Raw genomic sequence first — 137,866 nt, 5'->3', positions numbered from 1 at the left:
ATATCTATTAGTCTTAATTTATTCATTCAATTTGTTATTTTGTTTTTATTTTTATGCAATTCTTAATAATCTTAACAAGGATTTGTATATGAAAAAATTATGGGAGATTTGCTACGATAACCTACAATTTATTACAAACAACTAAAATAACCTATCAAGATTTTAAAATTTTTGTATAGCATATTTTTACCATATTACCCTTGCATATATTACTCATTTTTCTTCTTAACTACATAATTATTGTAAAAATCACACATACAATACTAAATATTCAGAAAATTATTTAAAAACAAAATTTTAAAAAGGAAATAATTGAAAAACGAAAATTAATAAAGGAAATCATTTAATAAGGAAATCAAATAAAAAAGGAAATATTTTTTAAAAGAAAAATCTTCAAAAAATTTTGGTAATTTTTTTGTAGACTTCAAAAATATAATTTAACAGACTTATAGGTCTGCATAGTTCTATAAACTTTGTTTAAGTCTTCGCATTTTTGGTATATTTTAAAAATATATTTGTCAGACTTATAATTACTCTGCGAAGAATCATAGACTTTAGTAAAATCTTCAGATTTTTGGTAGACTTCAAAAATATATTAAGCCGACTTATAAATAGTCTGCAGAGATTCATATACTTCGATAAAGTCTTCGCATTTTTGGTAGACTTTAAAAATATATTAAGCAGACTTATAGCTAGTCTACGGAGTAATCTAGACTTTAGTTAAGTCTTCGCATTTTCAGTAGACTTCAAAAATATATTAAGTAAACTTATAGCTAATCTGCGTAGTAAATCTAGACTTTTGTTAAGTCTTCGTATTTTCGGTAGACTTCAAAAATATATTAAGTAGACTTATAGCTAATCTGCGAAGTAAATCTAGACTTTTGTTAAGTCTTCGTATTTTCGGTAGACTTCAAAAATATATTAAGTAGACTTATAGCAAATCTGCGGAGTAAATCTAGACTTTTGTTAAGTCTTCGTATTTTCGGTAGACTTCAATAATATATTAAGCAGACTTATAGCTAATCTGCAAAGTTCTATAGACTTTTGGTAAAATCTTCGTATTTTTGGTAGACTTTAAAATTATATTAAGCAGACTTATAGATAGTCTGCAGAGTAATCTAGACTTTAATTAAGTCTTGGTATTTTCAGTAGACTTCAAAAATATATTAAGTAAACTTATAGCTAATCTGCAGAGTAAATCTAGACTTTTGTTAAGTCTTCGTATTTTCGGTAGACTTCAAAAATATATTAAGTAGACTTATAGCTAATCTGCAAAGTAAATCTAGACTTTTGTTAAGTCTTCGTATTTTCGGTAGACTTCAAAAATATATTAAGTAGACTTATAGCTAATCTGCGGAGTAAATCTAGACTTTTGTTAAGTCTTCGTATTTTCGATAGACTTCAATAGTATATTAAGCAGACTTATAGCTAATCGGCGAAGTTCTATAGATTTTTGGTTAAATCTTCGTATTTTAGGTAGACTTCAAAATTATATTAAGCAGACTTATAGATAGTCTGCGGAGTTCTATAGACTTTAGTTAAGTCTTCAAAATATATTAAGCAGACTTATAGTTAGTCTGCGGAGTTATCTAGACTTTTGTTAAGTCTTTGTATATTTGGTAGACTTCAAACATATATTAAGCAGATTTATAGTTAGTCCACAGAGATTCATAGACTTCGGTAAAGTCTTCGCATTTTTGATAGACGTTAACAATATATTAAACAGACACATAACTAATCTGCATAGTTTTATAGACTTTAGTTAAGTCTGGGGTATTGTAGCAGAACTCTAATATTAATTTTAGCAGACTTGTTTGGTATTGGTTTCATAAAAATTTCTTAATAGCCATTGTATCCACCTCTCTTTTACCTTTCACTGGTATTTTTAAAAATTATTAATGAAACGCAATTAAAATATATTAATAGTAGTTTCAATCTAAATAAGAACAGAGAATTCTAGAAACACAATCGAAGGATAGGGGTTCAAAATTAACAATAATTCAACCCAGAAATTCAATAAACTCGAACAATTAAAACTAATCAAAAAGAAAAAGCCGTAAGAGATCTTATATTGTGGAGAATGAAAAAGTCGATTCAAGGTTAATTCTATTATATTAGGTTTTAAACAATTAATATATTTTCATAAATATTTAGATATTGGAATTTAATTTTAATAATTTTATGAACCATATATATTTGTCATTTGAAAAGAAAAAGGCAAAGGACATTTTTGGTATTATGAAAATTATTACACAAAAAATAAGTTAGTCTGACAATAAAAATAAAAAGAGGTTAGCTTGGCTAATCATTAAAAAAAAGTGGGTTACCATGGGTAATTCTCTCAAAAAGTTTTTTTTCAAGATGATCATTTTTATTTTTTATTTTATTTTGCAGATGAACTTTTGATCTAAAGTTTATCTTACTTAAATCTTGCTTAATAAAATGTAGACTATTATTTCGTCTTATTAGTATCATACTAATTACATATTGGTAATATTTTCTCATTTTCTCCATATATTGTATGTACTTTCTGTTGATCTCATTCTACTCATTCAATTCGTTTGTTTCATTTTTTTGTATACAATTCTAAAATATCTTAACAAGAATTTGTATACGAAAAACCTTAATTAAAATATTATTCTATGTGTACATATATTTTAAATCAAAACTTAAGCAATATCAACTTGTCCAGTAATAAACTTTTGATAAGTGATGTTGAACAGTTGAAGATAGTGAAATCTTAAATGAAAATTGTCAGAAAAGTAAATAATCAAGAAATAAATTGAAAAACCAATGTTTTGAAACCCGAACCAGTTACTAAACCGAGAAGGCCATCAGGTCACCGGTTCACTGGGTCAACCCAGTTCGACCGCAGGTCAATAATATTTATAGATATTTAATTATATATATATATATATATTATACATCTTATAAATATTAATATATGTAACAAATTTATAATTCTAAATTTTACTTTACTCGTTTAATTTAATTACATAGAATATAGAACTAATTATCATATTTAAAATTGTTAATTCTTAGTTTGTTTGTTTATATTTGACAGCATATTATTTGTGTATATATATTATACTTATACATATGTCTAGGACTTAGTGTACTTCGTGGAATGATCTGACCAAAGAATAATAGTATAAAATTCTTTGTTATCTCTCCTATTAATTGTCTAACCCCAACAAAAAAATAGAAAAACAAAAACACTCTCTCACGCGTCTCTTCCCTTTCCTCTTCTTCCTGACTTCAACTCAAACCCAGCCAGCGTATTGTTCAAATTTTGCAGAAAAAGTGAAAAACTAACAGATCGGTTCAAATTAAATTGCCAAAAGTGTTTGATAAGGGAAACCCAAAACCCGGCGGTTCGGTTAATTAAGCCGGGTCGCCGGTTTTTACCGAGTTTATCCGGGTTTTCCCGGTTTGTTAACATCCCGGTTTTAGAGCAAAACCCAGACCGGCAGACTGAGCGGGTTGCGGGTTAACCGGTTCGACCGGCCGGTCCGGTCCGGTTCTGAAAACACTGTGAAAAACCCCTTGGAATTTTTTAAATGAAATATTCTTAGGCCCTGATTGGTAACGGCTGTTACTTTTGGCTGTAAAGACTTTGACTTTAAAATTTTAGCTATAGAGAATTTGGCTGTAGATGCTTTGACTGTAGAAACTTTAACTGTTAAAATCTGATTGTTTAGCAACAACTTTTAAAGATGTAGCTGTTATTTTTATTATTATTATAAATATTAATAATAAATATATATTATGTCAAAAATTAATTTATATAACATTTTAATGACAAAATAAATTTTATTAATGATAAATTAAAATTTTAAAAAATATAAATCAATCAAATATGAAATTTTGTTTGAAAACTAATTAAAAACAAACAACTATAAGAATAAGAAATAAATAATTGAAGTTGTAGACATCAATTTATTAACTTATTAAATTTTAAATAATGCAAAAAAAAAAACTAGTCAATGCATTGTTTGAATGTTATTCTCTTATTAATGATGAATTTCATAAACTCTTTTATAGTATTATTAGTGCTGATGATGAAAAAATAAAATTTATTATTGAAATGGGTCTTAAAAAAAAGAAAAAAATGAGAATAATTAATTTATAAAAACAAAATATATAAAAACTAGTCAAAAATCTAGTCACAAAAATCTAAAATAATTCATTAATTTATAAAAACTAGTCAAAAATCTATTAACCACTAATCAATGTATTGTTTGAATGTTATTCTCTTATTAATGATGAATTTCATAAACTCTTTTATAGTATTATTAGTGATGATGATGAAAAATAAAATTTATTATTGAAATGGGTCTTAAAAAAAAGAGAAAAAAATGAGAAATTTATAAAAAATAAAGTATATAAAATATTTATATATACTTTTGAAGAGCTTTTAAATATAAAAGGGTGAAAAAAAGAATGCTTTAAAAATTGTTTTGTTTTAAAGCATGAATTTGACGCTTTAAAAAAGAAAGGAAAACAAGGAAGAGAAAAAAAAAAGTGACTTTTAAAACTTTAAAAAAATTAAAAGCCAAAAAAGCCTGATTGGTAAAAAAATGACTGTCATGACTTTAAAAAATTTTAAAGTCTTAAAAGTAGCCTACCAATCAGGGCCTTAATTTGTGTTTTGTTTATGTATAATGTAACATATATCTATACTATTAAAAGGAAAGCATTATTTACAAGGCAAAATGAATCCTGAAATATATGACATAAAATGACCCTGAATAAATTAAAAAGCATACAATACAAGAGGAATATTAAAGTAAATTTGATAATAAAAATGCACGGATCCTATATGCCTTGGATTAATTCTGTTCGGATCATGTATTAACTGTTCAGGGCTGTTTTTCATACTCCCGTATCCAAACAGAATCGAAACAAGCATCTGCAATAAAATTCAAAAAAGGTAAGTAGTTTTGCGTAAACAATTTAAGGAAACAATAATTTTGATATTTATGTATATGTTTAATTTGGGCAATTAATTTCGAAATTGTATATATGTAAACTTATTTAATTTGATTTTATATTTTGAGATATATCCGGAAACAAGAAATTATGATGTTACCTAATATACAAAATCATCTAAATGTTTATAGAAATAATTTAAATCGGTATCTATAAATCGAGCAATTAAATACAAAATTGTATATATGTATAAAAATATAATTTGGTTATATATTGTGAGATATCTGTAAACAATATTTATGATTTTATATTATGATTTCAAACATATGTATCACATATATACAGTATGTTTAAATCTTGGATACTGAATTAAGATATACATACGTTTGAAACTACTTATAACTTATCATTTTATCAATGCATAAATGTGCGGATCCGAAAACATGTTACAACTAAAGTAAAACAACAGTATTTTAAATATGTTTTTTTTTCTTCAGCTTATCTAGCATAAGCATGTACAAAACAAGAGATAAAAGAATGTTAACTGACACAACATGTATGTGTGATTCTATTAACTGAATGTTTCAAAGAAATTATTTTTCTTCATCAAATACTTTATTTTGTTTTGAGTCAAACTATTACGTGTTTGTGTGCTAAATATGTAGGAACATGATTTTGAGGAAATGAGAAAAGAATAATGAGACGGAAACGGGATGGAAGGAGGAATAAGATGAGATTAAAAATTTTCAAAAATCAAAATCCAGGATCATGTTAGAATTAAAATAAATTAATGCTTCCAATATATTATGTAACATATTTTTCAATTTATCTAACACAAAAATGTCAAAAAAATATTCAAAAGAAAAAGAAAAAACATTAAACTATGTTCTATAATAGATAAAAAAAAAATCAACCATAGTTATGAGACATATACAGGACATGATGGATTTTATGTCCTAAATTAGACATACCATCTTTCTGTTACTATTTTTTAATATAATTGTTTTTACTGATAACAAAAACAAATTTGATCATTTTTTGTCTAAACCGAATTAAAAATAAATCAAATACTAAACTGATACAAAAAAGTTTGGATTATGAATGTTAATAACATTTATTAAAAATATGTTTACAAACATAATCCGCATGTACGTAATAAATTATAAATGTGTTAGTAAATTTAGTTTTTAAAATCAACCCCGCACGTATGTGCGGGTCCGAATCTAGTTGAACATAAAAACTGTACAGCTAATTTATGTTTATGTATGTGATAATTAATTATAGGGATTCTTGCTCAAAATGCCATTTTAGTTATGGCATTATCGAATATGTTTTTTTTTTTGACAACAAATGAAATAGATTAGCTCAGGAGAGCCAATTGGGAATCAAATTGTTTACAAAAGTAATAGCATGCGGTTGAGCACGAACTTGTCGTGCCAAACGATCCGCAAGTACATTATCCTTCCTAGAAATCAAGGTCAAAGAGAAGCTCGAGAACTCTGCCATGTCCACCTTGATGTCATCAAGATACGTTGAGAAGGCTGGCAAGTCGGAAGAAGAATACACCATCTTCACCAAATCTGAACAGTCTGAATAGAAAGCCACTTCCAAAAAATCATGGCCTATCATACATCGCATAGCCCAAACAAAAGTTTCGACTTCAGCATGGAGAGGGGATAAACTACGTCGGAAATTAGAAGTGCCCATAAGCTGAGAGGACCGCTGAGACAGTCGACAGACCCATCCCGCACCATCAAACCTATATGTATCCTTCCACGACCCATCAACAAAACAACGGAAACCCGTGAAGACTGAAGGGAGCGTAGCCCTCCCCATCCCCGGCCCAGGAACAGGGCGTGGACACACAGAGAAAATCTCGTCCTCCTCACCCTGAGCCGCTGACCAGGCCTGTGCTTCGCTTGCCGCTAACCGTGCCACTTCATCCGGCCATTCATCTTCATTCTCAAAAACCTTTTTGCATTCCGAGCTTTCCAAATGTACCATACAATCCAAGGGAAAGCGGAGACCTGAGATCCTTATCGAATATGTCTTTTTTTGCTAAAATCTTATGGATTTACCATTTTTGAATATTTAAAAATTTCATATTTATGATTTTTTTGGTGCTAAAATATATACTTTATAATAAATACTACATTTTAAGAACAAATGGAACCGATTGAACCCAAAATAACGTATTAATCATATATTTTTGTAGCCTAAAGTAGCAAATCTATAAAATCTTAGACAAGATGACAAAATTAATAAATGTCATAAAGAAAAATACAAATGTATCCAATCCTAATAATACAAGTAGTAGCTCACAATATTATTACTTTCAGTTCCTTCCTTTTACTCTAATTCTCTTCTCTGTCCAATTATTTTTTTAAAATATTTTCTTTCTTCTCAAATCATCCCAATCACTCACTCACTAATTAGTCAGTCTTAGAGGGGGTATTGAATTTGACATTCTAAAGGATTTTAGAGTATTCTTAAAATCCTTTGTTATTCAATTGAGGATTTTTAAAAATCTTCTGAAATCCTATGTTATTCAACTTAAGATTTATGTAAAATCCTTTAAAATAATACAAAATCTCTTGTTATTCAATTAGTAATTTTTAAAACCTACTTCAAATCTCTTGTTATTCAATATATCCCAACTTTTTAAAAACTTCCTACTTTGTATGATTTTAAGAGACTTTCTTTTATTTTTTAGTTGAAAAGTATGACAATCAAAATCATACCTATAGAGGTGGAATTTTGAAAGATTTCAGAGAAAAAAAAAGACTGAAGATCCAAAAACCCCCGCCAATCATCAGCCACATTCTCCACCGGTCTCAGCCTGAGCCGTCGAGTTTTCTGGGTTTGCTGCAGCATCACCAGAGGCAGAGTAAATACTGCTTGGCTCTGAGAAACTGGAATCTTCTGACTTCAGAAACTGCAGAAACCACTTCAGTGTTGCAAGACGAACTTCATATGATTGATCAGATAAACAACGAAGGAGCCTTTCGTTAAGGTGAGGACAATCTGAAGCTTCAGGAACTTTCTGCAATCGTGTAGATTTGGTCTTTGAATAATCTGGAAAACTTCCGCTGCTTCATTAGATAGTTGAAATATGCAACCAAAATAAGATACAACTGCTTGTTCTCTACGCTCAACGATTGAAGGGTCATAATAGGAGAAACCATAAGAAGCATATGTATCCAGGCAATATGTAGACAGATCCAGATGTAATTTGTAGATGTCCTTTAGATTTTTGCTTTCAGAGCTTGTCCTTTCAATAATTTGCATATGATCAAGCACTCTCAAAAACGATGTACAGAGGATCAAGCCCATCCATGTGCATTTTGAAAGGACATTGATCAGTTTTCCAATAATATGATCCTTCTTAGAGTCATCAGTGAGGCCTTTACGATTTGTATCTAGGAGATTACCAAGTTGCAACAAAATTCCATGAAGATAATTAATGGAACCACCTTCGGCCACATTAGAAGGCAATTTGGAGCAGAACACTTTGGAGTTTCTCATTGGAAACAAGACCTACTAGAGCACGTGATGCCAAAACACGAACACGAAGATTGCTTTGAGTAGAGCATTTCATTATAAAGGGCATGAAAACAAACGGGTCCAGGTTATTTCTAGTTTCACTTGCAATGGGTGAAGGTTTAAACCTAGATAAAATAATAAGAATGGGCTATAAACTCGGATGGACAAAATTTGGTATTGTGTTGTAAAATATTTTAAAATCATTCAAAGTTTAATAGTCAAATCTCATCTAATATATTAAAGGAGAAGTCGAGAGAGCTCACAACCAATCTCACAAAAATTGACCTCCTTTGCCCTTAATGAAAAATACCCTTATAAATATTTCAAACAAGCTTTTACTCTCTATTTAGGTTGCTGAAACGCACCATATTCATCCTCAGACTTAAGATTACTAATTTGCGATTAATAAGATTCAAAACTGGACAATTATACCCTTTTCTAAGTTTTAATTTTTTTAAATAAATTAAAAAACGAAAATTAAAAAAAAAAAACGAAATTTGTTTACAGAATCGAAAATCTAATATATTTACGCAATATCTCTCTTTAAAAAAATAGAAGATAAATATTACAATATATTACGAATATTTGTTTAAAGAAAATTTTTATTTTTTAAAATATTAAAATGGTAAAGATAATTATGACGATTTTCCTTCTAAGCTATATATATAGACGCTCAGCCAAAACAGTAGAAATCGGATTCAATAAGCTGAACATATAGTTTTGAGAGTATAATTTTTCTTTTGTATTATTTTGGTTCTAATGAATCAACTTTACTATTGTATGATTTTGATTTTTTTTTTTTCATGTTGATGTACTATCCATATGCTTTGGTGCTTTGCATAATTAAATTTTATGCTGCTATAATTTTTAATTATTATGTTGAATCATATCAAAAATTTTACTCATTTTGTTCTGTTTGATTGTGTTTTAGGTGTACTTGCCATGGACCATGGATGTTTTTTTTGTATATCAAAAACAAGATTGGACGAACAAGTTGATGAAGCAAGCAAAAATAATCAATTCGGTAAATTATTATTAATAATTGTGTGTTTTTTTAAGTGGTGATTGTTATTCAATTTTATTCTCTTGGCTAAACATGATCATATTTTTATTCGATGATTTTTTATTCTACAAGCAAATGAGCAAATACAACTTTTCACAATTTTATATGATTCATCAGATTCTAATTTTTATGCTTTTTTTGTAGTGGTTGTTTGGAAAGCAAGATCAAGCAATCATAGACTTTGTATGTGGTTTCTCCATCTGTTTAAACATATATATTGTATTATTTTCTATATTTTTTTTTGTAGTTTAGTAATTTGAAAAACTTTTATATGTAACCTAATACATATTTTTTTTTTGTTTCAGTTGAATTTATGGATGATCATTGATCATAATTGTGGATCTACAAAACTGAACATAATAAAATTCATATATTAATTTTTGCTAATCTGAATCTTTAATTTTTTAAAATAATATTGTTGCTAATGTTTTTTTTGTAATGATTATAGTTGCAGAAAATTATGATGGATTCTGTTTATAACAAATATATGGTAATTTTCTAAGAACTTGGATTTCGTTCTGTTTACAAATACATTTAAACTAGAATTCTATTTATATGTAACCTATTATATAATTTTTTTTTTGTTTCAGTTGAATTCATGGATGATCATTGATCATAATTGTGGATCTACAAAATTGAATATAATGAAATTCAGGTATTAATTTTTGATAACCCGAATCCTTAATTTTTTAAAATAATATTATTGCTAATATTTTTTGTAATGATTATAGTTGGACAAAAACTATGGTGGATTCTATTCATAAAAAAATATGGTAATTTCTTAAAAAAATTGATTTCTTTCCATTTACAAATAGATTAAATATTTCTTCATAAATATTTGTGATTAATATTTATTATTCCTCTTAAAAATAGAAAGAAGAAGGAAGAAATATTAATTGGATTCAGGACTTTATATCTTCAGGTTTTTCAAGAAAGAAAGAGATTAAGGAAGATTAGGAAAAGCTTTTTTAACAATTTACAATTATTATTTATTTGAAATTGCTTTAGATGGATAAATAATCTATATTACAAATTGTAAATTTCGCATTTAGTTTAATAAAAAAAATCTAAAATCTAAATTTTATATCTTATTTAAAATTTAAAAGTAATAGAAAATAAATACTAGAATATATTGCAAATATTTCTCTGAGAATATTCCTGTTTTTAAAATTATTAAATTTCTAAAGATCTTTTGTTTCACTTATAAAATTATTTTTCATTTAAACACGAAAAATACAGTGTTTCCTGTTAAAGTTTTAGTTAATGTTTGTGTCCTTCGATTGGTTATGTTATATGTGTGTCGGAGCACCATTTTGGTTAATGGTTTTTTTATTCGACTATACATACAAGGGCATACAATTACAAGTTAACCAATTGAAGCAAACTACTCTGCAAGTTTTGTATGAACAAAAAAAAGTTAGAAGAATTAGTAATTTTAGAAATATCACCATTTATGTAAATATTTGCTAACGTCTGTATATTTTTATTATTTTACATTTGTAATTTGGAAAATAAAAATTGAAAGTTGACAAATTTTAACAAAATATTATTTAAGATAGAACCTATATAAAGTAACATTTATTACGTATATGTATATAAATATATATTTATAGAAATATCACCATTTATGTAAATATTTGCTAACGCCTGTATATTTTTATTATTTTACATTCGTAATTTAGAAAATAAAACTTGAAAGTTGACAAATTTTAACAAAATATTATTTAATATAGAACCTATTTAAAGTAACATTTATTACGTATATGTATATAAATATATATTTATATATATATATATATAAAGTACATTCATTACAATATCACCAAGCAATCAAAATTTCAATGCGTAACTGATTTAACGAGGAACAAACAAGTTCCAAATTAAATGGGATTTTTAATACGTAAGGTTGAAGTTGATAAAAGAAACACAAATCAAGCTAAGTTGCAGTTTTGACCCAAAATAAAAATAAAATCAAGCTAAGTTGCGGTCATATTATAAATATGTTGGAATGTGGTGGATACGGATTACAAATTTCGTTCCGATATATATCGGAAAAAAGGCATAGTCACATGTGCACAGCAAATTAATGTATTATACTAAAGTAAAAGAAAATAAATACTGTACAAAATGTTGCAAATATTTCTTTGAGAATATTTCTGTTTTTAAAATTATTAAATTTCTACAGACCTTTTATTTTTTACTCTAATTTTTTTTAAACAAAAATTAAAAAATAGAAATCAAATATTCAATAATAAAATCTTTTGTAAATATTTGTTTCAAGAATTTATATTTTCTAAAATGTTAAACTTCTATAGATAACTATAACGGTTTGATTTGGATTGAAGGAACTGAAAATCTCGTGAGGATATACCACAAACATCCATTTAATTTGAAGATATGACACATTTTTGTGATCTCGACAAAATCTCATAGGGTTGCTGTAAATCTCTGGAAAAACCATGTTATTCCGGCTGAATATTCTATCACCAAAAGGAATAACAAAGATTCTAAATAAGACAAAAGTTCATGACAATTAATATGTATATGAGTAATTTTAACAAATTATTTTCTTTCACTTTTAAAAATAAAATGTTTAAAAAAACGAATTATTATTTTTTAAACTAAAATTAGAAAATCTTAGAAATAAAATAATCTTATCCCATTTTAAATTATTAAAAAATGGAAAATAAATGGAGGGTTTTCAAAAATACCCCTTTTTCTATGTCACTTTTAAAAATTACCATTTGATGGTGTCCATTTTCAAAAATACCCCATTTTAGTATATAAAATGACAAAATTATAAACCCTAAACTCCAAATACTAAACCCTATCCCTTAAAAACTATACCCTAAATGTGTAAATTGGGAACCCAAACCAAAAAAAAACAAATTCTATAAATTAATTTAACATAGGGAAATTGTGTAAAAGATGACAAAAGTGAAAATATTCAAAAAGTGACTTTTTGAAAATGGTATGCCAAAAAGGGCATTTCTAACAAATTCTCAAAATGAATACTATTTTTGAAGATTAAATTATAGCTTCTCTTTTAGTTAATTCTTTTCTATTTACATTTTTGTTGGAATCCTTTTTAGCCCTATAATTAATTTACTTTTTATTTTGTTAAGTTGAACTATTATTTAAAAATATATTTGCCTACACAAATTTATAAAAGAATTGAATTAGTGTTATATTTGACCACAAAAAGTTTAGCCAATAATTGTTTTTAAAATGTTTTTGCCCGCACAAGTCAAATTGTTATTTTGTTAATTGAATGTAATTTATTTTTTCGCAAACAAAACTATAAAGAAGTGTTTAACTTTACTGTTGTAGGTCTAATGTTGACACATGTTCAGATAAAAAATATATGTTTAACTGAAATAGAACTGATGTTGCGATCGAATAGGACGTCTCTTACGGCCGTTGAGAAAATTCCTAAACCAGATAATAGTATGATGAACACATGTGTAAATAGGCTTATCGCAGATAAGAGAATATATAAGCCTCATAAACAACAAGAATTGTACAATGAGTTGTTACCTATGCTAACTGAGGAGCAAAGACGTGTTTATGAAGAAATCATTCACTCTGTGAATCACGACAAAGGTGGTATGTTTGTTGTTCATGGATTTGGTGGTAGTAGGAAAACTTTCTTGTGGACAATTCTTGGTGCTGATATAAGGTCTAAAGGTAATATTGTTCTGAATGTTGCTTCAAGTGGTATAGCTGCTTTACTTTTGGAAGGTGGTAGAACGGCTCATTCAATATTTGGTATTCCAATCAATCTTAATGAATATTCTGTGTGTACGATCGATGCCGAATCTGATCTTGCTGACTTAATTAGAGAAGCAAAGCTCATAATATGGGACAAGGCTCCAATGATGAACAAGCTTTGTTACGAAACTTTGGATAGGAGTTTGCGAGATATCATGAGGTGTGTGACATATTCTACATGTTATTACAGAAAGAGGAAGAGTAGCGACAGTTTTAGCATCTATCAACTCATCTGTTCTTTGGAATAGTTGTAAGGTTCTTAAACTTACCGAAAATTTGAGACTTGGCAAGGCACATAATAGTATGGATGCGGGTGCTCTCGCCACTTTTTCAAAGTGGCTTTTTGATATTGGGGATGACAAAATCAACGAAACAAATAGTAGAGATGTGGAGATAGAAATTCCGGATGATTTATTAATGAATACAAGTGGAAATTCTATTCAAGCAATAGTTACAAAAATCTAAGGTGAAATTTTTTGCAAGCAGAACTGATCCAAAGTTCTTTAGGGAAAGAGCTATTCTAAGTCCAAGAAATGGTGATGTTGATAAGATAAATCAATTTATGCTTAGCAAGCTACCAGGTATACAAAATAAATAGGATATGGAATATGGATATTGAAGTAATAATTTTTAAAAATACTAATATTAAATACATATTGATGTAGTATTTTTCTATCAATTAAATTATCAATCTACAATTTGCATTAATCAACTCACTAAGAATATACAAAGATGCTTAATCTATTCTTAAACAGGAAAATGTTCTTTTGTAACAATCATAACTAACAAACTGATTCAAAGAAAGAAAACAAGACAATTCAAACAATGCAAACTCAAAGAAACATAACACAACTAGCAACAAACTTTAAATCAAGATTAAACAAGTGAACCTTAGGCAAGGTAATTGACTTGGGAGATAGCTAACCAATCCTAGATGTCTAAGCAACAATCAAGAACAATCCTATGGCTAAGAACACTTATGCAAATCAATTCATTTCCATGATAGAGATTCCTATGCTAATCAAGTGATAATCAACTATTTCCAAAGGCAATCACAAGGCAAGCATGCATTAAGAACAAGTCTAAATACAACTAAGCACCATAATCATTAATTTCCATTGGCTAGGAATACAAAGCTCTTGATTAATTTGGTTCGGGAATTTCATCAAACACCTTATGGGCATGAAAATCCTAATGTCTAGATTCAAGCATGATCAAGGCTATCTAGCATTATTAACACTAATCAAGATAGGAAACACATAAATAAAGCCTTAGACATCAAAGATCAATCATCTATCTCCTTAATCTACCTAGCCCAAAGTTTTAAGGATCTACTCACTCATCATCATGATCACACAAAGGAAAGAGTTTGATCTTTGTGAAATCATAATAAGAGATTTAAAGGAGAAATTGCTATTAAAAACTTAGAAGTACTCAATCATTCAACAAACCAAGAGTAGATAAGCTTAAGAACCCTAAGTGGCTGCTAAACAGAATATAAGATAAAGGATAAAAGGGAGCCGGGTCAATCCAGTTCAAACCGGTTTAAACCCGGATCAAAACTAAAACAAGTGCGGAGCCTGGCGGCTCCGCGCGGGCAGGGTTTGGCCGATGGAAGGTGGCCGATGGCTTCACGCAGGCAAGGTTTGGCCGATGGGGGTGGCCAATGGGAGGTGGCCGATGGCTTCACGCGGGCATGGTTTGGCCATGGGAGGTGGCCGCTGGCTTCACGTGGAAAAGGTTTGGCCGCGGGAGGTGGCTGCTGATTGTGGCGATCAAGTGCGTCTCCTGTTCCATCAGCTTTTGTTTGGCTATTGGTCTTGACCGCTTTCTTCACGCGGGCAAGGTTTGGCTGATGGGAGGTGGCCGATGGCTTCACGCAGGCATGGTTTGGCCGCGGGAGGTGGCCGCTGGCTTCACGCGGAAAAGGTTTGGCAGCGGGAGGTGGCCGCTGATGGTGGCGATCAAGTGCGTCTCCTTCGGCTTTTGTATTGCTGCTGGTCTTGACCGCTTGCTTCATGCGGGCAAGGTTTGGCTGATAGGAGGTGGCCGATGGCTTCACGCAGGCATGGTTTGGCCGCGGGAGGTGGCAGCTGGCTTCACGCGGGCAAGGTTTGGCCGATGGGGGTGGCCGATGGGAGGTAGCCGATGGCTTCACGCGGGCATGGTTTGGCCGCGAGAGGTGGCCGCTGGCTTCACGTGGAAAAGGTTTGGCCGCGAGAGGTGGCCGCTGATGGTGGCGATCAAGTGCGTCTCCTGTTCCATCAGCTTTTGTTTGGCTGCTGGTCTTGACCGCTTGCTTCACGCGGGCAAGGTTTGGCTGATGGGAGGTGGCCGATGGCTTCACGCTGGCATGGTTTGGCCGCGGGAGGTGGCCACTGGCTTCACGCGGAAAAGGTTTGGCCGCAGGAGGGCCGCTGATGGTGGCGATCAAGTGCGTCTCCTTCGGCTTTTGTTTGGCTGCTGGTCTTGACCGCTTGCTTCATACAGGCAAGGTTTGGCTGATGGGAGGTGGCCGATGGCTTCACGCAGGCATGGTTTTGCCGCGGGAGGTGGCCGCTGGCTTCACGTGGAAAAGGTTTGGCCGCGGGAGGTGGCCGCTGATGGTGGCGATCAAGTGCGTCTCCTGTTCCATCAGCTTTTGTTTGGCTGCTGGTCTTGACCGCTTGCTTCACGCGGGCAAGGTTTGGCTGATGGGAGGTGGCCGATGGCTTCACGCAGGCATGGTTTGGCCGCGGAAGGTGGCCGCTGGCTTCACGCGGAAAAGGTTTGGCCGCGGGAGGGCCGCTGATGGTGGCGATCAAGTGCGTCTCCTTCGGCTTTTGTTTGGCTGCTGGTCTTGACTGCTTGCTTCATACAGGCAAGGTTTGGCTGATGGGAGGTGGCCGATGGCTTCACGCAGGCATGGTTTTGCCGCGGGAGGTGGCCGCTGGCTTCACGCGGAAAAGGTTTGGCTGCGGGAGGTGGCTGCTGATGGTGGAGATCAAGTGCGTCTCCTTCGGCTTTTGTTTGGCTGATGGTCTTGACCGCTTGCTTCATGCGGGCAAAGTTTGGCTGATGGGAGGTGGTTGATGGCTTCACGCAGGCATGGTTTGGCCGCGGGAGGTGGCCGCTGGCTTCACGCGGGCAAGGTTTGGCCGATGGGGGGTGGCTGATGGGAGGTGGCCGATGGCTTCACGCGGGCATGGTTTGGCCGCGGGAGGTGGCCGCTGGCTTCACGTGGAAAAGGTTTGGCCGCGGGAGGTGGCCGCTGATGGTGGCGATCAAGTGCGTCTCATGTTCCATCAGCTTTTGTTTGGCTGCTGGTCTTGACCGCTTGCTTCACGCGGGCAAGGTTTGGCTGATGGGAGGTGGCCGATGGCTTCACGCAAGCATGGTTTGGCCGCGGGAGGTGGCCGCTGGCTTCACGCGGAAAAGGTTTGGCCGCGGGAGGGCCGCTGATGGTGGCGATCAAGTGCGTCTCCTTCGGCTTTTGTTTGGCTGCTGGTCTTGACCGCTTGCTTCATGCGGGCAAGGTTTGGCTGATGGGAGGTGGCCGATGGCTTCACGCAGGCATGGTTTGGCCGCGGGAGGTGGCCGCTGGCTTCACGCGGAAAAGGTTTGGCCGCGGGAGGTGGCCGCTGATGGTGGCGATCAAGTGCGTCTCCTGTTCCATCGGCTTGTGTTTGGCTGCTGGTCTTGACCGCTTGCTTCACTCGGCCACCGTTTGGCCGATGGTCTTGGCCGCTGATGGTGGTGATCAAGTGCCTCTTCTCCAGTTCACTCTTCTTTGCTTCTTTGCATCAAAACAAGTCCAAATGCTCCAAATGTGATGATATTACTCTAAGAACCTGAGAGGTAGCACACTATATGCATATGCTCCTAAAACAACCTAGAATGACAAGATTATGCAACAAAACTAACCAAAAACAAAGCTTAAAACCCAACAAAAAACAAGATATCACATATCTAAAATTCCTTCTTTATTTTTTTATTTACTGGTGAGGAGAGACGATATCTTAACTTTGATAGTATTGAAACGTCAGATAAAAGTGCTCATGATAATATGATCTACACTTAGGATTTCCTAAACAATATACAAGTTTCTGGATTGTCAAGCCATGCTTTAACGTTGAAAATAGGAGCACATGTCATGTTGCTAAGGAATATAGACCCTAAGGGAGGTTTGAGTAACGGTACGAGGTTAATTATTACTCAGATGACCAATCATATAATCGAAGCAAGAGTCGTGACAGGAAAAAAGGTTGGTGATAAAGTACTTATCTCTAGGATGTATGTTAGTCCACCTGATGCAAAGTTTCCCTTTCGTATGAGGTGACGAAAGTTTTCTGTTACTGTGGAGTTTGCAATTACTATAAACAAAAGTCAAGGTCAGACGTAGAACATGTTGGATTGTTTCTACCGAAACCGGTTTTCACACATGGACAGATTTATGTTGCCTTCTCTCGAGTCACAACCAGAAAATGCTTAAAGGTATTAATTACAGATAAATATGGGAAATGCCAGAATAAAACACTTAATGTTGTTTTCGAAGAGGTATTTGAGACTGTATAATTATGGTTTGTAGTTGGATAATTGTTTTGGATATTTAGACTTGAATTATATTTCTTCTCTTAAATAAAGTAATTTTTAATATCTTTAATACTACCTCTATTTAATAGTCAGATATAGACTTTCACATTGGAAAAAACCATTTCCTAATTTTGACTTATTTTATATTATAAAATAAAAGATAAATACATTGTAGATGGTCTAAGAACATTTTATTAAAAAAATTCACATGATTATATTTTATTTGGTTTCACCAATGTTGTTTATAAACATATAATTATTAGCTGTGTCATAAAATGTATATATAATTTTACATCAGATTTATTAACTACAAACTTTATCTTTAATCTGTAATTATATATATAATAATAAATATTAAAAAATATTTAATAGTCAAACAAAAGGTGAGACACTAAAACGATTAAGAGGCAACATTTAATCGTGACTGTTTGTATTTTTACAAATCTGGAATCCCCTTTTCGTTTTCGATAACAGAGAAGAAACAGGAAAAACCCTAATTGGAGAAAATCATGAGATTCGATTAGCGCCAAGGTCAAGGTCTAATTGATCTTCTTCCCGAAAGAACTAATTGGCGTATACACGCCAAGGTCTTACATTCTTGGAGTATCAGCGAGTTCTTTACAAAAAGAGTACTGCTTCTTGTGGATGTAGAGGTTAGTAACGTTAATTGAACATCATTCTTACTTAAAGTTCATTTTTTAACAATTCTTATATATACGACTTCCTACACAATTGTTATTAAACTGTGAAGAGTAACACAATCAAAACTACTTTTTTACCAAATACACTCGCTAAACACCAGAAATATATCGACGATGTTGAATGGTATGATATTAGAAATTTTAAAGTAATCAATCCAACCATGAATGAGAGGAATACTCATCATCCTTATCAAGTTAAATTCACGGACGATACCACTATGACGCTGGTCCAACAATTGAGTCCAAAGAATTACTTTTGATTCGAGTATTTGGATGATATATATCATGGAAAAATAAATCATCCCATCTCTTTCGGTAAGTGTTTCGTTAATTAATTTAATATTGATATGGTACAATATGTGAGTATAGTTAATTGTAACTTTGTGTTCGGGAATCTAGAATATTTATAGGATTTGTTGTAACTTTGCGTATTGGTCCCTCCCTTAGAAAAGTATGAATTAAACTTTTACCAAATATAGATTTGCAACACTTTGGAAAGCTAAATTCTGTTTTTTTCCCAAATTAGTTGTCTGTGAGTGTATAGTAGATGTGGAAGATAAAAGAAGACCTGAGAGTGCCAATAATAGTAATGATGTTCTCACGTTGTTGAATGGCAGGTAAAAGACATTTACTCTACCTTTAGGACAGTTACGTTTTAAAGTTGTCTCTATTAAGATTTTTTATTAATTTGATAAACATGTAGGAATGAAACTGTGAAATGTCGTGTCAAAAACAACTACACTTCTGAATTCATGTCTAAATGGCAATCAAACGGGTGCCATCTCATATACAAATCCAAACCTTTTTTTTGTATAATGCGGTTTGTGAAACTCGGAGAATATGAAGGCGTGTAACATAAAATAGTTCTGATATAATCATCATAAGATAACCAATATATTAATTTTAAACTGCAAATGCTTATAAAACCACAGTTCGAAGGACTGGAGAATCACCAGGCTATGTAAGATTTGATTATGTAAAAATAACTTTATACACTTTATATATGATTATGTATGATGTTAAAATAATTTTGTTTCATACACTTTATATATTTACAAGTCTGAGTTTGCTGGACGTTATTACATAAACCATGTGATGGAGCATCAAAGTGAGAGCCCAGGGACTCAGTCATAAAGAATGGACTCAGAAATAAAGATACAGTGGCTTAATTAACTTTTTGTATATGCAAACTTTAGTATAATTTTGAATGTTTATAGTACCAAATACAATGGTCTAAATAGAAGTACATTTATGGGTTGCTTAAAATATTATTTTAATAGTCTAAACGAAATTACATATTATATTATCCCAAATTATTATATCCAGGTAATTAAAATTGACCGTAACAATTGTATTTGGCTCATTTAAAATTTTGTTACGGTCAATTTGGGCTTAAACTTTGAAAATAGCCTTTAAAATTTCAATTAAACTTTAAAAATAGACTTTAAAATTTCAATTTATATTTTGCATATGTAGAGTAATACTATAAACATTTTATTAACTATTCATTTTATTATTTTAAAAAGTGAAAATAATAATATTTAATATGAAACTTTTAAAAAAATATATATTTGAACATACGAACTACTATAAAAATTAAAAAAAATTAAACAGGTTTTTAAAATAGAATAAAAATTTGATTCAACATTATGAAGAATTAAATTAGTTTTTCTTTTCTATTCAGTTCTTGCCCGCACAAGCGTGCGGGTAACTCTCCTAGTAGAATTATATTTCATTTTTTTTTCATAAAATAGAAAAACACTGTTAAAGGAAAAACACTTGGAAGTAAGCAAAAATCCACTTACAGAAAAAAAAAGACGACGCATTAAAGTAGAAAACGTTAACGTCCAAAAACAAAAGATAAGATAAATTTTTTAAAAAATACCACGAAACATCCAAAAGCCCAGTGGGCTATAAAGGCCCATGCTCGTTTTAGACAATACCAAAAAACCTGATCTAAGAGCAAAGCTCCTTTAGAAAAATCGACAAAGGAATATCGTTTTTTTTTTTTTTCTTCTTACTCTCGTAATTAAAAAGAAATCTAAGAACTTGTGATCGATAGCTTCTTCATCCATGGATTTCCTTGACAATCTCTTCTTCTTCCTCGTACGTCCGCTTCTGGCCATCTCATTCGTCGTCTGCTTCATCGCTCTTTGTACTCTCTCTCTCTCTCCTAAAACTTTCAAGTAGTTGACCTTTAGGGCTTTGAGAAGATGAAGTATTTGAATTTTGACTTTTTTGTCTTTTCTATTTTGCAGGGTGGTTTCTGGCATGGAAGCTTGTACTGAGCCATGTTCCTTTGGTTCAAGAGATCTTTGGCTTGAGGAAGAAAACTATTAAACCCAAACCTGAATCACGCGGTCGAATCTCCAAATTCTACAAAAGTATCAGTTCTCAGAATCCTGTTCCCATATGGTATTATAAAATTAGACTTCACTCTTCAATTTTTATTGAATCCTTAAGATATGTGAATTCCTCTTATTTTAAACTAATTTTTTTCTTAGAGATTGTGAATTTCCGGAACTTCCAAAACAAAATGACCAAGTAAGGGATTCAATGCCTACAATACAACAATCCGAGGGAAGATTCAAGTTAAAAAAAAAAGCTTCTTAGACGTTTTAAGAGATGATTGATGTTGACTCTTTTTGATGGGATGTGTGCAATGTAATGTGCATTTTGTATAGTGGAGTATTTCAAGCACAAAAATCTTACTTGGATACAAGTCTTCATATGATTCTAAATTGTTGCGAGAGAGAAGATACTTTGAACAAATGATGTTTTCACCAACATACTACAACAAAGAAATCAAAGCTATGAATCCAAACCATGGCCAACCAAGTTGTATAACATAATCTCAGCAGCCAAAGAACTTTCCCATTCTGACATAAGCTGCGTTTTTCTTATCCCCTTGATAGGTGAATAAAAAATGGACTGACACTGAAAATTATACCCAACATCAAGACTCAAGCAGAAGGTGTTATCTCCTCAGGAGCAGCTGAAGGAGTCTTCTTGTTGGCGGGGTCCTAAAGAAACTTTAACCTTTGCTGGTCTCAGAACACGATCTCCTAGAAGAAATCCCCGGTTCAGCTCCTCGGTTATTACCCCTGCTTTAACCGTCTCAGATTCTTCTCGTGATATAGCCTCGTGCAACTACAACAATAAAGAGTTATTGATAAGTCACTCAAAATCCCAAAACAACAAACATTATACGCTCATCTGAAAACAACACCCTTTTAAGTATCCAGCCGCTTTATCACTCACTGGCAACCAAAGATCACATAACTATGAGTTGTGTAAACAACCCAATTAATTTCTTCATTATCATCACTCGCTAGTACAAAAGAATCATGTAGCCAAGATGTGAATACAAAGCCTTGTACTTCATTTGGCAGGCTCAATCACTAACTCTGTTACCAATTTCCAGTAGGTTCTAATAGAACCGTTCTATGGCTACCTCCTACAGTAGATAAGAGCCTTCCTAGTGATGCAACAAAGAGCTGCTTCTTCGTTTTAATTGCGAAGTTACTGAACTGATTCATCTGTGCTAGTGAGTAATATAGCCTTGTGCAACAACAGCAACAAAGAGTAGTATTTTAACCACTCAAGACCACCCAAATACAACAAAAAATATTCCTCTTATCATCACTTACTAGCACCGAAGAATCATGTAACGAAATAGCTAACGTAAACCCTTGTACTAAAACACAATGACTGACTCCTGTTACCAATTCCAAGTAGGTTTCTATGATGATAAGAGCACACTATTAGTGATGCAACATTATTCTATTCAAAAAAAGCTTTCAACTTACCAAAGGATCAAAGGGCTTCCCAACAGTTGCAATAGCAGCAACACGAAGATGTCTCAAAACCTCAACGAACTGCCTATAGATCCCCTGATAACTCGTATCGATCTTCTTCTCCTTATCGGTATCAACTTGAACCTGAAGCTTAGCTTTCTCGAAACTATCAATAATTGGTAAAAGACTCTTCATAATCTGAACTTTGGCATTAGACTCTGTACTAAGCCTATCCTTATCAAGCTTCTTCCTTGTATTCTCAAAATCAGCAGTTAATCGGATTTTCATCTCTTTCTCTGAAGCTATCTTCATTGACAATGACAAAACCTTGTGATCCATTTTGTTCTTCTCCTTCTCGATTTTACAAAGCATGGTTTCGATTTCTGAGACTGAGGTTTCGTCTCCATTAAAGAGAGCTTCTTTATAAACCCCAATTAGGGTTTTCACATCTGTTGGGTACTTTGAATTCGCTTCTTCACTGTTACTACTAGTCTACGAATCATAAAGATAACAGATTCCCAAATGAGAAGAAAGCTAATGAATTTCAAAAATCAAAGAAGAACTAAAATGGAGAAGAAGAAGAACTTACAGAAGAAGAAGCTTGGTGTTGGTGAGCAGAGACAGATGCTACGTAGCTGCTTCGATTGTTTGGATACAAGATTGGGAATCTTCGATTGGGTTTCGAATTCATTGGAGATGGTGAAGGTTTGCCATGGAAATGAAGGTTTCGTAGGGGAAGTGTTCTCCTTAAAGAAGAAGAAGAAGCAGATAAGGTGAAGCAAGGAGAAATTGAAGGATCAATTACGAAAGAAATCGCCATTATCGGATTGTTGAGATGTGAGCTCTGCACCGGTCAAGACAAAGGTTCACTTCATACAATTCTTTTTTTTTCTTTCTTCCTTACCAAAATTAATAGATACAAATACATACCTATATTAACATTTTTTAAATACATTTTATTTTATGTCCTTTAAATTTTACTTATTTTATTTTTTATAACATTAACTTCTACAACAATTCTATAAATAACATTGTAGAGAAACTCAAATACTAAACTTTCTTAAATTAACCAACATTTGTTACATTTATTGCCATAAAATCTTAACAACATCTATACATTCCAATTTTTCCAAAAACAACTCTACCTATTAAAGTTTTAACCCATTAAATCTTAAAACTATTTTATTGGATGCTGGAATCTCTCAAATTAAAATGATATACAACAGATTTTTCATAATAAAAGTTTACAATATCCATAATTATATTAACATTAATAAATTTCCTAAACCAAAAATCCAATTATAAAATGTCACAATAAATATGTTGAAAACCCCCATATAATTTGGTTTATTTTTTATTTTCTGAGGAATTAGTAAAAAAATTAAAATTCTATTAATTATCATAAACTATATATATTGACATGGAAAAATTATAAACTATAAAAATATGCTAATTTGGTAAAACAATTAACATAATTAAACTTGATAAAAAAAACTTATTTTGATTATCTTTTATTACGCAAAAACTTATTTTGATTTTGGTGAGACGGGTTGGCATTAATCCCATATAGGGAGTTAAGTGGAATTGTTTTTTTTAAACACTTTTAGATGTGTACCAGGTGAAAAATGTATTACTAAACTATACATACACCACACGGGTTAAAACCTTGAAAACACTACAAAAATCCTATACTTTGAATACTTATAACAAATACCTGTAAAATTTTATATTTTTAAAAATTAATAAAACAATAATAAAATAACAAATAAATACAATATAATTTTAAAATTAAAAATATTGTCCCGCGGTGTACCGCAGGTTAAATCCTAGTATATATTACAAATAAGTGTCATTTGTAAACTCTACTCTTCCCAACATTTAAGATTTGGTTGAAAAAAAAAATTACTCCTCACCGATTTTTTTTTTGTTTTTTCAACAAAAAAACCAGCTCATACGAGCCAATTAGGTGAAAAATAATTTACATACAAAACATGCTGTGGAAATATACGCACCTGACATGCTAAAGAATCCGCAGTGACATTAGCATTTCTGGAAATAAGAGATCATGAAGCTTGAACAAGACAATCCGCCTTTAAGTTTAATGCACGTGGAATCTGAGTAATGGAGAAGAGTGTGAACGACTCCTTGAGCACACTGAAATCCTCCAATTAGTTGGAAAAAGCTGGCCAATCTTCAGGGGTATCGACCATCGCAATGAGCTCAACATAATCCGTCTTGAAGCGCTGAAAAACTAGTCCTCCATAAAGAATAATTTTCATGGCCCACATCAAAGCGTCTAACTCATAGTGAAGAGGAGATAAACTCTGTCGAAGACACTTAACTTCTAACAATATGGTATGCTCCGTGTCATTACAATACCACAATCCCAGTCCTAAGTGAACAATTGTTGCTTTCCAAGAACCATCAATCTGACAACGAGGCAAAAGATCATGACCAGCCAAGGATGGGGATGGGTCCGACGATACCTCCGCGATGGAAGAGGCCTCCTCCCAAGCTGATTTATCACTTAATAACCTGGTTAAAAATATCATTTGGATCGACAAAATTGGCTACTAAGAACCCTGAATAACAAAATTCAAAACGAAATTTCTCTCTCTTTCTCTCAAAATCATGAACAATGTTTCTGGATCTTCGAGCTGTTTGACAAATGTCCGCAAAAGAGGAAGAGTTGTTTGTGTACCTAAGAGATGTTGGTGTCGAGAAACAATTGTGGCCAAAAATTTGAAATCCGAGCATAATCCCTATAGAAGATACTTTTGTTGTGGGTATGCAGTTGTTTACAAGGTAATAAGAAGTTGAAGTTAGTTTTTGGCTTATGAATGTTGATAAGGTAGTTTTCTATAACCAAATCAATTGTCTATGCTCTAGCTTATGAATGACAATCACATTTTCAAGTGGGTCGATGAGGCTTTATTGGATGAGGTAGAGACAATGAAAGAGTTCTTTTTCAGAGACAATGAAGGTTGAGAAGAAGATGCAAATGGAGGTTGAGAAGAAGATGGAAATGGAGCTTGAGAAAGTACTATTTGAGAGGATTGAAGATGTTAAAGCTGAATTCAAATCCCGGATAAATAGGATGATAATTGTTTTAGTATTAGGTTGTATGATGATAATTGCTCTAGTGAAGCTAATATGATGAGATTCCATTGTTGTTTTCTATGCTTGGTTAATGTGAATGGATCAGTTTTATGAGACAAAATATTTTAAAAGAAGAGAATATGTTCTTAAAAAGGTTCAAAAGAGACCATTCATGTTCGAAAGAGACCATAGATACATCCGAAACCGAGTTAATAAGATTCAAAAGAGAGACCATACATAGACCATACTAAGACAAAACAACATTCATGTTCTCAAACTGGTTTTATACGACAAAAAAAAAAATGCAGGGCAATCCTACTTGTGCTTCTTCTCCATCCCACATTACTTCTCTTGGGTCAGACAACCTTGAGAAGATTTGACTTGAGTCCTATCCTACAATGTTAATCAAATATTAGAATCAACCCTTGAAACAAAGAACCAGCCATCACATTAGAAAGAATAAATAACCTGTGTTGTATTCTTCTGATGGTACCTACAGTTATGATCAGCTGCACTACAAATCCCACAATGCATGATTCTTTTCTTTTGTTTTGGTTGCTTCTTGGTAGGTGACTCATTAACACATTTTCTTCCTCTTCTTGTCTACCTTTTTATTTTTCGGCTTTGGTGGTGGATACACACTTTCACCTCCAGTGGAAGGTCAACAGCGTGGACCTCTTTGTGGAACAATCTCGTCCGTGTAATTCTCCTTCCACTTAAAAGTTCGAAACCATTCACACACGTAGTCTTCAGCTTCCAATGTCTTCTTGAGTATCAGTCCATAAGCATGTTCGCAGGGGATCCACATATCTGAAACTTCATGCAGGTACAAGTTCTGGTATTCAAATAGACTATGTGTTTGTCATATCCCAGGTAAACTTCATACGCTCCATTTTTGCTGGGATATACAAAGCAATCAGAAGCTGCCTTATGCTTTTCAGCCAAGAAACGTTTCACATATGGAGTGCATATCCCTAACGCATACACGAAAACATATTAAACCTTCAGAAAATACATATAAATGAAACATAAAAGAAGTGCAGTGTTACTAACCTTCGTGTGAATAAAAAAAAAAAACAGACCGTTTAGCAATCTGAACCATGGCAAGCCTTATTACAGCCTCCAACATAGCCACAAATGGTTTCTCTCTTGCGTTGTTGATTGTATTATTGAAGGACTCCACAGAGTTCTTTTCAACATCCTCATAGTAGCTGACAGTCTTGTGGAACGCCCTACACCAAGTCTTTGGTTTAGTCTTCATGACATCTTCATATACTTTACTATCATATGCAAGGATCCTCTCAAATCTCCCTTCATAATGTTTACTATTGTAGCTCCAAGCTAGATCCCAGAGGAGTTTCTTCAATTGCTTCTTATTCGGATGATTCTTCTTTAGGTTACCATAAATGTGCCTAACACATTTTTGATGCTCTATCTTTGGTAACTCTAACTCAACAGCCTTAGAGGGGGGTATTGAACCTAACATTTTAAAAGATTTTAATGTATTCTTAAAATCCTCTGTTATTCAATTGAGAATTTTTAAAAGTCTTATGAAATCCTATGTTATTCAACTAAGATTTTTATAAAATCCTTTAAAATAATTCAGAATCTCTTGTTATTCAATCAATACTTTATAAAACCAACTTAAAATCTCTTGTTATTCAAAATATCACAACTTTTTCTAAGAATGCTAATTTGAATGATTTTAAGAGACTTTTCTTTGCTTTTTAGTTAAAAAATACTCCTCTCAAAATCATACCCTTTGAGGTAGAATTTTAAAGGATTTCATCAAAAAAACAAAACAAATAAACACAATTGTAAAACCACCACCATCTTGGTAAACTTTCTCCGCAGGTCAACTCCGGCAACTCTCCGCGGACCATCTCTGTTTGCTCCTCATTTGCTTCTCTCTCTCTCTCTCTCTCTCTCTCTCTCTCTCTCTCTCTCTCTCTCTCTCTCTCTACTATGTTTTGGTTATTGTCTATAAAGAACCATTGAAATATAGGATCACATGGATTTTTTCTTACTTACAACACACACACACAAAATCAGTGCTCCACTTCGTTGTTGACTTGTTCTTTCTTCTCCTCATGTGTCCTTCACCTTCTTCTTCCTTTTGCTTATCTTCTTCGCTTAGCTTCTTCCTCTGTTCTTCATCTCACTTAACCTTCTTTTTATTTCTTGCTTTATTAATAGACCACCATTAAATGTGTTAAAATGCAATGTTCATGCTTCATGGATTAATGAAGTGGGTATGTGTGGTGGTTCTTGGATTTTACGAAATCACAATGGCGATGCAGTTTTTCACGCAAGGGAAGTCTTCTAATCGAATAGCTGCAGAGTTAAGGTGTTTTCTTTGGGCTTTACAAAGTTTGCAAGATTTACACTTGGAGAATATTGAGTTATGGTCTTATTGTGCTGCGGCAATTGAGGCAGTAACGTATCCTCTAAATTGGCCTCGTTATCAGTCTTAACTTGCGAGGATTCATGGTTTACTTCCGGGTTTTCATAAAGTGGTTTTCAAGCTTACGTCACCAAAATCAAATTCAATTGCAAGAGATATTGCTAAAAGTGTTACACGGGATGGACGATTTAGATCCTATCTTGCCATCAGAGGTCCAGGGGGGTTGCATACACGTATAGAAGAGGAAAAACATGGCTGATGTGCTCTCTGGAAATGTTATAGCTATATCGTTGAGTTGTGTTGTTGCTCTCGAGTATAGAGTTTTCTTTTTTTGGTGTTATAAAATATATTAAAATCATTCAAAGTTTACTATAAAATCTCATAGAATCTAATAGAATCTCATAGAATAACATTTTATTTTCCTTTTTTTTTTAATAGAATAACTCTAAAACACACACAAATCTCCTAAAATTTTTCAGAATTCTAAAATTTTAAAATTCTACCAAATCCTAAGAATATCAAGTTTAATACCCCCCTCTTAATCAACATCTGAAACAAGGATAGCATGATTAAAAACGGATCCAATCTTTATCAAAACATAAAACATATCCAAAACACATACCTTTTGCCGATCAGACACCATATTGTAACCATCTCCATCACCTAACTCCAAGTCGACCTTCAGCCTATTCACAAACCATGACCAATTATATGTGTTCTCAACTTGAACAATACACCAAGATATTGGGTAGATAGTGATGTCACTATATTTTACCATATTTATGGCCTTGTTTAGTTCATGTTTTGTATCATATAGAAGTCATTCCTTAGGTTTTATAGCCATTTATGTCCAAATATGCACTTAAGATGTTTAAAAGCATGCATTGCATACATTTGTGCATTTGGAGTATTATTAGGTGTTATGGAGCTCTAAAAGAGTAAGGAAGGACTTGCTGTTATTTCTGGAGCTAAACAAGAGGATTGGAAGTATCAGGAAGGGAAAAGAAGGCACTCGACCATACCACTCGAGCAGGCACACGGTCGAATACATGGTCGGGTTCATAACGAGCTCCTCAAAGATCGATCCGAATGTAGATTTTCCGTTGCGATTCAGCTTCAGCGTCCTTCATAAGAGTTGTAGGACATTGAGTTAAATTTCCACTGCCGGTGATTTCAAGGCAATCGGAGCTGTCATTCAAGAGTTGTACCTGTTTTACTTAACCGATATCATTCTAGATCGAAGACTAGAGTTACTTGATGGACCTACCACTCGACCATGCACTCGACCGAGCACATGGTCGAGCACTTGCAGCCGACCTTCTATTTTGTCTTCTAGCTAAGTAGGGCTACCCCTTCCTCCTATAAAAGGACAATGCACCCTGTGGCCGCCAGAGAGACCCTGTCGACACCTCATAACCTAGTTTTTGCCATTTTTAGCTATTTTTACATTATTGCATCATCTCTTATATTTTCTCTAGATTTTCATAGATTTGTAACCTTCATAACTTTGAATCTATTGAGTATTTTCTTTCACTTCTTTGTATTAAATTGTTCATCTCATCATTATCTATCCATCCATGTCTATATCATCATTTTCTGGGTTTGTGTTCTTCATGATGCTTTTTAGATTTGATTAGTGGCTTAGGATCTTAGAGATGGGATAGGTTGGTAAAGAGTTATGTTTATCTAGATTGTTTAAGCTTGATTGTTTATAGATCCCTTCTAGATTAGATGTGCTCTATGATGTTCTTATACTGAGAGGGTAAGGATAGATCTTAAGCTTCTTAGCATCACACCAATGTCTAAGTTGTTAGATAAGGCTAATACTAGAGATTATTATGAAGCATGCTAAGAGATTAGAAGTTTAATATTATTTTTGACATTGATGATCTGAGTTTATTGCCTGTTTAGTATGGTTTCACCAATGAGAGTTGGGTTAGGATGTTACTAAACTTGATTGCTATTGTCATGAGAATGGATTAGCAAGTATTAGAAGATCATTGTCTAGGGATAGCTTTTATGAAGTTTGTTAAACAATCTGGGTAAGCTTAGCTTGTTACCAACCAATTAACCCCATCTCTAGGACCTATTTGCTCATTGTTTATTACTGCTTTCTCTGTTTAATCGTTTTTCATCGTTTATTTTGCATCTCTGCTCGTTATTTTGCTTTTATTCTTATGTTATGCATCACTCGGCCAAGTGCTCGACCCCCCACTCGACCATGCACTCGACCGAGTGCTAGGTCGAGCTCCTGTTTACTTACTTGTTTATGCATTGTTCTGTTTCATTTCAGTTTGCTCTTAGTTGCATTTGTTAGTAGTTTTCTATTGCTTAGCATAGTTTATTGCACTTGTTCTACTGTTTAATTATGCATTAGTACTGTCTTAAGTTGCTTTAATCTTCTGCATTTACATTTCTTTCATTAGGTTGTTAGAAACAAATCAACTTGATATTTGGCTTAACTTGAATGCATTGATCACATCTTGACTGCTTACATATCACACTCTTTATGGATTGACATCCTTTAAGCTACAACATCATAAGGGTATTGAAACACCTTGCATTCCATCACATCATTTATGCTTATGTCTTTGTTTGCATGTTCTCATACATTCATTGCATAATTAGAGAACCTAGATAAAATCCTTGTTTCAATCGGCGCCGTTGCCATTAGGGTGTTTATATGTTCCAGTCGAGATTTCAATGTTTCAAGATTAAGTTATGTTACATTTTATTCTGTTACTCACCTCTTTGTTTTTCTGGTGTTCTGTTTTGATTCTCAGGTGCCACTCGCAAAGGCACTTGGCCGAGTACCTCAAAGCAAACCGTCGAGTGCGTGTTCGAGCACCTGGTCGAGCACCTGCTCAGAGTCTCAAAAACACAGAAGAAGAGGTGACAATGGAACTCCCACATGAACAGACTGAACCTCAAAGGAGAAGGAAGATTGGTGATAGTGATACTCCCACTACTCATACCCAGAGATATGGGATAGTGCCTCCTCCTATCCACAACACAACCTTCACAATCAAGACTAGTCTGATCTCAATGGTTAAAAGCAGCAGATTTCATGGCATGCCTACTGAGGACCCACTTGCACACCTTGATGAGTTTGATAGGTTCTGTAGCCTTACCAATGTAAATGGAGTTAGTGAGGATGCCTTGAAGCTAAGATTGTTTCCTTTTTCTCTAGGAGATAAAGCCCATCAGTGGGAGAAGACTCTACCTCCTGGAAAAATCACCTCTTGGATTGATTGTAAGAAGGTATTCCTTGCAAAGTTCTTCACTAGCTCAAGAACGTCACATTGGAGGAATGAAATTTCAAGATTTCTCCAAAAGAACAATGAGACCTTTTGTGAGGCATGGGAGAGGTTCAAAGGCTATCAAACACAATGCCAACATCATGGATTCAGCAGTGAATATTTGTTGTGTACTTTGTATAGAGGTGTTCTTCCCAAGATCAGGATGCTCCTAGACACAGCCTCCAATGGAAGCTTCATGAATAGAGATGTGGATGAGGGTTGGGACTTAGTAGAGAACCTTGCTCAGTCCAATGGAAATTACAATGAGGAATATGATAAAAGCTTAAGGAGAGGTGTTGATTATGAGGAAGGGCATAGACATGAATTGCAAGCTTTGAATGAGAAGCTTGAGAAGCTAGATAAGATCCTTTCAATCCAGCAGAAGCAAGTACATGTTGTTTGTGAAGCTGAGCAGTTTATGGTCCCAGTCTATCCTCCACAACAACCCCAACAAGATCATGTTCTAGATCAAGAGATGAAGAGTATGATTCAGCAAGCCCTACAAGTCCAAGCTAATGGAGATATGGAAGCAAGTAAGAAGATCACAGAGATGAAAATCAAGATGGACTCCATATATGGTGCCCTTAATATCAAGATTGAAGCTTTAACTTGCAGAATGCTTCACCTAGAGAGCAAGAGTGAATCTTCTTCTTCTAGTCAACTCAATGAGACATCAATTGAAAATATAAAGGAGTTGGCCACTGCCCAAGCTATCTCTCTCAAAGAACTACCTTCAACGCTCACTGAGGACAGTGACAACCAAGTTGGGGAGGATTTTCTTCAACCAGAGGTGCAGAATGAGAAGAGAACTGCGTTTGAGACACCACTCGGCCATACACTCGACCGTACACTCGACCATGCACACGGTCGAGTGCCTGGTTGAGTCATTGCTCAAGAATCTAGCAAGCCGTTTCAGTTCATTCCTCCTCCCTTTCAGCCACCTTTTCCATTTCCAGGACGGTTTAAAGCGCAAATGCTGAAAAGGTACAAGGCTTCTATTGATAAGAAAGCAATGATGGTCTTGAGTCATGAACCTTTGTTAGAAGATGTTGAAATGAAGGATAAGCCACAAGTTAAAGAGCTTGAGCAGAAGAAGAAAATTATTGATGGGCATATCTTCATGATTGAAGAGAAAGGTCATGAAACTGAGTCCGAAATCTTTGAGGGTGTGAATGGGGTAGAAACAGAGATTTTAGGTCACTCGGCATTCAACTCGACCTACCACTCGACCTGCCACTCGAACGAGCACCTTAAGTCACTCGACCGAGTGGTACCAAGTCACCCAGAATGTCCAGACTTCATCCCCAAGCTTCACCAACAACAAGAGCCAAGAAATCCCTCCTCTGATGGTTTGTCTGAGCTTCAAACTATCAACATTCTACATGATTCAGTGAGGGAATTCACAACTAAGGATGAGGAGATAAGTGGAGAAATCAAGCAGCTCCATGGTAAAGTCAAAATTTCCTCTCCAAAGAAAGCAAGGGAAGGTCTAAGTATTATTAGCAGACACAGCTCTTTTAGCATTGACCCAGGAATAAGAGGAGCAATGCAATCTTTAAGAACTGAGGGAACTTCATCACCTCTATATGAACCTTCCAAAGCATAAAAAGTATGCAAAGTCAAACTTTGAGACTATAAACAAGCTCACTTGGGAGGAAGTCCCAAAGGTATCCATGTACATATTGGTTTAAGTTTCTTGTTATTTTGATCTTGTTTTCTTTTGTGTTATGGTTGATCAGGTAGCATGAAGGTACTTTAGGCACTTGGTGATATTCCAACAAATGAATCCCACCCTCAGCCCATCCCAAGTAATACTCCAACTCTATCTTTGTATATACCAATGCATTTCTTGTTTTGTGCTGTTTCTTGATTCTTAAATCCTCTTTCAAATTTCTCTTACACAAGGGATAGTGTAATTTAAGTTTAGGGAGGGTTTGAGATGACATTTGATGTTGTGTTCTGTTTTCTTATTTCAATTTTTTAGCATAATCATGTTAATAGTTGCATTGCATCTAAGGCATAGAAAAACCATAAAAACAAAAAAAAGAGTGTTCATGTAGTTTGCATTGCATATTAGGATCTTGTTTAGCATGTTTCATTTAGGACTGTTTAATATTTGCATTAGGGATCTATGATGAATTTTGCCTTGTTAGCTTGTTTAGATTCACTAAACTAGGATCAATGCCCAAGTTAATAGTACTTTGATGCTAGTTGAGTAGCTAGAAGCATAAGCCAAGCCTTGAATTTCTAAATTGCATTATGGTCTAAATTGAAGCATGTTGTGATTTGATGCCATTTCCTACTTATAAGAACCTAATATTGATTTTTAATTATCAGTTTGTGCATTGCTTTAAACTCATGGATACCATATACATATTTGGATCATCTTTCCCTTTTTACCACTCTTGTTGATCCAAGTAGCTGATTTCACCATTAAAATCGGTTTCCTCTACCCTTAACCAACCCTTCTTTCAAGCCATGTTTATTCTTGAGTGTGTAAGGCCTTTTTGGGATTGAGCTTGGTAGAAAGTGTTAGGTTTGAGCTGGCAAGAATATTGTCTTATGTAGTTCTAGTTTGCAATTTTCAAACTAGATAGGACTAGGTGGTTTAATTGTTGGGTTTGGGACTTGGTTGTTTTGAAAAAATAAAAGAAAAGAGAAAAAGAGAAAGAAAAGGTTATAGTCTTTAGGAGGGGAATGTGTTTAAGGAAATGTAAACTCTAGTGAAAGAATGGGAAGTATGAGATTGTTAAAGATGGTTCTAATCAAAGAAAATAAAGAAAGAAAAGAAGAGTCTAGAAAATTCTTTTATTTCTAAAGAAATGAGAAGAAAATGGAACCATAGCAATAAGAAAGAAATCCCCATTCCACTAGTTGATTCAAATAAGAAACCTCTCCTAAGGCTTAAAAACAAAAGAGAAAAGGGTATTTGAGAAGAGATGAAGATAAAGGGTAGAACTAGGACAATTTGAGATTAGAAGGTTAGGATCAAACACTTTGGGTACCTTTGGGTAGACAAGGTTTTGTTCTTGTATGTGCCTAAGTGTTCTTACCTTTAGCATTCTTCTAAAGCTCAATCCATTTTTTATGAGAGAACCTTGTTATTGATAAACCTCACTCTAAAGAGAGACCATCATTATCTCTAAACCTTTTACTACCAAGCAAAATGAGTTTAAGAATTGCATAAATTGATTCATGTTCTTGAATAACAAATGTTAAAGGAAATGGTTGATTTGAATGCATGTTGATGTCTAAGGCTTGAATCAGTTAAAGTTGTGATAGGCTTGTCTAAAACCTTTAAGTACAGCTCATTAACCTTGCATCATAGTACTAGTAACTTGGACATTGGTTCTAGCTAGTTTATTAAAAAGCTTTAGGCTTTGAGATCCCATTTTCAAACCTCACTTTCCTCTCTTGTCTTGTTTGTTTGCTTGAGGGCAAGCAAAGACTAAGTTTGGGGGTGTTGATGTCACATGTTTTACATCATATAGAAGTCATTCCTTAGGTTTTATAGCCATTTATGTCCAAATATGCACTTATGATGTTTAGAAGCATGCATTGTATACATTTGTGCATTTGGAGTATTATTAGGTGTTATGGAGCTCTAAAAGGGTAAGGAAGGACTTTCTGTTATTTCTGGAGCTAAACAAGAGGATTGGAAGTATCAGGAAGGGAAAAGAAGGCACTCGACCATACCACTCGAACATGCACACGGTCGAGTACATGGTCGGGTTCATGACGAGCTCCTCAAAGATTGATCCGAATGTAGATTTTCCGTTGCGATTCAGCTTCAGCGTCCTTCATTAGAGTTGTAGGACATTGAGTTAAATTTCAAATGCCGGTGATGTCAAGGCAATCGGAGCTGTCGTTCAAAGGTTGTACCTGTTTTACTGAACCGATATCATTCCAGATCGAAGACTAGAGTTACTTGACGGACCAACCACTCGACCATGCACTCGACTGAGCACATGGTCGAGCACTTGCAGCCGACCTTCTATTTTGTCTTCTAGCTAAGTAGGGCTACCCCTTCCTCCTATAAAAGGACAAGCCACCATGTGGCCGCCAGAGAGACCCTGTAGACACCTCATAACCTAGTTTTTGCCATTTTTAGCTATTTTTACATTATTGCATAATCTCTTATCTTTTCTCTAGATTTTCATATATTTGTAACCTTCATAACTTTGAATCTATTGAGTATTTTCTTTCACTTCTTTGTATTAAATTGTTCATCTCATCATTATCTATCCATCCATGTCTATATCATCATTTTCTGGGTTTGTGTTCTTCATGATGATTTTTAGATTTGATTAGTGGCTTAGGATCTTAGAGATGGGATAGGTTGGTAAAGAGTTATGATTATCTAGATTGTTTAAACTTGATTGTTTATAGATCCCTTCCAGATTAGATGTGCTCTATGCTGTTCTTATACTGAGAGGGTAAGGATAGATCTTAAGCTTCTTAGCATCACACCAATGTCTAAGTTGTTAGATAAAGCTAATACTAGAGATTATCATGAAGCATGCTAAGAGATTAGATGTTTAATATGATTTTTGACATTGATGATCTGAGTTTATTGCCTGTTTAGTATGGTTTCACCAATGAGAGTTGGGTTAGGATGTTACTAAACTTGATTGCTATTGTCATGAGAATGGATTAGCAAGTATTAGAAGATCATTGTTTATTACTGCTTTCTCTGTTAAATTGTTTTTCATCGTTTATTTCGCATCTCTGCTCTTTATTTTGCTTTTGTTCTTCTGTTATGCATCACTCGGCCAAGTGCTTCGGTATCCGGAGCTGGTCAACGGGTTGACTTCCTGGCCTGACCCGAAACACTCTTTAAATGCAAAACCACCAGCTAACAATGCAAACGAACTCTTAACTTAACCAACCTGCAAAAGAGAGAGGAATGAACAATTAATAATTACTCAGTCAGGGAAAGCCTCAGGCTCCCGAAGTCTCCACACCCAAACACGCTTAGACAATCATCAAGTCTAAACCTAAGCCAAGCAGCAATCACTTTGTCCTAAAACCTGTGACACACAATCATATGCACACATCACACAAATGGAACTACGTCCCATAACCACCCTAAAGACGGGTCGGATACAACGTGTCAACACACGCTATCCTCATTGCATTATCAGACCCCTCATGCTTTCGCACTTCTTCATGCACCATGCTTACGGAACCTTCATGCCTCTTGCACTTCGTCCTAGCATCAATCACTCGTTCTAATGCTTACGGACCCCAAGCGCCTCTTGCACTTGTTCCTAGCACTGCACACACGTCGGCTCGTCAGCCATCCTGATCTACCCGCATTCCGCGCCCGTAGACCACCACACAACTACAAGGAATTCACCTTGTAGGACTCTCTGCAGCTCACCGCATCTATGTGCCCTTGGCACATATCTCCTCACATACAAGCACTTATTTTACCACAACAACATGCATTCACGCAACCACATCAATATCAATTAACACACATTCATTTTCTAATCTCATATTTATACTAGTTCTTATATAATATAATAAATATATATTTATATATGTATAAATAAGATATACACTCATCCAAATATACGTTACTTATATACTATGTAACATATATGTATACTCAGCTTAACCTTAAACTAAGTAACTATCCAAACACATCTGAATATGTAGAAGACACTAACTAGTTCTCACCTTAGCCACATGAATCGAATCCTCAGTTTAGAACTAACACCAACAATAGAAATCCGCTTCAACAACATTCTTAGCCTGCAACGGATTATAATAGCCGATCAAATACCATATCCATAACAATAATCCATTAGTTCATCCCAAAGCAAAGTCTCCTTACTAATGCTTATGGTATTTCCTTTATTTAAATTAATTAGATCAAAATCTAATAATTTAAGTCACCATAGATGATAAAGAATTGAGTTTGATTTAATAACCAATTACATAAATCAAACCAACTAATTGTGCAAACCACCATCCATTACACGTAACATCAACGCCACAAAAGTCCACCAATATCCTTAACAATTAAGATCCGGTTCTATACTTTAATTACGATCCTTGGTTTAATCGGTTAAACTTCTTGGTTCAATAATGAACAAAACCCAACAACAACAGCATGAGACAAGGTGCAGCCGATTACCTTTTCTCGACAATTACTCTCGACAGATCTGATCGGCAGCTCTACTTCGACACAACCATTAAAGCTTACATCGTTTAGGTCCTCATGGCTCAACCATGAAACAACAACAACAACAACAAATCAAGGATTAGATCTACAACAACTTAAGAAACTTCCAGCCCAAGTTACAAAACAAATCTAAGGTTTCCTTACCTATACGGCCTCGACGATGACTACGGCCGCTCCGGTGACAGCTGCTGACATCTTCGTTAACCACAGTGGCTAACTAACCAATGGTAGTGACCAACAGTGGTGACTGACGGTGGTGAATGTCTTAGTAACGCTTCTTCTCCACGAGACTCACGACAACCAAACAATGATGGACTTGACGATAACTCCATCACGGGGCAACAACTACAACACCGACTCAATACTGATATCTGATGAGATTTGCTTTGCTCGAGCTTCCTTTCTTTGATCTAAAATGGAGACGGCGTATGTTCGTAGCCACATACACGAGCACTTACACCAAATCATAAACCCTTGACTTTTGTGTATAATTCACATGAATCATTAATGGACTGTAACTTAGAAACAAAATTTTGGCCCAACTACCAATTATGGATTTTGGGATGTTACAATTCTCCCCCACTTAGAATAAATTTGTCTTCGAATTTGCGAATCAGTTTCTCCTCCACTTAGTTTCTGTCCCAATTTGGAGTGTCCTTCTGTTTGATCTTTAATGTTTTACATTATCCAATCCAACTTGGAGTGTCCACCTCCTATATGCTCGGTTCGATTTTTTTTTAAATCATCTTTAACACACATAAAGATTCTCTGTAGAAATCCATAATGTGAATTATTATGTGGTTTCCTCCCACACTGCTTTTTTCCACTTCCTCTGCAGCAATTCCCTTGTGTGCTCTCCAAACACTTAAATAACCTCGACATGCAAAACCACATCTTTAAATTTGTGGCACCATCTAGAAAAACGTCACTCAACAATATTAACTTCGATTTTTCATCAAATCTTTTAAAACTAGTATCTCAAACCTTCGTCCACTCGAACATCACGTCATTCCATGAGAGTCAAGTAATTGGTTTAACCATACTGGCAAACACTTTAACAACTCCCAGTTGCTATATACGACTCCAAGAAAAATTACTGTCCTCGGTAACATTTTCCATTAACGTTAACTACTCCAAGTCAACTTATCACTTCATCTTCTAAGCCTACAACCCCTCAGGACTGCCTCCCGGGTCGGAACCAGTTTGACATAACCTTGGGCTCTCATACCAAAATTGTAATATCCGAATTTGGTATCCGGAGCTGGTCAACGGGTTGACTTCCTGGCCCGACCCGAAACACTCTTTAAATGTAAAAGCACCAGCTAACAATGCTAACGAAATCTTAACTTAACCAACCTGCAAAAGAGAGAGGAATGAGCAATTGATAATTAATCAGTCAGGAAAAGCCTCAGGCTCCCGAAGTCTCCACACCCAAACACGCTTAGACAATCACCAAGTCTAAACCTAAGCCAAGCAGCAATCACTTTGTCCTAAAACCTGTGACACACAAACATATGCACACATCACACAAATGGAACTACGTCCCATAACCACCCTAAAGACGGGTCGGATACAACGTGTCAACACACGCTATCCTCAGTGCATTATCAGATCCCTCATGCTTTCGCACTTCTTCATGCACCATGCTTACGGAACCTCCATGCCTCTTGCACTTCGTCCTAGCATCAATCACTCGTGCTAATGCTTACGGACCCCAAGCACCTCTTGCACTTTTTCCTAGCACTGCACACACGTCAGCTCGTCAGCCATCCTGATCTACCCGCATTCCGCGTCCGTAGACCACCACAAAACTACAAGAAATTCACCTTGTAGGATTCTCTGCGGCTCACCGCATCTACGTGCCCTTGGCACCTATCTCCTCACATACAAGCACTTATTTTACCACAACAACATGCATTCACGCAACCACATCAATATCAATTAACACACATTCATTTTCTAATCTCATATTTATACTAGTTCTTATATATTATAATAAATATATATATTTATATACGTATAAATAAGATATACACTCATCCAAATATACGTTACTTATATACTATGTAACATATAGGTATATTCAGTTTAATCTTAAACTAAGTAGCTATCCAAACACATCTGAATATGTAGAAGACACTAACTAGTCCTCACCTTAGCCACGTGAATCGAATCCTCTTTTTAGAACTAACACCAACAATAGAAATCCGCTTCAACAACATTCTTAGCCTCCAACGGATTATAATAGCCGATCAAATACCATATCCATAACAATAATCCATTAGTTCATCCCAAAGCAAAGTCTCCTTACTAATGCTTATGGTATTTCCTTTATTTAAATTAATTAGATCAAAATCTAGTAATTTAATTCACCATAGATGATAAAGAATTGAGTTTGATTTAATAACCAATTACATAAATCAAACCAACTAATTGTGCAAACCACCATCCATTACACGTAACATCAACGCCACAAAAGTCCGCCAATATCCTTAATAATTAAGATCCGGTTCTATACTTTAATTATGTTCCTTGGTTTAGTCGGTTAAACTTCTTGGTTCAATAATGAACAAAACCCAACAACAACAGCATGAGACAAGGTGCAGCCGATTACCTTTTCTCGACAATTACTCTCGACAGATCTGATCGGCAGCTCTACTTCGACACAACCATTAAAGCTTACATCGTTTAGGTCCTCATGGCTCAACCATGAAACAACAACAACAACAACAACAACAACAACAACAACAACAACAACAACAACAGCAAATCAAAGATTAGATCTACAACAATTCAGAAACTTCCAGCCCAAGTTACAAAACAAATCTAGGGTTTCCTTACCCATACGGCCTCGACGATGACTACGGCTGCTCCGGTGACAGCGACTGACATCTTCGTTAAGCACAGTGGCTAACTAATCAATGGTAGTGACCAACGGTGGTCACTGACGGTGGTGAATGTCTTAGTAACGCTTCTTCTCCACGAGACTCACGACAACCAAACAGTGATGGACTTGACGATAACTCCATCACGGGGCAACAACTACAACACCGACTCAATACTGATATCTGATGAGATTTGCTTTGCTCGAGCTTACTTTCTTTGATCTAAATTTGGAGACGGCGTATGTTCGTAGCCACATACACGAGCACTTACACCAAATCATAAACCCTTGTCTTTTGTGTATAATTCACATGGATCATTAATGGCTGTACTGATTAATGGAACGTAACTTAGAAACAAAACTTTGGCCCAACTACCAATTATGGATTTTGGGATGTTACAGCTCGACCCCCCACTCGGCCATGCACTCGACCGAGTGCTAGGTCGAGCTCCTGTTTACTTGTTTATGCATTGTTCTGTTTCATTTCAGTTTGCTCTTAGTTGTATTTGTTAGTAGTTTTCTAATGCTTAGCATAGTTTATTGCACTTGTTCTACTGTTTAATTATGCATTAGTACTGTCTTAAGTTGCTTTAATCTTACATTTCTTTCATTAGGTTGTTAGAAACATATCAACTTGATATTTGGCTTAACTTGAATGCATTGATCACATCTTGACTGCTTACATATCACACTCTTTATGGATTGACATCCTTTATGCTACAACATCATAAGGGTATTGAAACACCTTGCATTCCATCACATTATCTCTGCTCATGTCTTTGTTTGCATGTTCTCATACATTCATTGCATAATTAGAGAACCTAGAAAAAGTTCTTTTTTCAGATAGCATTGTTTGCATCTCTTCCTATAGCAACCAACAATTGTCCCTTAATCTTTGCTTTTAAGAAACAACCATCAACTCCTATTAGTGGTCTGCATGATTTTTTCCATGTTCTTCTAAGAACATCAAGCAGACATAAAATCAATTAAACACATCCTGACCAGCATCGTTCTTCACCGTATCAATCTCTACAACATAACATTGATTTGCTTCCAATATCTCAGCCCCATAGTCTCGAAGCCGTTCAAATTGAGTGTCATATTCAAGCTCTATCCATCCCAATGTATTTTTCCTAGCAGCTTGACATTGACCCCTAGTAGCTGATATCTTCCACTTCTCCATTATAGTCTGCTCCATCTTTAAAGGCATGTAATATTTTGGTTCTTCTCTTATCTTATCAAGAAACAACCTAGCTATCACTGGGACCTTAAACATATCACACTCTCCATTAGGTACACAAATATGCTTGTTCGTGTACAGCGTAATCCTCCACATCAACTCATTTTGAAGAGATGCAACATACACTTTCCAAATACATTTCCCCTTAGCACCAATACACTTAAAACTGATTCTATCTCTATCATACATGTATTGCTTCAGATTACAACCTGTTACCGGTGCGTAGTCGGTCATACATTCCTTAAATGTGATTCAATTGTAGAAGCTTTGCCCTTTGCACATTGAACCATCACCACGAACGATGGGTGTCCCCCTTCTCGCAATACCACCATGAACACGTTCTTCAGCCTCATCGTCACTTTCTGGGTACACGTTATGATGAATCGATTCCTCGGCATTCGTAAAATCTGTCGCCATCTTGTCGATATAAAATTCATCTCGATCCTCAGCTTGTGCGTCGAAATATACTCCAAGAGGCAGATTAGGAACGAGAATTAACACCATTGCAAGCGCCAAGAGAGAAAAAATGAGAAGAAGAAAGAAGAAACGATTACATTTCTAGGGTTCGTCGAGAGAGAAAGGGAAAAAAAGATTTGGGGATTTTTTGATTTTTAGGTTTAGTTAGGTTTAGTTATGTAATCAGGTTGTAATCATGTTGTAATCCATTTTAATATGGTTTAATTTGGTTAATAAGGTTTGTCCGTTGGTTAATCAAAACAGTAAACCATGTAAACCAAGACGATGGGAAATTAGATGAGAAATTTAAATTTGATGGGGAAATAGCTATAGAAGTATGGATTTGGGGGGGGGGGGGGGGAGAATAGGTGGAGAATATAAGTGTGAGAGAGATCTAGTAGGAGGTCAAAGATCCATGGGGAACTAGTACGATAAGATAGTTCCCGGGGAGAAGGGGGGAGAATAGGACGTCTGTCCCTATTCTTCCCAACATTTAAGATTTGGTTGGAAAAAAAAATTACTCCTCATCGATCTATTTTAAAAATACATTTTTTTTTGTCGACCAAACATTGAATTAAAAGAAGACTTCACGATTGATTGCCCAAACCGGAGAGTAAGACTTTACAAATGAAGTTTCAGAAATAAGAGATCGTGAAGCTCGAGCAAGACAATCCGCCTTCAATTTTGATGCACATGGAATCTGAGTAATGGAGAAGAGTGGGAACGACTCCTTGAGCTCACTGAAATATTCCAATTAGTTGGAAAAAGCCAGCCTATCTTCAGGGGTATAGACCATCGCAATGAGCTCAACACAATTCGTCTCAAAGCGATGACAAACTAGTACTCTAGAAAGAATACTTTTCATGGCCCACATCAAGGCGTCTAACTCTGAGTGAAGAGGGGATAAACTCTGTCGAAGACACTTTACTCCTAACAATATGGTATGCTCCGTGTCATTACAATACCACCATCCCAGTCCTGAGTGAAGAACCATCAATCTGACAACGAAGCAAAAGATCATGACCAGCCAAGGATGGGGATGGGTTCGACGAGACCTCACGATGGAAGAGGCCTCCTCCCAAGCTGATTTATCACTTAATAACCTGGTTAAAAATATCATTTGGATCGACCACTATTCCTTGGAAAACTATTTTGTTGCGTGCTTTCCAAATATGAATATACTCATAAAAAAAAAAAAAAAATTGTTCCAAGAGAAAACATAATAAAAAAAATGGAAAATACATGCTCCATAGCAATTAACAAATATGATAGGTTAAACTTTGAAACATCGACTGGCGTCCAGCCCCGACTCAAAGGCATGGCGAGAAGGGTGAAGAACTAGGGGACCACAAAATTTTGGGGTCCATAATTTTTTTTTTCTTAAGAATTATGATCAATTTTTTTTTAAAACCATAAGAGAGAAATTTTTCTTTGTTCCACAGTCCATAAAAGACTTGTTAATGGTTAAAATTGTTTTATTTTTCATTTTTTTCATCTAAAGGGGTCCATAATTGATAAAACATTGACCGTTTTTATATGGTATACAATGTATTGTTGTAAAAAAAATAAAGCCCATTTTTGTGTTTCACCGAGGGCTTTTGATAAGTATGAGATGGGGCTCCTGGCGTCTTAGAAAACAAGATGATTCAAAAATCAGTAAAAAAGAAGCAAAAAAAAAATGATAGACAACCTGTTGCAAGGGCCATGATAAGTGGATAGACAAAAAAAAAGGCAAAAAAGGGATAGGCAAATTGTTCCAACTTCCAAGGACCATAATAAGTGGATACATAAATATGGGAATACGCGCACCATACAAACTAGTAAATGTAAAAGGTTGAACCTCGAAACATTAACTAACATCATGAAAAAGAAATCTGATTTAAATAGCAGTAGAAAATAAGAAAAAATAAAAGAGATAGGAAAATTGTTCTAAGGAATAGGATTGTAAGATGATGAAACTCTGTGACTGGAAATATTGTATTCATAGAGTATATATAGAGTGTTACATGATAAGGACATATGAGTCCTAACTATACGAGATATACACAAATCATAGAGAATCCTATATCTTCGCTAACTATACGAAATATCCGACTGTGTGAAGGTAAGGTACTGGAGAGCACCCGCTAAGCTTCGATACAATGTCGGATTGGAGATAAGTGGACCATCAGCTTTATCAAGTTTGGGTTTGGTGTCGACTGGTGTCAGACAAGAATTACAATCAGTCATGCCCGCTCGATGAAGGATGTCCACAGCATAGTTCTGCTGATGGAGAAACACACCGGCCTTTGTGCGAACAATGGAGATGCCCAGAAAATGGTGAAGAGGACCAAGATCAGTCATCGCAAACTCCGAGTGCAAAGAGGCGATGATCGATGATAGGAGCGAAGAGGAGGATGCAGTCAAGGCAATATCATCAACATACAGCAGCAAGTAGGCAATGTCCGTACCACGAGTCATGACAAAGAGTGAAGTATCCGAAATACTTTGGCAAAACCCGACGCGACGAGCGTAAGTAGAAAAACGCTCATACCAAGCACGGAGAGCTTGTTTTAAACCATAGAGAGACCGCTTCAAGAGGCAGACATGATCAAGTTTACTCGCATCACGAAACCCCGGTGGTTGATGTATGTAGACGGTCTCCTTGAGATCACCGTGGAGGAACGCATTCTTGACATCAAGTTGATGTAGAGGCCAGTCTTTTGCAGTTGCAACATTGAGAACAACACGAATAGTGGCCGTTTTTACTACTGGACTGAACATTTTGTCGCAGTCAACACCAGGTTGTTGTGACTTCCCATTAGCTACCAAGCGTGCCTTATAGCGGACCAACTTGCCTGCGGAATTAAATTTATGCATGTACAACCACATACAACGAATCACGTTAGCAAACTTGGGCCGTGGTATAAGTACCAACGTTCCTGTTCCTTCCACTGCTTTTCAGTATCAGAGGACGGAGCAGAGGAGCCATCGAAGTGACCGAGGACACCAAAACTGCTGCAGTGAGTTTCGAAGAGCTCACGCTAGACATCATAGTTCAACTTTTTGAGATCAAGTTGAATCGGTATGTAAGCCCGGATCTGAGGGATCCCATACGGCTTATCATTTGTGGGAGACGCGGTGACAGTCGCGGTAGCCAGCGATCCCGACATGTTTCTGAGAACAGAGGAATGAAAGCAAAAGAAGGAAAAATAAAGAAGAAAATGAAAGAAAACGAAAGAAGACGGAGAAGAAGGATCGAGAGTTTATTGATCAAACTCTTATACCATGTAAGATGATGAAACTCTGTGAATGGAGATATTGTATTCATAGCGTATATATAGAGTGTTACATGATAAGGACAGATATGAGTCCTAACTATACGAGATATACACAAATCATAGAGAATCCTCTATCTTCGCTAACAAGGATAAGTGTGGATAATTAACCAAAAAAAGGATAAGTGTGGATATATAAAAAAAAAATGGAGATGATACATGCACCATAAAAATTGACAATGTTGAAGGTTGAACCTCAAAACATTGGTTGGCATCATAGAAAAGAATTATGATCCAAAAATTAATAAAAACGCACTAAAATTTAAAATAAAAGAACAAGAATACAAGACAGTTTGTAGTAGAAAAAAAAAACGTTAATTTATTTGCAGTTGACTTTTTTAGGCTTATCATAAAACCGCTTGGAGCCTAAAACAAGTGAAGAAATCGGAAAAGTTAAAGAATATGGATATTGGAGTCATTAAGAAGAACCCAGCCAAATAAGTAAAGTTTATACTGCTTGAGTCTTGAAAGTTTGGGGGAAACAAGTGGTGTCTAGATACTTTCTACAGATCGTAGTGAGTCTTCAAAGTGTGTCCAAGTGAAATGAATAAGACAGTTTGAAATTGAATGCTCCTTAGGTCCAAATAAGACAAGTTAGCCTCAAAGTGGCTTGGATCCAGTTGATTATGTGCGTTTAAGATGAGAATAGGTCGCATTGTAGAATCTAGTTGATGGAGAATGTGTCTTTTGGACCACAAGTGGTTTTCCATAGATCCATTTATGGAAAGCTGCCAATTTGGTGGTGTAAACCCCGCATGATGGAACAAAAGGGCAACTAACAAACCAACTTCAAACATGAGTGATTTCAATTAGTTGGTTTGGTGATGATTAACGAATATCAAGTCTATTGGCCAATCAAATCCTCCATGGAGCAACTTGTAGGCTAGTAATGTGACTAATGAAGGCCTTTTTGAACATCTTTCAATAGCCCGACAATATGTGAATGTTTCTCGATAATTTACATAAAAATTTCTATGATGTTGGTGGAATTTAAATCCCATACTAAATTTACGAATAAGATTCTCCAAAATGCTTACTTATTGACGGTTTCATAAAAGCTCTTACGAATAACCTCTTGATTTACTCTAATGATAAGATTATCACATATATGTATCTCTTGGGATTACACTTATTATATATATAACCAATTTTTGCTACACATGAGAACATGAGTTTTATTTGACATGACTCATGATCATAGTGATGGTTAGATAATCAGAGTCGGCTCTGAGCACAAGTGATGGAAGTTTATGTTTGCGACCTTGAATTTCTTATGTATGTAATAGGCCATTTTTTGGCAATGATGTTTATATAGTTTAGTAGTAAAGGACATCACATGTTATAGGAAGGTAATCAAGGAGTTTGAATCTCTTAACCGTGATATGCCTTAACCGCCTTTCAATTCTCCAAGACTGGCTAGGTTTACAACTTGTACGACATGAAGAAGTTCGCCTTGAAACACTGCCTGCTGCACCAATTTTGATCTCGTTGAAGACCTTTTGGTCCCAAACTTCTTTTCCCATTTTTTTTCCTATAAAGTTACCAACTATTAGCTAATCAATTTTGAAAAGAAAAAAAAAATCTAGAACCATAACCTGAAAGAAATATAAAATAAAATGATTCATTTTTCTTTTCCCATTTACGAGCAAAATCATAAATTCAAACTAAATCAACGTATGAACAATATTGAAGTTTTTATAAAATAATTTGAACGAAAACCAAACCCAAATCGTATCGACCATACCTAAAATTGTTTGCAACAAAAGAAAGAAAACACATACTAGGACTTGGAGATTCATATTGTACCCGGGCTAGTGTCGGGTTAGATAATCTAGAGTACAAAAGAAAACTCAAAATTAGTATACAAACCGTGAGTTTGTACATATTTTTGGTTGATTTAAACTTATAAATTTTAAGATGCAATTCGTGCATATATAAATGAATCCACGTTACGTGTTCATATTTCTGTTTTGGTCAAACACATGTTCGTTTCTTCCGCCCCCTTCCCCCACAAATATTATAGAATAACTAAACTTAAGCAGAGCCGTGCAGCAGTAATAAGAAAAGAAACAACCGCTTGTGGCATCCAATTTTGAAAAAAAAATATAAGCATATAATTTAATAAAGTCATATAGTTTATCCTTAATAAAAATATATAACTATGGAAATATGGATTCATAAATTTTTCTTACAAGTTACAACGTTATAAACAAACTATGGATTTCTACAATCTAATTTTAAACATAGACTTATTATATTAATTAATTAAAAAGAACTAGTTATATGACATACTCTCACTTAGTTAAACAATTAGGATTACAAATTCATTTTTGATAGCTTTCTATTTCGTCGTTAAGGCTTTCTCATCTTTTGATTCTATGGTAACATAGTGACAAATTTTCTTTCAACTTCTTTTTACCAAATTAAAACTAGTTTTTATTTGCTATCTCTATTTATTCTACTTTTTTTTTATATGACTGAAGTTATCAAATTATATTATGTTAATGTTTAAGAACTAATATTTCGTTTCAGTTTCTCTTTATTTTTATTTTTTTGTTATATCACAATGTGGTTAATTTTTACAAACGTTTTTATTTTGTATAATTTAAACGGAGGTATTTTATTTTTGTTCGCTTTTTATAACAATTGACCTTTGCACGGCTCTGAACTTAAGTTGGACAATTCAGAAGACTTCTTACATTTTTAAAGTCGAATACATTTATTTTATCACATATACATGTTAACAAAAACTTGTTGACACTGAAAATATATGAAGTCTTCTGAATTGGTCCAACTTAATTTTTAGTTAATTTATTTTGTGGAGCTTGTAAGGTTAGGGTAAGCTTAATTTAAAGGCAAAAGCTTGTATAACATACCAAACAAATTTGAAAACTCGGTTTGAACTAGGAATCATATACATAAAAGTAGAGTTCCGATCTCTCCTTATTGGCTGTTGGATATTTAATAGGTTTTGAAATTTAATGCCTCCCTTAAATTGCTTAACGAATCATACTCAATCGTAACTCACCAGTCTCTCTTAAATTGGTAAACGGAATTTAATGTCTCTCTTATATTGCCTTATCACTTCCCATATATACGAAATAGTCTCTCTTAAATTGGTAAACGGAATTTAATGTCCCTCTTATATTGCCTTATCACTTCCCATATATACGAAATTTGGCTGATTGGTATTTTATACGTTTTGAAATTTAATGTCCCTCTTATATTGCTCCACATTTATTCCCATACAAACGACTTAAATTGCTAAACGAAATTTAGGCAATCGTAACTCATCATTACCCATATAAACGAAATTGATTGATATTTAATAGGTTTTGAAATTTAATGTCCCTCTTATATTGCTCCACATTTAATCCCATACAAACGAAATGTAACTCATCACTTCCCATATATACGAAATTAAGACTACGTTATAAAATCGTAACTCATCACTTTCCATATCTACAAAATTAAGACAAAATCCTATATCCAAAAAACAAGTCAAACACCTATATTCAAAAAAAAATCTCCTCCACGATCCTCTTAATTACACCACGTCTTCCTCTTAATTGTCTCCCTTAAAATCCAAACTCGGCTCATTCTATATATAAACCAAATTACCATATTCGATTCTAACCACCATTACCAATTACCAATTATGAGTATAATTCCATTGAAGGACTTACAGCCAGGACGTGATCCTCAAATGGTGTGTGGCCGGGTTCTACGCAAATGGCAAGCTAAAGCTTTCCATCAAAATGGCAAAATAATCAGCCTATATTTCCTCCTACTTGATGAACAGGTATACAACTTCCATATGTTTATATACATCTTTTCAGCTTCTTTATTTTAATTAGTAACAAAGATATATATAATGCAGTCTACCTTAATACATTGCATGTGGAAAGTGTGGGTTAAAGCTTCTGGAATCAGGATCTTCCCTAATTTGCAAACGTTGTTCTGGTGAGCCTATTGGCGTGGTCAAGTATCGGGTTACATTGTTCTTTGCAATGTAAAACTTGAAATACAGTTCTAAAACTTGAAAGAGAGAAAAAAGAAGCGTGATCTTACCCAGCTCACTACGCATTGTGGTCTGAGCAAGCTGTACAACAGCATATAGAGGACTCTCACCGCCAAAGATTCCAGCGAGAAGCATACAGGTACTGTAATGTGCCTCGCCGTGGGTGTCAGGTAACCAAGTATGTAGAAGTTAATTTAGGATCCACAATCTGCCAAAAAAATCCAAAATCGATAAGAAGAAAAACTAGAAAACCTTAAAAATTCTGCAACATATGTGATCACTAACATTACTCGAAATCATTTTAATACAAACCAAAACATATGTGATCACTAACATTAGAAAAAATAAAAAAACAAACCTGTTTAACGGAAACAGGGAATGTGATTTTTCCTCCGCCAATTGCATCTCTTACTAATTTCCTCTAAATTTTCTCCATGGCTCTTCACACATTCTTCAATCTCCCTCAAATTCCTCTTTGATTCTTCGAATTTCCCTGAAATTTCAATACCTTGAAACCCTAATTTTTTGAATTATTGACTACAGTTCGATCCCGAAGATGAGCAATCAAAGCAGTTCCGGCTGGGGTTTGACTTCGTCTGTGACTTCAACTTCGACTTCGACTCAGTTTTGGATTGGTTAGGCTAATACAGTTCAGTCGGAGTCTGCTCCTTACTTGCCGCTGCCGTCATTACCTATATTTTGCGGTGCCGTTTAGCTTGTGGAGTTCTTATCAAGGAGATAACAGAAATAGAGGTCAGAAATAGGGATTAGGGTAATTAAGGTGAAGAATCAAATCAGAGGAAGGAAGGAGAAGAGAGAGTGACGAAGAAGAAGAGACAGATTCGATGATAATTCGAACAAACTAGAGAACTAGATTAAACAGAGCAGTCTAATTTTAATTGGGCTTCAAAAATACATAAAAGGCCCAATCACTCGATTAAGCCCAATTTGGTGAAAAGATAAGTCGACGGCTCTTCTCCTTCGATACGACTCCGGTGAGAAGTGATGCGACCAGGTTCCGTCTGCTTAAGCTCCTCATTTCTGATTCTTTAAAGCATTCTTAACAACATGTCGACGACATTGTTAAGAGCAATTCAGCTAAACCAGTTCTCACTTCTTGGAACTGCCTTGATTAGGAGTAACAACGTCTCCGTGAGGTGTTGTGGAAGACAAACAGCAACGACCCATGAAGCTAAACAGACTTCTCCGTCGAGGGTTGCACCCAAAAAACATAAAAGCAACAAGCTTGATGAGATTCTGAGAGACTACGAAGCTGTAATTGGGATAGAGACTCATGTAATTGGAAGCTGTAAATATTTCTATTTTACTTATACAGATTAAATATATATATATATATATATATATTTTTAACAAAATGTCAATATTAATTATTGTATTCGATTTAGTATTTCTATTTTACTTATACAGATTGAATATATATATATATATATATATATATATATATTTTTAACAAAATGTCAATATTAATTATTGTATTCGATTTAATATTTCTATTTTACTTATACAGATTGAATATATATTTAAAATAAAATTAATGCCAATATTAATTATTGGATTCGAATGGTCTATCATCATTTTCAAAACAAAGTAATTTATTGGATTTAATAAGTTATAAAGTATTGATTTACAGTGGTTTAATTGGATTGTTATAGCATTTTACATATTATTATGTCAAATATTGGCAAATCAGGTGGGAAAAACCCAACACCATGTTTTATTATATGATTAGATAGAGAAGGAAAATAAAGAACTCCCATACGTAATTTAAAACATTCATGAAAACATAAACCAAAGGATTATTACTCCATTATACCCCGTGCCCAATATGCTTCTTTATATGTCCCATAAACAATACCTTCATAAGTTCGCAAATCTTCACCACATGTGTCCTCTAACTATATTTAGAAGGATTCTCAAATAAAACAATTTCCCCATGTGTCGAAGAACAACCTCTAACCTTCCTACTTGGGAACCTCTTTTCCTTGCCTGAAACCTTTTCTCTTTTTTATTCCAAGTAAAATAACTTGGAATCTCAGCATACATGAGTGTCCTACTCAAAGAACTCGACCTATTCAAATTCATCCATGCCAAGTAATATTTTGTATTTGAAATATTATGTCTACGTGTTGAGTTAATAATAATAAAAAACAATATGTCAGTTCAAAATTGGAGGACAACTCTTGAAATACCTTTCTAAAATCCCAAAACAAATATAATAATTAAATAATAATTAATTCACTTTAAAAAATATTAAAACCCGATTAACGCAAATATAACTTCAATCTAATAATTCAACATTAATTCTTCCCGCATAATTATGTTTTTCCATAAAAAAAAGGTTATATTAAAATATTATATAATAGTGTAGTCAGTTAAACTTATAGTCACATTTATATAATATATATAAATATGAAATTATATTACTTAAATTTTACCTTCATACTTCGCTCCATCATTCCGTTATCTCAAAACTATATATTACATAATCAGACGAAATTACATTACACCACAACCCGTGACCAGCACCTAGTGGACTAAATACGTAAGATCCCACTTGGACAATAAATGGACGTGTCTACCCAAATTAACTATCTTTTTTTGGTTACAAGAGTTGAATCACTTGATAATGATCAACTTTTCTTGAATAAAGAGATTGAATCAAGTAGCAGAAACAAATTTGGTTTCACATGTATTGTGATTCAAGTCTTGCACATGTAAATCCAAATGATAGCAATCAGTTGAGAAATATATCTAGAGTTTTGGCTTCAATCAGAGATCGCAATCGGAAACAATAGAAATAAGATTCCATAATTGATCGAAATGGAATAATAGAACATAAGTAGCAACGTCCTAAGAAAATCGTCAGAACAAACCATACAACATAGTAAAAATCAAGACAAATACGGAGTGACCAATGACCAGTGAGTGTTCCTTAACATGTAGAAGAAAACCTTGGCCGCTGTCCTCTTACCTTATTCAAGACTCACACTGTGAACCAGACACAGACACAGACACAGACACAGACACAGACACAGACACAGACACAGACACAGACACAGACACAGACACAGACACAGACACAGTTTAAAAAACCACCGAGTAAAGAAACACATCATCACTCTTCCTCGGACTCAGACTCAGCGTTCTGGAGCCACTCAATGAACGGAGTAACATTCTTCAACACTGGGGAGCCTTTAATTCCTTTATTGTACCATTCAACAATCACATCCTCTTCCAAAAGGTCTTCATCATAAAGCCCTTTAATAACAAGAGCAACTTCTTTGGCAGCCTCTGCGCTCGCCTTCATGCAGAAAGATTCTATTCCATTAAGCAAAACCATCTGCTGAGGAGCTCCTGCATCTTCTTGTATCATCATCAAGGCCACGAGATATTTCTTCTTCTTGATCACTTCTTTAGCAAATCCCTTGCCTGCGCCTCCAAAGAGGGCAGAGAATAAGGCGTCCATCTTCTCCTGAGGGGTTGCGGAGTTTGAAGCTAGGGCTGTTTTGAGTTGTGTAGGAGATGAACCACTGCTCAGAAGCTCTTTTATCTCACTCACAAGCTTTTCATGAGCATTATCAGGAATCTTGCTATTGCCATTCTCATGCAGCACTTCTGGTGCCTTCTTCACCTCAACAGCTGGCTTTTTTTCTTCAATTGTGGACAGCATCACCATATCAGCTGTTACAGCGCTGAGCTGTTCTTTCATTCGTTTCTCAGCAGCCTCCCTGGAAGTATATGTTTGCCACTGGACATCATCATCATCTTCTTCACTGTCTGCTTGCTCATTCTCATCAGACTGGCTTCGAGGTGGGGAATGATCTTTCTTCTTCAAAACTTTGTCTTTCGAAGTACCTGTGGTTGCTGCTTTCTTCTTACTAGCAGCCTCCTTCTTGATTTTCCTCAGCTCCTCATCAGCTGCTTCACCTTCTTTCAGCCTTTCTTTCTCAGCTCTCCTCATTGACTTCTTATCCTTAGACGACTTCTTTTGCTCTGGAGGATTCTTAAGAATGAAGGACGTGAGCTTGTCCCTCATATCGACATCCGAGATAAACCCGCAAGCCGCACATTTCAGCTGGAGCATCTGCGTCTTTGTGATGAGTATCTCAGTTTCAGGATTCCCACATCCATAACACTGAACATATTTTTTGATGAAGTTCTCCAGAAGTCCCGCAAGCTTGGAAGTGTCATGGGCCCCATTGACCAGAGAGGTTCCAGTCTTCTCATCAAATTTGGACTGCGCACCAAGCTCACAACCAAAGTACTTAGTGGTATAAGCAGGAGGTCTCCCCAAGGCCTTAGCAATGTCAACCATATTGACCACATTAGTCTTGATACCGTTGCCCCTACCTTCAATCTTGGTCATCATCCTCGGCATCTTGTACCGGTAGAAGGCATCATCGCGGTTGGAAGCACCAATGTTTTGCAAAGCCATCTTGATTTGACAAACAACACGTAAAACCGACGAGGAATGTCAGAAGAGACAGTGATAATCACTCGGTTGCACAAACTGAAAACCGGAACAGCTTGTGTTATTCTTGACAGGCTCAAAAGATCCAAGACGCAAACCACAGACTTTACGAGTCGACTTTTTCCTAGATATAGGACAGTACTCCCCTAAAAGCCGGATAGATGATTGAAAGAGAGAAGCCTGTTCAGACATAAAAGATTCTTCACACTCCACTTTTGACAAACTGATGATCCCAGCAGCTTAAACTGCCCAAACTTCCCTGAAAATATCATAAACACAACAAAGAGGTGAGTGAGCCACACATATACACAGAATCCATTAAAGAGCCCAAATTTCAAAGTTATTGATTCATTCTCCTCTTAAACGAAAACAAAGACTTGACCTTTTCCAATTCAATCAAAATACTTAGATTCACCAATTCAACATGAATAACCCTAAATCTTGAAAAAATATCAAGAACCCATGACAGGAAACAAAGGAAAGTTCCAAGATTTACTAATATGAAAACCTAATCTAGCATCAACGAATCAGATTCAAAACCATCTCTTTCCGAATAAAAAAAAAACAAATCAGATCAGAGGAACAGATGCACGGCAATCAATATTCACCTATTGGAAAAAGAAGAGAGATAAAAGGGAGAATCTTGAAGATGGAAAAAAAAAAGAAAAAAAAAAAAGGAAGAATCTTGACCTTGTAAGATGACGAAACGGAGGATGATCTCTGAAGAGGTTGAGAGAGCTTGAAGAAAGAAACGTGTTTGTTGCGCCGATGAGATTGAATAATGAGAGAACCAACGAAGCAAAGAGATGCTTTTGTTGTAATATATATATATGTATATATATATATATATTTATTTATATAGAAAGGGTAAGGGAGGCTGAGAGACAAGTAGACGCGTGAGTTTGTGGTAAGTTTGTGGTTCATCCTTTTAGGGCAAACTCATCGTTTCGGATCCAATAATTTATTTATTTATTATTTGTTATGAATATCCCCTCTTTAATAAAAGGAAAGTACACAACTTCAACTTGGTAGACCATATAATATTAATGTAGGTTATAACTAAGATTAATTATTTGATAAGTTATATGGATTAATTATTTGATAGATTATATAGATTTAGGATTATAATCCTCTTAAAAAGATATTCCAAAGAATAAAATAAAATCTCAAATAATAATGAACTAACTATATATAGACAAAAAAAATTTCAGAATGTAATAGAAATTAATCACTCCTCCGTACATTACAAATCATTTCCGATTATACTAAAAAAAAAAGTCTTACCTAACTTTATCAAAAAATTATAACTGGGTAACAGGTAAAAATTTGAATATTTAAATTCATTTCATATATTTTTTTGTTGAATTGTATAGTTTTATATACTATAATAAACTTTTTAAATAATTTAATTTGGAATCTTTAAAAATAGTTTAATTTGATATTTTTAAGAATATCATAAATATATGATAGATCAAAAAGTTAAAAATTATAAAAACTCTAATTTGATTTGTTATAGCACAGATCAATAATATGAAAAAATTTCAAGAAATATGATTTCTTGCTAGAGCATGGGCTAAAATTTCAAAAATATGATTTCTTAGATTAAATTTAACTTTGAAATAATGTTGTTTGGTAGGCTTTCTCAGTCATGATGATTTTGACAAACATACGTTACATATTTGGTCCTAAAATTAATATGTGTTAAGTCATAGAATTAACAATCAAAATATAATATATAATTTTAAACAGTAAACAAATCAGATAAAATTAACAAACAAAAATTGATTTTTTTATTACACAACTTAATCCGCGTTATACCACGGGTTAAAATCTAGATATACTAGAATATATCATACATAATAGATGTTATTTTCATAAGTCATATTCAGTATAAGATTTCATGCCATAGTATTCCATAAAAAAAACCTTATAAAACAAATAAAATAATCATATACACAACGTTTTAAATAAAAATTACCAAATAAACAAAAAGAAGGAATTTTAACCTGTGCTCTCTAGCACGGGTCATATTCTAGTATTGTATTATGTGGATGCCCATTACCGGTCCATTAGTAAACATGATATACAACCTAAAACCCTAATATTGTATCACTATATATATGTTATATCCTATAGTAGAGATTAATAACACAAGAGAATAATTCCCTAAACCTCTTGTTATAACACGTTATCAGCACGCTCTAAAAAAAAAAAAAAATTGTATGTGTCTCTTGTCTCTTCTGCACTTACAAGTGGTTCTTGTTAAAATAAAGTACAAGAACAAGTGCAAATTATGTTGATGATGAAAATATTATCTGATCTCCGGTAGAAACAATCAATGATGAAATATTACTCCTGAAAGATGGAGGTTACAGATTTGACATCTGATGAAAGAGAGTTATCTCAAGATGCTTACATCATCTTACATAAAAAAAATGGTCTTGTAGTATCATACTAAGAAGAAGAGTTGAAAGAGAAAGTTTTACAAGGAGATTATGAATAACTCCTATGTATAAGATGATTGTTTGGAAGATTGTATGTAAAAGAAGATTTGGGCTTAAAGTTCAAATAGATCTTCTATATGAAAGAGGTTTAAATGACTTGAAGTTCAATGACCCAGTAGAATATATGATGATCATATGAGTTTGTACCTGAAAGTGTTGTTTATAACAGTTTAGAAAAGATGATATATATGATCATAATGCATAACCAAAAGATGATGCTTTCAGGGGGAGAAATATGATCATAAGCGTGGTTGTACTCTTTTTCCCTTATCATGGTTTTTATCCCATTGGGTTTTTCCATGAAAGGTTTTTAACGAGACAACAAAAGAAAACGCAAAAGATAAATGTCGTGAGAGGAATATTATGATTCTAATGGTGAAAGACTATCATCTTCAATTTTTTTGACATACATTGATGAGATCATAAGAGACCAATAGCCTGCAGAAGAATGGTGATGTACGGTGATATACATGTCCTATAAATTTGTTCAAGTGAAGATTTGGCGAACCATTTACCAAGGCGTTTCCAACCACTACTTTCAAGAAGTTACTTCATCATATTGGATCGGTCATCTCGAAGATTTCAAGTGATGTACTCAAGAGGGGGAGTAAAAGCGCGCTGCACTCTTTTTCCCTTAACTATGGTTTTTCCGATTGGGTTTCCTAGTAAGGTTTTTAACGAGGCAACATCTCACATGCGCATTTGGGACTACATTTTTATAATGGTTATCCAAGGGGGAGTGTTATGAATATATTGTATTATGTGGATGCCCATTACCGGCCCATTAGTAAACTTGATATACAACCTAAAACCCTAATGTTGTATCACTATATATATGTTATATCCTATAGTAGAGATTAATAACACAAGAGAATAATTCCCTAAACCTCTTGTTATAACATTATTTTTTTTTTAACGGCAAATTAATATATTAGATATCATAACGAGTTTATACAATACATAAGCAAATCAAATATAACCGTTATCGCAAATATAGGAAATTGAACACAATTTCGATGAAAAAGTGGATATGATCCTGCTTTCCAAACGGAAGCCTTACGGGCAAACAAATAACATCTGTTACATCCCCCTCTCATACACTTGAAAATGGCTATCATCTTCTTGATGAAACTCCAAAATGCCTTTGGCATAACCTTGATTAATAAACATAACTTCAATGTTGTTAGACTTGATTCTGAAACTTGTCTTCTCCTTGATATCATAAGCAGATTCACCTTATTTATCCATAATCTAATGTGATTTTCATCTTTGGTTATCACCCTTATATAACTCCAATACCCTCGCCACACATACTTTAACAATGCCTTTACATAAGCCTCGTTACAACAAATAATAACATCATTCAAACCCATCAGCGGCAAGAAGAGAGCACCAACCTCACTTGAAATTGTAGACTGCTTCCGAACAGAGGGATAATAACCCATAACCGTCAAGTAGATTATTAAGCGGTCATTGTTAAAGTGATCTGTCCATAACTTCACTCCATCATCTCCAATTTCGAAATTTGATATTCCCGGATCCCAGATCTGGTTTTAAGAGATCTGATTCTAAATAGAGACAATAGAAATCTGGAAGCCGCTTAGGATAATTCTTAGCGGGATGACGTCGGCACTGCTCCGATGGTATCATCGGATTGTGGTCGGAAGATATATCACTCTATAAGAGAGGAGGATAATTAACCATTGAAAACTCCACATCGATCTATGAAACGATGTAAAAAACAAAGAACTAGAACGAAAATAAGGGGAGACTAAGCCGACCGGCGTTGGAGAAGCCAACGCCGGCCGGATTCAAAGAAAATTATGAAAGACGGTTGATTGAAGAAAATGTTGCCTGTTGATCGCCCTTGGCGATAGAGAGAGCCGTTTTTATATTTATTTATTTTTATTTATTATTTATATAAATAACTAGGATTTAACCCGTGGTACACCACAAAATAATTATTTAATTTTATTTATAATGATGTTTGATTTCAACGGTATTTAATTTAACCCGTGGTACACCACAAAATAAATTATATATTTTTAACTTTTAGTATTTTTATATTTAAACGGTGATACAATTATTTTTAAAGTATTATAATTTTATCAGGATAAAACACTAAAATTATGAAATATAACTGTTTGTATAATGTATAATTAATCAGAATAATATTTTGTATATATTTTAAATAATACTATTATTGTTTTGTTTAATATGTAATTATTTAATATAACTGATTGTTTATTTTTCAGTGTATACAGTTTAATGATTGATTTTTTATTATTTTTTTAATTTTGGGACACATATATAGAAAACAAATTTGCTATTGATAGGGAATTTAAGTAGAATTAATTAGTTTCAATAAAAAAATTGATTTTGTCATTTTACAATATTTTACTTATTGCTTTTAGTGCAATTTTATAGGGAATAAAATTTTAAATAAACAAAATTAAAAAGGTAGAACCCAAAATCTATACTAATAAAAAGTAAAAGCTATAAGCTCCTAAGACTGTCCACCTAAGCTTTAAAACATCCAATCAGAATTCGACATGTCACTGATTAACATTTTTAAAATTCCCAGAATTATCTATATTAAGATATTTTTTAAACGACCAATTAGGATTTGACATGCCATTGATTAACATTTTTAAAATTTTCTGAATTTTTTTAAAAAAGGAAAATTTTAAATATAAGGAAATAAAAAAACTATGTACAATATCCCATATCGGATAGAAATTTTTTAGACAATGGTTCAGAACTATTATAAATAAGATTAATATGCTTCCAACAACGAATGAGCAGAAAAGCTTGATTTATCAGGCATCCAAGTTTAAAAGTTTTATTCGGTTTGATCCAGTTTTTTATCTGATCAAACTAAAACTTCAAAAAGTTTCAAAAAAAATCTTAATATATTTAAATTTTTAAAAGTGTAAATATTATAAATATTGAAACTTTTAAAAGTTCTTAGCTTTTAAAAAGTTTTTAAATTTATAATTTTTAAATTTAAACAGTTTCAAAATATTATAAATATTGAAACTTCTTAAAAGGTTCAAATATTATATTTCGAAACCTTTTAAAACTTTAAAATATTATAAATATTGAAACTTCTAAAAGTCTTAGCTTTTAAAAGGTTTCAAAATATTATAGTTTTTAAATTTTAAAAATTTCTTAACATTTAAAAAGTTTTTAAAAAATTATAATTTAATAATTTTAAAATTTTAAAATATTATATATATTGAAACTTGAAAATTTTAAAAGGTTCAAATATTAAAAATATTTAAACTTCATAGAATGTTTTAAAACATTACAATTACTTAACTTCCATAGAAATTTTAAGGCATTATAGCTTCAGATATTGTACATAATATTTAAAATAAAAGTTGAAGCTTCTAAGGCTGTCCACCTAGGATTTAAAACATCCAATCGGAATTCGACATCTCACAAAATTAACATTTTTTAAATTTCCAGAATTTTCTATATTAAGATATTTTTAAAACGACCAATCTCGATAAGACAACTCAATATTTAACATTTTTGAAATTATGTTAAATTTCTAATAAGAAGTTTTTGAAATTATAGCCGAAGTTTTTATAACGGTTATTTATAACTATAAGAAGTTTAAGTATTATTAATATTTAACTCTCAAAAACTTAAAACATGTTTTTATGTATGACTTTATAGATGATTGATATTGTTTATGTAAAATTATCTTTTGGGTCAAAGGAAGAAGGATTGAGATCGCTAAATCTTGATTTGATGTTGTTTGAGTTAATTTTTGAAGTTTAAAGAAGAATGATCGATGACAAGCACAAATGTTTTATTAGCTATACATGTGTTCATATTACTTTTTCTACAAGTAATTTGCAATTTTGTAATATCAAGGATTTTGTTTTGAAAAGTTTTAATATGTGTGGATCTAAAACCGAGTAAGTATACAGGTGAAAGTATCAATTATTGGGTGCATGTAGTTGTAACATCCGCGAACCAATTTTTGTAATTTTGGTGTGGGTGTCGATCGACACCCTTGTTAGCATCGATCGACACCATGTTTTTCCGGTTTGGTCGGGTTTGATTTAATTGCTGATTGGTTCGGTTTGGTTCAATTAAAACCCTAATCGTTTTGTTAAGTGTCGGGGACGAACTGAGGGTTTCAGAAAGTCTCTTTTGTCGCCGTTTGTGTTTTTGGAGAGAAAGAAAGAGAGAAAAGGGAGAAAACGTTTCGGTGACTTTCTGGGTTTGTTCTTGGGGTTTTTGGAGAGATCTGAGGCTTCAGGAGGGTTAGCTGTTGCTGGAAACGAAGGGGGAGCTTCTGGAGGTGTTGTTTTCCACGTTTCTCAATCCAATCTTCCTGTTCTTGAGGTGAGTGCTTGACCATGGTTGATCTAAGCATGAGATCTCTCTTGTTTGTGTGTTTTTCTTTGCTGTTTGTGTTGTTTTGTTGCTTGGGTTCGTTGTTCTTGTGATTCCCAGTGATTTCTGAGGTAATTGGGTGAGTTTGAGACGGATTCGAGATGATTGGGAAGGAGAGTTCGATGTTCGGTTTCGCGCAGATCGTGTCTGCAGAGGAGGCATCGATCGACACTAGGAAGCATCGGTCGACACCATTTGGAGTGGCATCGGTCGACACTGTTCAGCATCGGTCGACACCATTGTTTGTAGCATCGATCGACACCGTGAGGCATCGGTCGACACTGGTCTCAGTCGAGACTTGATTTCCTGGTTTGATGTATTGTTGTGTGTTGTTTGTTTTGCTTAAACTTGAGGGTCTCATATGCTTGTGTGTATAACCCAGTAGATGGGAGGACGGCCTCACTAAGTATTTATGATAATACTTACGCATCTCAATTGTTGTTTGTGGTGTGCAGGTATGTGACGTGGAATCATGGCGATGAGGAGGAGGATGATCTAGGGTCTCGTTTGTGTGTTGTTAGTCTTTGTTATATTTTTTAGGATGGAACCTTGGATAGAGATATGTTAGGTTGCTGGATAGAATGGATAGAAATGTTATTGTATTGGCTTTGTAATATTGATATGTTTCCGCTGTGCATGTAATTGGTTGTTGGTTTATTATTGGTTGGTTACTGTGTGTGGGTTGGTTTGTTTAATTAAGTAGTATGGGATACTTAATTATATATTGTATTTAATTAATAAAAAGAAAAAAAAACGGGTCGGGTTGTTTCAGTAGTGACTAAGCTGGTCCGTAAAATTGCACAAATTTTTACGAGATAAGAGGCAATGATTTTGGTATTAGAGTTTGATGGGTAAACATGTTGTGTGGCAGTCTAAAAAAAGGTTTTAAATGTTTATTCAACGGAAAAATATGAGGAAGCTGATGAGGAAGAGGAAGAAGATGAGTATAATGAAGAACTGGACAGTAAAAATAACGATGACATTTATCATAAAAATTTGATAATAAAAATGATGAGAAAGAATATGAAGAGTAAGATAACAATGAAAATTAAATCACTAAGTCATAGATGGTGGTGGTCAATTAAATATAAGAAAACAAGATTAATTCATGATTATAAAAATATTTTGTTTGTCTGATGGTCAAAGAAAAGATTTAGGATATGCTAGGTCACCAGTTCAATCTGCTTCGCCTGGACGTCCAATTAATTTCATGATTCTTTTGATCAGATTTGAATTTTTAACCCAAGTGACTTTTATATTTTTAAAAGTAAAATTTTTACCAATCAATTGTAATTTAAAAATTTATATAACCTAATATTTCATAACTTTATCACTCATATATAATTTTTACAAAAATATATTAAATAAACCCATGTATAGCATGGATTCAAAACTTAATGTAATTAAAAATGTATATATAGATTTCTTTATTTTATCACATTTCTATAAAAGAAAATTTCAGAACACAGAGTAAAGAAGAGTCTAGAAAGACGAACATATTTATTAAATAGTCATGTCCACCGATTGTTATTTTATTATTTGACAGAATTTTTTAGAAAAAAATTGGACCAAGATTATATAATAGTAGTGAAATTTCAATATTAAATGAGACTCATTCTTTTTTTTTTTTTTTTAAATAACAATTACGTCTCTATTCACTACAGTCATTAAACGGCTGATTAAAAAATGGCTTTGACGCTAACCAGTTTGGGTGGGTCTAATGCCTAAAAAAACAGAAATTAAACAATAATTAATTAATAAAATTAATTATTTTATTAAATTAAGAAAAATAAGAAATATATGGTATTAATTAAATTTATAGTTTGGTTCCTGTTATTGAAAACCTACAATATAAAATAAAAAACTACAATTACATAAAAATATATTTTCATGTGTTTACTACAGTTTTGAAAATAATATTATAGTTTTGTATTATTATTTTTTCAAAGTTAATTATCTTCACTAAAATTTTGAATTTAGGTTGTTGTAAAACATCACAAACTCTTAGTCTAAATGTTTAATAACTGAAGAAAAAAATTGTTTTATAATTGTAATCTAAAAGTACTCAGATTAGCTAGGAAATAATCGAATTAAGTAGAGAGTAATCATATGACGGATTTTTGTAAAGGATTAGTCATTACTTGAGGCAGACATGACTGGACATAGCGATTAAGTGAGAAGTAACTAGACCACATGACATATGGTAAAGATCAATTCTATATTCTTCTTCCGAGATCGAACGCTTCCAATTCTCCCACGTCAAAGCCATAAATATTAGGTTACACTCTTCCATCTTCCCTCCTCTTTGAATCTCTCCGCCAAATGTCACTTCCTTATTAGATCCTTCTACAAAAAGTTTTTTTTTCTCTTTTTTTTTTTGTTTTGGTACGGTCTCTCATTGTTGTTGTCGCTAGCTTCCGATTTGTGAGGGTGTTACATGTAGAAGATGCTTTTCGATCATGCAAACCAAAGAAAAAATCCCTTTACTGTTCCAACTTGCAATTGCTGATCAACAATCTAGATTTTACATATGTTGAAACGACTCGATTTATTTTTTTTTTGTTTTTAATATAATAAGTAACTAGTTATTTTATACTCATTAACATCCTAAATCCTAAACCATACAACAACGGAAATAAATAACATCATTAAACCAGAAATACCTCAATTAATCTAATATCAACTAATCTAATATCCATAATCCAAAACAATCCAACAAATCCAAAAGAATAACATAAACCAAAGAACCAACAATCTTAGTTAATATTCTAAAAACTCAACTCTAACAACCTAACAAAAGCCAGACATCAACCAGTCGAGCCACTAGAGCATTTTCCTCTTCATTTTCTTGATTTCACAATCACACATCTTTATCTGCATCACAAATAAACATTGAGATGCATGAGTATTATCACAAATACTTAGTGAGGCAAGCCTCCATCTACTGGGCTATACACACAAGCAATTGAGAATCCAATGTCAGACAAACAACACACACCACAATCAAACCAGGAAACAAGTACCAGCCACTGCTGAAGATTGGTGTGGACCGACACCCTCCTAGTGTCAATCGACACTGATACCTAGCGAAGGTTGTCGACCGACACCCTCCTGGTGTTGATCGACACTGGCAACCTGGTGTCGACCGAAACCTACCCGACATCCATCAAAAACCCTAGTTGTGTCGACCAACACCTCTTAGAGCCCTCGCGCCGTCCTTGCATTGGTTAGACCGACACCTACGATCTTAAGTGCATATCTCCGTCTCATAACGCCTCCAATGCGACCAAAGCTCACCCAGAAGCCACAAAGGGCCATGGGAACCACGAAACAACCACAAGCAAGCAAGAAAATCAATCAATCACACATAAAACACATAAACAAAGAATTCCCAAGCTTAGATCAACAATGGTCATGCGCTCACCTCTTAAACAAGAAGTTCTGACCAAAAACCGACGAAACAACATGATAACTCTCTAATTTACATGTTTTAGCATCCTTTTTTGTCCATATTTTGCATTGTTATATCCTTATCTTAGCATTTTTAGGTCATTAACTGTAGGATTTCACTTTTTTAATGGGGAGAAACAAGGACAAATCCGAGCATGTACCCGAAGGAGCCATCAAGCTGGAAGAACAGTCCGAATCCCAACACGATCGAGGAGGATCCAAGAGCAGGAAAAACAACCCGAAGATCTACCCGAGGAGTAACCCGACCTTATCCTCGTGTACCCCATTGAGTGGACCCTCGCGCAGGACTGGGAAGCTAGGTCAAAGGGGTTTCCATATATAAACCCCTCCTCTTCTTCCTCGCAAACGAGCACGCCGCAGACCCTCAAACCAGAGAGCGAGAGCTTCTGAGAGAGAACTGAACGACTCAAAACACTTTTCTTTAGATTTCTACTTTGTACTCTTTATCTTCTACTCTATCTTTTAATACAATGCAATTTTCGTTCATATATGCTTTTATGTTTCTTGCAATGATTTCCGAGTAGTGTAGTAAAGTTTCTAGGGATGGGATAGATGATTTTGTGTTCTTGATCGGTTAGGATGTCTTAGTTTGATTGTTTTTGATTTATAAATTCCTTTCTAGATTGGTGTTCTTAATGCTGTCAACAAACCGAGAGGGTGAGATTAGATCTAGGGTGTTTTACCACCGAGAGGTGTAGATGAAATGCTTGAATCAACCAATGCTAGAGGTTTACTCACTTAGCCTAAGAGATTAGATGAGTAAGGGGTTTACTGACAATAATGAATCGGTTCTTATTGCCTGCTTGGTCATGTTTCTCCAACGAGAGTTGGGTAGGGGAGTGATCAAGGTTGATTGTTTCTATCACGAGAGTGTTTTAACAAGATTTTAGAGATTCATTGTCTAGGGAATATTTGCTTGAGGCATGTAAGACATATGTACTGGTCAAGAATACTTACGATTCGATTACCCCATCCTTAGAAGCTTTTGTATCTTAATTGCTTGCATTTTCATTCATCACTCGATCCCTTACCCGAACAGGTACACGATCACCTGCTTCGTGTAACCCATCGAGTTGTTCATACTTCATTTGTTAACTCGATCACCCCACCTGATCCTGTACTCGAATGCTTGCATCGAGTGCTTAGGTCGTGTGGTTTCTTTGTTTATATTCTTTTCTTTCATTATTTTAGGATTGTTAGACAAAGCCCCCAATATTGCTTGGCTTGACTTGCATTGTTCTGATTGCATCCTTCCTGCTAGCATAAACAACTATTTGGATTGATAACCCTTTGTACTACAACTGCATAGGAAATTGATACCCTGGGTGAAAATCCGCTTATCACAACCTCCTAACTCGCCTCTTGCCTCAGATCTCCACTCCCACAGACAGATCTCACAGGAACATGCACAAAAAGTCCAAGGAAAAGGATTTTAGAACTCTCAAGAACTTGTAGGAATCGTTAAATGACTAAGGGAGGTGACATAGCAGGGGTGTCGATCGACACCCATACCAAATTCCCAATCTTTGGTTCGCAGATGTTACAATTCTCCCCCACCTACATAGATTCATCCTCAAGTCTTGAACAACCATCAGCCAAGGACTCCCTTGCAACCGTCTCCACGGCCTGCACCTCCTCCGAGCAATCTACGAAGGTTACCTCCAGGAGATAGACTTACGTTGCAGCCATTATTTGCTCTCGACTTTTGGACTTTCCTTACTCATAGGTCTCAATCTTGAATTTTTGTTGGCTTTTCATCAGGCCTTAGCCTGCATGCCATAGTATTGGCTCCTCATCGAGCCTAAGCCCGCATGCCATAAAATATAAGGAAAATCCAATATTTGTTTCTTGGGTTACCACCCTACAGCGCGCCACCAGATCGTCATCCGAAGTCGATATATCAATCATAGTCTTAAGCCACAAAGTCTTAGAATATGACAGTACTAGGAGAACAAAAGTTCCCCAAAGAGTCATTCAGGACCAACCGTTCTGAACACGTCTGAGTCTTATCTCCTTACCAGGTCTCCCTCCCATGCCTCACTTAAAACATCACAATGTCCTACCAACCACATATTACTTCACTAGAATATCTCATGACCACACAAGGATCATCGAAATGCGACAAGGGCCGCCACTAAGGCCGACAAATGTCCTAAACAGGACCGCCACAAAGACAAAAAAAAATTCTAAATAGACCGCCACCAAGGCCAAACAAATGTCCTAAAGAGGACCGCCACGAAGGAACATCACGAAGACCACACATCCCGATGGACCATCAGAAAGACCAAACATCCCAAAGGACCACCTAAACAGGCAACACATTCCGAAGGACCGTCACAAAGACCATACATCCCGAAAGACCGTCTAAACATGCCACACATCCTAAAGGACCGTCTAAACATGCAACATTGGCTAAACAGCCCGCCACAAAGGCCACACAATTGGCTAAATAGTCGGCCACAAAGGCCACAAATTGGCTAAAGAGCCCGCCACAAAGGCCACACAGTGTCTCAAAAGACCGCCACACGGGCCACACGATGACTCAAAAGTCTGTCATGAAGGCTACACGAGCCCCACCTATTGATCTAGGACTTGATATCAAGGCTGGCCGTACGAGTGTCCGTACAAGCGTCCGTACAAGCGTCCGTACAAGCGTCCGTACAGTCGAGGCCTTCTTACCGTTAGGCCACAATGGCTATGAGATCGAGTTGTGTAGTAGCAGCCTGGTAACAAGAAGCCCTTGAGTGAGAAGGATCTAGAAGAGATAAAATATCTCACATAGAGGAAGAATCACGTGTGGCGTTGGTTGGTGAAGCATAGCGAGTCAACCAAAGGAAGGGAAGGTCGCTTTCACTATGCACCAACTCGAGACAAGCCATATTATGTCCCTTTCAGTCTTTATTCTAGGACTAACGGCTATATGCCCTTTGTATCTCTATATTAAGTTGTATAACAAACATGAGAAGAAATCTAATTCAAGTATTCTATTCTTCATTCTCTTTTCTTATTATTCTCTCAATTCTACCTTAGTATTTTCCGCAATTCTAACACCACCAAAGCTCACAACCACTAAAAATGGACAAATTCTAACTCAAATAAAACTTTTTGTTTTTAGAACTTTCCACTTTTGCAACTTTCCTCTTTCTATAACAACTTCACTCCAAACACTTATCCTGAAAACCACCTCATCTTAGTACTTAGTCGCACAACCAACCACCCCTAAGCGACCAAGTATCAAGAGAAATGGGCTGGAATACTCCTTTCAGCTTCAGTCACAGACTTCTCCTCACCAACAACCACCACGACAATTGGGACCAAGGCTAGGCAAGCTCAAGCCTCGGCCTGCTTCTTGAACCACTTCTTGAACCTTTCTTCAATCCTTGCCTCTCGCTCCGAAGTCTGCTCCTCAACACCATCACAGTCCCACAGGACTCTCCTCAAAGGAACCTTCTTCCTCCAAAGTTCCTTGACTCTCCTCTCGAGCACCCTCACTAGCCTCACCTCCAAAGTCATGTTGGGCTGAAGATCCTCTGGAATCTTAGACAACAACTGATCATCCTCGTGAAGACACTTCCGCAACATTGGTACATGGAAAATTTTGTGGAACACACGCATAAGACAACTCCAGCCAATATGCAACCGGTCCCACCCGCTCAACCACTCTGAACGGACCCATGTACCTCAGACTCAGCTTAGTCTCTCTGTCAATGATCTGTTTGGACCCTGCAACATGGCCATCTTGAGGTACACTCTGTCTCCAGCCTCAAACTCAAGATCCTTCCTCCTCCTATCAGCATAACTCCTCTGCCGATCATGAGCCTTCATCATGTTTAGCTTCAGAACCCTAATCTTTTCCGAGGTCTCCTTAACAAAATAAGCACTATATATGTTCCTCTCTCCCACCTGAGTCCAGCATAATAGTGTCCGACATGGCCTCCCATACAACGTGGTAACCCTCCTGGTGTCGATCGACACTGACACCTAGCGAAGGTTGGTGTCGACTGACACTGACACCTGGCGAAGGTTGGTGTCGACCAAAACTGGCCCAAGACTTGCAACCTAGTGTAAACCGACACCCTCTTGGTCTCGACCGACACCCTCTGAAACGACCGACTCTTTTTTTTTTTTTTTTTAATAAATAAATAATAAATATTATATAATAAATAACTACAACTAGTGGTCCCATACCCACTAGCCACCTAACCACAATCACAATCAACAGCGGAATAAATAATAATAACCAATATCCATAACATCAACAATATCCAATAACCAAATAACATAAATCATAGAACCAGCAACCTAGCAATGTTCTAATGACCCAACTCTAGCAACCTAGCGATGCCAGACAACATAAAACCGAGTCCCTAGAACATCCTCCTCTTCATTGCCTGGATTCCACGATCACACTTTGCCTTTACCTGCACCACAAACACATATTGCAATGCATGAGTATTTTATAAACACTCACTAAGGCAATCCTCCCATCTACTGGGCTATACACACAAGCAATAGAGTATCAATAACCAACACACAACAATCAATAAACGACCATAACAAACCAGGACTTAGCATCGACCGACACCACACATGCATCGACCGATGCCAAATGGGGAAGCATCGATCGACACAGAAGCTGCATCGACCGATGCAAGTGTAACTTGCATCGACCGATACCCAGTCTGCATCGACCGACGCATGCTCGACGCAACACGAAAACCCTAGAGTTTTACGCGCCGTCCTCGCACTTGCATCGACCGATGCATGATATGCATCGATCGACGCAACATCGAGCACCGTGATTTCCCCAAGCTTCTCGCCGGATTTCGTTCCTACAACCACAGAAACTCATTCCCAAGCCACAAGAAAGCTTCCTAACGCCCATACCAACAATCTAACCAGTCTAACAACACCAAACAAGCAAGTTAAAGGTTCCTCTAGCTTAGATAAGCCATGGTCATGCACTTGCCTGTGCCAAGACGAATCTGAACAACAAGCAAGCAAGAACACGCTTCTAGGAAGCTCCTACAACAATCCCAGCTACAGATCTCACCAAGAAACGCCTCAAATCTCCAGAAAACTCCAAGAACTTTCAAGGACTCTTTCTCCCTTCTCTTTTCTCTCAAAAACGGCCACACACGTCTAATGAGACAAAGACACGACCCTAAGGGTTTTCCCCTTTCTCCTCTGACCAAAACGCAGCGTTTGACTTAAGTCAAAACGCAGAGAATTGCACATGCATCGACCGATGCACCTCTTGCATCGACCTATGCAATCCCCTAAACCGGGATTTTAGTTCACGGATGTTACACCCTCCTGGCCTCGACTGACACCCTCCTAGTCTCGACCGAGACCCTCCTGGTGTCGACTGACACTAATGCCGAGCATCATTTTCTTGCGATCTCCAGCGCAGATCTCTGTCTCCAAACGCCTCCAATGCGGCCAAAGCTAACCCAGAAGCCACCAGGGCCATGGTGATACGAGCTTAAATAGGGGGTGAGTTAATAGCTGGTCTAAGGACCTCTCTAACTAACTCGGATAGGATGGAGATGAATAATGGAACGAAGTTCGCCACACAAAATTGCGGATTGACTTTGTGATAAGAACACAAATCAAAATCTAAGTTAATCGCACACAAAGATTAAGATTCAACTTGTTTTCTAAAGGAATCACACACAATAGAAAAGACAAGTAAAATAAAAGCCTAAGCTTCAAAAGTAAGAAACTCTCTCTTTATTTTTTCCAAAAATCTATATCTTTACAATGAAGGAAAACATGAGCTTATATAAGCTCAATTTACAAATCAACTAGATTAAGACACGTGCTAGAGCACGGGTTGAAATTCATTTTATTTATATTGTAATTTTTATATAAAATAAAATTTATGTGATTGTTTTTTAAAAAAATTTGGCTAAAACATTATGCAATAAAATCACATGCTAAATATGAAGGCTTGAAAAAAGACACCTATTTTGTAAGTTTTATATTGTTAATGTTTCTAGATAAGTACCGTGTTATAACACTGGTTAAATTTTATTTTGTAATCTATCTTTTAACCCACTATTTAACTTGTAACCAATTAATCTATCAATTTCGTAATCTATCTTTGGTTAAACGTTGTGGTCTATCGCTAAAATCTGTAGAAAATAAATTTGTAATAATGTGTTTAAAAATCTTTGAAAACAACGTGATATAGGACTAAAATCTTCCGAAAATACAGTTTGGAATATCCATGAATTTATTTGTTACCATTAATATATCAATTATCAATTTGGAATATCCCTAATATTTAGGTGTAACCAATTAATATTAATATATGGATTAATCTATAACCTATCTATAACCTATTTGTAACAATTTGTAACCATTTATTAAAAATATAAAGTCTACAAAAACTATGTTGTGTACTTCCCTTTTATTAAAAAGCGGATAACCTAAATACAAAATAAATCAAATTAATTACATAAATTAATCAAGAATAAATTTGAGAGATTTTAATCATCATTGATGGAGATTAGTTCTTTGTATCTAGACACTTTCTTTAAACATCTTTATAATTTGATCTTGATTTGTCTTGAACCAATTCTTTACGAGTCATGGATATTTATAGGATTGCATCACACTGGAACCACAAAAACACCATACATAAAACACAGAAACAGAGAATTCTCATGCTCAAATCTGCCATGGTCATAAGCTCTCTCCTCTTCAACAGGAATTTCTGACTAAAACCTGGCGAAACAGCCTCCTAATAATCTTCAAACACACCTCTTGCCACAGATCTCCACTCCCAAGGACAGTCTCACGAGAACAGACACAAAAACTCCAAGGAAAATGATTTTAGAACTCTCATAAACTTTTAGAAATCTTTGAATGACTAAGGGAGGCGACAATTAGGCTATTCCCCCACAAAACGTCGACCTCTCCCTTATATATGATCCCTAAAAACGAAACAGTTCAAACCGAGAATTCTAAAAATTGAACGGAACCATCTGCTGACTTATTGTGCGATCGACACCTCTCTTGGTGTCGATCAACATCCATACCAAATTATCAATTTTTGGTTAACGGTTGTTAAATACATATCCTTACAAATTAGGAAAACAAGTTTTAGTCACCATACCATGTGAGTTATATTTAGTTGTTGCTGCCAAAAAAAATATTTAGTTGTTGCTGCCTATACCTCTATAACGAATTTCCAATTTTGGTAATGACTTTGACAACACTTGATAATTTAGATCCCTTGCGTTCATTGACGTTTCACAAGTTTCTATGACTAGCACACTGGGTTTTGAATCTTTTGATCATAGTCTTGTGAAGAGGCAGATTGACTTACACTGTTGTCAAACTAATATTAGTCTTTTTAAAATAGTTTAATTTAATAGAAATAAAAATGCTAATTTCATCTATTTGATTAATAGAAATAAAAATGCTAATTTCATCTATTTGACATCGTTCTTCGGAAATATCATTGTCATATCTTACAAGGTACTCTGTTATAACTTATATATATCATTGTCATGCATTATAAGGTACTCTCTTTATATTATAACTGTCTCACTCAATAGTTAGATCTGGTGCAGTTGTGATTTTTTTTTAGCAATGTTATTATGCATCATCATCGTAAACTCTATTTATTCAATCATTTCGTCCTAAAACCATAGAACAAAATGATTTATGTTTTTATACTACATAATCTTAAAACTAAATGATATGTATTCATACATATATCTCACATTTTCTTGTTAGTTCATATTTTATTAAATTAATTTGGATTAAAAAGGATAAATATTGAATTTTAGGTGAACATGGTGCAAATTCACCTCTTGCACCATGTCATCAACGACTCATATATATCATTGTCATATATTATAAGGTACTTTGTTATAACTCATATATCACTACATATATTATAAGGTATACCCCTACTATTAATTGAAAAGTCGTTTATAAAAGAAACATTAGTTTTTTATGTAATTACATCATAATGTCTTTGGAGATAAGGCAAAATACTTCATTAAGAAAAGGGATAAAATCGTCAATTAAGCATTTATAATTCGAATAAATACGCGGGTTACCAGGTCGGATCTAAGATTTTTTAATTTTAACAATACTTTCCGTCCTCTTTAAAAATGTTGTGTTCCGTCTACTATTCAAAAATATACTAATGATCTATTGGTCAAGGACATGGATGACATGTTCGATCCCTCAGATTGTTTATTATTTTTTTCTAATTTTTATTTGGTTTTTATTGATTTATTCTTTGGGACGGTTGCAAAATTGGACCTTTAACTTGAGTCAATTGTAAGACTAGACTCCTCTTTTTCTCTCTCCAACATTTTCTACTTTCTCCCTATTAAATCCTCTGCCATTCAATGTATTCACAGAAATGCTTCTTTCGAAAATGTTAATTACATCCATATCCCCATCTTCTTATCTTATTTACGGTTGTACCACCGCCATCAATTTTCCAACCATCATGAACAACTAAATTTGAAGCTCTTAATGCTTCAACAACCCGATTTTTGAGCTTAAATAACACCCAATGCTATGAGAACTTCATTTTCTTCCATATCCTCTCCATTTTAATCGAAAAAATTGAAAGTTCGTTAATCTTGTTATATCTCGTGAACAAGGAAAATTGGCGCTGTGTTTCTTCAATGGTGACTAAATACGACGTCCTCGGTGCTTGACATTGCGAAAGAACCACCGATAAGGTTATTTTCCGGTAGATTTCATGATTTTCTTTATTTTTTGTCGAAATTAGACGTCATTTGTTAGTCCAACCGTCATAATATCATGTAAAGTCTACTATGTGGTCAGTTTTGCAATTTAAAATTTTTCGACTTTCGAGCCCGTAGACCAATGTTTTTAAACCCGACCCGAAAAGCAACCCGGACAACCTTCTGGGTCACCGGGTCATCGGGTCGACCCGGTCTGACCGTGGGTCACTAATTTACTGAATTTTAATATATATCATATACATATATATATGTTCATCCTTTGGTTTTATGATATCCAAACAAAAATTTGTCATATTTATCAGTTATTGATTAGTATATATTTTTGAGCAATAATTATATAATTCTATTTCTTATCATTTTAAATCTAAACAAGGACAACAAGATATAATAGAAGAACATCAAAATATTAATAAAAAAATTATTTCTTATCTTCCACATAAATTAATATTTAAAAAAAATTCTGACTGAACTATAAAAGAAGGAAGCCACACCCACATACACTCAAATTTGTCCCACATCGAAAGAGAATGGAAGACACAGTACATGATTTCGTATTATATATGCTCGGTTAAGTTATTTATATGTGCTGAACTTGACCCGGACCGCCGGTTCAACCGCCGGTTTGCGGGATTTAGCCGAGTTTTTTCCGATTTTATCTGGGTTTGTTAGTATCCGGTTTTAAAGTGATATCCGGACCGGGATAGCTTCCGGTTCACGGTTAAACCGGTTCGACCGGCCGGTCCGGTCCGGGTTTCAAAACATTGCCGTAGACTTAAATTCCAGTCTCCTTAATTTTATTTGAAAACAAAAAAATATAGTGTAGACTGCATTAAAATATTTCCAACCGATACCTCGTTTGCAGTCTACTAAGGTGTATTTTTGCAATTGACCAAATTCTTGACTTTTTAGTGATGACTGCAGGACTAAGTCTTCTTACGATAATAAACGAGTAGACTTCTATAGTGACTATTTTTGGAGTTGACCAAAATATTTAAGCATTGACCGTAATATTATTATATTAAAATAATTAGTTGACTGCAAAAGAAGTCTACTAATTAAAAAATTAAAATGTTGGTCAACCCCAAAAATGACCACGACAGACTGCAAACGAAGTCATCATTAATGTAGACTTTGTACGTAGTCTACTTGGCGAAAGTCAAACTTGGTCAATTACAAAACTAACCACGACGAAGTTTACTTTATCTTATTGATGGATAGATGAAGTCTATTTGTTAGACAGAAGTCTACTGTAAAGTCAATGGTTTGCTCAATTGCAAAAATAAGCAGAGTAGACTATAACTGAAGTTAACCCGTTGAACTTTCCATTGAAGTCTACCTAGTTTTATCTATATAATTGCAAAACTGACCAAAAAATTAACAAAGGAAGACCACAAAAGAAATCAACTGGTTCTGGTAGACTTCTTTCGCTGTCTGCTTTGTTAAATTGTAATTGCAAAAATAGACCACAAGAAATAGACTTCATTTGAAGTTATCTTTGTGTAGTCTTGTTATATGTATACCCGTTGACGTCAACATGAAGTCAGCAGAATTTGAAAACCAAATTATTGCAAATTGGTGAATAATTTTTTAGATTTTCTTGTTGTATTCTTTGATATATGTTATTTACTTGCATCTGTATGTTTTTGACATGAATCCATATTATACATATGGAGAAAGCAAGTTTTTGGTTTTCATAGGCAGTTAGATCATTAAGGTAGACTAATTTAGGAAGTCAAAGTGTTGGAGTTATCTGTGAAGTCTGTATAAATGAAATAGTGTTTAATTGAAATTTTTCAATATTTCTTATTGATTTTGTAGTTCATTTGTTTTGTATTGGTTATGTACTTGCCTCAGTATATTTTTTTCATGATAATATATTATACTTTTGGATCAATCTTGTTTTTGGTTTTGTTAGGCATCTAGGTTATTGATTTTAGACTTCTACGGATAGTCTGTTCTGTAATGAGTATTTGACTTGCTGCTTACTCTTTCAGGTAAATGGCGCAAATACCTGTTGTTTTCGGAGTATGGGTGACGAGAAATGGGTCTTGGCATTTTAATATGGATCGACGCAAAGGTGGGATAATGTTTTTTTTGCGACACGGTTGTACATACGCTGAGCTTCTTGAAATGGCTGTAGAAGATTATCTCATTGACAAAGAAACAGAGATGGTTCAGTTATCATATCCTTAAACCGAGGTGATGCTTCAGCAATTGCCCCAAGATACCCCTCCTGTCTATGTCACAAATGATAGATCAGTTCAGAACTTGATAGATTTTAGTAGTAGGAATGTTGTTCGCCTTTGCGTCTCTACGCGATGCATGGATGGACAGCCGGTTAAGGAATGTGTTAATGATATAAACAACTCTCGTTCTATCGACAATGGGGAGCCAACAGATGAATTTGATTACGATGTAGATCCAGGTGCCGATGAATGTGTAGAAGAATGTCAAGAAGCTCTTCATGATACTACATATGAGAAGCCGAAAGATGTTGATGACATGGATTTCGACTACAGTGAGTACGGGAAATTTGAAGATGAAGATGATGATGAAGATGGAGATCACCTGGATGTAGATGCTGAAGAAGGGAAACTGTTTGTTGGTGGTATTCATGGACAGTTAAATAATCCTTGGATAGACCAACTGAAAGTAGGTCAATGCTTTCCATGCAAACATGATGTCATAACAGAGGTGCGTTTGACCGCTATTATGTTAAAATTCTCTTTCAAAATTAAGAAGTCCACAAAGTCTCGGTTGGTGGCAATATGCTCTGTGCTAGGATGCACGTGGAGGATCGTGGCCACTGTGAAGAATGATCCAACCACTTTTTGGGTCACCAAATATCTGAACGTGCATACATGTTCTATTGTGGACCGCGTAGCTCACCATAGGCGTTGCACCTCCAAATATATTGGGATGCTTTTTGTAGACCGGGTAGGAATAGTAGATGGTGTTATCCCACAACATATCGAATACTCAATGAGGGCAATGTTCGGCATGACATTGGATTACACAACTTCGTCCAGGGCTTTACAATATGCCTTGGAATATGTGAGAGGAAACGCCGAATCTGGATATGCGAAATTGCTTTATTGTCTTAGAAAAATAGAGCAGTCAAACCCGGGAAGTGTTGTTGACCTTGTTGTTGATGACGAGCATAGGTTTAAGTACCTTTTCCTATCTTTCGATGCTTCAATCCATGGTTTCAATTACGTGAGGCGAGTTATTGTGGTTGATGGGACCCATCTCACCGAAAAGTATGAAGGTGTATTGCTAGTCGCTTGCGCACAGGATGGTAATTTTCAGATATTTCCGTTGGCTTTTGGAACTGTCGACTCGGAGTGTGATGCTTCATGGGATTGGTTTTTCACCAAATTAAGTGAGTGTATCTCGGATGAATATCCACTGGTAGTAGTTTCGGATAGGTGTAGTTCAATAGCTAAAGCATGTCGCAATGTTATGCCATGGGCAACACGAGGGATATGTTACTACCATCTTCAACAAAACATAATTTCTAATTTCCATGGGAAGCAACTGATGTACTTGGTGAAAGGGGCAGCATATGCGCATATGCATGATGATTACAACCGCTACATGGCTTCCCTTACTAACGTAAATCCAGCCCTTGCAGCGTACTTGAATGAGGCAGATCCAGCTTTATGGTCTTGGGTTTGCTGTCCAGGAGATAGATACAACATCAAGACCATCAACATTGCGGAATCTATCAACTTCATGCTAAAGAAAGCCAAAGATTATCCCATCACATATCTCATTGAGTTTATTACGAAAAAGTTAGGTAGGTGGTATTGGAAAAGACGAGAGGATGCACTTAGTCTGACAACCACTTTTAGCCGGGGTGTTGAGTTCTTATTGGCCGTAAGAGAGCATTACGCAGATATGATGACGGTAGAACGCATTGATGGTTGGCGTTTCTAGGTTAGGGGTGGGCAACGTGACTGTTTGGTTGACTTGGAAGCAAAATCTTGTTCATGCGGGGTGTTTGATGTTGAGAAAATACCATGTTCACATGCAAATAAGGCTGCCAAGTCAAGCGGATGGCATATGTCTATCGTAGTCAAAGCTTACTATAGAAAATATTATGTCTATGCGTCGTACGCGGCTAACATCATGCCCAATATCGAGCACGATCCAATTGGGCCAGATATACGATGTATACCTCCCATACCGAAGCGGAAGCCTGGTAGGCAAAAGAAGTCTCGTTGGCTAACATGGCTAGAACTGTCACGTAAAAAGGGGAGCAAGCCGAGGAAGTCTCATAAGCAATATGCTTGTTCAAAATGCAGACAGTCTGAACATACTCGACCTCATTGTGTAAGTAACAATCCCACTTGATACATTTTTAACGTTTTGTATATGATCGTCGGTTACACTAACAATTATTTTTTCAGGTTGCTGAAGATGACGAGTAGAAGTTAACTTCATCATGAAGTCATCTAGAATTTTTGTAGCAATAATTTGTCTCTGTAATATTTTTAGGGATTATCCCACATGTTCAAGTCGACATTATTAAAGACTAGTATACTTAACTATCATTTACTCGTAAGACCATTTTATAATACTCCTCTTCTTAACCAAGCACCAACAGCTAGAGAATGATGAGTCAAGTTTCCGATACAAATTCGCAAATACAAATTAGTGGTCAATTCTGCAACTACTGCAGTAGATCGACGATAATTGTGAAATCATGGAAATATGCAAATCTGGGAAGAAATTTCTTCAGATGCACTGTTCATGGGTTTTCTCATTGGTCAGACGCAGAACCATCATGTGGTTGGCAAAGGCGGAGCTTATTGGATGCAAGGGATGAGATCCGTCGGCAGAGAGAAGAAACCAAGGTACTTAAAGAATCTATAAGAGAAATGAAAGAACAAGCTGTTAACGGTTTGGTGAACTCTGGGGTGGTTAACACATATGAGGAAGACAAGAAAGAAGTTTGAATGTGATTTACTGGCAGCCAATGAAAGGGAAAAAATGCTTCAACAATTCTTGGTTTTGTCTTGGGTAGGGTTCATTGTTGTCATTGCCATGTGTCTTGGGATGTGTATGAAGTAGGTTACAGAAGAAGTCTCTTGGTTAACTTCAATCATATGTCTACTAAGCTTTCGTTGTACGCTACTTTTGTTTACTAAGCTTTCGCTGTACGCTACTTGTCTTTTTAAAATTATTTTTTTTTCTTGGCCATCTACACTCTTTCACTCTGTTTTAAGCTTACCGTTTGAAGTTATAAATATGAAACGAAAACATGACCAAAAAATGCCAATATCCCACATATAACTAGTTCTTATCAACAAGAACAATCATCCTTACACATTAGAGTTTTAAAGGAGGGTCATACAAAAAATATCAAGATCCCGCCCATCATCAGAGTTTAATCACTAGGATCCCACCCACAAAATATAAAGATCCCCCAACAGAAACAAAACATCATCCTACATCATCATACATCATCCTAATGAGTCATACATAATACAAAACAAGAGTTTAAGTCTTTCAAACAAAGTTTATAATTAGTCCCGGATTGGGGGAGGATCATAGAGCCCAAAGTCATCCATGTAGTTCTCCTCATTTGGTCCTCGGCATTCAATCTCGTGAAATAAGTCACAAGCCATTTCTTCCTTATCCATGTGATGTTTGCGTCGCATAAAGTAGTAGGAAAGGTTATCCCCAGAGTATGACATTCTATGTACTTCTAAGTATACACACCACAGTCACCTGGCTTCCTGTTCGGAGGCACTCCCTTTATAACCCGCTCATGAGTGAACTTCTCGTACGACCACATTTTCTTGTGGTCAGGGCTGGCTAACTCCCGCAGCACGTAGGGAACCAACACGACAATAGGCTCGATGGCAGATGCAAGCTCTTCGTCGCTGGTGACGCTCGGGATGCTATCCCAGACGATGATGTGTCTCATGGAATCAATATCTGATGTTCATATATTTTACCATGTTTTCCCTTAGTTTATTCACATCTTTTGCATCTTTTTCTATCCATTCTCACCACTATTGTGTAGCTTTAGGACTAATCATGCATTATAGTGTAGTTGCATTGCATTTGCATCTTTTCATGCATAAACAGGTGATTTTGGAGCTTAAGGAGCATGGAAGCAATGGAGAAGAGATGTGAAGCAATCATGAAGAGGAAACAAGGGAGTTAAGGCTGAAGAACAAGGAATCCAGAGTCCAGCTCGACCAAGCACTCGACCGAGTGGGAGATGGACTCGACCGTGTGAAGTTGCACAAGAGAAGCCAGCTCGACCCCCAGCTCGACAGAGCACTGGTCGAGTTGACCGATGCGTGGACCACTTTGACTTTTCCCATTTTTAGGGCTTCCACCTTCCCCACTATATAAGGACTTGTACTGCAGCCACCTGAACCAAGTTTTAATCTAGATTTTTAGTCAGCTTTTCAGATATTTTAAAACCTAGTTTTTGCCTTTTGAGGAATTTGATTCCTTTTGCTTTTTATTTTATTTTTTGGATCTTGTACTTAGAAAAGAAGAATTTCCTCATACTTGTTGGTTGAATAACTTTCTAAGTATTGAGAATCTGAGTTTGATTTCTTCTTTAAAGTTGTAGATCTTAATCTTATCTATCTAATCATGCAAGTTTTAATGATTTCTGGGTTTATGATTTGTTTGATCATGTCTTGTTGTGAGTAGTCTTCTTAGGATCTTGAGGATGGGTTAGGATAGATTGATCTTGTGGTATATCTGATTTGATCAAGCTTGATTGTTGTAGATCTCTTCTAGGCTAGATGTTCTTAATGCTGATTCTATATCTGAGAGGGTAGGATCTGATCTCAAGCTTTTTAGCATCACACCAATGTTTAAGAAGCATAGATAAGGCTAGATCTAGAGCTTACCATTAGGCTTGCTAAGAGATTAGAGGTCTTGTTTGGTTTGAGATGTATTGCTTAATGCCTGCTTGTGTAGATTCTTTTCATTGTGAGAGCAAGTCTAGGATTGCATAGGTTTGATTGTCTCTTGACCATGAGAGTGGGAGAGACTTGTCTTAGATTAATATGTCTAGAGGTTAGCTCATAGCATTGCTTGAGATTTGTTGATCAAGTTAGATTACCACAATGGTTAGTTTATCCCATGAATCCATCCTCAGGAACCTTCTTTGTTTATTGAGTTTAAAGTCTTAATCTTGTTATTTGCCTGCTGTTTGATCTGTGTTATCTTTACTCTGTTTTTATTGCATTGCTCTGTTTTTCCCGGATTTGTCTAGCTCGACCACTCACTCGACCTACACTCGGTCGAGTGCTGCTCGAGTTCATCCCCAGAACTCTTGTTTATGATCTGTGTTTGTCTTGTTTCATTTCTGTTTAATTTCCATTGCATTCACTTAGCATCTAGTTTATTACTTGTCTTGCATTAGTTCATATCTAGTGTTTACAGTTTCTGTTTCTGTTCTTAGTTCATAATCATTCTGTTCTACTTGCATCTAGTTCTTAGCTCTTGTAGTTTATTTTCTGCATTTTATCATTATCATCATAGGATTGTTAGTGACAAACATCCTTTCATATTTGTCTTAACTTAGATTCATATGCATATCTTGATTGTTCACAAGCACTCAGACTGGATTGACACCCCTTATACTGCAACTGCATAAGGGGAATTGAAACACCCATCATTCCATATCATACCATTGCACACACTCATTCACTTTCATCACACCACACACAAAATACCATGTTTCAATTTGGCGCCGTTGCCTGTTTGAGTTAGTTTTTGTGACATTTAGGATCCATATTAGTCTAAGATTAAGTTCTTTTATACATTTGTGAAGTTTCTGCACTTGAATCTTGTGTTTGGGGTTGAAGTTCCATTTCAGGTACCACTCGACCAGTCACTCGACCACCACTCGACCGAGTAGTGCTCGAGCACTTGATCGAGCCAGACCCCGGATCTCTGTAAGCCTCTTTTTCCAGTTGCCCTACCTTCCTACTTGAGCCTGTGCTCAGTCGCTTGCTCGGGAAAAATCGATTGCGTTCGTTGATGCACACAAGGTCCAAAGGAAAGGACAATCTTCTAAGGCATAGTGACAGCATCAACAAGTTGAACAAGGGTTTGGGATCCAAGAAGAAGAGAGTTGTTCAGCAACAACAAGAGGTTCCAGTAGCTATGGATCAGCAAGATCAGGTTCGGAGACCAAGACATATTGGTGCTGGGGATGCACCCAACACACACAACCAAAGAGCTGGCATTGTACCACCAACTGTAGCTAACAACAACTTTGAAATAAAGAGTGGATTAATCTCCATGATCCAGGCCAACAAATTTCATGGATTGCCAATGGAGGACCCACTTGATCATTTGGATGAGTTTGACAGAATCTGCAGCCTTACAAGGATCAATGGAGTAAGTGAAGATGGTTTCAAGCTGAGGTTGTTCCCTTTCTCTCTTGGGGACAAGGCTCATTTGTGGGAGAAGACTCTGCCCACTGGTGCTATCACTACTTGGGACCAATGTAAGAAGGCTTTCTTAGCCAAGTTCTTCTCCAATGCTAGGACAGCAAGGCTGAGGAATGAGATCTCTGAATTTGCTCAAAGGAACAATGAGAGCTTTTGTGAAGCTTGGGAAAGATTCAAGGGCTACCAGACTCAATGCCCTCATCATGGTTTCAGTATGGAGTCATTGTTGAGCACATTGTATAGAGGAGTGCTTCCCAAGTTCAGAATGCTTCTTGACACAGCCTCCAATGGAAACTTCCTCAACAAGCATGTGGATGAAGGCTGGGAGTTAGTAGAGAATCTTGCTCAGTCAGATGGCAATTATAATGAAGATTATGATAGGACCATAAGGAGTTCCTCAACTGATCAAGAGGACAAGTACAAGAAGGATCTGAAGATGGTCAATGAGAAACTTGACAAGATACTCCTTAGCCAGTCCAAATCTATTCACTTCATTGGTGAAGAAGAAGCTCCAGTTCAAGAGGGGGAGAATGAGTTTGCTGAGCTTTGCTATATGCAAAACCAAGGTGGATTCAAGGGCTACAATTAAGGTGGTTTCAAGAACAACAACCTATCTTATAGGAGCACCAATGTGGCTAATCCACAAGATCAAGTTTACCCTCCTCAACAGCCTCAACAGCCTCAAGGGTTCCAAAACTATATCCCCAAACAACAGCAGCAGGTGTTCCAGCCCCAGTTGTGTCCCCCACCAGGGTTTCAGACTAACCAAGGCCAAGAACAAGACCTTAGAGCTATGATTCAGCAGCTGTTGATTGGTCAAACACAAGGGAAGATTGAGGAAGCCAAGCAGTTTGCTGAGCTAAACCAAAGGCTTACATCCCAGTATAATGACCTGAACATGAAGTTTGAAGGTCTTAACTCTAGATTGAAGTACATGGAGAGTAACATAGCATCTACTTCAGCTCCAAAACCCAACCAACTCCCTGGAAAAGCTGTTCAAAATCCAAGGGAGTTCACAGCCAAAGCCATCCTACTTCAAGAGGAAGAAGTCACTGAGGACAGTGAACTCCAAGTTTGGGGGAATTCATCAGTTACTGAAGCCCCAAGTGACATCTGTGCAAAGCAACAGGAGCTCGCAGGAGAATTCGACCAGCAGCTCGACCACACACTCGATCGAGTGCATGCTCGAGTGGTCGACCGAGCTGAAGACTCCGAAGCTGTCAAGCCTGCTAAGTACATTCCTCCTGCTTACAAGCCTCCACTACCATTTCCTGGGCGTTTCAAAGCACAGAAGATTAGGGAATTGAAGGAAATCATTGAGAAAAAGGAGATGTTGGCTAGGCAACAAGAGGAAGAGAGGGTTTTGAAAGAAGAAGCTTTGGTTGAGAAGGAGGAACAAGTGTCAGCCATTCAAGAGATCATCATAGCTTACCAAGAAGAGGAGAGAGGACATGCCTTGGAACAGTATGAGCCATATCCTCTCTACAAAATTTTTTTGCTTGATATGTCTAGTAAGAGGGCTGAAGCTCAAGATGAGAAGGATCTTGAGAACCTTGGAGGAGTGATCATTCCATTAAAGGTTAAGGATCCTGGACCTTTTTATCTGCCCTGCACTATCAGCTACCTTCACTACAATCAGTGCCTTTGTGATTTGGGAGCTTCAACAAGTGTGATGCCATACTCCATAGCTCAAAAGCTAGGGAGAACTGATTTCAAATCTACCAATGTCCATGTGCTTCTAGCTGATGGGACAAATAGAGAGGTAGTTGGGAGGTTGGAGAATGTCCCACTCAAGATAGGGAAAGCAAGGATTCACACTGACTTTATGGTGATATAGATGGGCAAGGAGCCTGAAGATCCAATCTTGTTAGGGAGGCCATTCTTAGCTACTGTTGGAGCAGTTATTGATGTGAAGGAGGGTCTTGTGACCTTGAACATAGCTGAAGATGTGGTTATGAAGTTCAATATCCACAATCCAACAAACCTTCCTACCATTGATGACCAGCCTTTCACTATCAAAGACAAAGGAGGTCAAGGAAGTTTAGGTGATAAGGCAACCCCAAAGGCTGAGTTCCCACTTCAAGAGGATTCTGTTGAGAAGCTTAAGAGGTCAGTTCAGGAACTGACTAGTATGGTTGAGGACCTCCAAGTCAAACTGAATAAGAGGTCTTTGAGGAGAACAAGGCCAAGGCTCAAATTTAAGAAGAAATATGGTTTGTGTGCTAAGGGTGAGGTGATCAAGGATCAACTTCACAGTGACCAAGAGGTTCCAGGGAGGATTTCATCACCTCCTTGGTACTTGAACCAAAGTTAAGATGGAAACCAAAGTCAAGCTTAGTGACTATAAACAAGCTCACTAGGGAGGAAGTCCCTAAGGTATCCCTTGTACATATGGTTTAATTTCTTAGTAGTTTTGATGTGTTTTGTTTTATGTTTTTGTTGGACAGGCTTTTTAATAAGAATATAGTTGAGTAAGGAGAAATGTGGACATGGAGAAGAAGGCTCGCAGGCCCACTCGACCACAAAACAAGAGGTACTCGGCCGAGCTGGACACTAATTGAGGCCCATTCGACTCCCATTCTTCTAGAATGATCGAGTGGAGGGAAGAACAAGGAGAAAAATTTTGAAATTTCAAAATTGGTCAAGGAGCTCGACCACGTGCTGGTCGAGTGTGGGGTCGAGTGGCAGCCAAAAAGCAAGTCAAAGATTCCCAATTCAAATTTGAAATGTAAGGACGCTCCACCCTTGTTTTCTTGTCCCCTTAGCTTCTTTAAATAGCCCTTGCACGATCCTATGCCTCTCACATTCTCTCATTTGCTCAAAACACTTAAATTCAAGCTCTAAATCTCTCTCAAAGTTCATCTCTTGCTCTAGTTTTGTTCTTTCAAGTTTTTGGGTCACTAACCTATTAACTTTGAGCTTTGAGTCTATTTCCCTTCAGTTTCTTTTTGAAAATGTCTTCTAAGATTACCAAGAAGTCTCACAAAACCGCTGCAAGCTCCATGGAACGTCGTGATGCTGACCTTGAATCAAGAGGAGAAACTGGGAGAGTCACTCGACGGGCCACTCGATCGACCACTCGACCGAGTGCTGGGTCGAGCAGTCGGTCGAGCCAGATGCCGTTTCCAAGGAGAGAATCTGTTGAGGAAGATCCTGAAAGGACTGAGAGTGAGGAGGAAAGAGAGCCTACTCTCAATGAGTTTATGAGGAAACACAAGGCCAAAGGGAAGAGGCCAGCTGTTGAAGTTGAGGAAGTGAGTGAAGATGAAAGTGAGGAGATGTATGAAGAAGAAGGAGAATTGAGGGATGATGGAGAAGCTGAGTCTTGTGGGCTGACAAAGAGGCAGATTTATGATGCTTTCATGAGGATGGAGTTCCTGGGAACTAGGTATCCACACAAGGAGACTATGGAGAAGCTTGCTATTGATGAAGATGTGAAATGTCTTTTTGAAAAGAGCAGCCTTACCAAGTTCATGGGACTTTGCATGGAAGGGTATAGAGAGGAAAGCTGTGAGTTCCTAGCCACTGTCAAGCTGCACCAATACTTGAGGAAAGATGCTGAAGTAGGAGCTGGTTACATCTCCTTCACCATCAAAGGGAAGAAGCATGAGCTTTCATTGAAGAAGCTGGCTGATGTGTTTGGTTTTGAGGTTGGGAGCCATAGGAGCATGATGGTTCCAAGAGAAGAATTGTTTGCTGTATGGGAGACCATTGGGGATAACAAGTATTACTCATCCTCCAGCTCCAAGAGCTCAAGGATTAGGAGCCCAGTCTTGAGGTATTACCATAAGGCTCTTGCCAATACTTTCTTTGCAAGAAAGGAGACTGGAAACATCAATGAGGGAGAGCTGAAGATGATTGACTTGGCTCTCAATGGAGTTCTTCTCCAAGCAAGAAATGGAACCATCATCCTTGGTAGCACTGTGGAGACTGATCTTGCTATGGTGTTGATAGACCACATGATTTATTTGAGGAGTTGGGTAGGCAAGCTTGAGACCAAGGGTTCAAGAGGAGCACTTACCATTGGAGGCATCATCACTCCAATCCTTCAAGCTGCTAACATCCAACTTAGAGGAGAAAGGGTCTTACCAAGATGGATAGATTCAAGCTACCTTACCTCCACTCTCATCCTAGCCAAGGAGAAGCATCAAGGGAACCACATATTCAACTTTGAGCTTCCAACACTTGGGAAAAAGCAAATCATTTTGCCTAACCAAGAGCTCACCACCATTCAAGAAGGAGCCAACATTGATTTTTGGCCAGCTGAGGAGCATTGGTTTGATGGAGTGATTCAGCCTAGAGTTGAGGAAGCTGGGAATGCACAAGTAGCTGATGGAGAGCAACAGTTCTACTTTGAAGACTATGAGCCAAACCCAAGAGATAGTAGAGGAGTGAGGGAGAATGCAAAGAGGTTGACTCTCTTGCAAAGATGGAACAAGTGGAATGGGAAGAGGTTTGATAAGCTCAAGAAGAAGGTGACCAACATGGCTAAGTCCATCAAAGGCTTGAAGAAGGAGATTGCTGAGCTGAAAAGTGGAAACTCATCTCCTATCCAACATTCAAGCCCCTTGAGGAGAAGCAGCTCAACTAGAGCACTTTCAAGGATTGGGGAACCTGTGGAACCAGCTAGGGCTTCAATGTATGAGCCAAATCAGAGGAAAAGGAGCTCAAGTACCCGCGAACATCAGTTTTCGAGGCACTCGACCTGGTCACTCGAGCACCCACTCGACCGAGCACCTCCGATGCACTCGGCCGAGCACCTTCCCAGACCACCTTATGGCTTCCCACCTCCAGCTGCTTATCCAGGTTATCCACATTACCCACCCTTCCCACCCCAATTCTTTATGGATCCCACACTATACCAGCAGTACCAGCAGTACCAAGCTCAACATATGGAGACACGCAACCCAGCTCGACCCCCCCACTCGGACATGCACTCGACCGAGTCCCGGTCGATCTCTGTAGTCGAGCTGCCCCAAAGTCCTTCTCCAAGCCACCAGCCTGACCCCAACTACTCCTATGATAGCATGCAGATGGATGTGGACAACTTCTTCCATAATCCCTAAGGTACCATCATCACCTTATCATTGTTTATACCATTGCATTTCATGTTGTGTTTTGTGTTGTGTTTTAATCTTGAATCTTCTCACAACTTTTTCACACAAGGGACTGTGTGATTTAAGTTTGGGGGAGGGTTCTAGATAGCATTTGATGTTGTGTTTTGTGTTCTTATTTCAAATTTTTATCATCATCATGTTAGCACTTGCATTAGCATCTAAGGCATAGAAAAACCATAAAAATTTGACAAATTTTGAAAAAATCTTCATAAAAAAAGAGTGTTCATGTAGTTTGCATTGCATATTAGGATATTGTTTAGCATGTTTCATGTAGAATTGTCTAATATTTGCATTAGGGATCTATGATGAGTATTTCCTTGTTGGCTTGCTTTATTCACTAGACTAGGATCAATGCCCAAGTTATTAGTACTTTGATGCTAGTTGAGTGGTTAGAAGCATAAGACTGAACCAAGCCTTGAATTCCTGCATTGCATTTGGTCTAAATTGAAGCATGTTGTGATTTGATTCCATTTCCTATCTATAAGAACCTAATATTGACTTTTAATTATCATTGTATGCATTGCTTTAAACTCATGGATACTACATACATATTTGGATCATCTTTCTCCTTTTTACCACTCCTGTTGATCCAAGTAGCTGATTTCACTTTTAAATCAGTTTCCCTACCCCTAAACCAAAACCTTCTTTCAAGCCATGTTTATTCTTGTGTGTGTGAGGCCTTTTTGGGATTGAGCTTGGTAGAAAGTGTTAGGTTTGAACTGACAAGAGTAAGACCTTGTGTAGTTCTAGTTTGCATTTTTCAAACTAGATAGGACTAGGTGGTTCACTTGTTGGGTTTGGGACTTGGCTGTAGTAAAAAGAAAAGAAAGAAAAGAGAAAGAAAAAGGGTAGAGTTTTTAGGAGAGGATTGTGTTTAAGTGAAAGCTAATGTCTAGTGAAAGGATGGGAAGTAAGAAAATGTTATCTAAGATGGTTCTAGTCAAAAGAAAAAGAAAAGAAAGCAAAGAGCAGTTTAGCAAAAAGCTTAAATGTCTTAAGAATAAGAAGAAAAGAGAACCATAGCAATCAATAAGAATCCCCCATCCCACTAGAAAGATCAAGTAAGAAACCTCTCCTAAGACTTGAAAACCAAAAGAGAAAAAGGTTAAAGAGAAAAGAAGAAGTCAAAGGGTAGCACTAGGATCATTTGGGTTTAGATTGTTAGGATAAACACTTTGGGTGCCTTTGGGTAGACAAGGTTTTATTCTTGTATGAGTTTAGGTGTTCTTACCTTTAGCATTCTTCTAAAGCTCAATCCATTTTTAATGAGAGAACCTTGATATTGACAAGCCCCACTCTGAAAAGAGACCATCATTGTCTCTAAAACCCTTTATTACCAAGCCAAATGAGTTTAAGCATTGCATAGAATTGATTCATGTTCTTGATTAATGAATGTTAAAGGAAATGGTTGATTTGAATGCATGTGAATATCTAAGGCTCAAATCAGTAAAGGTTGTGATGTGCTTGTCTAAAGTTTTTAAGTATAGCTCTTCACCTTGCATCCTAGTACTAGTAACTTGGACATTGATTCTAGATGGTCTATTTGCAAGCTTTAGGAACTGAGATCCCACTTTTAAACCTCACTTACCTTCTTATGTCTTGTTTATTTGCTTGAGGGCAAGCAAAGACTAAGTTTGGGGGTGTTGATGTTCATATATTTTACCATGTTTTCCCTTAGTTTATTCACATCTTTTGCATCTTTTTCTATCCATTCTCACCACTATTGTGTAGCTTTAGGACTAATCATGCATTATAGTGTAGTTGCATTGCATTTGCATCTTTTCATGCATAAACAGGTGATTTTGGAGCTTAAGGAGCATGGAAGCAATGGAGAAGAGATGTGAAGCAATCATGAAGAGGAAACAAGGGAGTTAAGGCTGAAGAACAAGGAATCCAGAGTCCAGCTCGACCAAGCACTCGACCGAGTGGGAGATGGACTCGACCGTGTGAAGTTGCACAAGAGAAGCCAGCTCGACCCCCAGCTCGACAGAGCACTGGTCGAGTTGACCGATGCGTGGACCACTTTGACTTTTCCCATTTTTAGGGCTTCCACCTTCCCCACTATATAAGGACTTGTACTGCAGCCACCTGAACCAAGTTTTAATCTAGATTTTTAGTCAGCTTTTCAGATATTTTAAAACCTAGTTTTTGCCTTTTGAGGAATTTGATTCCTTTTGCTTTTTATTTTCTTTTTTGGATCTTGTACTTAGAAAAGAAGAATTTCCTCATACTTGTTGGTTGAATAACTTTCTAAGTATTGAGAATCTGAGTTTGATTTCTTCTTTAAAGTTGTAGATCTTAATCTTATCTATCTAATCATGCAAGTTTAATGATTTATGGGTTTATGATTTGTTTGATCATGTCTTGTTGTGAGTAGTCTTCTTAGGATCTTGAGGATGGGTTAGGATAGATTGATCTTGTGGTATATCTGATTTGATCAAGCTTGATTGTTGTAGATCTCTTCTAGGCTAGATGTTCTTAATGCTGATTCTATATCTGAGAGGGTAGGATCTGATCTCAAGCTTTTTAGCATCACACCAATGTTTAAGAAGCATAGATAAGGCTAGATCTAGAGCTTACCATTAGGCTTGCTAAGAGATTAGAGGTCTTGTTTGGTTTGACATGTATTGCTTAATGCCTGCTTCTGTAGATTCTTTTCATTGTGAGAGCAAGTCTAGGATTGCATAGGTTTGATTGTCTCTTGACCATGAGAGTGGGAGAGACTTGTCTTAGATTAATATGTCTAGAGGTTAGCTCATAGCATTGCTTGAGATTTGTTGATCAAGTTAGATTACCACAATGGTTAGTTTATCCCATGAATCCATCCTCAGGAACCTTCTTTGTTTATTGAGTTTAAAGTCTTAATCTTGTTATTTGCCTGCTGTTTGATCTGTGTTATCTTTACTCTGTTTTTATTGCATTGCTCTGTTTTTCCCGGATTTGTCTAGCTCGACCACTCACTCGACCTACACTCGGTCGAGTGCTGCTCGAGTTCATCCCCAGAACTCTTGTTTATGATCTGTGTTTGTCTTGTTTCATTTCTGTTTAATTTCCATTGCATTCACTTAGCATCTAGTTCATTACTTGTCTTGCATTAGTTCATATCTAGTGTTTACAGTTTCTGTTTCTGTTCTTAGTTCATAATCATTCTGTTCTACTTGCATCTAGTTCTTAGCTCTTGTAGTTTATTTTCTGCATTTTATCATTATCATCATAGGATTGTTAGTGACAAACATCCTTTCATATTTGTCTTAACTTAGATTCATATGCATATCTTGATTGTTCACAAGCACTCAGACTGGATTGACACCCCTTATACTGCAACTGCATAAGGGGAATTGAAACACCCATCATTCCATATCATACCATTGCACACACTCATTCACTTTCATCACACCACACACAAAATACCATGTTTCAATATCCACAAAGCTACCCAATGCGTCGACTTCACGTTTAACGGTGCGTATAAGTCGTCCACTTCTCGACCCCATTGCTTGTTAGTCTGAGCATACGGTGGATACTCCCCTGCGTGGTAGCTGAAGGCACCGGCCGACAACAGATTCCCAGATCCATTAGCATGTGCCTCAGAATTGACAAAGTCCATGTACTTCGTTGTCCACAGATGAGTGAACATAGGGTCTAGGAAAGCCACTCTAATCGTTTTAAACCTCTCAAGATGATATGCGTGTCGATGTCTCAATAGATTTAACCCCGCATCCATGTGCTGGATAACCACATGGATTTAAAACGAAGTTGTATAATTTGAAGTCCGAAGTTTTCTAGTATACTTGAAGTAGAAGTTTTCTAGTAGACTTACCGAATCTCGTAGCCACACTGCTTTTGTCTGCAGTTCATACCACCAAAGTCAAGTTCGAGATTTCTGTGGGACCTTGTTCTTGTACGTCCTGCGGGTGATGAATGGTTTGGATACATATAAGTTACTAGAGTTTTGAAAAATAGAATTTTTGAAACATACCATAAAAGTTAGAAGACTTACGGATCTTTTTTTAAGAAATCAAGCAAAACCTTCTTCAACTCCTTGTCTTCTTTATCAAAAGGATTGTACGCTGACGTGGCTGACTTATCACCCATGATAGTCTTGGCTGTGTTATCACCAGCAAACGGATAACGTTGACTTGATGCCAACCTCTTAACCCTTTTGGCCTTTCCATGTGCCGCAATCCTAGCCGCTTCTTTCCTTGGTTCTTTTTTCTTGGCTCTAGCAGTCAAGACGGCAGCAACAGTGGACTTGGATTACCTGGCAACGGTTCCCCAATTAATTTGGCAAAATTAGGCATAGATTCGTACACCCATATCTGCAGAGGTTCGACAAATCCGTCTATGGTGTAACTCTGCTTATCTAAGTCCTTCTCCTTAACAAACTGAATCAGGTTCTTGAAAGCAACTCTTCCCCAGGGATAATCAAGAAATGCATCTAAATCCATGACTAGCCTAGCCATATTTAGACGGGTGGGCGTTGATGGTTTCCTAGCTTCTATAAACCCAGCGTAGATGGCTAAATAACCCAACCTAACACGATCTATTCTATCTCAATCGTGTGCGTTCTTACATGCTGCGACCAGTTGCTCAATACTCGGACCGCGGCAGCAAAGACGATGCGGCGACGATGAAGCTGAAATGGCTGGGTTGAAGAATACAGAGTTCGTCGAGATCTTGTATAAATAAGTTAAACCAAGTAAGTAAACTGACAATCCGAAAGAAAGAGATTTAGGTTTAACATGAACAAAAAAAATGGAAAATCAACCGTTAGTGATAAGCGATAGAGATAAGCGGCAGAGATAAGCGGAAGAGAAGAGTTTTCTAGATCCTTATGAGGAAGAATTAGATATAACTATCCTTTGTTATCTCAGTTTTTAAGTTGAATAAAATTACAATAATTATAATAATCCCGGTTTTATAAAATCAAAACTGTTTTATTAGAAATAGTACCCGAAAATTATAAAGAAATTATAAAGAAACCGATTAAAATGGATCCCGCTTATCGGTAAATTAAACATATAAATATTACCACCAACTAACGTCAAATCAATTTATACCTTGTAATGATTATGTTGACGACTTCCCTGGCAGATTTCTCCACGGGAAACTGAACCGTCTGCAAATCCATCAAATCAAATTAATTTTTGTACTATTATGCTGAAGACTTATCAAGTAGACTTCTTTCTGGGGAAACTAAAAAGTACGTTAGACTGCAAATCTATCAAATCTAATTAATTTTTGTACTATTATGCTAACGACTTATCAAGTAGACTTCTTTCTGGGGAAACTAAAACGTACTTTAAACTGCAAATCTATCTAATCTAACTAATTTTTGTACTATTATGCTGAAGACTTATCAAGTGGACTTCTTTCGGGGGAAACTAAAACGTACTTTAAACTGCAAATCTATCTAATCAACCAAATTAATACAGGGACAAAAGTTGCGTGTGAATATAGAATTCTACACTTATAAGTATAAAGTGATATGATATAGAATCTTTCTAAGAATTACACAAACGTGAATAATATGATGAAGTGAACTGATATAGAGAAAGTTTCAATTACCCAACCGTGATCAGTCTCCAATTAAGCGTGGATACAAGTACTGAAAGACTTTCAATCACCAATTCTCCGTTGTGAAGATGAACTACGTACTATTTTTTTAAAAGAGAAAAGAAATGATAACTTTTTTGGTTGCAGTTTTAAAATAATCAAAAGGCCCCAAGCGGGTTTATATATACAAACAGCATGCTTGTTCTCAGTGTCAACAGGTTGGCCACAACCGTACAACATGTCTAGCTAATACGTAGTGCATGGGTGACAATAGACGTGTTATCTTTTCTTGGCGTGAGGATAATACTCTTTTTTCCTAAGTGCCAACATAGCTTTTTGTAACATGTTTATGATGGCCCTTTTTAATTTCTAAGCCCACATTTTTGTTTAACTATAATTGTTGGAGAAATTGTTCCCGGCTGCCCTAGATGGGCCTATTACTCGTGTGGGCTTTTTAGAAATCTTAAGCAAACGGTTTTCTGTTTGAATAAGAAGCTTTTTAAAGCGAAATATATCTGTTTGTGGGCTTTATATGGTCCATTAGAGAGGACATAATGCGATGCTTGGATAGTGTTGACATGTTCACTTATCGTAGATAACTATTGTTATGTACGTACATATATTGCGGAGTACTAAATTTTATATTTTGTTGACAAAACATAACCATATATTATCCATAATCAGCGTAACATTGGGTTCACTCAAAAGTACAAACACACCGGGGAAAAAAAAGTTAATAAATTGCATAGATCTGTGCCGGTTCTTTAAATAAATATGCTAAACTCCCTGAGTTCTCCCTTTCGCCCATCTAGTTCCTTTATTCTCAAGGTACTGCATTCTCCCCTACGTGCTCCATTATATGTTCTATATAGTAACGTCCAGCGATTTCAGATCTGCGGTAAATATAGAAAGTGTATTAACGTATTTGACAGTAGCAACAAATACAATTAGATATTTTAGTAGGAAAACAAAGAGCTTACATCTCCTTGTGATGTTCCATTCCCTCGAAATCTGGTTTTATATAGAACAGCAAAGAGGCGGTTGTGTTGACGAGGCAAGGAGCACCTTCAGAACATTTACAAAATTAGTTGTATATGGTTTCACAAGGCTGGTTTCCTTATCTGATCTATCAAATCGAACATACCTTCGTAGCTTCCAACCTTCCAGAACCGCAAAATACAAAAGACGGGTTCGGATGTAAAAGTAAGATGACACCCGAGTGCTTCCCAAGCATTTATGAAGCGAGCAGCATAATCATCTAGGGCACGACACTTGAGGGTTTCATTCCTACGATTTTCTCATGTTAATATTGAACGGGCATACGAAAAAAACTTTAAATGTAAATGTATTGAAAATGTAGCACAAATCTCCTTTTCCTCCCATTCAGTAGGGTGAGGACAACTTCATTGGCCGCATTTGCCCCCTCGAGCAATCTTCTGTCTTCCACCCCAACTACACACCCACAGACATCTGATTCGGGGTAGACAAATACTTTAAATGTTACGACCTATGTATTTTGATATGAAATTGTCTACTAACCTATTTATTTAGTATGAGGCCTAAAAACTAGTGATAATCACAAATATATCAATTAGCAAACGTTGTTTCAAACGATTTGTGTAATTGAAAATTGAAGATAAGCGTACCGAATGATATGGGATGGGTAATTCTCCCTCGAGATATATCACCCAAATCTTCGAAACGGAAGTAGTGTTTTTGATTCACCGGTGAGAGCAGGCCCGTGTAGGTTGAATTGAATTGTACCCTTTTATACTTAAAATTGAAACCACTATATTTAATATATAATATAGGGAAATTAACAATGTGTTTGTATCTATTAGTAGTCGTATTTAATGCAATGACATGTTGCAATTTTTAATGCAATGGCCAACATATAAGTCAATTTGAATCGATATGACTTGCAGGGTTGTAGATGTCAAATATCAGTTATGTAATTTTACTTATATACGTACACGAGTACCAAAGAACCAACAAAGCTTGTTGAATACTTTTGGCGTGGCTAATAAACAGAATTAAATCATTACATTTTTATATAAATATATTCCTATACAATCATTACATTTTACTGTTAAATACCATCGAGTTAATTACCTGTTATTGTAAAAATAAAATTACCACTGTTCTCGCTATATATAGATGTGTGTACGTAAGACGATGTTTTATTCCCTACACACAGCAAATACCATCCACAGCCCATATCGTCTCCAACAAAAAAAAAAAAAAAAAAAAAAACAATGAACACCCCTCCGAACGAGATATTCCTGGCCATCAAGCTGCCAAACCCTACAAGCCTCCTTGTTAATTTTATACCCGTATTTGTCACTCCTATCCCCTCCTTGGTCGAGGCGCTGAACACTGTCGACCTCCAAACTGTTCAACTTTGTCCGTTCATCACGTGGCCACAGTTCATCACTATGGAGTCTAAGTTCAGGCCCTACTTTGAGCTTATCCTCTACAGGGGCCACATCATAGCGAACTATCTTGAGGGTGTCAGGCTAGCTTCAAACTCCCCCACCTTTGCTGAAGGTATGGCAAAGCTATTGCACCAACGGATCCTTATGCGAATTTCGCTTATGTGCTGTTCGCAATGTTTACCGGCCAAGTGATGGAGGCCGAGGCGTTTGGCAATATTTTCTGGTTCATGGTCCCTCACATGAACACCGCCGTTGAAGTCGCTGGCCTGGTTATGTTCCATGTTGCGAACCTCCATCTCCGTGGTCCCCTTTTTGAAGTGAGATCGTCGCCTTCTCTCCTCCACCACCGTAGGTGTACTTGCAGTAGCTACCTCACCGGGTGTAAGTCCTGTTTTTTCTACTGGTATGCACAGGAGTTGCGCTCGTTCTTTTAAGATCCTCTTTTCATGTTTTTATTTTTTTGCGGCTTAACCTTAGTGACGACGTTTTGAACTAGGTTAATGTACAAATATTATGTACTTGATGGTTGTTTTTTTCTTTTTGGAACCTCGAACCGTTATCCGGTGTATGCCGGAGTTTATTTTATAATCAACGTATGTATTCTATTTAGTATTATCCCGCCATCGTACACGGTGCCACACCTATGTATTTGTGTACGTACAACGTAACAGGGCATCGTACATAAATACATAGTTGTACACGGTTCCAAACCAGTTCTATTGTGTGTGACGTGTACGTACACATGGACTAGTCCCGTTCATATCGTTCTGTTTTATTTAATAACATACCCTACAAATTATCGATGTACGTACCACCGCTCATATAAGTTCACATGTACGTACCAGACGTATACAACAACACATTAAAAAAAAAAAAAACTTTAAAGAGCAGCCATTGGAGATTATAGAACTAAAGGATTTCACATATAGATTTCGCCAATCACCAAAGTCCGCAATTAGTACACAAGATGTCGTAATCTCGAAAGTTTATAGAGAAGAAACCGGATTGGATACAACAAATGACGGCACAGTCCGGGTTAGGGATGAGGTGAGTAGATGGATAGAGGAATGTATCCTTGTACGTGTTTTGAAGTGCCACCTGGTATGTAAACAACAGGCAAAACAGAGACTTGCCTACAAATCTGACGCCATGCGATTTGAGAGGAAAGTGATGTGCATCAAATAAGTGAAGAAAATGAACCGCCATCTGTTCGCTTCCATATAACATAGAAAAGATACCACATGCTAGTGTTGCCTCAGCGTCTGCGGGAACGTTACGAGATAGAACAGAAATGCCTCGCTTGATGTCTCTCTCCTCCGCAACAATCCGGAGGCCCTCGTAGTAGATTGCAACTTCGTTTCCAGCTTTGAAGCATTTTTTGAATATACGCCTATGAATCCCTTTATCTTGAGGGCCACCATTTGGGTCGTCTAATGTTTGGATCAATAACGGATGCCAACAGATGTTGTAGATGTTTGCATCCTTTAGAACATAGGGGTCAAGCACCGTCTTCAGTCCTCGCCGACCCGACTTTAAAATTGGAGCAAGGTGCAACAACCCATCTACTGCGAGAAGCCTAAAGATTTCGAGTAAAATATCATCAGGGAGATATGGGAGCTTATTGTGTGCTTTCGCCATTTTTTCTTTTTTTTTGAGATTTTGTTATCGGAGCTATTATATATGCTTCAACAATAAAGGAGGTAGGTTGTGAAATTTGTATATATACTGTACAATATAATTACTCTGCGTGTCCTTTTAGCACAATGCATAATGAAGAATAAGTTACACAGAGTAATTAGTTGGGAAAAGGTGTACATAATGCTTACGCAACATCATACTGGTTCACATGATAAAGGTTTTTCTCTCGTCGTCTCGGTAACCAAAAATATATACTGTACTCGTTGGGCAAAATTTATAATTATTACTTGCTTAAAAAGTGATCAGTAAACACTATGATGAGATAATAGTCATTTGAAAATATAAGTAAGAATGACTTTCCACAAAAGAAGATGTCAAATCCCTGCACGTACTTTTCGCATTTAATGCTATAGCTATTGGCTGTTCCGGACGTCAAATTGGAAAGTTGTGTAGTTCGTATATAATTTGACTCAAATCCGGTTTGTAGAAAAAGACACGTTTCCGTACTAGCATATTTTACAAATAAATTTACACGAGTTCTCTAACTTTATAAATCAAATATGTGGCTGTTCAAGTGCAGATCAAGGGCGAAAAGCACCAAGTCCTGTCATCACTTTATAAGTTACCATTCAAGATAGATATTATTTTTAACTGCAGTTATTTGTCTTTTTTGTGGTTAATGCATGAGAAATACATGCATAAATTGTATACCTTTTTATTATGCTCTTCACCCTTAATCTAGACCTGAACATCTAAATATTTGCTCTACCTTTACTCTGTTTGTAAATCTGAAACCGCTAATAACCGAATATTATTTAAAACAAGCCCGAGTAAACCATCTCTTAAAGTGTTTATCACAATTATGGTACAGAGTTTCGAATTGAGGGAAACATAATTTTGGTCTATCGATGCTTGTTAATATTTATGAGTTTAATGGTTAAGGTGTGGGCTTAGTGATATCCTCTTTCGTTTTGGTCGAGATCTCGTTATTAATTTATGATTCCCGGTTATTTGTTAGTCTTGTAAATAGACAAACTATACATATGTACGTATACTACATTGGGAAGGTACGTACATTTAGGGTCTTATTAAACGGACACCATGGAAAGTTGAAAGGCCGCGCTGTTTCGAGATTTCGCTCTCCGTAAATATTTAAATTGCTCTCAACCTTCGTCAATTCCTAACACAGTTTAAAGTAAGAGATATCCAAAATCTGAGATCACCATGAGCTTCAGAACCGATCGTATTGCTGAACTGGACCGCGAGAGAAGGAATTGGTGTTGGTGTATCCACGCCAAGGTGTTGAACGCTTGGTCGATTCACGAATGCTTTATAAAACGAGTTCTCCTCCTTGTGGACGAAGAGGTTAGTTGAACAAGTCTTTCTTATTTCGCTAAATCCAACAGTTTTTGATGTATAACAATTTATATGTTATGAAGGGTTCCACAATCGAAGTGGCGTTTCTACAGGGTGAATACCCAAATATCCCGCCAAACCTTGAAATCGGTTCCTGGTACGATATTCGGGAGTTTAAATTAATCAATCCAACTCTCAAGGAGAGGAATACTCATCACCCATACCAAATCAAGTTTACGCATGAGTCAACCATGGATGTGATCCAACCTTTGAATCACAAAAATTACTTCCGCTTCGAGGATATCAATGATATAACTCGTGGCAGAGTTACTCATCCCGTTTCTTTCGGTATGTTTTATCTATAATTTCTTTAATATGTATATATTAATGTCTGTGGAATTATGAACTTGCGATGGTTGCTGAGATTCATTTAGTGGTCGTTTGGTCAGTTGAGGACGTTACTTTTAAGTGTATCATCTGCAAAAGTACAAAATAAACGTTACATCCCCATTTTTTATTTTCCCCCCGTTAGATGTTTGTGGGTGCATCGTAAATGTGGACGTCATAAGAAGATGTTACGATGGCAGGTGTATTGAAGTTGTCTTCACTCTCCTGAATGGCAGGTTAAGGACCTATTATGCTATAGACATAGTAATATACATATATATATTTGAACTTCATAGGTTTAAATTTGAAAGCAACTGTGCGTTAATGCAGGAATGAAAGTGTCAAATGTCCTCTCTGATTGGGAATTAAAGGGATGTCATGTTCTCCACAAATCCGAGCCAGTGTTTTGTGTCTTCCGGTTCTTTAAGGTTGGGAGTTATGAAGGTACGTCATATGAAATTGATATTATGATAGAAGCAAGTACATGTAATTTGTCTATCAACTCAATTACGTAAATGTGTGTAGGCGTACCATGTCTTGTACACACCGAAGCGTCTTCTAAATTCTTCATTCGAGCAGATTTCGAAGGACTTCGACATCACAAGGAGATGTAAGTTGATATTATATTAATACTTGGTATGAAAGCGTATGTGTTCTTATCTGTTCACAGTCTCACATGTACATTTAATTTTTTAAACTTATAGAAGTGAGTTTGCTGCACAACACCACATTAACAATGTGATGGGACATGATGGGACAACAATTGAAACAATTGCCCAGGAAGGAGAAAGCTCCGGAACCCATACAGAATCTGCACAGATGTTCGTCAGACTGTCCGCGGAATGAGGAAAAACTGACGAGAAATAGAAATCAAAATGTTGTTTTCTATTTCAAATATTGGTTTATTTTCGTGAGAATATGTACAATGGTTTTATTGTTAAAACGTACTCTATCCTTTTTATTTTATATTCTAATAATTATTGAAATTGAGATAGAAAATAATATGTAGAATTTTGAATATTAAAATTGTTATTATTAGTAGCTATTTCACAAAAATATTAGAAAATGTTCATTTGTTTTTGGACATTAAATAAAGTAAAAGAAATGACCGAATGCTTGTACTATCTCCTAATAATAAGTAGAATCTTTAATGTTGTATTGTCTTATCAGAAGGATAATTTATTCGCCACACCATAGTTGATGTACGTTGGGAGTCATAATATATTGTGGTAGTCGTCTACGTACAGAAGCTTAAATAATCGTACAATCAATACAAGTGAATAGCAACCCTTTGGATTGATCTAGTTGAGAGGAAGTGATGATAATTACGTAACTAGATACACATCAAATAAACATAATGATGAGAAAACTATCATATCTAATCAACAATAAATACGACTCTCTTCGAAGTTGTCACATCAGAGAACCTACAAATGTCATAGTCTAGGCTTAGGGTTAGCTGATGGTTGAGTTACAGCCGATATTTAACGAATTCGAATATAATGAATTTGAAATCCGATTATACGAAACTGACACGTGGTTCGCACTACTTATTTGTTTTAGTAATTCTAATCGAGTAGGCGTGCATGAGAGCTCATAAACCTAAAATGGGTTCCTTCGTAATTAAGTAGTTAACAATAGGGTAATTTAAAACGACGTCATATAGAAACTAATATAAATTTCCAGGATTTTCGCCAAACTCCCCAACCACCTCTCACATCGTAGGTTTTATTAGTGGGCAGGCGGCAGTTTCCGTCTATTTGGTTCTGCACATACTGCACATATTGCTATTAACTCCCAAAAATGGCGACTTCTAGCCGTAAGAAAACTGATCTGCCAGACGAGATCTTGATAAAAATAGCCAAGCATCTCGTAGTTGATGGGTTATGGCGAGCAGGCCCAATATTAAAGGCTGGTCGGCGAGGAGTGGATACGGTGCTTGCCCGAGAAGTTCTGAAGGTTGCCAGCATCTACCAAATCTGTGAACATCCTTCTTCATTCCAAACGACAAGGAAGCCAAATGGTGAACTCCAGGAAGAAGGGATTCACAGGCGTATTTTCGAAAAATGCTTGGACGCAGGGAACAAAATAGCAATCTACAACAAGGGGCTACGGATCGTTGCCGAGGAGCGAGACATTGAGCGTGGTATCGCACTACTAAAAAACAACGTTCCCGAAGATGCCGAGTCCACTCTCGCATGTGGAATTTTCTCTATGTTATATGGGGACGAGCAGATGGCGGTTCGTTTTCTTCACCAATTTGATGCACATCACTATCCACTCCAATCAGAGGGAGTACAGTGGATCGGGGAAGATCTGTTCCAACGGTTGAGTATGTTTAAGACGGCGCGTAAAAATACGTACAAAGATTCTTTTGTATATCCCTCCAGTTCGTTGATCCCTTTCCCGGACTGTGCCATGAGTAGTTGTTTGAGATGGGGCAGGTTATCGACCGACACACGTTATTATGACATCATCTGTGTAAATTGCGGAGTGTGGTGGGTGGCCAAATCTATATGTGAAATCCTCTAGGTGTATCATCGGTTCCCTTCTGTGTTGCGTTTCACCTCGCCACGTATGTTTCATTAGATAATTAAATTACTATGTAATGAAGATGTTAATTAACGTGTATGCCAATATCTGTCGTTTTGGTCGTTTTGCTCCTTTTGTTCCGAAAATGTGTACTAGATGTCGTATTGCTCCTTATATTCCGAAAAAAGGTCTAAAATGGCAATTCCCTAGCTTCGAACCATCCATATAGACGACGTGTACTTAGTTTAACTGGGCAAACACACAAAACTATCAACAGTGCCGGCCCAACCAATTTTGCCCATTAACAAACAGTAGGAAAAAAAAAGTGACTACTACAACTTTACAAGGGCTCGAACTCGTGACACTGAAGGACAGTCAAGGCCAATCCTACCACTGTACCACCGCACCTTTTTTGATATTGATTCCCCTAAAATCGCTAATATAATCTGTAGCATAAAGCCCTTGATTTACGGGCTTTATTAAAGGACCGACACAGTATCAAGCTTACGACGCCGTTCGTATCTAGTGGAAAACGACACAACTTGGAAAAGTTCATGTTGTTTTAGAATACAAAAAACGACACAAAACAGAATGTTCTATAAAAGCTAACCGAATATAATCGATATCTTATAAAATTCAGGGAAATTAGGGTTCATTGAACTGATTTGGGGGAAACAGAGAGAGCCGCTGCCATAGATGTTGGATTAGATTTAGAGAGTTGGATATTCGGTTAATAGTTTAACGTTCCTCTTTTCTTTATTTTCCCTCCTTCAATTACGTTATCAGTTTCGTTCTTAATGTCTGCTTTGGCAAACACGAGTCCAGTCGAGTATGACGATGCGGAGTATGGGATCCCGGCTGTTTGTTACTGTGGTGAAAGGCCAAACCTAAAACCTTCTTTTACAAGGACAAACCCAGGGAGTCTCCACTACACTTGTAGAAATAGAGAGGTAAGTAACGTACAGTTTCCCCGAGGTTGATTAAAGATCAGATTTATTTGCATAACTTGAGGTTTTTGTTTTAACAAACATTATAAGCAAAAAAAATGCAGGATGGGGACTATCACATTTTTAAATGGTGGGATGAAGATATGATGGAGGAACTAAAAACAGTGAAGGAAGATCTTCTAAAGTTAACTAGTTTGAATCAAATGCGTGAAGCGCTTCAGGGACAAAAAGAGGAGATTGCTAACATCTTAAATATGCACAAGGGAAATCAGATGGAGTTGGAAAGGATGAAGGCGTTGATTGCGTACAAGAGTGATGGATTAACTATGGAATTAAAACTGACCAATGTGTTTGTTGCGACTTTGGTTATACTAGCAACAATGACCTATTTTTTAAAGTAGTTTGGTCGTTTTATTAGTAGTACTTTGGGTTGTGGTTTAATTGTTTAACATCAAGTTATAAACGTTTTATTTGGTTTACTCCCATTTTTTTATCGTCTAAAAAAAGACTGTTTGAAACCTTGTCGTGTTATTATTATCGACCAAACCCTTGAAATTAAACATAAACATAAACATTTGTACACGTTTGTACACATACGTCTAACATTAAAGGTTGGCACTATCAGGTAGATGCTTACCAAATAAAAATATATAATTAACCATGCGTAATACACACAAACATTTTACATCAAATTATTCCTATCCACGTAAGATAGATTGTTGGGATGTAGGTAATGAAGATAATATAAAGAGTCCAGCAACGTGGTTTAGAAGTTTGGAATGTAAGCAACATTGACAAATGGAAACATAGGCTACGAATCGTCGTCACTCCGCTCGCGCTGGTCGAAGTATTCCAACCGGAGTTTGAAATCTCTAACCTCAGGGAAGGGTGGTTCAAATATCACTTTAGAGACACCCGGTTGACTAACCACTTCCATCCCTCCTGCGGTGTGGAAAAATAAGGAAAAAGGGTAACCAAAATTAGTTTTATGCAGTAATCTTATACTTAAAAGGTGATTGAATTGTTTTAAATACGTTTGGCTAATCAGTACCTCCATCCTTAAACTTGGGCCTCCAGAATCGCAAGACTACAACTGGTTTGCCTCCGCATAGCCAAATATTGCGGACGAAATCATCGACCATCTCATCATAAGCCACACATTGCAAGTGATGACCCCTACACACAGAGACACCTTACGTTAATAGCTCGGTATATCTTTAAAGTGTGTGAAAGCTAATAATCGCGAAAACGACTCACTCAAGATTCGTCAATGAAAACCGTATCAACCGGGTTCTCTCGGCAAAACGTGGAGCAGTTGGATCGTCCACCAATATTCTTCGTTCGACGTGAGTAACTTGCCCCATCGTGTCTATGGTGTCATGTCATTAGAATTATGGTACTGGATATGATATTAAAAACCGGAACAACACAATGCAACGTTACCTAAGCAGCAGTTCTGGGTCCAACGAGGCCATCGTTCGTAAATTTGGTCGAAGGGGACGTAATCGATGTAGTGATTGGTCGACAAGCAACGAATGTTGTCCACAACCGTGTCAGCAGTGAATTTGATCCGGTAGTTGGAAGCCACGACCTTCACAGCGGATGTGTCGTCAGTGACGACGAAATTAGAGAAGGTTTTCCACAAACTCTCCTCAATCCCCGCACAGAACTGGGGCAACAGGTCCTCGCTGATTGTTGCCTGCATCTTATCTCCCTACGGTGGGGGAAAAAAGTTCAATCATGATGTACATGTATCATTTAATATTAAGTGCATATAATATGATGATGAGACGAGTCACTTATGAAAACATCCGAAACAACCATTTCAAAGGTGACGATGTTCGCTTCTCTCTTTCTCCACTTGCGGATGATCTTAACAGAAACCTTCCAATCAGACCGCCACGTCTAGAGATCGGATAGCCTGTCGAAATGCACCATGACTTTGTTGCACTTATGTTTACTTTGTGATGTGATATTTTGGTTTTTGAGAGACGAATACATAGTTCACTGGGTGTGTATTTGTCTTCTTATATAAGCAGCGAACAAACACAAATGGATTATCAATATTATGGCTTTTCAAACGTCGTGACTGCATTCCATACAGATTCATCGCATTTAGATATTTAACATGTGTAACTGCCGGTTAAGCGAAGACGAGACATCGCATGCACTACTTAATTATGACCCTATAGTCGACGTTATATATTGGCAGAAAATATATTGGTTCATTTAACAAACCAATTCAATGTAAAACTTTATAAAACATCAAGGAATAGTGAATGATGGTTTAACCAGACGAATAAAGGCTGATATATAGTGTAAATGAACCAATAACGTTGAAGAACTGTATAATTTGAATAAAAATATTTAAAGAAAAGCTCAGCCATTGCACTGTTTATAAAAAAAAAAATTATTTTAAAATAGTTTAGTAGTAGAGGCAAAATCTTCGTTCTTAGTAATAGACGGAAAACTGAGGCCTCAGCTGTGACGGCGCATTCGGATGTCCGATAGGGTTGTTTTACATCCCGATTTTTTGAATTAAGGTGTTTAGATCTGGGATAAGTACTACAAAACGACACTCCATAGAAGTCGGCGACGGAACATTTAAGGAAGAAGAGATTACAGAGGTCGGGTGAAATCAGAGAAAGGCGACTAGTTTCGATCCCTCTTTCATCACCGGTGTTGAATCAGAAGGTAAGTGTTTCTCTTGGCTTCTTACTTTAAATTGGAAGAGAGATTGTACCCCCCAAATTCTATATTAGGTTGGAAGAGTATATAGCAAATACATTTAAGAATCGCTTTGAGTAGCCCAGGATGTGAAATCGATGAATAGTAGTGTATCTGTGGCGGGCAGAGGATAAATAACCGTAATCGTCAACAGAATTAAACTTAGGGTTAATTGGTATTAGGGTTAATTGTTTTAGTGTACGTACATATTAATATGTACGTTACTTCATGGTGATAGGATGGATCCCGAGGCTGTAGAGATCGTTCCTCAATTGAGCTTGGATCTACCGAGGAGGTTATTTGCTCTTGACCATTACCCTCTCAAAACCAAGATAAATGCGTATTCAAAACCGGAATATCTTTCTACAATATCGAGGGTGCTGAGTGGATAAAAGAAATGGAAAACTTGTTAGAGTCTCCATTTGGGCAGCTTTTTCGTTCTCCGGTAAACTAGTTCATGGATTTGTTTGCCGTCAATTGGTGACCAAAAAGCGGCATGAGATGTGGATTGTGTTTGGTGGCAATCCAATCAAGTTTGGATTACAGGAATTTGCAGAGTTGACAGGTCTCGAATGTGGAAATTATCCAAAAAAGAGAGATGTGGAAAGAGCTACAAAAACGGATAAAGGATGTATGACTGTTTGGGAAGTTCTATTCGGGGAAAACATAGAACCAACGATCTCCGAGTTGGTCAAAAGGTTGGAGACTGAGGAAATGGAAACGTGGCAGAAACTAGCTTTAGCGCTGATAATAATAGTTGATGGAGTTCTAACATGCGCCACGCAACCAGTAAAACCAGATCCGAAGACAGTGGAGATGACCAAGAATATTGATTTTTTTTTCAAATATCCATGGGGAAGGTTGTCATTTGAACGGACCTGGAGACTATTACAGGATTTAAATGTCCAGCAGACGTAGACAGCTTAGTAAAAAATTTCAAGCAACAATTAGTTGCTGTTCATGGATTTCCTCTAGCACTCCAGCTGCTGGCTTTCCAATCTGTCCCAGCAATTGCAAGATTAGTACCATCTGACGTTCAAGATCAGGCGTTTAATCAAAGATCGATCCACAATCTGGCTAAACTGCGGCCAATCAAGACAGCAGACATCTTCGCATGCGATGCTGCTAAAGAGGTATGTACTTGGTTGATATAATACGTTAACAACCTGAATCTATCAGTTTCGTCAAATGTATATATATTTGTAATCATATTATAGGTGGTTATTAGACGGATGGTTGATAGTGGGGAGCATTGTGATAGTGGAGAATTGGAGTGGCGTGACGAAGAGGAAGACCATCAAGTTGACAACATTGAAAATCTTATTAAAGCTGGCCACAAATGGGATGAGGCAATATGGATGGGAGGTGATGATAGGTGTCCAAAACAGACACGTCCCGAAGAGAAAGGTATTAAAAACATTTATACATTACAAAGGGCTTCACTATAAAGATAAATTTTTTTTTAAATTAATGGTTAATTGGTGATATAGTTACAGTTGACTGTCGGAAGAGGAAAAGAGCAGACACCGCAACAATTGACAATAAGAAAGAGAAGAGCACGAGAACTGATGGGCGACCGGGGGGTACGCCCATTGTTGATGAACGTTTGGACGATGACCAATTTGAAAGGTATGCGGCGGAACTAAGCCGGTTCTACAGGAAACAAGAAGCACTGATGAAGGAAAATCAGGCAAACATGGAGATTTTCGTACGTACAGAGATCCGCAAGGAGATAAGAGCTGCACTATTGGACGTTAAAAGAAACGAACATGGGGAACCTTCTTACGCTTCGCATACAGTTTCAGAGAAGAAGTATTCAAAAAAAAGAAGAGGGAAAACTATAAAGTTTCGAAGAATGAGTTCAGTAATGGTTATGAAAAAAAAGGGAGAGAAGGTCAGAAACAGGGGATGCGCTGACACTGCTAAGGTTGATATGACAAATAGCTTAAGGGTTGTAATTTTTTCACTACTTACATATATTAAATTATGTTGCTATCGTGGTGTGCACAGGGTGATCGGAATACTGATGGTTCGAAGGATGCCATAGATGGTCAACACTCTGTCAGTGGTGATTCTTTAGTTGGAGGCCAGGTAATGGACAACAAGATCCTCTTTAGAATGCGACTCAATCAACGTAATGGGGGTGTTTTTGCTTATGCACCTATCATATACGCTTTATATATTTGACCGTAGGATACAACCCGTACTCATATTAATGAGTGGGTAACCGATAATAACGACGGTGGCATGAACGAACCATCCCCGAACAATGGAGTTAATGAGTGTCGCCAAGATTATGACGCGGGGGACATTGCTGTCGAGCTATCACCAACTAAAACCGTATCCGATGTAAGTATTTGACACGGAATGGAGATTACAACACTATATTCGTAATAAAGCATTGTCCACCTTTAATTGAACAGATATTGCTGCAGCTGAATACTAAAATGGAACCTGATCTGCATTGTAACAAAATGGTAGGTCAGGAAGTAACCATAAAAGGGATAACCATCTGTGGGTATCATATATATTCGGTTATTTGTTTTTCTCCTCTAATCTACACGTGTGAAAAATTGAGCTTGTACCAAGTTCCTACTACGAACACGCGTCTTAAAAGTTTCATTGTTTTGAATAGGAGGATGGGAAAGAACTGCATCAAGAAGGCGGGAAAGTCGAGTGGTTTAACAGTAACGGAGGGGACATAAGACGTCAGGAAGGCGAGTCAGATGAGGGTTGTAACAAAACCGAAATACCTGTAGAAAATGAAACTGCAGTTGACGGTCAACAAGAGGCAAGTGTCTAACTTTGATGATTTCGAGTATTTGTGACATTAGTGTACGTAAGTATGAATCTATGTACGTACATCTTATTAGGCCGAAGTCGAAGCACTACAAAAGGAAAGCGATGGCGAGGAGGGCTGTAACAAAACTGATGGACATGTACAAATAGAAACAACAGTTAACCTCCAATAGTGCAAAATTATTTTTTAATAGGGATGAGAACCCGCGCGTTGCGCGGGCTTGCATGCTAATCAGTTATAATTTTATTTTTATGTAGACTCAGAGGTATATTTCATTAATTAAAAATCTACATATATACTATTCTATAAAATTATTATAATTAACATTTTATTTTTTGAATCTAGTGTTTTTGCACTCTTATCACATGAGCTTAGTTGGCACTGATTGTGAAACCCCGGCTTGAAATTATAAATTAGGGGTTAAAAAATATATTTGAAATTAAATGTTCCCATGAAAGTGATATTTACATTAATTTTTTTTCTTTTTACTAGATAATTATATATGATAGTATTTTGTCTGATTTAGCCTTTGGTTTAAATGTGCCATCTGTCAGGCAATTATCGAAAATTTATTTCTTTCCATTTGATGAGCCTATTTGTTTTTTTAGTATTTGATATTTTTGCTTATTATGTTTTTTTTTTTTGGTTTAGTTCTGTAATTATTTACTTGTTCTTCCTTTTTTTTTTCTCTGTGAACGGATTAGCTTTGCTCTGTTTCTCTATTTTTTGTTCTTTCTTCATCCATTAATCCTCTGTTTCCAGCTTCAGCTTTCTCTTTTGTTGTACCAACTTGGATTGCAATTTATGATGTAGTGTGGATACTAAGTGAGTTTCCTATTTCCTGGCTGGGAGATGTTTTTTTTTTTTTTGATTAAGTTTGTTTTTTTTTAATTTTTAATTGTTATATTGTTTGATGGTAATAGTTTCTCCCCCAATTTGATTTATAGGATGAAGAAGGGAAGTAAAGATTTGGGTTGTTTGTCAAATATTTTTGTTTTTAGTGCCAAAATATACATACAACTTATTTGTGTGGTTGGATTACAAATCTTACTATACAATTACAATTTTTTTTTTCCTTTATATCTTCTAAACACAGTCAATTTAAGTAACAAACTAACAATGACGGTTAAAGACCATTATTTTTAATTTGTGAAATTGACTAAAAAGTCAATCACGTGAGAGAGAGAACTAAACTTTACCCTCTTCTTTATTTGGAAGCAACACCACATTCTTCTCGCCCGATACTCGCCGGCTCCGATTTGCTTCTTGTAAACACCGGCCGCTGTAGAAATGTTAGTTCTACTTCATCTCAATAACCAGATGAAACAATTATATGGATCATATGAGAACCGACTGGAAGACAGACATGAATAAATGAAACTCTATAAACATAAATGAAACTCATTGTGTATCAAAATGCTTCTATATATAGAATAAGAACTCAAAAAAGAACTCAATGTTCGAAAGAACTTCTATCTTCCTAGGTTTAGACAAAACAAACAGCAAATGTTAAGACTAAGCAGACATGACAAAACTCAATGTGTCGAGAAGAGCTTCTATCAAGCACTTGATCCCAAACTTGATGAGCTCTACATGAAAGCTTATCCATATATATATTTGGCAATTTATAACTCTTTCGGCTCAGACTCTCACAATTTGGCTTAAAACCATTAAATAGATGGGTCCTAAGTGTCATGAAACAGCCTCCTAATCTGATCCACGCTGGCCGGTATCAATGTCACCGGACATCGCTTGTACTGTGTGATTACCACAAAAGACAGATATAAGCTTATACCGAGGTTGGGTTTTGGGAATATAGAGAAATGATTCGGAGAACTTACCTTTGTAACATACTTAAATACACATGAGTAGCAGAAAACAAATCCAGAGACCGTGACAACTGATGGATTTGCACGTTTTTGCAAGCACAACGCGCAGAGGGATCTGTTGGGAGGTAGAGGAATTCCTTCTTGGCCATCTGTTAGAAAAATAACCAAAAAGCACTTAGTTGATTGAGTGAAAGAAGTCTACATTAGTTTCAGTAATGCCTACGAACTGACTGATTACTGTTGGGGCTGGAGGAGGTGGAGGGTACACTGTTGGAGCTGATAATCTCTCTTCAGCTGATTGATACCACCATTCCATCATCTAAAAAAACAAAACACACGAATATGAATGAAAATGTTCAACTATTTTATAGATGCGATGAAAAATATACCGAGAGACAAAGACACCAAAAATATAGCAATTAGCTTTATGGCTTAACGCTGTGGCTGTAGCATACAAAATCCAACTTATGTAATCTATGCTTAGGACTATTTCCAAAGGATTCTTCTTCAGAATGTGCTGGAAGCTTTCAGACAGTATAATAAGAGAAGAACCATATACTGAAAATATTTGTGGATACTTACTTTAAAGATAAAAACTGCTGCAATCAGACCGGTTTGGGCGTAGTCAAGCACTGCATATGAGCAGCTAAGAAGTGCCCCTTGCACTGTCTAATTCAATATTCAAAACAATACTATCAGACCTTGGATCACTAAAGTGAGCAGTATTAAGAATCAGCCTATCTCATTCACTAAGTTACAGGAAGTTTAAGAAAACAGAAATCATACTTTTAACCAAGGAGGACCACAAAGCCTCTCACGCTCACGAAGCCTCTAAAAGGAGGGTAATGAAGGCATATCGATTATGGAACTTAGCTTCAACAAATCGAATTAAGCTTAGAAACAGTAAACATTGAGACGGTTTGAACAAAACCGTTCAACAATTCGACTTAATATTGGAAACAGTTAACATTGAAAGGGTTTAAACTAAACGGACCTGGAAGATCAGAATTGGTATTGGCTAGAGAAACCAACTCCTCATGAGTACGGAACCTGAAAAACTCTTTTGGGAAAATACCAAAAGACTCGTCAAGCTTTTCGAAAACAGTAGTGGATATGAGACGGATTGAGAAAGGAGAATCAGTGAGCTTGAAACGTGAGTTGCTTCTGGTGACTTCAAAGTCTGACATGATATATACATGCCCATCACACAGCGAGTTCTCAAATTTGGAAAGGAGGCTAACATTGATCGACCCTTGAATGACACAACTCTAGAGAAAAAACAGAGAAATTAGATAACGCTATCGTAATCAAATGAGAGGTAAATCAAGTAGAGATTGAAGAAACCTTTTCGTCAATGAGAAGGAAGTCAATTCCCATTAGTTGCCCTCCTTTTTTGACGTTTCGGGCCGGCCAGTGACGAAGCATCCTCCCTACAATCTGTTGGTGTAGGCTACCGGCCTTGAGAGTTGCGAATGACCCAACACTGGAATCCATAATAGATAATAGAATTTTCAGATAGTGAAGAAATTGTAAGATGAATGAAATTGGAGAAGAGGGCATTATATAGGATTTGAAGTAACCCAAATTGAATGGTAAGTAGTGGGACTAATATTGAAAGAGAAAACATTGAAGGACTGATTAGGGGGTTTCAAACGTAAACGAAACAATAGCTTTAGAACGGAGGAAACATGAAAAGGCGTGGCGCTTGAGGTCCAACAGCGGCGGCCGGTGGAGAAGACAATCGTGCAGAAAGGGTTAGATTTGTAGATAAACGGATCATTAGATTAGGGGCCTGAGATTTTAATTAAACAGGGCTTCGGAAAACAGAAGAAGGATATAGTGAAGAAATTGGACTATCAAGGAGACTATAGGATACGTAAATGGGCTTAATTAATTCGTTAAGGCCTTATTTAAACAATTGGGATGCTGACGTGGCTGCACCATGAAAGAGGAAAGTGTACTTTATATATATAGATTTCGAATATTTGCCATATTTATAGTGTCTACTTAGATGGTCCAGTGTACGTCACAACTAATCTATGTACGTGCATCTTATTAGGCCGGAGACCAAGCAATACCCAACGAACGCGATTTTCGAAGAGGGCTGTAAAGAGACTAGAGGTCAACCAGATCAAAGTCCCGGGGAGGAATGTATTCCCGGTGAGTCAGACAATTTAGTGCCGCAGTCGGTTATTATTGTGGATGAAACAGGACGCGCAGAAGAAGTGATAATGGAGATACGTGCGAGTCAACCATCCGAAGCCATAGTGATAAAAGCAGGGTCGGTTTCATACGACCCTATGGAAGATGTTGCTGATGGGAAATTCGCCAAATTCACCGAGATGATAAAACAAGATAATGTGTAAGTGTAGTATATATTACTCCGATGACATATTGATATGCTCATTCATTGATATAGGATATTCATAATTACAAAATTTCGCAGGATACACACCTTTTTCGGATTCCGCAAGGCAGATATTCTATTCTTCTCTACTCTTATATCGTCCCAAAATTGGGTCCATAGTCAGGTACATATTTTAAACTTTAACTACACGATTTTGGGGTGTTCATGGTTTCTTGTTGGATTTAAATCCGACCGGTTTGCGTTTAACTGCATCTGCAACACATGGAGATGATTGCCCTAACGCTGTGGCACAAAAACGGAGAAGAAATGATAGAACAAAGGACCGTAATTTTGGACTCCGTTCTCTTTTACGAGTTGACAAGAAGGTTCCAAGCATTCAACAGGAGCACGGCGAAACGGAATTTCAGATGGGACAAAGTACTCATTGACATCGTCAATGGGGAAAGGATGCACCACGAACCAAGGTTGAAGTGGGTTACAGATGTCGACGTTATATATGCTCCAATGAACTGGAAATCTAAGCATTGGGTAGGAGTGGGCATAAATCTTATAAAGAGACATGTTTCCATTTACGATCCTTTGATGACCTCCTCCAGAGAAACTCTTGCAATGTCCCGGATCAAGCCGGTGTGTGAGATGATACCGTACCTACTTCAGAGGGTTATCGATGTCAATTACCCTCTCGATCCATTTACCGCTGAAAGGGTTAGCCAAGTAGGACAAAACTTGAGGACGGGAGATTGTGGACCTTTTACTATGAAGTTTTTAGAACTGTTGAGCATGGGCAAACCAATGACTGATTGCTTGAAGATCACCGACAACAATATTGACAATTTCCAAAAGAAGTTCGCGATGGACGTCTACGAAGCTGCTATTGGTCCGATAAATTAAGTAGCGAATAAACATTCTTCCTGGTTGTACTTATTACTTTCACGCAGGTGGTCCATATGATCCGTAACAGTCTGTTAGGATGATTATGGTTCGCTGAATTTGAATACAATTTAATCACATCACGCTCATCATATCATAGGATTGCCAGTAGGGACAAGTTAGTGTGCTCAAAATGGATAGAAACTAAGCACCAACCATGGACCTAAAAATCAAGTCTATAACGTTAGAAAATCTATTGTACGTACACTGATGAATATACGTACGTGTGTACACAGACCATAAATATACGTATGTGTGTACACAGACCATAATAAGGCCGTTACTTAGTTGATGGTACGTACACATATGAATATACATACGTGTGTACATAGACCATAATAAGGCCGTTACTTAGTTGATGGTACGTACACATATGAATATACGTACGTGTGTACACAGACCATAATAAGGCCGTTACTTAGTTGATGGTATGTACACATATGAATATACGTACGTGTGTACACAGACCATAATAAGGCCGTTACTTAGCTGATGGTACGTACACATCTGATAAAGGCCTAACATATACTAATACTGGTTAGAAAGACGTCATAATGATACATATCTAGACCCTCCAATATACAAAAAACACTACACCTGAAGAGGGTTTACAATCAACCGATAGGAGCTATGTGAGTGACCAGACCTCAGAAAATCTAAGAACGACATCCTCAAATCCCACATGTTACCAAAAAAATGACCAAACACGCATCTTCTATTAGCAACACGCGTAAAACCAATCTTCAATTTTGCAAAATCATACTGCTCCGGTAATATACATGGAACCTCTTCAACTTTTTGATCCCGAGTTGAACTCAGCTTCCGGATAATTTACTGTCTCCGACGTAGCATCTAGTTGGAGAAAGCAGTCTCGGTCTGGGACCTCATCAAACACATCTGCAGCAAGTTTCATCCTAATAGAAGGCATGGCCGCATCACATAGGCCTGTGTAATTTACTCCAAGAGCTATACACTCTAAGCACTTCAACGTGTACACACCACAGTCACCTTGTTGATAGTTCTGTGGGAGTGTTTTCACCCGGTAGTAACTAAATGCCGCCGCCCCGATATGCTCATCTTTGTACCTCCGGTTATATGCTTGTATCAAGCGTGGGATCATTTTTGCGAACGGTTTGCACTTCTTTTGTAGACTCTCGTCGGTTCTACCGCTGTTTATGCTATCGTAAACTCTTAGCCTCCGCTGGACTAAGTCAGCTTCGATGGCTACCCAATGGTTGTTATCGAGGTTGTATGGGAAGAGCAGGGTGTCTACATCGTCAACCCACACCTTGTTTGTCATTCCGTATTTTGGCAGCCTTCCCACGTACGTCTCAAAATAACCTTCTCCAAAAACCCATTGATTAGAGGCTTCCATTTTAGGGAATTCGAATGCCCACATACTAACAAACAAAGGATCGAGAAAAGCAATACGATCTGTTTTATATGGGGATGGCGTTTGCGTCCCCCTAATACGGAACATATGCATACATGTAACCATGTGCTGCAACACGAGTGACATCTATCAGGCATTAGTATACCATAGTTAACTGCGTCAAATGTTATGCTACGAAGCTTACCGCATCCCATAACCAGCCGAATGTTGTAGTTGGCCACAATTGTTTAGGGGTCAGGAGGCGAAAATAAAATTCGGCATTTCCAGTGCAAGGTACTTTAGCCCTGAATACCAAAATTAACAAATCAGTTATAGATCGTAGTCCTCAAATCCGAATATAGACACTAATTATATACAACTCTAAATGAAGACTTACAAATCATCAGTTAGGAAGGACATCAGCTTTGCAATTTTCTCAGGACTTGCCTCACTAAAAGGATCGTACACTGCGGGAGATAGGACTACAATGTGGCTTTCACGTCGGGTCATTAATGCAGCTCGCATTGATTCGTCATTAGGGTTTAACCCTATGTTGGTGCCCACTGGATCTACTAATAGAAGATCAAGCTCTCTTGATGGAGGAAACACCTTTTGTAACAAATATGCAAAATACCTGGCTTTCTCCTTATCTTTCACTGTATGAGACGATGCAGGACTGCTGGTCCCCTTGGTTAAATCCACAACAGATTCGCACTTTCGATCCAACGAGCCAGGGTTACCACCACTTACCGGATGGATAACATTAATAGGAACGGGTTGAGCACCTGCTCCATCAACTTTGTCATTATACTTTGCTCTTTTATTCCTCTGTCTCCCAACTCTGTACTCTTTTGACACGCTGTACACTGTCTACCATCTGCTTTGGAATTCGCTCTACACTGTCCTCTGGTTCGATTTTAATACTCCCAGACCACATGACCTTATCCTTAATGGCTAACGGATTCCTAACACAACTAGCAACTTTATAACCATCCTTGTCCGAATGCTTTATCTGATATAGTCATGACTTGAAACAAAAGACATGTATTTGACGTTATATACAAGACATTTGAAATATAATATGACGCTGTTAAACTAGAGACAAAGTATACAAATTGCTAAATTGTGTGTACGAAAAAAATCATATATCAAAATAATTACAAAGTAATTACAAAATTATACAACTTCACAAAACTGAAATTGATATTGTTTCCTCGAATAGATAAATACAAAGACTTCATACTGAACAATAGATATATAATAACAATTTTATCAATACGCTACGCAGATCATACCTCCTCTATTTTTTGTTCGTCATTTCTTAATGTAAGAGGTCCTTGCGTATGCGCTCCTCCATCCGTTGTGTTGATAACAACTTTCTTCAATAGTTGAACGTCACTCTCAAAGTTACCCATCCTACTCTCCATACCTTGAAGTTTGAACACAACTTCTGCTATTGCTCTAGAAAACGATATCTGAATATTATCCATTTTCGCCCTAGTGTTTCAACCATAGTAAATAACCTTCCACTACCATCTTCACCCTGCACACCTGAATGCTTATCTCCAGACGCCTTCTCTGCTGAACATTTGTCCCCAACACTTTCTTTCTGCTCCTTCGCATTATTGGGGACATTACGGATGCTGGTTGGGGCTGTTTCAAGGAAATCATCATCACTTACCCCTGCAACATGTTGCCTCCTCTCCCTCTTCTTCGTATGTTCCCCCTTCCTTTTTTTTACACAATCCCATTCTCTTTCATCCACTTCGCCATTGATCACGTCTAACAGCAGATTATCCAGTTTCTTCTTCAAACCTTCTCCTACACCATACACACAATACTGTCCTGGCCAATCTGGATATATGAACTCCAAAGGTTTAGGTACTAAATGTTTCACCTGAAGCTGCATTTCAGATACCATAACTTTTAAGAATCTATCACAAAGAAAAAATGCAGACAAATAATGTATACGTAAATTGAAGGCATACCTCCCCATTATTAAGGAGTTTGCTCCCGGATATGAAGGCTTCGATATCCTTCCTTGGCCTCCCTCCTCTCCACCTTAACAGAGGCAAATCTACACCTTCTCTTACATTCCCGTAGCTAGCCCCCAGCACCTTCACGCTCTCAAATGCCCATATCAGCAATACATGGACACATCCATGGAGGGTATAAGCATTGTTAGGTAACCCAAGGACTTTGATGGAATCAACTAAACTCTTGAATCCAACCCTACCCCATTGAAAACTCTCAAATGCTTCTTCATTCAACGCCCTTTTAGCGTATTCCAGAGGAATCCGACTGTTCCTTGATAAACCAAGCACTCCAACATGAACAAGATACAACCGAGCTATCTGCGTCTTCATTTCATCAGACCACCCACGGCAGCTTCTCAAACCCTCAACTAGCTCCTCCCAGTTGGGTCCATTAAAAGCTTTCACCTTTAAAGCCACCCATAAAGGTGTATGATCGACTTCAAACTCTGTTTCATCAATCTTCTCACAATTCAAACCACTAATTTCTTCATATTCATATAGAGAGAACCTCAGCGGCTTTCCTCCAACCAAAAACCATACCTCCAAAGGAATGTTTATTGCCAATTGATTGGACAATAGATAATGGATGGTCTTCCCACAAAACAGGTAGTCAGATTCGGCTAGATCCAATAGAACTCCCAGCTGCGAATTCTTTCTTATTTTGTCATACACCTCATCACCAACAAAGCCATTCAAATCACCAAGATTGGACAAACTACAATCGTGGTGCATGCTTCTCATCGGCAGTGGAAAATTACCAACCCCATACAACCTACTTGGATACCTCTTGCTTGACCCCATATCTATGACAGAAGCTTTAGTTTAGTTATTAATTCAATATCACAAAACATTTGTTGCTTAGATTAGCAACGAAGCAACATGAAGTCACACAAATATCTTCCCAAAAACAGAGCTCAACAACATACAGAAAACTAACATACAATATACAAGGCCTACTATGTAATACTCGGGTATAAGAAAACAGTAAGCAATAGAGACTAAACCACGATATAGAAATTTACCTCTGAGCAAATCGCTTTATTTCCCTCCTCCTCTACTTCAAACCACCTCGCCGTCAACTCGCCGTCAGTGGTCCTCCAGCCAAACGTCCTCCACACAGATTCTTTTCACGCCGCAAGCTATCTAAAAATAGCTGATCTCAACCCAACAATCGTAAGACAAACAACACAAAGATTCAAGGGATCGACTTAGGTTTATGATATTTTTATTTTCCCCTTTTAAGATCTTCGTTTTAAAAGAGAATGGCATAAATCGTAATAAAACACACAACTCATATATAGAAGTAATTTGCAAACTTTTATGTGTTATTCTAGTAAGGCAGAAATCTCAACGTGTTAGTCTAGTAATAAACCTACTTTTATGCAATATTCTAGGTAATTTCCCTAAAACAAATTGATTTTATATGTCAGATATTATAATATTTATAGTGTTGGCAAATAATAAAATGAGAATTTAACCCGTGTTAGCACATATTTAATAATATTTTCTTAATTTCAACAAGTACTTTTTACAACCACATTATATAGTATTTTAAATTTATTTTAATTTTACATATTCATAATATGTTAAGTTTTATTAAATTTATATATATATTAATTATAATATTTAAATAATTAGGAATCGAAGTTCTTCTTACATTAAGAATCAAAACTCAAAGGTTTGGAAAATAAAATGGAAAATATATCATAGTTTATGTCTCTATATAATATTGATTGCTGTTTTTTATATTTAGTTGGAATAAAAAGTAAAATATTTAGGAAACAAAATCTGAAATGATGTTATTTATGGAAAGTTTTTAAGGATTAAATTTGTAAATAAGTTTTTAAATACATATAACTTCAAGGGTGAAATACCAAATGTATTAAAAAAATGTTAATATAGATTTAGGAAACAAAATCTGTCATAGTACTATTTTTGGAAATTTTTGAGGAATTAATGTTGTAAATAAAAATTTAAATAAAAATTTAAATAAGTAAAACTAAAAGGACATAACACAAAATATACTTCAAAAATGTTAATATAGATAATATTTGCAAATTATTACGAGTAAGTGAATATGTACCAAACAATTTTGCCCGTGTTCATCTCTCCGTTCAAGTAAGCTCAGATCCCCGATTGTTTTCTTTATGATCTGAATCGATTTGTGTAAGATACTCCTCTGGTTGGTAATGTGGTTTTCAATGTTTTTTTAAAAAAAATTGTGACAGATACGAAATCCAATTGTACAATGCTATTCTCGGAGAGGACAAACATTTGCTCATTCCTATTTTGATTTCAACATCAGGTTAGCCTTTTCTTGCTATGATTTTTTTAAAAAATTCATCTTCTATTTCTATTTCTATCAGATGCTGAATTCCTACAAACGAGAAATTGAATGGTTTGTTTTATACGCTGATTACTGTTACTGTGAATTTGCATCTGTTCATGTTAGTGACATGTTGGGAACAATAAGCCTTTTTCTCACAACTCTCTAAAAAGCAGAGCTTCTTATATGTTACTCTAAAAGCAGAGTTTCTTAAGTGTTAGCGGGGGACTAAATCTACTTATGGTTTCCAAATTTTCAGAATAAGCTACAAGTTTAGGTGCAATGGAATGAGCTAGAAGTTCAATGTCCAAGTAAATTGTTGAAGGTAAATTCATCTTCTTGTGCTATTATTCTATATTTTATGTTTATATGCATTATTAGAAGAGTGTATGATATATTCTTGATTTTGTTTGGTTTTTCAGGTGCTACCCAGAATTCAATCAAAGTGGAATTGTAAATCTTCCAAAAGTAATTACCTTTTACTTCGTATGATTGTTTTTTTCCGTTGTGAAATCTTAATTCTTATGTTGTGTGACAATGAATTTTAGGTTTTTTTTTAATTCTCTTTCAAGTATTATTTTGGGTCTAAACTGTATCGTATGTTGTTTTTTTTTTGTTTCAGCTGTTTGCGTCTCAAAGGAAGAGAATATGAAGAAGAATGCACCTTCAATGATAGTGATTGGAGGTGTTGGGATACAATCCAAGTCCCACATCTGATGTTTGAAGGGACTATCATTAATATATAAAGGGTTAGGATCAATCTACTAATTGCCAATTGGTTTTTAGTTAGAAGCCCAAGATAAGCCCAAAATTAACATGGTATCAGAGCCCAAGGTTAAAATTCTGGTGGACCTGGAAAATTGGATACGGACATGCCTCTTGTTAACCCGAGTAATGGGGGCCTAAGAAGGGATTTATTATCGGTCCAAAGTGGAATCGGTTCGAGATGGAGTTATCATCTCGAGGAAAGTTTGAAAGGACTATCATTAATATATAAAGGGTTATGATCAATTTATTAATTGCATATTGCTTTTTAGTTAGAAGTCCAAGATAAGCTCAAAATTAACAGGAGGTTGCATGGCTGGGATTTCAGTTGCTCGCACTCTTCAACCTGTTTCTTTTCAGGTATGTCTGCAATCTTCAAGCTTACACTATTTTGTAGGTGGATAGTCAAACCTTCGGCCAGCAAAGGGGAAATTCACAAATTTTGTAATCAGCAAGATCCACCCATGAACCATTTCCAAGATATTCTTTGTTTTGATTCGTAAAATTGGCTTAAAGGAACGATCTAAACAATAATCGGATGAGGTCGATGGTGGGGTAGAGTCTTAAGGAGGAGAAGGTGAGATTGTAGTTCACGGAGAGGCCAAAGCTAAGCCTGTAGACAATATGGTGATGTAGAACTAGAACTTGATTCTGGTGTAAATGAGGGTGAGAGGGAGTTAAGTTCGCATAAGGTTAAGTGTTGTTGAGCCACAAAAAAAAAAAAAAAAAAAAAAAATTAAGCAAGAGATGGTGATATTGATAACAAAGACGAACATGTGGGGGAGAATAGCCATATACTGGTTACAGTATAGAGTAAATTAAAAAGGTGAAAAGCATTATAAGAGTGCTTTGGATTTTATATTACAGAAAATTGTATCTAATGAAAAGAAAGATAAGAGCGATGAGTAAATTCTCGCAGGACTTCACTTTGTAAAATAATCAGAGATAGCTTTTGCATTTATAATTGGTTTTATAATTTGAAAAGAAAGATAAGCTCTTTAAATTGTGGAAGTGAGTTCTTTAAACATGTGTATTTGTCGTCCATCTTTCTTTTTTAAACCCCAAAACTTGACTCAATCAAGGTATTGCAATGTCAATTCTTCTTCCTTAGACCCAAAAATAAAAAATTAATGAATAATATCAACTCATCTATAAAATCATACACACATGTTTAATGAAAGAATATCAACTCATCTAAAAAATTAATGAAAGAATATTAATTCTTCTACAGCTCAATTGGTGACAGCTTTCCTGTGGGAAGGTTGTTAAAGGGTAGGGACCAGGTTCGAAGAACGTCTGGCGCACCAATAACCTACTGGTGGATTTAGATGAATAGTTCATTTCCACGGTGAGGGGTTAGGAACGATGTCCTGCATAGATTATAATATTTTTTTGAAACTTTTTAAAGTTTTAATTTTGATCAAATAAAAAACCGGATCAAACCGGATAAAACTTTTAAACTTGGACGCCTGATAAATCAAGCTTTCCTGCTCATTCGTTGTTGGAAGCGTATTAATTTTATTTATACTGGTTCTGAATCATTGTCTAAAGTTTTTCTAGCCGATGTGGGATATTGTGCATAGTACTTTTATTTCCATAAATTTAAAATTTTCCTTTTTCTTAAAAATTCTGGAAATTTAAAAAATGTTAATGAATGACATGTCAAATCATGATACATGTTGTTTAAAATAATTCTTAATATAGAAAATTCTGGAAATTGTATAAAATGTTAATAAACGATATGTCAAATCCTGATAGGTTGTTTAAAATCCTATGTAAACGGCTTGAGGAGCTTATAACTCCTACTTTTATTTAGTATAGATATAAAAAAATTTAATAATATATAAAACTACTATATTTTCAAAAATGTTAATAAGTGAGATGTCTAATCCCTATTGGTTGTTTTAAATACTATGTGGACACCTTAAGCAAAAATGTTATTTTGTGACATATCTAATCCCTAGTGGTTGTTTTAAGAGAATTTGTTAAAAATGCCCTTTTGATATACCCCTTTTCAAAAATACCCTCTTTTCTGGCCATTTTTATTTATGCCCTCTTTTAATTTTTAATGACCATTTTACCCTTAGATGAAAATTATTTTATTCAATAAAAAGAAAAACAAAATTTTCCCGCCAAAAAATTTCTGACATATTTTCCCGCCAAAAATTTTTCAAAAAAATTTTTGATAAAAAATTTCGAAAAAAAAAATTTTCCCGCCAAAATTTTTCCCGCCAAAAAAAATTTACAAAGTTTTTAAAAGGTTTTATAAGGTTTCTACCTTATAAAAGCCTTATAAACACCTTGTAAAGGCTTTTACAAGATTTTTTAAAGAGTTTTAAAAGGTTTTTTAAACAACTTGTAAACGCTTTTACAAGATTTTTACAAGGTTTTTAAAAGGTTTTAAAAGATTTTTAAAAGGTTTTTAAAAGGTTTTCAAATGGTTTTTAAAAGGATTTTTAAAAGGTTTTTAAACACCTTCTAAACCCTTTTACAATGTTTTTAAAAACCTTGTAAACCTTTTACAAGCGTTTACAAGGTGTTTAAAAACCTTTTAAAGCATTTACAAGCTTTTTAAAAGCATTTACAAGGTTTTTAAAAGCGTTTACAATGTGTTTAAAAACCTTTTAAAAACCTTGTAAACGCTTTTAAAAGTTTTTTTAAAGCATTTACAAGGTTTTTAAAAGGTATAAATTTCAATATTTTTGGCGGGAAAATTTTTCGATTTTGGTGGGAAATTTTTTTTTTTTTGCGGGAAAAAATAATTTTTTCGGGAAAAATTTTCGATTTTGGCGGGAAAAAAAATTTTGGCGGGAAATTTTTTTGGCGGGAAAATATTTTCGATTTTGATGACTGTACATTCTTGCTGTCACTCAAAAAGGGTAATTTGGTCATTTTGTATATAAAGAGGGGTAGTTTTAAAAATGGTCAACATGAAGGGGTATTTTTAAAAAGAGATATGGAAAAAGGGGCATTTTTGAGAATGCCCCTTGTTTTAAATCCTATGTGGACAGATTAAGAAGCTTATAGCTCATACTTTTATTAGTATAGACTAGGTTTTGAATCCATGCTACGCGTGGGTTTATTTTATATATTTTGATGAAAATTATATATACTCACTCCGTTTCAAAATATAAGAAATGACCACTTTAAAACAGTTCAACCAATCATAAATAAAACAGCAGAATAAAAAATATTAAACTAATCTAAAAGTAGCATAGAAACTTGAAAACATCTTATATTATTAAACAAAAAATCTTCTCTAAAACATCTTATATTATGAAACGGAAGGAGTATGTGATTGATGACAGTAATGAAATATTATCTTATAAAAAAATTAAATTAGTATTAAGTAAAAAATTAAATTTCAGATACACAATTTTTTAAAATATAAAAATGAGTTGTGTTATAAAATCAAATCAGATTAAAAAATTCATGAATTTTATTAACCAATGTTTTCATGTTTTTTATTCAATGTTTTCTTATTATTCATATTCTTTCATGTCGTTTTCATTGTCAAATTTTATGGTAATTGTCATCGTTACTTTTACCGTCCGGTTTTTCGTTATACTCTTTTTCTTCTTTTTACTCGTCAACTTCTTCACATTTTTCCACTGAAAAACCTTTTTTAGACTACCACTGTAGTGACCCTCACCAAGGGGTAAAATTTCAAAATAAAACTCAAGGCAAAAGACTATATAAGGAAGCCAGCAAGGAGATTAGAAGAATTGCTGAAAAGAAGTCCAAGAAATTTTCATCAGATCAAAAAATGTCCGAGAGTTGTCGAGACGCCCGAGATGTTTGAGACGCACCATCCGAGTCGTCCGAAGGACCGAGAGTTGTCCGAAGCTGTCCGAGAATTGCCGAGAGACGACCAACGATCGATCGAGAGCCGCTAATCGACCCAACAAGTAATTCGGGAAACAAGACATTCTTGTTTTACCAAGAATTAATCAAGAAAGAGATTCCAAAAATTGAAGATTAAATAAATCTAAGTGGAGCTTAGTGGAGAATATTTAAATCAAAGTGGAGCTTAGTGGGAATTATTTAAATCAAGTGGAGAAAGTGGAGTTAGTGGAAGATTAAACAATTCAAAGTGGAGTTAGGGGAAGATTAAAGAAATCAAGGAAGAGTTAGTGGAATCAAGGTGGCTAGGTCGATTTCCTCACAAGTGTTAAGACATGCACTAATAGCACTAAGGAAGAGAGAGTGCTCCACATGCATTGGCTCCCCAAACCGCCCAAAGCACTCACACTCCACTATAAATAGGAGCCTTAGGGTCCTTAGGAGTCATTTTCGTTTGCCTTCTTCCCTTAGAGGAAGTTAGAGAGAAAGAGTTAAAGAGAGAAAGATAGGGAAAGAGCGAGAGAGAGAGTTATTCCCTTAGAGTTTCTCTTCCGCGAGTTGTTAGCCGAGTCCCGCTGTAGGAGCTGGTCGCATCTAGTCCCTGCTAGAAGTATGATTAGATCTTGTTCTTCTCAGCCAAGCCAGGTGAGTTTCGAGGCATGTGATATGGCACATGATAGGTGGGATTTTAGGTTGTCTTCGCTTAGGATTTATGGGTGAAATCTAAGCATTTTCGTTGGGTTGTTGGGTAGATTCGTTTCTTTCTTTCTAGATTGAGTTCTACGAAGTTAAGTCTCGTTTTCTTTACTTGTTTGCATGTTGGTGTGAGGTTGTGTCTAGCACTTAGTTTCTAGATATTTCTCTAGTTACTAAGGCTTGCATGTTGCTTGTTTGTGATTGCATGTTTGCTTGTGTGCATTGCATGTTAGTGTAGTTGTTGCATGTTTGCTTGTGTGCATTGCATGCTATTATTGTTGCATGTTTGCTTGTGTGCATTGCATGTTGTTGTTTGTAGCTTGCATGTAGCTTGTGTGCTTTGCAGGTTTGTTTGGTTGTGTGTTGAGGTTGTGCAGGTGAAGACTTCCCCAAAGACCATAATCGGTGCGGATTACAAAGATTCGGAGAGACGGGATTGCAGCCTATGGCCGAGTACTACACGACAGTGTAGTCGAGATCGCCTGTTGAGAGGAACTCGCATGTAATGTTCTATGCTTGCGTGCCTTTGTGACTGTTAGTATAGGTGTTCACGGGTATGGGGGAAGTGATGAAGTGATGAAGTGGTGGAGTGAAGGAGAGAAGGGCCCTTGGACTTGAAGACGAAGAACAGTTGTTAGCTTCTGCATGCGTATACTTTGATAGTATACTTGGAGATTGCTTGACTAACTTGCATATTTTATTGCTTGTTTTTCTTGCATTTGGTTTGCATGTTGCATTTGAGTGCTGCATGTAGTTAGTTAGCTTGCATGTTGTGTGTTGCTTGCTGGGGTTAGGGTTGGGTTTGGTTTCTTGTTAGGTTTCCGAACTCACTGAGTGTTAGCACTCAAGACTCCATATTTGTTTTGCAGGTAACCTTAGTGGGAAAAGCCTTAGAGGGGAGCGCAGGACGTTAGGCCAGCCGGTGTAGAGTTGCGTTGCCTTTGCAAGTTGTTGTTTCTTTTTGTAAAATTAAATTATCATGTTTTGGCTCTAGGCCTGGTACCAAAAACGTTGTTAATGTTTTATGAACGTATTTTCGTTAAGTAATTAAAGTTGAAAGTTATTTTTATTTAAGTTGTGTGGTTTCGTTTGGTTCCAGCCTTGTCCGGACCAACACAACGCACCAGGCCGCAAGGGTTGCAAAGCCTGAGTAGTCTCAGTTGCGGGTGGAATTGTGCTAGGGAGGACCGGTCGGAAAGTCTGCAGCTTTCGTCCCTCGACTGGACCACCTCGGTACAGTTCCCATAGTGGCGTTCTGTGGCTGTCCGTTGGCCTATGTGGTCATAGGACGGTTCGGGCGCGTTACAACCACACAACTTGTAACCCATCAAACTCCACGACCAAAATCATTTTTTCTCATAAAATTTGTTCAATTCATGAAGACCAGCATACATGCACCCAATTATTGATAATTTCATCCATATTATTCGGTTTTAGATCCACACATATTGAAACTTCTCAAACTAAAATTTTTACTTGCAGAAAAAGTAATATGAACACATGTATATTTAAAAAAATATTTGTGCTTTTCGTCGATCCTTCTTCTTTAAACACAAATAACATCAAATCGAGGTCTTGCGACATCAATCATTCTTTCTTAGACTTGAAAGTAATTTTTTTACTGCAAAAATATCAAATCATCTGTAAAGTTATACCCAAAAAAACATGTTTTACAGCTCATAAAAGATATAAAGCACAAATGGAGATAAGTAATATATTTTCAAGATATTAAAAAATTTAATATATATTATTTAATAAATTTTCAACTTTAAAATTTTTAATAAAGATTAAATATTTAAAATATTTTAAACTTTAGATGTAGTTTAAATATTTGTAACATTTTTTTTAGAGTTTAAATAGTTAAAATATTTTAAACTTTTTATGGAGGTATTTATAATATTTTTAAACCTTTATAAAAGTTAAGAACTTTCAATCTTTATAATATTTAAACTTTTAAATTTTTAAATATTATAATATTTTTTTTGAAACTTTTTAAAGTTTTAATTTGTTCAAATAAAAAACTGGATCAAACCGAATAAAACTTTTAAACTTGGACGCCTGATAAATCAAGCTTTCCTGCTCATTCGGTGTTGGAAACATATTAATCTTATTTCTACCGGTTCTGAACCATTGTCTAAAAAATTTCTAGCCGATGTGGGACATTGTATATAGTTATTTTATTTCCATAAATTTAAAATTCCAGAAATTTGGAAAATGTTAATGAATGATATGTCAAATCGTGATTGGTTGTTTAAAATCATTTTTTGGAAATCTAAAAAAATGTTAATTTGTGATATGGCAAATCCCAATTGGATGTTTTAAATCCTATGTGGACGGCCTTAAAAGCTTATAGCTCCTACTTTTATTTAGTATTGATTAAGATATAAATTAAAATAATTAGATAATTTTGTTAGTGTAAAATATGACATCATTTATTTGCTTATATAGATGGGTATATTTACAATAAAAGTAAACTTTTATTCTTCGTTTAGGATTAACAAAAATTTTAAAATATAATAAGATTACACTTATCTTATTCTTCATTTTACCAAGCTTGAAAACTGTGATTTCTGATCGTTAAAATTGACACATGTCACAATCTGATGAGTTACTAATTTTGATATTTAATCGTTAAAATTGACACATGTCACGATCTGGTGAGTTTTTAACTTTGATCTTTGATCGTTAAAACTAACACATGTCACGATCTGGTTTGATATTTAATCATTAAAATTGACATTTGTCACGATCTGGCGAATATTTAACTTTGATCCCTGATCGTTAAAACTGACACGTATCACGATCTGGTTTGATATTTAATCGTTAAAATTAACACATATGTGAATTTTTAATTTTGATCTCTGATCGTTAAAAGTGACACATGTCACGATCTGGTGAATTACTGACTTTGAGAACCAAGGTTTATATAATAAGATATTTATAAAATATAAATAAAAATACTTTTAGCTCGGATGTTAAAAAACAATTTTAGCTTCTGATTTTATAAACGAAAAACTCAAAACATTATAACATATTTATACTAATTTCTAAATATATTTTTACATTCAATAATGATTACATATATTAATTTGACCTTAAAATAAATATTTTTTAGTTTAAATTTAAAGTTTTCAAATTAATTTAGGGTTATAATAATTTTGCATCCCGTCTAAGTACCCATTTTTCTAATAAAGCTGTTGATAATAATTTCACATCCCATCCGAGTACCCTAATAATATTAACCATTGATATTTGTTTGCCATATTTATTTTTGATATTAGGTTGATTATGCCCGGGAATGGGATGTGTATCCTTGAAATTTGAGATACCCTTTCTCCGACCCGGAAGGGAGATTTTCAAAAATAGCACTCATTTAAGTTTTTAGTTCAAAACTAGCACATATTCTTAAATGTTCCAAAATTAGCACAAAATTATATATACAAAATCAAATGTTTTTTTTCACAAAATAGCTTCTCCTTTCTCTTCATACGCTTCGTCTCCGTCGGAATCATCCACATATCAACTCCGGCGTTTCACCTCCACGCCAAATCAATCTGATGAGTCTCCAATAAGAATATTATTGCGAGTCTCTAATTCCAGGTAGAGTCGAAGTACTGAAGTAGCGATGGATCTCGCGACGATGAACACTGGAATCGATGAGAGTAAGGAGAACATGTGGGATCGACGGCGTAGGTCCAGTGAAAGGCTGACGGAAGTGGTGGTGGTGGTGAGAGCAGAGAATAGCATGATGATTCAATTGAAGAAGATTATGGCTTATCTCATTCTCAATGCTACAAATCCGATTCACCACCGAAGAAACTCGGTTGAGATGGATTGATAAACTCGGTTCATGATTAGGAATACGTATATACTCTTATCATTGACAGATTTCATTTGCTTGTAAATTTTTATGAACATTTGCTAAAACTGTGTGCGTCATATTGGGAGGTTCATCATGAGGATCTGCAACAGTTGTTGCAGCAATACAGTGTATGATATTCAGGAATGACTCTTTGCGATTCAGGAAGGTCTTCATGAAAATAATGTATTGTGCTCCTACAGCCTGCACCTAGGCTTCTATCATAGTATTCACGACGTGCACAAAAACAAATCATTACTCCACATTGATGAGAAAATTTGTGATACATTGAGGCAAACATAAAAATGAAAAGATTTTAAACACATTTTTTAGATTCTAGACATTCAAGAAAGATTACATAATATTCATAAACGTGAATTCACACCAACCATGTTTTGAACATATGAGCTTAGGGATTATGTTAAATTACATTGTCTTACATTTAGGCAAAACATAAGATAGGTAGCCTAAGTATAATTTAGGAAGAACTATTTGAAATTTAGGAAGGAGTCATTGACGTTTAGGAAAGTCTTCCTATAATATCATGCTGGATATTCATATTTGCTACATTTATTATAAAACACCAATATGTACACAATATCAAATCATAATATATCACTAATGGAGTAATATGTGATACAATAAGGTAAAACACATATGAAGATATTTAAAAACACATTTTTAAAAATTTAGGAAGAATTTCATAGTTTTTAGGAAGACATTCTTGAATTTTAGAAAGACATTCTCGAATTTTAGGAAGGCTTTCCATAATGACATGTACTCAAACTTCATCATCATCTTCATCAGCAACTCTCTGCTCTCTTTTCTTCCCCTCTATCTCAAGACATTACACAAATCAAAAAACACAACAAAGATCAAGTATCAATCAATCTCAAGAACATCAACAAGTTTCTAATGTAAAGAAAATTTCCCTCCTAAGTGTTCTAATTATATAGCATAAACATCACCTTATCAAGATATATCGAAAATAATGTATTTGTAGTTACATCTGTATCAAATCCTTCTACTCCTTTGACAAAGCAACACCTCCTAAAAACATGGCTTCAACTCTGCATTGCACAACCCAAGAAATCAATGAAATCAATCTAAACACACATTAACATGAAAACAGATTCATAAATTGATTTGCCAAAGCTTTTTTACCTTTCCCGTAAGAGGAATGAAATCATCCACAATGACCCATCTCAGCAAAAACATCAATGACAACACGTCTAAAAAACTTCTCACTGTTACAAAGGACACCATACATATCAAACAGAACCACCGATACTTTCCCCCAATCATCCGCTGTAATTTTAGCTGGAAGACTCTCCTCCGCCACACTTACTATCGTCGACGACGGAGCACTGTTTAGCTTAATTAAACTCTGATCTTTGATCGAAATCCGGTGAATAAAGATGCTTTTGATGTGGATTTTATTGTATTGGAATCAATTGATCGATTTGGCAATTAATTGAAAAGATCTGAGATCCAAAATGAATATCTCAGTTCAGAATCTTCACCGCAAGCTTTGTCGGAACTTTGAAATCCAAAATTCGTGAGTTTAATTTTAGGAAAAAATGAATTTTTTTATTGAAATTAAATAATAATCTCACTATATAAATGCTAGTTTTGAAAAATTTGAACATGTGTGCTAATATTGGAAGAAAAACTTAAAAGAGTGCTATTATAGAGTATTTCTCATAAAACAATTACTCGACCTTTAAATACGGGTACTCGATAAAACAGATACTAAATATAGATAAAAGAGAATATATGCAACATATAGTTCCAAAAATGTAAATTTACAACTTCAAAACTATAAAAAATTATGACTATATGTTGAAAAGCCATTCTACATCACTCTAATATATATTTATAATATATTGGTAATATTATAAATAATAAAAGCAGATATTGACGGGTGGAGTAATAAATCCAATAACGGATCGGCTATTGGGTATTAAAAAAATGAATACTCGATACTCGACCTTTGTCCACGAATAATAGAATTATAGTACTGTTTATCCGACCCTAAGATCACACATCTTTTTCGAGACGAGACAAATACGGGTAATATGTCTTAGCGCCTACCTTATAAAACTAAAAACTATAACCCTGAATCAATTTAAAAATTTTAAGTTTATATGAAAAAAATATTATGCCCCATAAAAGTATCCTGTTATAACTCATATGACGTTCACTATGGACACCTTGCAAAATGTTTTCACCTTTGTATCTCACTATAGGGAATTAGTGTTTCCAATTCTACAAAAATCAAAGAGTATAAAAATCAAGTATGTGCTTGAATTTAAACTTAAGCATAAGACTAAGAGCATTGAAAACTTTGAGATATAAAGAGACAGATGTTTTTTATGTACTACCTGCACATGTTTGTTGTCAAAAGAGGATTTGTTAAAAATGAGAAGTAGAGGAGGTGGTGGAAGTGAAGGAGATGATGTAGTATAAACATGAATTCACGTCTTTGCATTGAAGAGTAAGACATTTAGCTTGAGCAACTCAAAATTTATCATTTTGTTATATATAAATAGAAACTTGTTTCAGTTTATTTGGACACCAAAAAAACCTTTTTATTACAATTTTTCTAACTATTTTCCCACAAAATTTTTGATAATAGGATTTTCACTTCAGGGTATCAATTCCCTAAGCTGTTGCAATACAAAGGGTTATCAATCCAAATAGTTGTTCTTAACAGATAGAATGCACTTAAAGCAATGCAAGTCAAGCCAATTAGTGAATTGGTTTTATCTAACAGCCTACAATGAACATAAATAAAAAGAATAAAACAAAGAACTAATCGACCGAAGTACGCGATGCAAGAAATCGAGTATCAGATCGAGTAGGTGGTCGGGTGAAAAGAAAACAAGAACAAAATGATGAACTACTCGAGGCACCACACGATGCTGATGGTTGAGTACCAGGTCGGGTAGGTGGTCGAGTTAATTGTAAAATTTGAAACAATAAAAATACGAAAGCTCCTAAGGATGGGGTAATCGGTTCATAAGTATTTCTAATCAACCTAGAATGTTTTACATACCTCAAGAAATCTATTCCCTAGACAATGAATCTCTAATCCTTGCTAATCTACTCTCATGACAGAAACAATCAACCCTAATCACTTCCTTACCCAACTCTCGTTGGAAACATGACTAAGCAAGCATTAAAATCCAATTCACTCTTGTCAATACTTACTCATCTAATCTCTTAGGCTAAGTGAGTAACTTTCTGGCATTAGTTGATTCATGCATTTCATCGAACACCTCTCGGTGTGGAAATGCCTAGAATCTAATCTCAACATCTCAGCTTGAAACTAGCACTAAGAACACTAATTCAAAAGAGAATTTTCATAAAAGCAATCTAGCTAAAACATCCTAATCGATTAGAATACATACTAGCCTATCCCATCCCTAGAAACTTTGATTCACTACTCAGATCTCATCGCAAACAACATAAAAACAGAGATGAATAAGAATTGCATTGAAACTAATGAGTATAATCAAAAACAGTAGAGAACAGAAAGTAGAATTACAAACTGGAAAAGAAAAATGGTAAGTATAAAAATCTCTCTAAGAAAGTATGAAAATCGGATAGGAATCGCCTTTGGTGGCTTTCGCTCTCTCTGTCGTGAGTGGCGTTCTCTGGCTCGAAAATTAGGAAATGATTTATATATGGAAACCTTCTGACCTAGCCGAAACAGTTGTCATCAAAAGTCCTACACGAGGCTAGGGTCGAGCACCTCCTCGGGTTGGGCTTCGGGTGGTTCCTTTTGAGCTTAGATCCACTTGTTCGGGTTGTTCTTCTTGCACGATAACACCATCGGGTACATACTTGGGTTACTCCTCATTTTTGCTCTTTTAAGGCTCCACAACACTTGTTTTCATCTAAAATGCAACAATGCAATAATGCAACACCGTAAACAACCTAAATGCAAATATCTAAGGCTAAAGACCTAAAAATACTAAGGTTAGACTCTAGACAATACAAAATTTGGCTTAAAAAAGCCTAAAAAGGTGTAAAATAGAGAGACATCACTTTTGCTTAAACTTTTTAAACAGTTTTTTTTTTTTGGGAAAATAGATTCCAACAATAACTCTCTAATACGTAAAGTTATCTTAATTAGTCTCTTAATTATCCAAAGTCTTAACAATTTGGTAATTGTTATTTATATATATATATATATATATATATATATATATATATATATATATTCTTTATCTTATAATTCACAAGTCACCTGACCAATATATATCTGCCACATGGATTTTATTTTCAATTTAAAAATACAGCAGAATGAAAAGAAAATCGAACACTGTAACCCCCTAAATAATCGGATAATTGAAGTAAATTCATGTTTTCCGAATAATAAATAAGCAGTTTATATGTTTCTCTCTCCGATTAAAATGCTTCTTCAATCTCCAAGATCTCTCCACGATCTCCATCTTCCATGATCTCAACTTCTTCTAATAACTTCCTTAAGATTCAATATAAAAACTAATGCACTAGCAAGTTTGTTCTCATAACCACTCGACAAAATGCTCATCAACAAAATGCTCATCAACAAAATGATTGATTTATTTTTTAATGTCCTACCTCTACAACTCAGCCATGGGACCATGGCCACCTTCGGTTGGAAACAATGTAAGTTGTCATCACATATTGGCCACCTCACGTCTCTCTCTCTTTTCTTGGGTCAATAGTCTAACTCTCTTTGTTTTCATTTTTCAGTGATAGAAATCTGTTACAAACCAATAGTTGACGGGACCAAAAGTGAACAAGTAGATCAAACACGTACTAGCCGTGAATAGCTACAAGCCGTTGGCCGGAAACAACACTACTGGACTTAGATCTGAAAGATTTGATCATCGAGAGGACGCAAAGCTTTCATGTGAGGAGTTCACTATGGTCAAAACAGAGTCACGTTTAAGAATGGAAACAAGATATTCATACTAACATCACAACGACATTTTCATAGAAATGAGAAACTCTTGAGTATCAATTTAATTATTAACTATTTTTTTGTGATCTTCCATTCTTCCCTCAAATTATGATTATTTAATGGCTTTATTTGTTAGAGATCAACATTTTGAGGTAAAAAATATGTAACTATATCTATATCAAATTGTAGTAAACGGATTACAAAATCCAAAATATTAAATTTATTTTAACAGTATTTTTTTGTTTTTTTGAGTGTGATTTAACAGTATTGATTTAATATTATGTTAAGAATATTATTATTTTTCTTTTAAAAGAATAATTATTAAATAAACAAATTATATCCGTGCATAGCATAGCATGAAGCTAAATACTAATATATATATATATATATATATATTACTTACTAATAAAAGGAGTTGTTTGAAGCTCCTCAACCTATCCACATTAGCAAAAACCTACTACTCTAAAATTTTGCCACATCAGCAATTTCAATTGATTAGTTTTTTTATTTCACACAAAATCGTGTGATACAGCTTCTTTAATTATTGGGAAACACACATAACCGAAATTAAATTCCCATATGATAATGTTAATGGATCCTTATACAATTTCCAATTAAAAGGCCCATCTTGCATCTTTTGTCTAAACCATCTACTAACTTTAAAAGCTACTAAGCCCAAAAAGATAAAATCCTACTTCTTTGCCATCAAACCCCATCATCCTCCACTCACCAACGATTCAGTTTTCCAAAGAAACAACAACGTCAGTCGATTATGTTGACATAAGCTTGAAGATAGCTTGAGGTGCAAGCTATACTAATCCTACCGAGTTATGGAATTAGGATTAATTCTATTTAAGAGTTATCTAAATATGTTAGTTTATCGGTTTAGAATAGGAAAGTTATCAACTCTAGGGTTAAGAAATTGTTATAAATACCAAGAGAGCGTTTTATGAAGAGATGCGCATCTTAGGGTATTATTCTTGAGAAATGCACACAAGATGTGTGGCGTTGCCCCATCAATAAGATAGAGATCTTTTGATGGTATTATTGAAGTTCTATTCTAGTTAATGAAATCTGGACTTGGTCCCGGGGATGTAGGTTATCCGAACTCCGTTAACAAAGCTTGTGTCTTGTTTACTATTATGCTATTACATACACGCACTCGAACGTTCTCATACTTTAACATATAGATTTAGCCACATATATGTCTTTATTTGGTATCAGAGCCAGACTAATCCAGGTTCGATAAAGATCTATTCTTGACGTCCTTTTTGGGTGTGTGATCCTGGAGGATTTGTGGCTGTGAAGAGTTAAAAGGTTGGTGACGAGAGCCGTGAGATATTATAATTACGAAGAAGACACAAAGAACTTGTTAGAAATAAGAGAAGTCGCTGCAGAGTTATGGTCTAATGAATATCTCAGATTATCGTAAAGACGGAATAGATGTTGAGTTCGCAGGAATTTTTGAGCCTTATCGTGTTCCTCTTCACAAGATGAAAAGAAGTCATTGATGAAGAAGAAGTTTAGTATAATGGACAGGGTTTGGGGCTCATGACCCAATCTCTATTGTAATAAAACAGGCCCATGAAAGCCTTACTTTGATGAGAATGTGTTCAATTAAGAGAGACATTGAGAGTTCTCTTCATTGTGCAAAGAAAGCTTGAGGAACGGAGCCGAGGAGAGAGTGAGCACAAAAAGCTGAATGAAGATGGCACAATTCGAAATCATCTTGTTAATCCTTGGTCTCCCAATTCGCAAAATTCACTTAAATGGTCTGTTGTTGTTGATGATGAAGATTTAGTGGTTGTTGTGTGATCGTCGTAAATGGTATCAATATGGAAGAGAAATTCACAGCTAGCAATCAAGTGAGTTAAAGCGATTTCATTTTTAGGTGTCTAGGATTTGGAATCGTGATGAGCTTGAGATGTTCTGCGACCACTAGAGAGGAGCCATGTCGGAGATTCCGCAGAAAATTGCAGGGAGTGAAAGGAGTCGGTGGACGTGAATCATATTGAGGAAGCATAGATGAAAAAGGATCGAAAAGGGTATGGTCTTAAATTGTGGTTTATAAAAAAAAGTTTAAAAAGTCTGATTTTGACGGAAACGCGAGAAGAAACCAGTGGTAATAAAAGTTGGGTTAAGGAGTTCGTGAAATCCAGAGTAATGTGTGATTCTGGAAATAAAAGGAGCCATCAAGAGTTTTTCTTCTCCATTGGAGGTTGTCAAGAGATAAGAGGAGAATTTCATAGTGGAGAAACTCATCAATTGAAGTCAAATCCGAATGTCAGCTGAAAAGAGTTGATAAATCGTCAAGTCTCAAGCTCAATATCAAAATCGAGAAGCCATGATTTCGGTATGTAGTTGAAAGGTGAAGTTATCTACTCTTTCTTAACAGGTCCGTCGAGAAGAAGTTTTTGTGATGTTTTGATTTGAGAGATTTGGTCGAGACTTCCCTTGTTGGTTGAGTTGTTTTAGAAATAACGAAAGGAAGATTTTATGTTCATTTGTTGGAGTTCATAAATCGATTAGTTTGGGCTGTTCTTCAAGGCTAAGTCAGCTCATGATTGATATGGAGTATCGTGGGTTGCTGATGTGATTTTTTGAATATGTGTGTCATGGCTTGAATATTTGTCTTCTTGAGACACACAATCAACAAGGGGGAGAAGAATGTTAATAATGTTGAAAGAATGAACATCATAGGAAGGGCTTCGTAAAAAAAAAAAATAAATAAAAAAAAATAAATAAATAAATAAAAAAAAAAGGAAAACTAGAGCTTGTTCATGTTCTTCGTCTTGTTAAAAGCAAAGGGAGTTTTTTTGTTCTTGATGCAGCTAGCAATGGTTTGTGCCATGAGAAAGACTGATGAATTAAATTCAAAGATGAGCATGTGCACGTGGAATATGGTTCTTAAGGATGATTCTCTATGAAGAAGAGATGAGCAGATCTCTCTATGGATGATGAAGAGCGAATCAAATGGGTTAATACAATCATCTTCAAGGAAGAAAAATGGAGAAACCTATGGAAATTAAAAGAGAAGAAAGACGTTTGTTGTCGATCTCATTGAAAGCCGAAATCTGAAGTTAGTAATGGAGATGCTCACAAAATCGGAGGCATAAGCAATTAGTGATAATCACTACCTAAAAGGTCAATGAAGAAGGCTTTGTGGTTTGATGATGTTCATGTCACCTCATGAGGGAGAGTGTTAACTCAAAGAGATGCTTCGTGGTGGATAGAAACTATGCTGAAAGAAATCCATAAAAGAGTGTAAAGTCAAATGAAACGGGTTGATACTTTGTCTTTGATTTCCTTTGGTTCCAGATCTCGGATTTTAGTATTAAAAGGCGTTCTGAAAACTTGAGAGCGAGATCTTTCCAATGATATAAAGATCATCATCTGATTCCTTGTGGTTTAGTGAGAACTTGCTTTCAAAGTTGGACTGCTTGCAGGTTGCATCATTCCGGATCTGTTCTGGGAAAGTGGTCGTAACTTTCAAACCGTAAATGAAAATCGTGATCTGTTTTTTCCTGTGTCTTCATATGACTGTTGTTGATATTCCCACAAAATTTCATAATTTTCTGGGTTGGTTTGCTACTCCATTGTGCTCTGCATCAAAACAGAGGAAAAACTACATAATTTTTAGTTGTCTCAAAACAAGAAGTTGTGAAGAAATATATTGAAAGTTAGATTGGAGAGCATAATTTCAGAAGAGATGATCATCTTTTCAGCTTGTAAACAGGTATGTGTGATTAACAAATGTCATAAAGAAGATTGTATGGTTGAAGAGATTAAAAGAGATGATAGAGGAAAAATATAGCTGATGGAAAAAAGGGACAAGTGAGATATGATCTGCATTATCAAGGTTGAAGTATCTGAAAGTTTTTTGGATGAAAAGGAAAAGAGGTTCTTCTTCAAGGTAATTTGGAAGGAGATATCAAGCTAATTGGAAAAGAAAATCCTATGTAAAGATTTACTCTAGATGAGAAGCTGATTGGGATCAATCTAAGATGAGTCCACTGTAGTCACAAAGACTAGAAAGACTAAGGTGAAGTCTCTATCAATTATGTCTCTGTGGAATGAACATGATGCTTGTGGGTATTAAAGATGGTTCAGAAGTTGAATCTTGTTTGATATAAGCATGGGAGAATGAAGGTGATGAAGATAGTTCAACGACATAAAAAAGGGGGATCAATCAAACATGAAATAAAATGAGTTTTCAGAGATATAAGAGAATGTGTGGAGAATGGGTAAGTGGAAGTCGAGCATGTTTCCGGAAGTGAGGAAAAGGTAAATATCTTACTAGAATGAAGAAACAAGTTTAAAGAAATGAGAGATCTCATTGGCATGAGAAATTTGGAAGAAAAGGTTTTCAAGCTTAGGAGGGAGAATGTTGGCATAAGCTTGAAGATCGCTTGAGGTGCAAGCTATACTAATCCTACCGAGTTATGGAATTAGGATTAATTCTATTTAGGAGTTATCTAAATATGTTAGTTTACCGGTTTAGAATAGGAAAGTTGTCAACTCTAGGGTTGAGAAATTGTTATAAATACCAAGAGAGTGTTTTTTGAAAAGGTGCGCGTCTTAGGGTATTTTTGAGAGATGCACACAAGGTGTGTAGCGTTGCCCCATCAATAAGATAGAGATCTTTTGATGGTATTGGTGAAGTTCTATTCTAGTTAATGAAATCTGGACTTGATCCCGGGGATGTAGGTTATCCAAACCCTGATAACAAAGCTTGTGTCTTGTTTACTACTATGCTCTTACATACACGCACTCGAACGTTCTCATACTTTAACATATAGATTTAGCCACATATATGTCTTTAGATTAAGCTTTTCAAAGCCACAATTATGAAACCTCAAAGCTTTTCCACTTCGTCTTCTTCAAACCCTAATTTATTGGCCACTACCTCCAAGTCATTAACAATCTCAAAAAATCAAACCTATATAATCACTCTCCTTGCCCGACCGACCATACATACATCTCAAAAACTCCACAGAGCCACTAAAATCTAAACCTGTCAAAAAAAAAAAGAAGTGCCCTCCCCAGCCATTCACCTTCTTGATTTTTGATACCATTGATGGAGATCCACACGTTCATTTCGTAACACAAAAAAAAGACAGAAATGTTGGTTTTGACTAACATATCTGCAGTTGTTCAGGAATGCAGGTTGTTCGTTCTTTACTCGTAAAACTGATAACTTTTTCTCCAAAGTAACCAATTTTTAAATCAAGACTACTAAAGGTAGAGCACGTTTGGTCATTTGTTACTATTACTGATTCACAGTAATTTCAGGTTGCAGATGTGGATATGAGTTTTATTACACATGTCACATGTGGAGCTGAGTGAAAGAATAAGTAAGCAACATGTTCGTGTCTGAAGAAAACAGATGAAAACAACCTAGGAGGTGATTGTTTCTTTGTTGCTTGAAATGTTTCGTGAACAGTTGAAGACTGATGTGTTATTAGCTTATTACAAATATAGTGCTTATGATATTATAGTCGTCACTATAATCATATCTACATGTCCGAGATTGCCCGAGATTCCCCTCCTATTTCTCATTTGTTGTTTGCGGATGATAGTTTGTTTTTCTGCAAAGCGGATGAAGAACAATGTTCAACGGTTATGGATGTCATAGGCAACTATGGTAAAGCATCCGGCCAGGAGGTAAACTTAGATAAATCATCGATTATGTTTGGTAAAAAGGTGCCTACAGAGGTCAAGGACAAGGTAAAATCTGTCATTGGAATTTCCAATGAAGGGGTAATGGGCTCCTATTTGGGAATTCCTGAGAGCCTTGGTGGTTCAAGAGTACAAGTCTTCGATTACGTTCGTGATAGGTTGAACGACCGGGTTAATGGTTGGACGGCAAAAATTTTATCTAAGGGAGGAAAGGAAGTTTTATTAAAGTCGGTGGCCTTGGCCCTTCCTACGCATGTTATGTCCTGCTTCAAACTTCCTCAAGGATTAACATCCAAATTGACGAGTGCTATTTCCAATTTTTGGTGGAGTTCTGATGGAAAAGATCGGGGGTTCCAC

At 36.0% G+C, this 137,866-nt stretch overlaps 7 protein-coding genes, 4 long non-coding RNA genes, 2 other non-coding genes and 1 pseudogene across 14 annotated transcripts; 3 read left to right on the top strand and 11 right to left on the bottom strand.

Annotated features, from left to right (window-relative positions):
- Positions 1-6,297: 6,297 nt before the first annotated feature.
- On the bottom strand, positions 6,298-6,936 carry LOC147924372 (uncharacterized). The gene has a single exon (XM_087496746.1). It carries the CDS (start codon positions 6,934-6,936, stop codon positions 6,298-6,300), a length of 639 nt encoding a protein of 212 aa, XP_087352872.1.
- A 13,604-nt stretch (positions 6,937-20,540) lies between these two features.
- On the top strand, positions 20,541-21,288 carry LOC104787290 (uncharacterized). Its single transcript, XR_767831.3, has 3 exons — positions 20,541-20,737; positions 20,841-20,997; positions 21,087-21,288. It is a non-coding gene; the product is annotated as an uncharacterized LOC104787290 (long non-coding RNA).
- Positions 21,289-21,294: 6 nt separating this feature from the next.
- LOC104787289 (uncharacterized) lies at positions 21,295-23,299 on the bottom strand. Its single transcript, XM_010512829.2, is given in 4 exon segments — positions 21,295-21,602; positions 21,604-21,732; positions 22,392-22,871; positions 22,969-23,299. Coding segments are annotated over 4 exon segments (897 nt in total). The 5' UTR covers positions 23,200-23,299; the 3' UTR covers positions 21,295-21,545.
- A 7,884-nt stretch (positions 23,300-31,183) lies between these two features.
- Positions 31,184-31,289, bottom strand: LOC147924371 (small nucleolar RNA R71). Its single transcript, XR_015587919.1, has one exon. It is a non-coding gene; the product is annotated as a small nucleolar RNA R71 (small nucleolar RNA).
- Positions 31,290-46,518: 15,229 nt separating this feature from the next.
- LOC104789444 (serine rich endogenous peptide 20-like) lies at positions 46,519-47,155 on the bottom strand. Its single transcript, XM_010515139.2, has 2 exons — positions 47,053-47,155; positions 46,519-46,802 (listed from the first exon to the last, which is right to left on the bottom strand). Exons 1-2 carry the CDS (start codon positions 47,153-47,155, stop codon positions 46,588-46,590), a joined length of 318 nt encoding a protein of 105 aa, XP_010513441.1. The 3' UTR covers positions 46,519-46,587.
- A 1,502-nt stretch (positions 47,156-48,657) lies between these two features.
- Positions 48,658-50,586, bottom strand: LOC104787291 (uncharacterized). Of its 2 annotated transcripts, XR_015585801.1 has the most exons (5): positions 49,651-50,586; positions 49,343-49,500; positions 49,157-49,240; positions 48,958-49,017; positions 48,658-48,872 (listed from the first exon to the last, which is right to left on the bottom strand). It is a non-coding gene; the product is annotated as an uncharacterized LOC104787291 (long non-coding RNA). The 2 variants fall into 2 exon arrangements; XR_767833.3 differs by lacking the exons at positions 48,658-48,872; positions 48,958-49,017 and having other exon boundaries at positions 49,031-49,240.
- Positions 50,587-52,103: 1,517 nt separating this feature from the next.
- On the bottom strand, positions 52,104-54,683 carry LOC104787293 (putative eukaryotic translation initiation factor 5-1). The gene is made up of 2 exons (XM_010512830.3): positions 54,475-54,683; positions 52,104-54,043 (listed from the first exon to the last, which is right to left on the bottom strand). The coding sequence occupies exon 2, from the start codon at positions 53,746-53,748 to the stop codon at positions 52,429-52,431; it is 1,320 nt and encodes a 439-aa protein (XP_010511132.1). The 5' UTR covers positions 53,749-54,043; positions 54,475-54,683; the 3' UTR covers positions 52,104-52,428.
- Positions 54,684-75,604: 20,921 nt separating this feature from the next.
- On the top strand, positions 75,605-77,349 carry LOC104789445 (uncharacterized; annotated as a pseudogene).
- A 4,108-nt stretch (positions 77,350-81,457) lies between these two features.
- Positions 81,458-81,564, bottom strand: LOC147924370 (small nucleolar RNA R71). Its single transcript, XR_015587837.1, has one exon. It is a non-coding gene; the product is annotated as a small nucleolar RNA R71 (small nucleolar RNA).
- A 20,569-nt stretch (positions 81,565-102,133) lies between these two features.
- LOC147924369 (uncharacterized) lies at positions 102,134-103,027 on the bottom strand. The gene is made up of 4 exons (XM_087496745.1): positions 102,766-103,027; positions 102,580-102,691; positions 102,374-102,498; positions 102,134-102,264 (listed from the first exon to the last, which is right to left on the bottom strand). The coding sequence occupies exons 1-4, from the start codon at positions 103,025-103,027 to the stop codon at positions 102,134-102,136; spliced, it is 630 nt and encodes a 209-aa protein (XP_087352871.1).
- Positions 103,028-108,220: 5,193 nt separating this feature from the next.
- On the bottom strand, positions 108,221-108,827 carry LOC147924368 (uncharacterized). The gene is made up of 2 exons (XR_015587244.1): positions 108,691-108,827; positions 108,221-108,606 (listed from the first exon to the last, which is right to left on the bottom strand). It is a non-coding gene; the product is annotated as an uncharacterized LOC147924368 (long non-coding RNA).
- A 26-nt stretch (positions 108,828-108,853) lies between these two features.
- On the bottom strand, positions 108,854-110,462 carry LOC147924367 (uncharacterized). The gene is made up of 4 exons (XM_087496744.1): positions 110,023-110,462; positions 109,673-109,946; positions 109,261-109,343; positions 108,854-108,997 (listed from the first exon to the last, which is right to left on the bottom strand). The coding sequence occupies exons 1-4, from the start codon at positions 110,236-110,238 to the stop codon at positions 108,854-108,856; spliced, it is 717 nt and encodes a 238-aa protein (XP_087352870.1). The 5' UTR covers positions 110,239-110,462.
- A 2,304-nt stretch (positions 110,463-112,766) lies between these two features.
- LOC147924366 (uncharacterized) lies at positions 112,767-116,185 on the bottom strand. The gene is made up of 9 exons (XM_087496742.1): positions 115,925-116,185; positions 115,337-115,843; positions 115,090-115,251; positions 114,900-115,001; positions 114,644-114,823; positions 114,189-114,360; positions 113,746-114,133; positions 113,554-113,653; positions 112,767-113,477 (listed from the first exon to the last, which is right to left on the bottom strand). The coding sequence occupies exons 1-9, from the start codon at positions 116,183-116,185 to the stop codon at positions 112,767-112,769; spliced, it is 2,583 nt and encodes an 860-aa protein (XP_087352868.1).
- Positions 116,186-122,764: 6,579 nt separating this feature from the next.
- Positions 122,765-124,378, top strand: LOC104757876 (uncharacterized). The gene is made up of 2 exons (XR_762552.2): positions 122,765-122,963; positions 123,884-124,378. It is a non-coding gene; the product is annotated as an uncharacterized LOC104757876 (long non-coding RNA).
- Positions 124,379-137,866: the final 13,488 nt, after the last annotated feature.

The sequence above is a fragment of the Camelina sativa genome, chromosome 17 (assembly GCF_030686135.1).
Source record: "Camelina sativa cultivar CO46 ecotype springtype chromosome 17, ASM3068613v1".
Classification (NCBI taxonomy): domain Eukaryota; kingdom Viridiplantae; phylum Streptophyta; class Magnoliopsida; order Brassicales; family Brassicaceae; genus Camelina; species Camelina sativa.
Note: the sequence above shows the minus strand (reverse complement) of the source record. Positions and strands in the feature narration are given on the sequence as shown.

Bases quoted from the DNA above. Each gene is read 5' to 3' on its own strand.
- LOC147924372 (XM_087496746.1), bottom strand. From the start codon at position 6,936: ATGGTACATTTGGAAAGCTCGGAATGCAAAAAGGTTTTTGAGAATGAA.
- LOC104789444 (XM_010515139.2), bottom strand. From the start codon at position 47,155: ATGTACAAACTCACGGTTTGTATACTAATTTTGAGTTTTCTTTTGTAC. The intron at 46,803-47,052 runs GTATGTGTTTTC...GTAACTTTATAG, and splicing joins ATATGAATCTCCAAGTCCTA to GAAAAAAAATGGGAAAAGAA.
- LOC104787293 (XM_010512830.3), bottom strand. From the start codon at position 53,748: ATGGCTTTGCAAAACATTGGTGCTTCCAACCGCGATGATGCCTTCTAC.
- LOC147924369 (XM_087496745.1), bottom strand. From the start codon at position 103,027: ATGCAGGCAACAATCAGCGAGGACCTGTTGCCCCAGTTCTGTGCGGGG. The intron at 102,499-102,579 runs GTGAGTCGTTTT...CTCTGTGTGTAG, and splicing joins TTTTCATTGACGAATCTTGA to GGGTCATCACTTGCAATGTG. The intron at 102,265-102,373 runs GTACTGATTAGC...TCCACACCGCAG, and splicing joins GCCCAAGTTTAAGGATGGAG to GAGGGATGGAAGTGGTTAGT.
- LOC147924367 (XM_087496744.1), bottom strand. From the start codon at position 110,238: ATGCCCTCTTCTCCAATTTCATTCATCTTACAATTTCTTCACTATCTG. The intron at 109,947-110,022 runs GTTTCTTCAATC...TTTTTTCTCTAG, and splicing joins TCCTTCTCATTGACGAAAAG to AGTTGTGTCATTCAAGGGTC. The intron at 109,344-109,672 runs GTCCGTTTAGTT...TGAATTAGACAG, and splicing joins TACCAATTCTGATCTTCCAG to TGCAAGGGGCACTTCTTAGC.
- LOC147924366 (XM_087496742.1), bottom strand. From the start codon at position 116,185: ATGGGGTCAAGCAAGAGGTATCCAAGTAGGTTGTATGGGGTTGGTAAT. The intron at 115,844-115,924 runs GTATGGTTTTTG...AATTGTGAGAAG, and splicing joins CAATAAACATTCCTTTGGAG to ATTGATGAAACAGAGTTTGA. The intron at 115,002-115,089 runs GTAAAAAAAAGG...TCCTTGAAACAG, and splicing joins ATGAAAGAGAATGGGATTGT to CCCCAACCAGCATCCGTAAT.